Source organism: Pristiophorus japonicus, chromosome 5 (genome assembly GCF_044704955.1).
Source record: "Pristiophorus japonicus isolate sPriJap1 chromosome 5, sPriJap1.hap1, whole genome shotgun sequence".
NCBI lineage: Eukaryota > Metazoa > Chordata > Chondrichthyes > Pristiophoridae > Pristiophorus > Pristiophorus japonicus.
In genome coordinates this window covers 25,196,634-25,339,873 of record NC_091981.1, presented here as the reverse complement: position 1 = coordinate 25,339,873, position 143,240 = coordinate 25,196,634, and the positions used below count along the sequence as shown (strand labels likewise).

At 44.8% G+C, this 143,240-nt stretch overlaps 2 protein-coding genes and 1 pseudogene across 2 annotated transcripts; all 3 read right to left on the bottom strand.

Annotated features, from left to right (window-relative positions):
* Nucleotides 1-40,283: 40,283 nt before the first annotated feature.
* Nucleotides 40,284-59,448, bottom strand: LOC139263772 (leukocyte elastase inhibitor A-like). Its single transcript, XM_070879820.1, has 7 exons — nucleotides 59,329-59,448; nucleotides 55,265-55,440; nucleotides 51,090-51,227; nucleotides 50,719-50,836; nucleotides 45,055-45,197; nucleotides 43,793-43,960; nucleotides 40,284-40,812 (listed from the first exon to the last, which is right to left on the bottom strand). Exons 2-7 carry the CDS (start codon nucleotides 55,430-55,432, stop codon nucleotides 40,408-40,410), a joined length of 1,140 nt encoding a protein of 379 aa, XP_070735921.1. The 5' UTR covers nucleotides 55,433-55,440; nucleotides 59,329-59,448; the 3' UTR covers nucleotides 40,284-40,407.
* A 4,432-nt stretch (nucleotides 59,449-63,880) lies between these two features.
* On the bottom strand, nucleotides 63,881-89,201 carry LOC139263771 (leukocyte elastase inhibitor-like). The gene is made up of 7 exons (XM_070879819.1): nucleotides 89,140-89,201; nucleotides 80,530-80,705; nucleotides 78,706-78,843; nucleotides 78,333-78,450; nucleotides 72,113-72,255; nucleotides 66,903-67,070; nucleotides 63,881-65,076 (listed from the first exon to the last, which is right to left on the bottom strand). The coding sequence occupies exons 2-7, from the start codon at nucleotides 80,695-80,697 to the stop codon at nucleotides 64,636-64,638; spliced, it is 1,176 nt and encodes a 391-aa protein (XP_070735920.1). The 5' UTR covers nucleotides 80,698-80,705; nucleotides 89,140-89,201; the 3' UTR covers nucleotides 63,881-64,635.
* Nucleotides 89,202-90,110: 909 nt separating this feature from the next.
* Nucleotides 90,111-90,349, bottom strand: LOC139264874 (U2 spliceosomal RNA; annotated as a pseudogene).
* Nucleotides 90,350-143,240: the final 52,891 nt, after the last annotated feature.

The window sequence follows — 143,240 nt, the reverse complement described above, 5'->3', positions numbered from 1 at the left end:
GCGTAGGTGCCCATAAGGGCCCTGCAAGTCCCGGGTTTTTGTGCATGAAGACTTGAAAGATCCAACACATCTTAGGGAAAAGAGCATCCGTGGGCGGAGAGTTGGACTATTTTCCCAAATACTGTCCAGTGAATGCCCATGAAATTATTACGCTTGGTAAAAGCAGGCTTAAGGCCTGCTGTTAGCAGCGTAAGAGTTTAAATGAACATAAAAATAATTTAAAAAAATTATTTATACATAAAAAACACCTGTAAAATAAGTTCAGGTTATTTTTAGTCCCTTTAAAATGTTTACATTTATTTTTCACAAAATTACTTTTTTGTTTGAAATATTTAATTAAATTGTATTTTAATTAATTTTAAATATAGAATTTATTTTATTTATTTGGTATGTAGATGTGTTTTTTATGTGATGCCCATTCATGCTTATGGGAGTTCCGTATAAAAGTGGAATCCCCATAAGCATGAATGGGGATTCCCTTTTATTGGTTGGGCTGACCCATGTGATCCCAGGTGCACTTGCAAACCGTCTGAGCCCCTGGGGTATGTGGGCCTTTATACATGTCTATGCATAGAAGCCCAGGAGCACGACTCTCCATGGATCCCCAGGCAAAAGGTAGGCGTAGAGATAATTTGTGGATCGGAGTCATTTCCCTGCGATAAGTCTCCAACCACAAATTCAGGCTCTATGGGGGAGAAATTCAGTTGGTTAGCACCACCCGTTAGTGCCCCAGTGAAGATAAGCTACGGCGCGGAGAGTTTGCGTTCACTTGCGCCGGCCACTCGCTGACATCACCGAGTGTGCAACGCCCCTAGAGCACCGTGTTTGCAAAATCGACCCTTTCGCCTGCTGTAGCACAAGACGCTGAGACCGGCAGGGGCAAGCAGTCAATCCAGTGACGGTCCAGGGGCAATCTCGTCCAGAGTGCAAGGTAAGTGCTGAAATTTAAGTTTTTAAACTTTTATTTATTTGTTACAGTAGTGGGGAAGTGTGGGTTAAGTTTATTGAAATTTTCACCAGGATTTTTTTTTAACTTCAGGTGCTAGAATACCGGCATCCTAGCAAACCAAAATTGAGTAGGCCTCCTGTGCTACCACGCTATTAGTGCTCTAAGAGGATTTTAGTGCTCCACTCCCCTCTTGGGGTGATACAACTGAATATCGCACTTTGAGGCAGTAGATATTGCCAGGCGCTAAAGGTACTGCCCCGGCGGTGTCACCACCTCAAAGTGGGCAATACCAAATTTATAGCCCGTATCTTTAGTCATCCAGGGAGATCTAGCTTTGGATGCCCTTTCTTTCCTCTTCGTGGGAACGTCTGTAGTCTGTACCTGAATTATCTCCTCCTTGAAGACCTCCCATTGCTCATTTACGATTTTACCTGCCAATCTTTGATTCAAATCCACTTGGGCCAAATCCTATTTCAACTCACTGAAATGAGCCCTCTTACACTTAAGTATTTTCAATTTGATTTTCTTTTGTCCTTTTCCATAACTTCTCTAAACCTAATGATATTGTGATCACTGTTTCCCAAATGCTGAAACATGCTCCACTTGCTCCACTTCATTTCCCAGATCTAGACCCAGCAGGGCTGGAAATATTCTGATTGAGAAAGTTCTCTTGTACACATTTCAGGAATTGCTGCCCCAGGTATTTTCCCAGGCAATGTTAGGACAATTGAAGTCCCCCGTTATCAATACTCTAGCATTCTTGCATCTTTTTGCAATTTGCCTGAAAATTTGCTCCTCTATCTTCTTCCCACTATTTGGTGGCCAATAGTATATACCCAGCAGCCTACTAGCGCCTCTGTTGTTCCTTAATTCTAACTAAATAGATTCTGTATTCGCTGCTCTCGATGTGGTCTCCTCTACATTGGGGAGACCAAACGTAGATTGGGTAACCGCTTTGCAGAACACCTCCATTCAGTCTGTAAGCGTGACCCTGAGCTTCCAGTCGCCTGTCACTTTATTTCTCCTCTCCACTCATACTCTGATCTCTCCGTCTTCGGCCTCTTACACTGTTCCAATGAAGCTCAACGCAAGCTCAAGGAACAGCACCCCCTCTTTCGTTTAGGCACTTTACAACCTTTTGGACTCAACATGGAGTTCACCAGTTTCAAACCATAATCTCTGCCCCTATTTTTTTTTCTGCTTACCCACGGCAGCTGTTGATAATTCTGCCATCTCCATTTACACCCCTGTTTCTTAACTTGTTCCATTACCATCTGTTTGCCTTGCACCATCATCCCTTTTGTCATTTAATCTCTTCTGCCTTCCATCGTATCACAGACCTTCCTTTTGTTCTTTCCTCCCCTATCCCCTTTCCCTGCCACTTGCTTAAAAACTTGTTACATCTCTAACTTTTTCCAGTTCTAACGAAGGGTCATCGACCTAAAATGTTAACTCTGTTTCTCCCTACGAATGCTGCCTGACCTGCTGAGTATTTCCACTGTTTTCTGTGTTTATTTTAGATGCCAGCATCCACAGTATTTTGCTTTTGCAAATAGGTTCTGTTCCGGATAAATAATTAATGTGCTGTAAAACTGGGGAAGCCAGTGAGGAGGACATTGAAAAAGTTGAGCCTGGAGGTAGCATTTGATGTGGCATATAAAAAGAGTACATGTCCACAGATCCCTGAAGGTGGCAGGCCAGGTAGATAAGTTGATTAAGAAGGCATACGGAATACTTGCCTTTATTAGACGAGACATAGAATACAAGAGCAGAAAGGTTATGCTTGAACTGTAAAAAAACACTAGTTAGGCCACAACTAGAGTACTGGGTGGAGTTCTGGTCACCACATTACAGGAAAGATGCGATTGCATTAGAGAGGGGTACAGAGGAGATTTACAAGGATGTTGTCTGGACTGGAGAATTTTAACTATGAGGAAAGATTGGATAGGCTGGGGTTGTTTTCTTTGAAACAGAGGATGCTGAGGGGCAACCTTATGGAGGTGCAAAAAATTAGGACGCATTTATTTGTACTGCCAAAATGCTCCACCCTTTGTTTCTGATTGGTCCCGTTGGAGAATAAGCCATATGCTGAAGTTTCACAGGAATGTGTCACTGGAACCACCCATCCCAAGGTCTCACTGACTTTGCAAATTGTAACTCAATCCACCTTGATTTCCTGAAGCGACAGAGGACAGAGGTCCCCAGAAGACATCAAGGACCAGCCAAAGTGCTTTACCCCAGTCCAAATGCATGCCTTCCCCAGCCAAAGTGCCTTACACCAATGCAAGTGCATGACGTTACCCTCCCACCCCACCATGGATGGGGCATTGGATACGGATTTGTAACAGGTTTATTGGGTATGAAGTGAATAGTGACAGTGTCGTGACTTCTCGATATCATCCACTCCAACGATGTCCCTTGTAGGGGGTTGGAAGAACTTGATCCGTCTTCCCTGAGTTCCCTCTCTCCCCTCCCCCACCCGCGTCTCTCTCCACCTCCCCACACCCCAGGCTCTCTTTCTCTCCCCCAGTCTCTCTCTGTCTCCTCCAGTCTCTCCCCCCCCCCACCCTCTCTCTACCCCCCCACCATCTCTCTCTCTACCCCCCACCCCAGCCTCTCTCTCCCCCCAGCCTCCCTCTCTCTCCCCCCAACAGCCTCCCTCTCTCTCCCCCCCCAGCCTCCCTCTCTCTCCCCCCCCCAGCTTCTCTCCACTCCCAGCTTCTCTCTCTCTTTCTCTCTCTCTCTCTCTCTCTCCCCCCCAGCCTCTCTCTCTCTCTCTCTCTCTCTCTCCCCCACAGCCTCTCTCTCTCTCTCTCTCTCTCCCCCAGCCTCTCTCTCTCTCTCTCCCCCCCAGCCTCTCTCTCTCTCTCTCTACCCCCCAGCCTCTCTCTCTCTCTCCCCCCCAGCCCCTCTCTCTCCCCCTCCCCTCCCAGCCCCTCTCTCTCTCTCTCCCTCCCCCCCCCAGCCTCTCTCTCCCCGCCCCCCAGCCTCTCTCTCTCCCCCCCCCAGCCTCTCTCTCTCTCCCCCCCAGCCTCTCTCTCTCTCTCTCCCCCCCCCCAGCCTCTCTCGCCCCCCCTCCCCCCAGCCTCTCTCCCTCTCCCCTCCCCCCAGCCTCTCTTTCTCTCTCTCTCTCTCCCTCTCCTCCCCAGCCTCTCTCTCTCCTCCCCAGCCCCTCTCTCTCTCTCCCCCCCAAGCCTCTCTCTCTCCCCCCCCCCCAGCCTCTCTCTCTCTCTCTTCCCCCCCCCAGCCTCTCTCTCTTCCCCCCCCCAGCCTCTCTCTCTCTCTCTCCCCCTCCAGCCTCTCTCTCCCCCCCCAGCCTCTCTCTCTCCCCCCGAGCCTCTCTCTCTCTTCCCCCCCCCAGCCTCTCTCTCTCTCTTCCCCCCCCAGCCTCTCTCTCTCTCTCTCTCCCCCCCCCCCACCAGCCTCTCTCTCTCTCTCTCCCCCCCCCAGCCTCTCTCTCTCTCCCCCCCCCCCCAGCCTCTCTCTCTCCCCCCCCAGCCTCTCTCTCTCGCCCCCCCCCAGCCTCTCTCTCCCCCCCAGCCTCTCTCTCTCTCTCGCTCCCCCCCAGTCTCTCTCTCTCGCCCCCCCCCCCAACCTCTCTCTCCCCCCCCTCGCCCAGCCTCTCTCTCTCTCTCTCCCTCAGCCTCTCTCTCTCTCCTCCCCTATCCCTCAGCCTCTCTCTCTCTCCCATCCCTCAGCCTCTCTATCCCCTCCCCCATACCTCAGCCTCTCTCTCTCCACCCCACTCCGCCCCTCTCAGCCTCTCTCTCCCCCCCCTCCCTCAGCCTCTCTCTTCCCCCCCTCCCTCCCTCCCTCAGCCTCTCTCTTCCCCCCTTCCCTCCCTCCCTCAGCCTCTCTCGCCCCACTCCCTCCCTCCCTCAGCCTCTCTCTCCCCCCTCCCTCCCTCAACCTCTCTCTCCCCCTCCCTCCCTCAGCCTATCTCTCCCCCCTCCCTCCCTCAGCCCCCTCCCTCCCTCAGCCTCTCTCTCCCCCCTCCCTCCCTCAGCCTCTCTCTCCCCCCTCAGCCTCTCTCTCCCCCCTCAGCCTTTCTCTCTCCCCTCCCTCCCTCAGCCTCTCTCTCTCTCCCCCCTCCCTCCCTCAGCCTCTCTTTATCCCCCCTCCCTCCCTCAGCCTCTCCCCCCTCCCTCCCTCAGCCTCTCTCCCCCCTCCCTCCCTCAGCCTCTCTCTCTCCCCTCTCCCTCCCTCAGCCTCTCTCTCTTTCCCCCTCCCTCCCTCAGCCTCTCTCTCCCCCCTCAGCCTCTCTCTCCCCCCCACTCCCCCAGCCTCTCTCTCCCCCCCAGCCTCTCTCTCTCCCCCCTCCCTCCCTCAGCCTCTCTCTCTCCCCCCTCCCTCCCTCAGCCTCTCTCTCTCCTCCCTCCCTCCCTCAGCCTCTCTCTCTCCCCCCTCCCTCCCTCAGCCTCTCTCTCTCCCTCCCTCCCTCCCTCAGCCTCTCTCCTCCCTCCCTCCCTCAGCCTCTCTCTCTCCCTCCCTCCCTCCCTCAGCCTCTCTCTCTCCCCCCTCCCTCAGCCTCTCTCCTCCCTCCCTCCCTCAGCCTCTCTCTCTCCCCCTCCCTCCCTCAGCCTCTCTCTCTCCCTCCCTCCCTCCCTCAGCCTCTCTCCTCCCTCCCTCCCTCAGCCTCTCTCCCCCTCCCTCCCTCAGCCTCTCTCTCCCCCTCCCTCAGCCTCTCTCTCGCCCCCCTCCCTCAGCCTCTCTCTCTCCCCGCTCCCTCCCTCAGCCTCTCTCTCTCTCCCTCCCTCAGCCTCTCTCTCCTCTCTCTCCACCCTCAGCCTCTCTCTCCACCCTATTCCCCCAGCCTCTCTCTCCCCCCCAGCCTCTCACTCTCCCCCCTCCCTCCCTCCCTCAGCCTCTCTCTCCCCCCCAGCCTCTCACTCTCCCCCCTCCCTCCCTCAGCCTCTCTCTCCCCCCCAGCCTCTCACTCTCTCCCCCCCAGCCTCCCTCAGCCTCTCTCTCCCCCCCAGCCTCTCACTCTCCCCCCTCCCTCCCTCAGCCTCTCTCTCCCCCCCAGCCTCTCACTCTCCCCCCTCCCTCCCTCAGCCTCTCTCTCCTCTCTCTCCACCCTCAGCCTCTCTCTCCCCCCTATTCCCCCAGCCTCTCTCTCCCCCCCCAGCCTCTCACTCTCCCCCCCCAGCCTCTCACTCTCCCCCCCAGCCTCTCACTCTCCCCCCAATCTCTCTCTCTCACTGCCATGCTCTCTCCCCCCCAAGCTCTCTCCCTCTCCCCGAGCTCTCTCTCTCTAACCCAACCCCCGAGCTCTCTCTCTCTCTCTCTCACCCCCCAAGTTCTCTCTCTCTCTCTCTCTCTCTCCTCCCCAAGCTATCGCTCTCTTCCTCTCCCAGGCTCTCTCTCTCTCTCTCTTCCTCCCCCAGGCTCTCTCTTATGCCCCCGCCGCCGCTCGGGACTCGCGGCTCATGGGAGGTGCGATTGGTTGTAGGGTCCCACTTCCGGTTCGGGGTCAACCTCTCTCTCCCCGCAGCCTCTCTCTCGCCATTTGGCTCAGGCCCGCCACCAACGGCTGCCTCTCGCCGCCATCAGCTCCCTCCCGCTGCCATCGCCCCGCTGCTGCGGCCATTTCTCTCCCCTCAGCCTCTCTCTTGCCATCGAGCCCCTCCCGCCGCCATCGGGCCCAGGCCGGCTGGGGGGAGAGATTCGGGGCCTCAGGTCCAGCTGCTCGCACCACGCACATGGAATGATTCGGGCTGGGAGGGGGGCGGAGCTTGACAGGGGGTGACACCTGTCTGTCAAAAAAAGTGCAGTACAAATAGTTAGTCTCCTAAAATTATGAGGAGCCTAGATAGAGTGGCTAGGAAAGACCTATTGCCCTTAGCAGAGGAGTCAACAACCAGGGGGCATAGATTTAAAGTAATTGGTAGGAGGTTTAGAGGGGATTTGAGGGGAAATCTTTTCACCCAGCGGGTGGTGGGGGTCTGGAACTCACAGCCTGAAAGGGTGGTAGAGGCAGAAACCCTCACCACATTTAAAAACTACTTGGATATGCACTTGAAATGCCGTAACCTAGCGGGCTATGGACCAAGAGCTGGAAAGTGGGATTAGGCTCGATAGCTCTTTGTCAATCCGCATGAACACGATGGGCTGAATGGCCTCACTCCGTGCTGTAAATTTCTATGATTCAACACTAAGTTGTTGTCAAATGGTCATTTTTAAATGTTTCAAAGTAGTTTACTGCCCTCAGCATTTGAATTCCCATGTGCTGCTAAAATATTTAAAGTAATCACAGAATTTAGCACCTGCTGTAGAATTTCTTCCCTCCTGTTTTCTCTTTTGTTTTCCTTCCAAAAACAACAATTGGAATCACTGCCTGATATTCCGATACCCAACCCTGATATCCTGATTCTGAATGGTGTCAGAGGACAGCAATCTTTTAATCTCTATTGATATGCAACACTTTTATCCTCATACATTTCATGTGGCACTTGCATTTGAAGTCTCCAAAGTGTGAAATGTGTGGGGATTATATAACCCATTGGCCTCAGTCGGTTTTGCAGACACTTTGTCTTCAGTTTAACAAGTGAATGTGCTAGGTGGGGACTAAAGGTAGTAATCTCCGGATTACTCCTGGTGCCATGAGCCAGTGAGTACAGAAACAGGAGGATAGAGCAGATGAATGTGTGGCTGGAGAGATGGTGTAGAAGGGAGTGCTTTAGATTCCTGAGGCATTGGGATCACTTCTGGGGGAGGTGGGATCTGTACAAGCTGGACAGGTGCACCTCAACAGAGCCGGGACTAATATCCTCGCGAGGGTGGGGGGGTTGCTAGTGCTGTTGGGGAGAGTTTAAACTAGCTTGACAGGGGGATGGGAACTAGAAAATAGATTCAGTAGGGAGGGGAGTAAAGCTGGAATTAGAAAGCAAAAATAAAGAAAGTGAGTTTGAAGGAGAGAGGAAACAAGCAGGAAAAAAGGGTAAAAAAATAAATTTAAAGCTCTTTGTCTAAATGCACGTAGCATTCGTAAAAAAATAGATGAGTTGACAACACAAATAGATACAAATGGGTATGATCTGATAGCCATTACAGAGACGTGGTTGCAAGGTGACCAGGACTGCAAACTAAATATTCAGGGGTATTTGACAATCTGGAAGGACAGACAGAAAGGAAAAGGAGGTGGGGTAGCTCTGTTGATAAAGGATGGAATCACTTCACGATATTGGCTCAAATGATCAGGCTGTTGAAACAGTTTGGAATAATAACGGGAAAATGTAATTGATGGGCGTAGTCTATAAGCCCCCTAACAGTAGCAACTCTGTTGGTCTGAGTATAAACTAGGAAATAGTGAGGGCTTGTAAAAAGGGAACAGCAATAATCATGGGTGATTTTAACCTCCACATTGATTGGACAAATCAAATTGGTCTGGGTAGCCTTGAGGAGGAGTTTATAAAGTGCATAAGGGATGGGTTCCTTGAGCAGTATGTAACTGAACCAACCAGTGGGCAGGCTATCTTAGATCTGAACCTGTGTGATGAGACAGGACTAATAAACAATCTCCTAGTAAAGGATCCCCTTGGAATGAGTGATCATAGCATGTTTGAATTTCAAGTTCAGATGGAGGGTGAGAAAGTTTGATCTCAAACCAGCGTACTAAGCTTAAATAAAGGAGACTACAAAGGTATGAGGGCAGAGTTGGCTAAAGTTGACTGGGATAATAGATGCAAGTGTAGGACGATTGATGAACAGTGGCATACATTTAAGGAGATATTTCACAACTCTCAAGAAAAATATATTCCAGTGAGGAGGAAAGGGTGTAAAAGAAAAGATAGTCATCTGTAGCTAACTAAAGAAATAAAGGACGGTATCCAATTAAAATCAAGGGCATGCAAAGTGGCCAAAACTAGTGGGAGGACAGAAGATTGGGAAACTTTTAAAAGCCAGCAAAGAATGAATAAAAAAATGATTAAGAAAGGGAAGATAGACTATGAAAGTAAACTAGTACGAAATATAAAAACAGATAGCAAGAGTTTCTATAGGTATATAAAAAGAAAAAGAGTGGCTAAATTAAATGTTGTTCCCTTAGAGGATGAGACTGGGGAATTAGTAATGGGGAACATGGAGATGGCAGAAACTCTGAACAAATATTTTGTATCAGTCTTTACGGTAGAGGACACTAAAAATATCCCAACAGTGGATAGTCAAAGGGCTATAGGGAGGAAGGAACTTAACATACTCACAATCACTAAGGAGGTGGTATTTAGTAAGATAATGGGACTAAAGGCAGATAAATCCCCTGGACCTGATAGCTTGTATCCGAAGGTCTTAAGAGAAGTAGCGGCAGGGATAGTGGATGAATTGGTTGTAATCAAATTCCCTGGATTCTGGGGAAGTCCCAGCAGATTGGAAAACTGCAAATGTAATGCCCCTATTTAAAAAAGGCAGACAAAAAGCAGGAAACTATAGACCAGTTAGCCTAACATCTGTGGTTGGGAAAATGTTGGAGTCCATTATTAATAAAGCAGTAGCAGGACATTTGGAAAAACATAATTCAGCCAGGCAGTGTCAGCATGGATTTATGAAATGGAAGTCATGTTTGTCAAATTTGCTGGAATTCTTTGAGAATGTAATGAACAGGGTGGATCAAGGGGAACCAGTGGATGTGGTGTTTTTGGACTTCCAGAAGGCATTTGACCAGGTGCCACGTAAAAGGTTACTGCACAAGATAAGAGCTCACGGGGTTGGGGATAACATATTAGCATGGATAGAGGATTGGCTAACTAACAGAAAACAGAGAGTCAGGATAAATGGTTCATTCTTGGGTGCCACAGGGATCAGTGCTGGGATCACAACTATTTACAATCTATATTAATGACTCAGAAGAAGGGACCGAATATAACGTAGCCAAGTTTACTGATGATACAAAGATGGGGGGGGAAAGCATGTGTGAGGAGGACACAAAAAATCTGCAAAAGGACATAGACAGGCTAAGTGAGTGGGCAAAAATTTGGCAGATGGAGTATAATGTTGGAAAGTGTGAGGTCATGCACTTTGGCAGAAAAAAGTCAAAGAGCAAGTTGTTATTTTCATGGAGAAAAATTGCAAAGTGCTGCAGTACAGCAGGACCTGGGGGTACTTGTGCATGAAACACAAAAAGTTAGTACGCAGGTACAACAAGTGATCAGAAAAACCAATGGAATGTTGGCCTTTATTGCAAAGGGGTTGGAGTATAAAAGCAGGGAAGTCTTGCTACAGTTATACAGGGTATTGGTGAGGCCACACCTGGAATTCTGCGTGCAGTTTTGGTTTCTATATTTAAGAAAGGATATACTTGCTTTGGAGACAGTTCGGAGAAGGTTCACTAGCTTGATTCCGGAGATGAGGGGGTTGACTTATGAGGAAAGGTTGAGTAGGTTGGGCCTCTACTCATAATAATTCAGAAGAATGAGAGATGAGCTTATCAAAACGTATAAAATTGACAAGGTGGATGCAGAGAGGATGTTTCCACTGATAGGGGAGACTAGAACTAGGGGGCATAATCTTAGAATAAGGGGTTGCCCATTTAAAACTAAAATGAGGAAGAATTTCTTCTCTCAAGAGGGTTGTAAATCTGTGGAATTCGCTGTCTCAGAGCGTTGTGGAAGCTGGGTCATTGAATAAATTTAAGACAGAGATAGACAGTTTCTTAACCAATAAGGGATTATGGGGTTATGGGGAGCGGACGGGGAAGTAGAGTTGAGTTCATGATCAGATCAGCCATGATCGTATTAAATGGCGGAGCAGGCTCGAGGGGCTGTATGGCCTACTCCTGCTCCTATTTCTTATATTCTTATATTCTTAATGAGTTACGAGACAATAGGGATTAGAAGATTTGTGTACAATGCTATCACTGAAATTCAGAACACATATTGATCAAGCCGGTATTAACTACCTGCTACTTACACTGAGATACCACTTAACACAGCGGCAAAAAGTGACACCACTATTCCCGTCGAACTGTAAAGAGTCAACTTAAGATAAAAGTTCTTCAAAATGATCTTTATGCTTTGCAAATTTCACAGGCTCTGGGTCTGGTGATAGGACCTGGATTAGAAACATAGAAACATTGAAATTAGATGCAGGAGTAGGCCATTTGGCCGTTCGAGCCTGCATCACCATTCAATAAAATCATGGCTGATTATTCACCTCAGTACTTCTTTCCTGCTTTCTCTCCATACCCCTTGATCCCTTTAACCGTAAGGGTCACATCTAACTCCCTCTTGAATATATCTAATGAACTTGCATCAACAACTTTCTGCGGTAGAGAATTCCACAGGTTAACAACTCTCTGAGTGAAGAAGTTTCTCCTCATCTCAGTCCTAAATGGCTTTCCCCTTATCCTTAGACTATGACCCCTGGTTCTGGACTCCCCCAACATTGGGAACATTCTTCCTGCATCTAACCTGTCTAGTCTCATCAGAATTTTATGTGTTTCTATGAGATCCCCTCTCATTCTTCTAAACTCCAATGAATACAAGCACAGTCGATCCAGTCTCTCCTCATATGTCAGTCCTGCCATCCTGGTGAACCAGTCTGGTGAACCTTCGCTGCATTCCCTCAATAGCAAGAACGAACTTCCTCAGATTAGGAGACCAAAACTGAACACAATATTCCAGGTGAGGCCTCACCAAGGCCCTGTACAACTACATTAAGACCTCCCTGCTCCTATACTCAAATCCCCTAGCTATGAAGGCCAACATGCCATTTGCCTTCTTCACCGCCTGCTGTACCTCATGCCAACTTTCAATGACTGATGTACCATGACACCCAGGTCTCGTTGCACCTCCCCTTTTCCTAATCTGCCGCCATTCAGATAATATTCTGCCTTCATGTTTTTGCCACCAAAGTGGATAACCTCACATTTATCTACATTATAATGCATCTGCCATGCATTTGCCCAATCACCTAACCTGTCCAAGTCACCCTGCAGCCTCTTAGCATCCTCCTCACAACTCACACCGCCACCCAGCTTAGTGTCATCTGCAAACTTGGAGATATTACACTCAATTCCTTCATCTAAATCATTGATGTATATCGTAAATAGTTGGGGTCCCAGCACTGAGCCCTGTGGCATCGCACTCGTCACTGCCTGCCATTCTGAGAAGGACCCGTTTATCCCTACTCTCTGCTTCCTGTCTGCCAACAGTTCTCTATCCACGTCAATACATTACCCCCAATACCATGTGCTTTAATTTTGCACACCAATCTCTTGTCAAAAGCCTTTTGAAAGTCCAAATACACCACATCCACTGATTCTCCCTTGTCCACTCTACTAGTTACATCCTCTAGATATTCAGGGACTGAGATCTTCTTTTTGGGAGTTTCAACTTGCTGAAGCTATGAATCTGAACCAATGAAAACATGCATTGTATGAGAACATGCAGAGAGAAACTATTTATGCTGGTGGAGATTCTAGAACTAGGGGACATACCCTAAAAGTTAGAGCCAGGCCTTTCAGGAGTGAAGATAGGAAACAATTGTATACACAAAGGGTGGTAGTAGTTTGGAATTCTCTTCTGCAAAAGTTGATGCAAGGTTAATTGTTAATTTAAGGATGAAAGGGTGGTAGAGCCAGGTGGGGGAGTGGAACTAGCTGAAGTGCTCCTGCAGAGAGCCAACACGTGCTCAACGGGCCGAATGGCCTCCTCCTGTGCTGTAACCATTGTAAAGGATTAATATCTTCACAGAACCAACAGTCACAAAGACCAATCTTGTTAATGGCTCCACTTCCTGGAGTATTATAAATGTGCTTGTTAAGTTAATGCCTTCTTTGCTGTAAAACACAATTTTGTTGATGGGTTTACGCAAAGACCCTGTCCTTGAAGCCAGACTTGTTGATGGCCTCACAGAGGCGATGATTGTAATTGCATTCGATTGTTAATGCTTCTTTCCTATAAAGCACAGGTGGCAGTTTTGTTGACGGCTTTACACAACAACCTTGGGACCGAAATTCAGGGTCTCAGAAAGTCCCATTACTGCCCGTTTGCGGCGGAATCCCGTGGCCGCTGCTTTGTGATCAAATGGCAGTCCCGACCCAAATTCAGGTCGGGGATTTTTCGCTCTGGACCTGATTCCACCACAATGCTGATGACCGCCGTAAGCCTATCATCAGAACGTGCACCACCGCTCTCCCTCACCTGCAAAATAAACCGCCCAAAATTCAACAAAAAAAGTTAATCCCCCGCCGCGCGGTGCCCCCGACAGCTTTTTCTGTCAGTGCACCTTATCCGGAATGAGTGCGGCCCGGCAGCGCGGCGGCCCTTCAAGGGGAGGGCCCACTGCCGCGGCTGCCATGTATTTATTTTTGCCGGCCGACTTCAGCAAGATAGTGCCCACGGGTTCGGCCGGGTCGCCAACGGCCATCCTGGAATCCCCTATTGGATGCCAGGCCATTGGCCGTTGGCCTGGCCCGGCCCGGCTGAAACCCTTCCTGTTGGCCCAGTGGCCAAAGATAAAAAATGACAGGTTCTCTCCCCTTTAACGGAGGGGAAATAGCGTGGTGATGTACACAAACTGTGACGTCACCACCACTCCACCGCTGATTGACAGCGGCGGACTCCCGGTCCCGACCCAAATTCAGCCCCTCAGCCTGCCTTCCTGTCGATCTCCTGCCCCCACTATGACCGACTTCCGGTGAGACTTTGAAAACATTTCAAAGTCCTGAAAATTGATTATCCGGCCACCTCATGGATTCCAGCGGTAAAACCAGGTAGGAAACTCATAAGTGTGTCAGCTTTCTGGTGTACCTGAATTTCAGCCCCCTAGTCTTTAAAAGCCAGATTTGTTGATGGCCCTACGGAGTCGACTATTGTAAATATGCCCGCTGGCTAATGCTTTCTGTCTGAGAGACATGATCATAAAGGACAGAGAAGATGGGACCAGATCATGAGATTGGAACATGATAATTCAATCATTAACGGAACGAGGCAAAGCTCCGACAGCCATCAACAAGAAATGTGACGATTGTATATTGAAGAAAGGTATAAGAAAGTTATCATCTAGACCCTTCGCCACGTGGAGGAGACAACTTCAAGGAGGGAAGAAGAAAGGGTGTCCAGCGAAGCATCCCACGTCAGTGCGTTCCATCGTCCTTGGTTGTACGGGAAGTAAAGCCTGTATTTTAACCAAGTCATTACTGTCCAAGTTTGTGTAATGCATGCTGTGTGTGTTTAATAAACTGTTCTGGTTTACTAAAGCGAGTAACCTTGTCGTCACCATTTATGCCAGTCAAATCTAAGTAAATAAGGACACTTAAAATTTCCTACACCATTCTATGATTCTATGACTGTTATTTAGACCTGTACTCACAAAAGCTTTGCATATCTTTAACACAGTGTCCTTCTGCAATCTTTCTGCAAATGGCAGATTATTTCAGGAAAAAAAATCCATAAATTACTGTTTTCAGACATAATGTGGAAAACCAGCTTTCCCTCTTGTTCAATCTAACATTCAATTTATACCATAAACCTCTGAGTGTTCGGTAATGATATATATCTGATCATTTTCAATGATATAGCTCAGCATAAATGGGTGGTCAAGTCTCTGTTTACTGACCAATGGATCTCTTTTTGACAATTCTTTGGTGGTAATCATTTTCACTGCAACTATGCTAAAAGGCAATTAGGAACAAATATACTTCAACTAATAACATTTCTATTAAGCAAACAGTTTTAAATTAACTTATTGGAAACTTATCGCAATACATAGAAGGTATGCTGAAAAACTCTCCAATTTATTTTTTAATCAACTTTTATATGTAAATTTATTTTTTGCTCATTGCAGTGTGGGATATTAGTGCTGGGGAATGGTTCACTAACCATTTCAGGCATCCAGTACTAGCGTCAAGCCAGGTATAGCATGGTTAGATGCACAGCTAAACTCACTTTTGTCTACCCCAACAATCCCCACTTCAGCAACTAATCAGTTCTTCAATGATTCCCAGGGTTCCAGCTCCACTATTCTATCTGGGAGTCCATTCCAAGTGTTAGTCACTCTTTGTGTTAAGAATCTCCTGAAATCAATCCTAAATTGGACTTTTACCAGTTTGAACCTGTGACCCACCCCTCACCCCCTCACACCCCCCTTCCTACTCTAACAATTTAATTTGAAGTAATTTTCCAGATTTACTGTTTCCATATTGTTTTATCTCTTTCATATAAGACAACCTCCAGATGCCTCTCTTCAAGGCCGACATGCCCACGTTTCTCGAATCTTTCCTTATAACTCAGATTGTGCCTCCGATTCTTGAATCGTTCCCTCATGCCTTGGCAGCCATAGTTGAACCCAGTACTCAAGGAGTGGTCTGACCAGAGAAGTTTGATCTCCAGACTTGTATGAAATTTAACATTCTTATTGCCTTTGTTGATTGCTGCTGCGCATTAGTTGAGCATGTTAAGCGACAAGTTTACCAAGCTCCCTAGATCTTTTTCAACATCATCCTTAGTTATTTCAACACCATTCATGGACTATGTGTGTTGTCTATTTTTCCTACCTGTGTGCGGTGCCTTTCATTTGTCTGTATTAAATTTTATCTGCCGTTTTTCTGCCTACTTATATATTTTGCCCAGCTCATATTGTGATTTCTGAACTGCGTCCTCTGATTCCACTGCCCCTCCGAGTTTGGGATTGTCCGCAAATTAAACCAGTTTGCGTTGGGTTTCTGAGTCCAAGTCGCTGATGTAAATCAGAAGCAATAGTAGTCCCAATACCAATCCCTGAGGAATCCCACTCAGTACATCCCTTCCCCTGAAATAACTTCTCAAACAATTACACTTTGTTTTCTAACCTTCAGTCAAGTTCTTAGCCACACTCAAGATTTTACCTTGACTCCCCACTGACTCCCCACAACTATGAGCTTAACCAATAGCCTTTCATGTGGAACATTATTAAGTGCCTTCAGGAAGTCCAGATACCACACGCCGTAGGCTTTACAAGTTGTTTTTAAGATCTTTAAGGCTTTATACTTGTGAGCATATTATTAAACCTAATGAACAGTAGGGGTGCTACACTTTGGATCAGTGCTCCTGGTTGAAGGGGAAGCAGTCTTGTTTCTATTTGTGCTACCTAGTGACCCCTGCTGGAATTGTACATGTATGAATTTCAGATCAGTTCAGGATTTGGTTTGGTTATGCAATCAAATAGCCTACTAACACTCTTCGTCTCAATCTTAGAGGTCTGAATTATTTTAATTTTTTATTTATATAGCACCTTTCACGATCACCAGACGTCTCAAAGTGCTTTACAGCCAATTAAGTACTTTTAGAGTGAAACCATTTTTGTAATGTGGGAAACGCGGCAGCCAATTTGCGCACAGCAAGCTCCCACATAAAGCAATGTGCTAATGACCAGATAATCTGTTTTTGTTATGTTGATTGAGGGATAAGAATTGGCCCATACACCGTGGATAACTTCCCTGCTCTTCTTCAAAATAGTTCCATGGGATTTTTTATATCCACTTGACAGAGCACATGAGGCCTCGGTTTAACGTCTCATCCAAAAGACGGCACCTCCGACAGTGCAGCACTCCCTCAGCACTGCACTGGAATGTCAGCCTAAATTTTTGTGTTCAAGTCCTTGGAGTGATACTTGAACTCATAACCTTCTGACTCAGATGCAAGAGTGCTACCCACTGAGCCAAGACTGGCATTCCGTTAGGGGAACAGAAGGTGAGAAAAATAAATATTTCAGTCAATGTGATGCCTTCCACTGGTTTAAAAAAAAAACTAGAATTTGAATACAATTTCTGATAAACCCTCTGATATGTTATTTCCTTTAATACAATCCAGCTTATGTTACCTAGGGAGCAACCATCCCCTGCGTTAAGGTGCATTGTTTCTTAAAATGTTCACAAGATATAACACCCTGGAAATTAGATCTATCCTAATTAATATACATTCAACTGAATCAACAATATTTCCTATTTTAATACCACAATATTAATATTTGGGCAAGTAATTAGTAAAATATTATTACATTTAATATTTTTAGCACATTAAAACTTACTTATTCATTAAATATCTGATTCCGGCACGGGCTAAACACACTGAATGGCCTCCTTCTGTGCTGTAACCATTCTATGATTCTACAATTCTATGATAATCGCCATTCATTTATTTACCTGATTAAATGTAAATGATTAATAGACGCGAATAATATTAAGGTCTGAAGAAGATAACGTAAATATAACAAACAGAAATAAAATGGTTTGACTTTGCTACAAAGGAATGGAATCATTAATAACGTGTCTGATTTTAAACCCAACCTTTATTATCCCTGCCTCTGATTAAACAATTTCTAAACTCGCGATGTTTCTTTGCGGAATGATATTGTTCCGTAGCGTTTGCATGAGCATGTGGTAAATGGTCACATTCCAGTAACCCTGAGGGGGTATGCAGAAGTTTTCAGTGGCCATGGTGTGATGGGTCCCGGTAGAACAGGAGACAAAACATGGTGGTGTTAGCGTTAGTGTTTTCTTAGAAGAATCACTCAACACTCAGGGTCAGTTCCAATGCTGAAGCAGCTTTTATTACGCTCAGCGGGAAGGAAAAACTCAGGACCGTATCCAGGTTTCTCTTCACAGAACAAAGAGTTACATGTACCTTTATATGTTTCACAACAGTTACAAAACAGTTTACTGCAGCTACACAGCCCATCACGGCTGGACACAAGCCAATCACAATGATTATAGATTACATATAGGTTATTTTAACCCAATAGAATTCCCCTTATGTCTCAGGAACCATGTGTTCGTCTTTTGTCAGCTTGGGCTGATTGATATAGGTTCTCTCACTAGTTCTTTCTTCTTGGAGAAATAATTGGTATATAGCCTTGTTTACAGCAAATGGTTTCCCTCTTATCTTTCTTCCTGAAATAATTGGTTTCATGGCCTTGTTCACAGGAGATGGTTTCCTTCTTATCTCTGTCTTCCCAGGCATTCCTACAGTGGGCCTCACAGGGTTATTGCTCGGTCAGTGAACGTTCAACAGTTCACAGTTTGACTACCTGATTTCCCATAATGCCTGGGCAGCCATTTTATGTGTGTGTCCATTTAAGCTTATGTGAGTTTTAAATATCCAGCAGGTGCCTAATGCCTAAGTCTATATATATTTCTACTCTCTACAACAATTCCCCCCTTTCGGTAAAGGGACTAGTCCTAGTCCCCTTTTAACCGACCGTACTGCCTTTATCTGATATTTGTGCACTGCCCGGTACTCCTTGCCTCAACGTGCTGGCCAGTCACGCGGTTTCAGGAGTCCCGGTTGCTTAGATCAAATTAACAAAGGCTAGCTCCTCCCGTCCCCTTATCAAACAGGCTTGTTTAATATCCAGGGAACGGTGATTGGTCCGTTTCCGCCGTTTGTGGCGCCTGCATACCTGGCAGGCCATCACGCCCCATGTTATTGCTAAGATTAATTGTATTCCGACCAGTGTGTGTGAAATAATTCGAATCCATGGGTGGATATTCACATTTATTCCCCAGTCCCAGACCTTTCTCCACCAACTCTGACTTTGTAAGTCTACCTCGGTATCTTCTTTGATTTTAGTTTGTAGCTGGTGATAGAGTTTTACAGATTGACCCACTCTGAGCCTCAACTCCCGTAATACTTCGGTTAGATGTGGGATAGGGACCTGCTCTGGCTCGTCATAATCCTGCAAATGATCATGGAGCTGATCAGTTACTTCAATAACTTCGGACTTCCGGCGCCTAACCTGGGTGATATGCGATTGCCCGATCGCGACAGGTCGTAGTGGTGTAAAGCAAAAGTTTGGCTGCGGTATAGGGCACTGCAGGTCATTATACTGGTATGAACGCTCAGTAGTAGAGACGCAGTATCTTCCCCTCCCTCCGTAGCCTGCCCTCGCGAAGTGCATGTGTGCGGGCACTATTTCTAGTACACACCCGTTGGTTCGGTTAAACCCGCACTCGTCTAGTTCCCCTCGGCCCACCGGGTGAGGGCATACTGTGATTTCCCCCCTTTGCTTGCAATCTGCTAGGGAAATCCCAGTAAGTATGTTGTTTCGACGAACGGCAGAGGTGGTGGTTAGGTAGTAGCGAATGGAGACATTTTCCCGTATTACTCCGATATTCTCTAGTTGGTATAAGGGGAACGGCCCTGAGTCCGGCGTTGCTATGGGGATCAACAGGACTATCCCTATCCCGGTAGTCCTACCCATCTGGCAATCTGGAATTGCGGGGTATACTCGGGTCAGTCCCTTCAGAGTACAATTATCCAGTGTCCCCCTTTGGTTCGCCAACTGAGCCAAATGTGAACTGTCTATCCAATCGGGTACTTCCCCGCGTTGGATCTGGTCGAGGTTGTGGCGGATCTGTCCCACCATCCACAGACCATAAGCATGACAGAGTTGCCCCTGTCTTTGCTTTATTGTATCTTCTTGTTCTCTTATCAATGAGGTGATTGATGGTTTTAGCGTGAGCTTCCAGGACTGAGATGCCATCCAACTGGATTTCGGCACCCTCCTTTCCTAGGTTGGCCTGGTCTTCCTGGTTTTGCTCCACCCTCTCCCATAACCCCTTCATCACCCCTTTAAGCTGTTCTACCCTCTCATTTAGCCCTTGTATGTCTATCGAGTTCACTACGGAGGTTCCTGTATTGAAAACGGTAGCAACATCATTTACTATTTCCCTCTTCACCCTGGGTGCTAACCCCTGTCCCCGGAACTTACTGGCACCCATGGCATCGGCAGCCTGCTGCATTACGACTTTACTTAATACATTGTACATCTTCCTTGACTGTTCGGTACAATATTCCGGCATCTGGATGCCTGAAATATTGATCAGAACAGGCACAATTTCATGTTTAACATTATCATACAATAATTCCCCTTCGTTGTACATTGCAATCCCATTTTCTGGTCCCTTAGTAGTTATGGGACAAGGCAGTTCTTCGGGCAATGTAGTGATTCTTATGGGGCGCGGTGTCGGAGGGGGTGAGAAACATACATACAATTATATTGCAGCCGCCCCCGCCTCCTCGTAATACCCACATAGCCCCATTCCCTTCTTGCGGATGACTGATTGCTGGGATTGTCCCGGAGGCGCGCAAATTATGCCGAAAGTACATTCATCAGGCCCTTTGACATCCCTCCGTTTAATGCATCTGCTCCTTATACCCGTGGAGCACTGTACACATACTCTTATTCTTATTAGGATTCTTATTAAAATAAGTCCTGTCCTTGCTCCAGTCCTTGGCTGCTGGGATGCACATTCCGTCCGTTAAATTAAACAAGACTCCATAGTTCATATAGTTGTTTATTTCCAGCGTGCTCTGCTGTCCGTCGGTGTTGCCCAGGGTACGTGCCTGTCGCAGGGCTATCCATATTACGAGTAGCGCCGTTCGTATTCCCATTCCGGTAAGTATTATCTGTAATTTTAAACAGACGGCCTGGTCGTCACCAGGGGTTAAGTTTTTTTGCTCTACGAGTGTCCCTGTCACCCTGCAAAATCAGAAGCACAAGGTTATAATCGAACCATTTCGAGCTGAATCTGTAGGGCGTGCGCCTGTGTCTTTACCCACTTAAATATTACCCAAACTCCTATTATGACCAAGGCCAAAGCTATTCCTCCAAACATCGCTGTCTGCTTTACCGTTAGGTTGGGTTTGTGGACTACACCTACCCACCGTGGGGTACATTGGCTCTATTGCCAGAGGTGATGGTGCTATGGCTGCGCACTGCACTATCCGTCTAGTCCCGTTATCTCTTCCAGCCTGTTTATCTTAGCTTTTAACTCTTCAATTTGTTTTATTGAATATCTATTTCTTTATTGTATCAGGCAAGTATTATTACATAAGCTAGTTCTGTTTTTATTTTTGTTTCCTCTGTTAGGTGAGTCTTTTTTTTTTCCCTATTAAGAAATCCAAATTAATAATGTTCAGTATAAAACGGCTGTCAATGGAAAGGGTTAACTCCTTTCCAGGTTTGTAAGAAGACCTGATGTCATTACGTGACTTCACGTAATCATCTGAAAAAAAAAGTCTTTGTGCCTTCAAAACTGGCTTCGAAATTAGGAATCCGTTAAACAGCATAAATCATTAGAGTAAACTCCAATGTTTTCTTAACTTCTAATTCAAGTACTTGCCAAAGAATTTTTTTTTTTTTAAATTGTTTTAAAACAAGACCACACATACAATAGCAATTTTGTTTACTGAAATTCAATTCTGTTTTTTTTTTATTTCTCTCTTTCTCCTCATTATCTTCAAAACCCTCCTGCTTGTTTAGACTGTTCGGGACATTTTTGATAAACACTGTCCATTTTGGAAATCTTTTCAAACTGCATTGAAACTTTTTCATAATTTAAAATTCGAATCCATGTAGAGTGTTTTTTTACTTATTCCAATTTTTTTTCTCTTCTAATTAAACCAATATCTTTTTCACAGCAAACATCAACTAGTATTTAGTAAGTTATGTCTTTTTCCATTTAGTCCGTTACATCTTTTTTTTTTTTCCTTTCTTCAAATTAGGTTTTGTATTTTACACGGAGGGTTCGTAACTCCATAAAGTTGTTAATTTAAAATCATTTGATTACTTTCAAAGTGGCGTCTTTATCTTTTTCTTTTTCTCCATAACTGGAATGAAGTCCATCTTTGAGAGTTTGAGTGCTTTTTCGTTATCTCAAAATGCTCCAGTTTCAAAGTCGTTACTAAAGCTTGCTGTTTTTTTTTTAACATTTTCCAAAAGTTCCTTTTACACCTTCGCAGATAGCTCGCCACTTGCCCAGGAGTTTGACCTGATCAGATTTAATTTAATCTTTCTCTTTTTTTTTTAAATCCACCTCAGTATTTCCTGTGCCTTCTCTGAATATCTCAAAATCCCAATTCAAACGTTGTAATTTCAATCTTTATTTAAAACTTTTCTTTTGGAAGCTCTTTTTTTTTTTAAAGCATTCTTTATCTCATTCCGAGACTAAATTTATGTCTTTCAACCCAATCAATCATTGCATGTTTTCTTTCGGCAAGTAAGTGAGCATGTCAAATAAATATTTTGCTCAACAAACCTATTCTTTATTTGTTTATTTTCCTAGCTCCGTAACTTATCATCCGAATAAATCCACACCTGCGTTTCTAACTTAAATGTCTTAAAACTTCCCACATACAGGACAACATTACAAAGGGTTTAAAAAAAAGACTTTCACTCTGTTTCTAAAATAAACAGACACTTGCATTCCTCTTCCAACCAGGCTTTCGGAACATGAAAACATAAAAAATTCATTCTGCAGTCAAAAATCACACAGACACTTCTCACTCAACGATCAGACATTTACAACAGTCTCTCTTCTTGTTTTGGCCGGCTCTATTTTTGGATCCATGACCTTTCAGGGAATTCGTAGTTTTATCTAAATAATTCCTCACATAACTAATTCCTGAGGATTCCACCCTGCTTTAATCATTTTTTCAATTAGCTTCTTTTGTTTTTCCGCCAGGTGGCGGGTAAGCGACCCTTCTGGTCCCCACTCGAGTTTACTTGTTTTCATGGCCATTCCTGGGTAGGACTGGTATCGTTAGGAATCTACTCTCAGAGGTCCGCTTTCTTTCTAGCGCGACTTGTAGTAAACTGTCTCTTGGCTACTGTCAGGTCACAAGTTCTGCTGTTACACAAACTTATACAATTCTTAAAAACGCGTTTAAGCAATTCCCGCAGTGCTCTACATATCCTTAACGACTACCTACCACCGCTCAGCCTGTTGGTCCGACCCTGTTCACAGGTTTGGATTCCGTTAGCCGCTGTACACCGCTTGGTTCTATCCCGGGGTATTTCAAATTACACTACTGGGTCCGGAAGATGTCTCTCGGTATCACGATCCCACGGTCTAAGTGTGTTCCCTACGCCTACTTGGTTCCTAGCCGTCACGTGGGACAAAAGTCCTCTTAATTCAGGCTCAGGCTAGGCGTTTGAGATATTAGACCGTCTCCTCATGTCGATCAACCAGCTTCCACCTTCCGCACCCTTTATACTTAAAAATTGTTTTTTTTATACTCACCCGGGTTTTTTCCAAGGGCGTCCAGCGACTCCGGGAAATCCCGTCGACTACGCCATTGTTAGCGTTAGTGTTTTCTTAGAAGAATCACTCAACACTCAGGGTCAGTTCCAATGCTGAAGCAGCTTTTATTACGCTCAGCGGGAAGGAAAAACTCAGGACCGTATCCAGGTTTCTCTTCACAGAACAAAGAGTTACATGTACCTTTATATGTTTCACAACAGTTACAAAACAGTTTACTGCAGCTACACAGCCCATCACGGCTGGACACAAGCCAATCACAATGATTATAGATTACATATAGGTTATTTTAACCCAATAGAATTCCCCTTATGTCTCAGGAACCATGTGTTCGTCTTTTGTCAGCTTGGGCTGATTGATATAGGTTCTCTCACTAGTTCTTTCTTCTTGGAGAAATAATTGGTATATAGCCTTGTTTACAGCAAATGGTTTCCCTCTTATCTTTCTTCCTGAAATAATTGGTTTCATGGCCTTGTTCACAGGAGATGGTTTCCTTCTTATCTCTGTCTTCCCAGGCATTCCTACAGTGGGCCTCACAGGGTTATTGCTCGGTCAGTGAACGTTCAACAGTTCACAGTTTGACTACCTGATTTCCCATAATGCCTGGGCAGCCATTTTATGTGTGTGTCCATTTAAGCTTATGTGAGTTTTAAATATCCAGCAGGTGCCTAATGCCTAAGTCTATATATATTTCTACTCTCTACAACAGTGGGAATTCAGAAATGGAAGTTTAGTTGCAGGGCTCTACCCATGTTCTGTGGCCATGACGATTAATATGTGTAAATGTGCTTATTCCCAATACATTTGGGACCCCAATGGTGGGGAATCAAACTATAGAGACAGAGCTTACAATGGCACCAGCAAATAACTATTATGCAGAATAGTAGTCGCTATGTGTAGTTCACTTCTACTTACCGCCACCGTACTTTACTGACCCAAGGAAAATAATTTGCCCCATAGCTATTTCACCTCTGTTTAAGTGCAGGATCAGGGGTACGGTAGTATCGTGGTTATGTTACTGGACTGGTAATCCAAAGGCCTGGATCATTAATCCGGAGATGACCAAGGCAGCTGGGGGATTTTAAATTCAGTTAATTAAATAAATCTGGAATTAAAAAGCTAGTATCAGTAATGATGACCAGATTGAAACTACCAGATTGTCAGAAAAACCCAACTGGTTCACTAATGTCTTTTAGGGAAGGAAATCTGCCGTCCTTACCCAGTCTGGCCTATCATCATCATCACCATCATCATCAAAGTCAGTCCCTCGAAGCGAGGATGACTTGCTTCCACGCCAAAAAAAGATGAGTTCACAGGTGTTTCAATGAAGGACCTAATATTCCAGGTCCTGAACCTCATCCTGAAGGGAGGACGATGCCTGTGCGTGGATTTTTTTTACTGTGTGGTGGCCGTTGCACACCAGTCACCACACGGGTTTGACAGAGTTAGGTCTTGGTCCAGTGGCAAGGGTTATCCAAGACAACTGGAGACCCCAGCTCTGCTACACGGACCTAGTGCACACATATATTGCATTGTGGGTTGGCCCGTGCTGCCCCTGGCCCCAAACTCACGTCTCTCCTGGGCCCCGATCACATCCCTCCACAGTCTCTCACCATTCCACCAGCACAATTAGACAGTTGCCTAATTTTCCTAAAACACTGTGAATCTCTCAGACTGAGATTATGCATGCAAGCCCCATTAAGTTTATGTTCCAGATGTGAACTAAAGGGCAACATAATATTCTGCTCAAATCACTTACTTTGACATGGCTCTGTGCACCCAGGTTATAGATTTCAGTGGGCTTCACTTCGTTAATGATCTTTACTCAGCATGTGCTGTCAGTGAGGTCCCCATAGTGCAGCTTCATATTTCCTTCTAGTGCGTGCCTATATGTGACTCCAGACCCACAGCAATACGGTTGACTCTTAGCTGCCCTCTGAAATGGCCTAGCAAGCCACTTAGTTGTACCAAACCGTTACAACAAAGTCAGCACTGTGGGAGTACCTTCACCACATAGACTGCAGCGGTTCAAGAAGGCGACTCACCACCGCCTTCTCAAGGGTAATTCGGGATAAGAACATAAGAAATAGGAACAGGAGTAGGCCATTTGGCCTCTCGAGCCTGCTCCACTATTCAATAAGATCATAGCTGATCTAATTTTGGCCTCAACTCCACATCCCCGATCGCTCCGCATAACCCTTGACTCCCTTATCATTCAAAAATCTGTCTATCTCCACCTTAAATATATTCAATGACCCAGCCTCCACAGCTCTCTGGGGCAGAGAATTCCATAGATTTACAACCCTCTGAGAGAAGTAATTCCTCCTAATCTTAGTTTTAAATGGGCGGCCCCTTATTCTAAGACTATGTTCCCTAGTTTTAATTTCCCCTATGAGTGAAAATATCCTCTCTGCATCCACCTTGTCGAGTCCCCTCATTATCTTATATGTTTCGATAAGATCACCTCTCATTCTTCTGAATTCCAATGTGTACAGGCCCAACCTACTCAACCTATCTCCATAAGTCAACCAAATCATCTCCAGAATCAACCTAGTGAACCTTCTCTGAACAGCCTCCAATGCAAGTATATCCTTCCTTAAATACGGGGGCAATAAATGCCGGCCTTGCCAGCGACATCCACATCCCGCGAATGAATATATTTTCAAAAAAGAACCAGTACAGTTCTGCACAGTGTACATGGCAACCACCTATTCGTTTTCTGGGCATGTTTTAGAATGCTGGCAAAAACATGAAAATGTCAAAATTATTTAAAATGATACGTAGCAGCTGCTGATTTTCGAATGTGACCTACATGTGGTATAGATCGCAATAAATACTTTGGTGTAAAATGTTTACCACAAAAAAAAATGAGCTTCTTCTTTTGAGCTCCTGGCATATATGCTAACATTGAAAGGACATACCCATAAAATTAAACTAATTTAACAATCATATATTTTATTTAAAATCATATCAAAAGGAAAGACCGACTATTATGCTTAAGCACTTTTAATCTGTTGATGAAAAATGGCTGCCTTGTGGCACAAAAGCCGATCGATCACAGAGACCAGGAGAGTTCTCGGTTTGCTTTGGTACTGATGTATCAGTCGTGAGTCACAGAGGCGAAGCTCCTGTACTCAGCACCTCGATGCTTCCAATGGATGTTGGGTCTCTATTGAATCTATTTGCAGTTTACACAACAGAGTTTTGTTACCAAACACCAAAGTTATAAACAATCAACATGTTTTGCATGCCTGAAGTACTATAGAAATAGCTTTATGATTTATGGATGGGGTTGGTAGGGTGGGAGGCAGGTGAGAATAAAGCTGGATGCATTTGTGTACTGGATGGTAGTACACAATTCACGTGCACAATTTTCATGTGACCTCATGTACATGTAGAACACAGTCATGCTCACACATTTCTATAAAGAAATAATGGGGGAGCCATAGCTTCAATCCACCAATCATGTTAGCCCATAAAACTTTAAAGTGCTGGAATTGCTATATTGGGGAACTTTTCCGAGAGATTCAGCTTAACCAGCTTTGAAAGTTCAGCTCAAATACCATCACCACACCAGAAGCTTCATGTGCAACGTGAATGTTTATCATGTGATTCTTTTTGTTTCATGAGAACTTTTTCTTGTTGGTTAAAAAAATTTGCTTAAAATTGGTGACTGAAATATTTTTATTTATTCATTCACGGGATATGGGCATTGCTGGCAAGACCAGCATGTATTGCCCATCCCGAATTGCTCTTGAGAAGGTGGTGGTGAGCCGCCCTCTGGAACTGCTGCAGTCTGTGTGGTGAAGGAACCTCCACTGTGCTGTTGGGGAGGGAGTTCCAGGATTTTGACCCAGTGACGATGAACGAACGGCAATATATTTCCAAGTCAGGATGGTGTGTGACTTGGAGGGTGGGGTTTCCATGCGCCTGTTGCCATTGGCCTTCTAGTTGGTAGAGGTCGCGGGTTCAAGTACTCTTCAGGTGAAGTAGGGTTGGAGGATGAATACTAACTGGACCAGGACACAGCTGTTATTCAGTCTCCATGTTAAAGGCTTATATTGTCTCCTAATTTTTATATTTCCATTATTAATTCCTATGTCAATATTTATAATGCAAACAACCTATGTAAAGCTGCTACATTGAAATTACCTGCTCTCATCAGTAGTGGTGATACAGCTATTGTAAAGTAATTACAACATGACAAATTTACATTGTTAGTTTCCATTATAAATGTGAACATTGGAATTAATAATGGAAAGAGGAAGTGCAAGCAAAGATAATTCTTAGAGGGAATGCAACAAAGGTTCACTAGACTTATTCCTGGGATGAGGGCCAAGGGATTGTCCTATGAGGGGAGATTGAGTAGACTAGGTCTATATTCCCTTGAGTTTAGAAGAATGAGAGGTGATCTCATTGAAACATATAAAATTCTTAAAGGGCTTGATAGGGTAGATACTGGGAGAATGTTTCCTCTGGCTGGGAAGTCTAGAAATAGGAATCACAGAATAAGGGGTCGGCTATTTGGGACTGAGATGAGGAGATATTTCTTCACTCAAAGGGTTGTGAATCTTTGGAATTCTCTACCGCAAAGGAGCTCAGTCGTTGAGTATATGCAAAACAGGGATTGATAGTGTCATGTATCCAGACATGTTTACTGCTTGTACTATTACATATGATGTGCCACCAGAGGGCACTACAATGGGAAACGTACACCAGCTGTATGGTCACTAAGGTGTGCCACCAGAGGGCACTGCAGTGGGAGACTTGTAGATTACTTGTACAGATGTGCCAGGCCTAGTATAAAAGGCAGGCCACCATGTGTGATCCTCACTCTGGAACTATATTAAATGGGCTAAGAACACTACAGTTCAATTGCAATATATTATCAGAGCATCCAAAGACATAACAATTGGCGATGAGATTACAGACTTTCACGCGAAAATGACTAACCTTGGTACGTTGCAGCAGTTCGCCGATGGTGATGATTGGGATGCCTTTGCGGAGAGACTCGACCATTTCTTCACAGCAAACGATCTGGCAGGCGATAATCCGGCCACACTGGCTGATAAGCGCAGAGCTATCCTGCTAACCAGTTGTGGGCCCACCATCTATGGCCTCGTCAGGGACTTAGTGGCACCAGCGAAGACAACGACCAAAATGTACGAGGAGCTTGTAACGCTGATCCAAGAACAACTCAAGCCCAAAGAGAGCATCCTCACAGCCAGACACCAGTTTTATACCCACCGAAGGCCAGAAAATCGCGAAATATGCTGCAGACCTCAGGAGGCTGGTGGCACCGTGTGATTTCGGCGAACACCTCACCGAAGCTCTGCGGGATATCTTTGTCATCGGAATCGGCCACGAGGGCCTTCTTCACAGGCTACTATCTGCGGATACCACAGTCACACTGCAGAAGGCCATCACCATGAGCCAGGCATTCATGACCTCGACCTGAGGCTCTAGGCAAGTGACTCACCCTCAGGACTCAAACTCAGCAAGTATTGTACACAGATTGGCACCTTTTAGAGGCTGGACTGTAGAACATGAATCTCCTCAGGGGAGAGAGAACAGGCCGCTGAGTCCCTTAACTCAGAGTCCGCAGAGGGGGGCTAATCGAATAGCACCATGCTGGCGTTGCGGAGGGAATCACAGGGTTCACCAGTGCCGTTTTAAGGACTATGTCTGTAAAGGCTGCAGCACAAAGGGCCACCTCCAGCAAAAGAAATATGACTCATTGTGTTGATGAAGAGTCTGCAGATGACCATGAATCCAGCGCGGATTATGAAGCGATAGTCAGAGATGCAGCTCAGCCCCACGATGAGATGTATGGTATGTTTACCTGCACCACAGAATGTTCTCCTTTGAGGATGGAAGTCAAGATAAACGGCGATCCAGTCTTCATGGAAGTGGACACGGGAGCGAGCCAGTCAGTAATGAATCAAGAAGCCTTTAAGAGGCTATGGGACAATCAAGCTGAACGACCCAAGTTGGTCCTGGTTCAGGCAAAGCTGTGCACCTACACCAATGAACTTATCCCAGTCGTTGGTAGTGCAGATGTAAAGGTGCTCCATGATGGCACGGTGCACAGGTTACCACTGTGGATTGTTGCAGGTGATGGACCAATGCTACTCGGAAGAAGGTAGATGGAGAAGATCCTCTGGAGCTGGGAAGATTTCATCCCTCCAGCGATCGACAACCCCGCACTCAGAGCAAAGCAAGCCCCCACCTGAGGTTGGAACCGGCACCAGAGAGCAGACCAGCACAGCACCCGAGGCACAGACTGCTCAGCACAACTGCGTGGAGATGATCCAGCTGAGACGACCCGAACGCACCTTCCAGGCTCCAGTGGCAGGACTCCAGAGGAAGAAAATTGGATCCAAAGGCGACTTCCCAGCCTCGGTGGCAGAACCCAGGAAGAAGAGGATCACAGCAGTCAACATCGTGGATGGAAGAAAGATGGCGCCCAAACCACGAGGTGAAGCGTTGAAGAAAAAGAGGGTGGTGGCCAGACCACGAGGTGCAGCGTTGGTGGAGCAACTCGTGGTACCAAGCGAAGAAGGTGGTTGGGGTAAAGATAGCATGACTCTCTTAAAAGAGGCCAGCAACCCACCACACTTAAAGGGACTGGTCCACATTCTCAATCAATGTAATAGCAACTGTAAGTTAAATGTAAAGCATGTAATTGATGATCAGAGTTTTATACATGTAATAAGCAAAGAAAGGTCGTGCGATTGCGATCGGTGCTACAGCTTATCTACAATGAATAATGAAACATTGTGCGATGTAGGATTTCAACTGCATTCAGTTAATGTAGCGGGAAACACGCATCGGGAGCACACAGGTCCAGCGAGCTACCCAATGTTGTAGCCTGTGTCCCTGGAACAAGAGTTATGCACCACGGAGTGTCGCTACAAGCAGATAATAGAGACAAGCTGCAGAACAAGCGATCTCAGAATGGCAACGGCACCGATACCCTGCCCCTCTCAGGCACCAGATGGCACCAACCACCACAAGCCTGAAAGAGCAAACCGCGCTAAGGCGCAGCCCCCAGACCCTATCGCCACCAATGCTACACCCGGGAACGAAGGGTCACCCGCAACGGTTCTCCCAAATGGGACTGAGACCAGCCAGGATTCCAAACCAAATAACACCCAGGCAAGCGAGTCAGCAGTTCCCTGTGCACTGCAGGACGACTGCTCTTCAGGGAGCAGCAGCGACCCGGGGTGCAAGGAAAGGACAGGGAGGTCACAGGCATCTGTGAACCTGCCCGATGCTAGGAGCAACAGCAAAGGCCCTGAGAGCAGGCAACTTGAGCCAACCATAAGAACATAAGAACATAAGAATTAGGAACAGGAGTAGGCCATCTAGCCCCTCGAGCCTGCTCCGCCATTCAACAAGATCATGGCTGATCTGGTCGTGGACTCAGCTCCAGTTACCCGCCCGCTCCCCATAACCCTTAATTCCCTTATTAGTTAAAAATCTATCTATCTGTGACTTGAATTCATTCAATGAGCTAGCCTCAACTGCTTCCTTGGGCAGAGAATTCCACAGATTCACAACCCTCTGGGAGAAGAAATTCCTTCTCAACTCGGTTTTAAATTGGCTCCCCCGTATTTTGAGGCTGTGCCCCCTAGTTCTAGTCTCCCCTACCAGTGGAAACAACCTCTCTGCCTCTATCTTGTCTATCCCTTTCATTATTTTAAATGTTTCTATAAGATCACCACTCATCCTTCTGAACTCCAACGAGTAAAGACCCAGTCTACTCAATCTATCATCATAAGGTAACCCCCTCATCTCCAGAATCAACCTAGTGAATCGTCTCTGTACCCCCTCCAAAGCCAGTATGTCCTTCCTTAAGTAAGGCGACCAAAACTGCACGCAGTACTCCAGGTGCGGCCTCACCAATACCCTATACAGTTGCAGAAGGACCTCCCTGCTTTTGTACCCCATCCCTCTCGCAATGAAGGCCAACATTCCATTCACCTTCCTGATTACCTGCTGCACCTGCAAACTAACTTTTTGGGATTCATGCACAAGGACCCCAAGATCCCTCTGCACCGCAGCATGTTGTAATTTCTCCCCATTCAAGTAGTATTCCCTTTTTTTGTTTTTTTTCCCAAGGTGGATGACCTCACACTTTCCGACATTGTATTCCATCTGCCAAACCTTAGCCCATTCGCTTAACCTATCTAAATCTCTTTGCAGCCTCTCTGTGTCCTCTACACAACCCGCTTTTCCACTAATCTTTGTGTCATCTGCAAATTTTGTTACACTACACTCTGTCCCCTCTTCCAGGTCATCTATGTATATTGTAAACAGTTGTGGTCCCAGCACCGATCCTTGTGGCACACCACTAACCACCGATTTCCAACCCGAAAAGGACCTATTTATCCCGACTCTCTGCTTTCTGTTAGCCAGCCAATTCTCTATCCATGCTAATACATTTCCACTGACCCCGCGTACCTTTATCTTCTGCAGTAACCTTTTGTGTGGCACCTTATCGAATGCCTTTTGAAAATCTAAATGCACCACATCCATCGGTACACCTCTATCCACCATGCTCATTATATCCTCAAAGAATTCCAGTAAATTAGTTAAACATGATTTCCCCTTCATGAATCCATGCTGCGTCTGCTTGATTTCACTATTCCTATCTAGATGTCCCGCTATTTCTTCCTTAATGATAGTTTCAAGCATTTTCCCCACTACAGATGTTAAACTAACTGGCCTATAGTTACCTGCCTTTTGTCTGCCCCCTTTTTTAAACAGAGGCGTTACATTAGCTGCTTTCCAATCCGCTGGTACCTCCCCAGAGTCCAGAGAATTTTGGTAGATTATAACGAATGCATCTGCTATAACTTCCGCCATCTCTTTTCATACCCTGGGATGCATTTCATCAGGACCAGGGGACTTGTCTACCTTCAGTCCCATTAGCCTGTCCAGCACTACCCCCCTAGTGATAGTGATTGTCTCCAGGTCCTCCCTTCCCACATTCCTGTGACCAGCAATTTCTGGCATGGTTTCTGTGTCTTCCAATGTGAAGACCGAAGCAAAATAATTGTTTAAGGTCTCAGCCATTTCCACATTTCCCATTATTAAATCCCCCTTCTCATCTTCTAAGGGACCAACATTTACTTTAGTCACTCTTTTCCGTATTATATATCTGTAAAAGCTTTTACTATCCGTTTTTATGTTTTGCGCAAGTTTACCTTCGTAATCTATCTTTCCTTTCTTTATTGCTTTCTCAGTCATTCTTTGCTGTCGTTTAAAATTTTCCCAATCTTCTATTTTCCCACTAACCTTGGTCACCTTATACGCACTGGTTTTTAATTTGATACTCTCCTTTATTTCCTTGATTATCCACGGCTGGTTATCCCTTCTCTTACCGCCCTTCTTTTTCATTGGAATATATTTTTGTTGAGCACTATGAAAGAGCTCCTTAAAAGTCCTCCACTGTTCCTCAATTGTGCCACCGTTTAGTCTGTGTTTCCAGTCTACTTTAGCCAACTCTGCCCTCATCCCACTGTAGTCCCCTTTGTTTAAGCACTGGGCACCGTGCCGCCAGCAGACTACCTGGACACCATCCAGCAGTTCTGGTACTAGTTTGTCCTCACATACTGGTGCTGACACCAGTACTGATTCCAAGTATATATCAAGAATGTACCTCACCAGTAAAATGTACTTGCCTCACAACTGTACCACAAATGTAACGATGTAAATGCAAATTTTTTTTCTGGACTTGACTGTATATGAATGTAATGATCCACCGGCATAATCTGTATGTCGGGGGGAGAGAATGGAGTGGTCATGGACTCACAAACAGAAACCACCAGCACCTCTACTGCCAACGAAACACTATCTACTCACCCAAGATGGAAACGACTCTCCAAGGGTCAACCAGATAGAGCTAAGCCTTGAGCACAGTAAATGCATGAAGGTGATTTGCACTAAGGACTTGGGAGAGAGTGATGTCATGTATCCAGACATGTTTACTGCTTGTACTATTATATATGATGTGCCATCAGAGGGCACCACTATGGGAAATGTACACCAGCTGTATGGTCACTAAGGTGTGCCACCAGAGGACACTGCAGTGGGAGACTTGTTGGTTACCTGTACAGGTGTGCCAGGCCTAGTATAAAAGGCATAGCTTCCAACACTTTCAGACACTTTCTGCCACCACTACTGGTCAGTCCTTGCACTGATTCAGTAGTGATTTTCTGGCATTTACCACAGAGCCATGTCTTTCTAAAGTTCAGGAGCTCATCAGTAAGTTTCTCGAGAGAACTTGTGTGTTTATCCATTCTTCCGCGAGTGCAAGTGATCTTGTATGTAAATGTTCAGATATAAAAGTTGAGCGATGGCTTCATGGCAAAAGTGTTATTCTATTGTTGCCGTGTCCAGAGCACTGGTAGGCAATATCCATATTAAAATACAAAGGCTATTAGTCAACCCATTCATGGATATTGCCAGAAATGATTTCTACCTCCTTAAAATGCAGGGTGTTCGCAATACCCAGAAAATGAAGCTGTCAAATTTCTACAGTCAACATATTGCTCCTTAATCCTGAAATAGTTTTGCTGATTTACCAGAATAATACCAGGGTTTAAAAGGTTAAATTATGAAGACAAGCTTTTACCAGGCGTAAAAGTTTTAAGGACATTCGTTGGGCAAGAGTTTTGACATTTTGACAGATCGGAAATGCCGGGTTTAGGCGCATGCGCTTTGCGCGCCCAAACCCGGAACTTGGGGGGTCTCTTCGGGCACGTGTGCACATCGTACACACCCGGAGAGGCCACAATTTATGTCCTATTATTTTCATTGGGACCAAATCTTCAGCAAACCTCCCCGTGCTGAACATGTTTCCTGGCCAAAATCAGAAAATGCTGGAAATACTCAGCAGGTCAGGCAGCATGTTTCCTGGCCAACCTCTCCTCTCTCGCTCTATGCTGTCTCTCCTTTTCCCACCCGCCAGAGAGATCCTGTATGTAAATGTTCAGATGTAGAAGATCAAAGGTTTGTTGCACTATAGACTTTGTAGATCGATATAACTGCTTTATATTACTGCTTTATAAATTCTATTTATATATAACATTTTGGATTGGTTAGAAGCATGATCGGACACTGTTTCCGTTGGAAACAAGAGCATTAAGAGTTACCATCTACAAATAACTGGGCTAATGTGTCAAATGTGTCACTCAAGTGTTGGCGAGGTGCGCAATTGTATTTTGGCGGAAAGTAGCAGATTCATAAATTTCATAGAGTGTTGATAAATAAAACTGATAATCAACACAGGCACTGCGGATAATGTTAAGGCAGAATAGGGGAAACTTTATTTTGCACCTGCTGATGCTGGGTGGCAAAGATTGACATCCCTTAACTTGATCAGCATAAGAATTAAAAATTAAGGCAGAACGTCTTAAAAATATCATACAGATTGTACCAGGGTGCAATAGATTAGATCACACTTAAATTTTATATAAATGCAAGTATTGCTTTTTCTTTCTTTAATGGTGAAGCCCAGCACGTGAGTGCAAGAGATAAGGCAACCATCTTCAGCCAGAAATGCTGAGTGGATGAGTGGATGATCCATCTCGCTCTCCCCCTGAGATCCCCACCATCACAGAAGCCAGTCCTCAGTCAATGTGATTCACTCCACATGATATCTAGAAACGGCTGAACTCACTGAATACAGCAAAGTCTATGAGCCCTGATAACATCCCGGCTGTCATGCTGAAGACTTGTGCTCCAGAACTAGCCGTGCCTCTAGCCAAGCTGTTCCGGTACAGCTACAATGCTAACAATTACCCAACAAAGTGAAAATTTGACCAGGTTTGTCCTGTCCACAAAAAGCAGGAGCAAATCCAATCCGTCAAATCACCGCCCCATCAGTCTACTCTCAATCATCAGCAAAGTGATAGAAGGTGTTGCCAACAGTGCTATCAAGCAGCACTTAGTCACCAATAACCTGCTCACCAATGTTCAGTTTGGATTCTGCCAGGACCACTCAGCTTCAGACCTCATTACAGCCTTGGTCCAAACATGGGAAAAGAGCTGTATTCTACAGATGAGGTGAGAATGACGGCCCTTGACATCAAGGCAGCATTTGACCGAGTGTGGCATCAAGGAACCCTAGTAAAATTGAAGTCAATGGGATTCAAGGGGAAAACTCTCCACTTGGTGGAGTCATACCTAGCACAAAGGAAGATGGCTACGGTTGTTGGAGGTCAATCATCACAGCCCCAGGACATTGCTGCAGGAGTTCCTAGGGGCAGTCTACTTGGCCCAACCATCAATGACCTTCCCTCCATCATAAGGTCAGAAGTGGGGATGTTCGCTGATGATTGCACAGTGTTGAATTCCATTCGCAACTCGTCAGATAATGAAGCAGTCCGTGTCCGCATGCAGCAAGACCGAGACAACATTCAGGCTTGGGCTAATAAGTGGCAAGTAACATTCCTGCCACACAAGTGCCAAGCAATGACCATCTCCAACAAACAAGAGTCTAACCACCGCTCCTTGACATTCAACGGCATTACCATCGCCAAATTCCCCACCATCAACCTGGGGGTCACCATGGACCAGAAACTTAACTGGATCAGCCACATAAATACTGTGGCTACAAGAGCAGGTCATAGGCTGAGTATTATGTGGCGAATATTGCACCTCCTAACTCCCCAAAGCCTTTCCACCATCTACAGGGCACAAGTCAGGACTGATGGAATACTCTCTGGATGATTGCAGCTCCAACAACACTCAAGAAGCTCAACACCATCCAGGACAAAGCAGCCCGCTTGATTGGCACCCCGTCGACCACCTTAAACATTCACTCCCTCCACTCCGGCGCACCGTGGCTGCAGTGTGTACATTCTACAAAATGCACTGCAGCAACTCGCCAAGACTTCTTCGGCAGCACCTCCCAAACCCGCAAACTCTACCACCTAGAAGGACAAGGGCAGCAGGCACATGGGAGCAACATCACCTGCAAGTTCCCCTCCAAGTTACACATCATCCTGACTTGGAAATATATCACCGTAACTTCATTGTTGAGGGGTCAAAGTCCTGGAACCCCCTCCCTAACAGCACCATGGTAGTTCCTTCACCACATGGACTGCTGCGGTTCAAGAAGGTGGCTCACCACCACCTTCTAAAGATCAATTAGGGATGAGCAATAAATGCTGGCCTTGACAGCGACGCCCACATCCCATGAATGAATAATATAAAAAGACCGAGAGGTGAGAGTGCTAAGGCTGACAAAATGTTTTGACATGTTTTATTCCATTGCTTTGAAGTCCCACGAGCACCAAGAAAATGGACTCTTAAAGTTTCCTGAAATGTGAGGCCATTCCTTCGTGCCATTTGATAGTGATAACACAAACTAGTAGAAAATCATTAAAAAAGACGGCAATGATAGTTGTGCAGCACAAATGTCTGTCTTACCCCATCACATGAGTTCAATCTTTTCATTCAGTAGTACTTTGCACTGTGCCTAGCAACAGTGCCAATACAAAGAACATCATAAAAATCATGCCTGTTGAGTAATCGAAATCTCCAATACCTTTTCTGCAACATTTCCATTAATGGCACGCTGTAAATTTCTACTGAGATTGTAGAGTAGATTTAGAAAGATGATCATTCATCATGTTCTTTCAGTTAAGCAATAGCTTGTTTGAGTACAGAAATACCACAGACATTTTTAATGGCTTGTTGTTGCACCCAAACTTAAAGTAAACATGCTGGACAATGTGAGCAGTTATTGTAAACTTTGACCTAATCCAAACACGACCAGAACTGTGGCAAGGTAATTAAATAATGAACTTTAAACTTTAGTCAACAATGAAGTAACAAAATCAACAGGATTATAACTGGGTGTGGAGGTAGAATGCTGTCATACCAGATTTTATATGCTGTATGTTCATACTGTTAGTCAAAGCTTCAGTAATATATTCAAAGTATATTCTGGGGCCTCGGCCTACTCATGTCTAGCAATCACCTGAATCCAATATTTCTAAAATTCATTCTTCGGGTGCAGTCGTGCTGCTAATTTTCCTCAGGAGGCTGTTGATTGTGTCAAAGCCTCGATGTATCAGGCACTCTGTAGGATGCTGTTTTGCACCAGTTAGAGTTCGCAAAGTGTAGAGTGTAGCTGCATTTATGCTCTGGTTATCTTACCAGCATGAGACTGAATTTACAGTACAAAAATTGATGCGTATTTAAGAGTACAAAAATGGTAAAATAACAGACAACTTTGGGATTTCCTTCGAAGCTCCTCCTGGATCCTCAGAAATATAACTTAGAAATGGTTTTAGGGCCAGTTATAGAGTGGCCAGCAGTGATCCCTTTCAGGCCCTCTGGTTCAGGCCTAACATCACGTCACATGGGCGGACCCTGCACAGTCGATACTGTACTGTACTGTACTGATATGAACCTTAAAAATTGAGGTCCTAAGTGGACTAAGCTTAAATAAAGGAGACGACAAAGGTATGAGGGCAGAGTTGGCTAAAGTGGACTGGGAAGATAGGTTAACGTGTAGGACGGTTGATGAACAGTGACGTACATTTAAAGAGATATTTCATAACTCTCAAGAAAAATATATTCCAGTGAGGAGGTAAGGTGTAAAATAAAAGATAGTCATCCATGGCTAACTAAAGAAATAAAGGATGGTATCCATTTAAAAACAAGGGATTGGGAAGCTTTAAAAGCTAGCAAAAAATGACTAAAAAAATGATTAAGGAAGGGAAGAAAACTAGCACGAAATATAAAAAGACGTAGCAAGAGTTTCTATAGGTATATAAAAAGGAAGAGGGTAGCTAAAGTAAATGTTGGTCCCTTAGAGGATGAGACCGGGGAATTAGTAATGGAGGTGGCAGAAACTCTGAACAAATATTTTGTATCAGTCTTTGTGGTAGAGGACACTAAAAATATCCCAATAGTGGATAGTCAAGGGGCTATAGGGGGAGGAACTTAACACAATCACAATCACTAAGGAGGTGGTACTCAGTAAGATAATGGGACTAAAGGCCAAATAAATCCCCTGGATCTGATAGCTTGCATCCTAGGGTCTTAAGAGAAGTAGTGACAGGGATAGCGGATGCATTGGTTGGAATTTACCAAAATTCCCTGGATTCTGGGGAGGTCCCAGCAGATTGGAAAACTGCAAGTGTAACGTCCCTAGACAAAAAGCAGGAAACCATAGACCAGTTAGCCTAACATCTGTGGTTGGGAAAATGTTGGCGTCCATTATTAAAGAAGCAGTAGCAGGACATTTGGAAAAGCATAATTCAGTCAGGCAGAGTCAGCATGGATTTATGAAGGGGAAGTCATGTTTGACAAATTTTCTGGAATTCTTTGAGTATGTAACAAACAGGGTGGATAAAGGAGAACCAGTGGATGTGGTGTATTTGGACTTCCAGAAGACATTTGACAACGTGCCACATAAAAGGTTACTGCACAAGATAAAAGTTCATGGTGTTGGGGGTAATATATTAGCATGCATAGAGGATTGGCTAACTAACAGAAAACAGAGAGTCGGGATAAATGGTTCATTCTCGGGTTGGCAATCAGTAACTAGTGGGGTGGCGCAGGTATCAGTGCTGGGACCCCAATTATTTACAATCTCTATTAACGAATTGGATTAAGGGACTGAGTGTAACGTAGCCAAGTTTGCTGATGATACAAAGGTGGGAGGAAAAGCAATGTGTGAGGAGGACATAAAAAACCTAAGTGAGTGGGCAAACATTTGGCAGATGGAGTATAATGTTGGAAAGTGGGAAATTATGCACTTTGGCAGAAAAAAAATCAAAGAGCAAGTTATTATTTAAATGGAGAAAGATTGCAAAATGCTGCAGTACAGCGGGACCTGGGGGTCCTGGTACATGAAACACAAAAGGTTAGTGTTTATCACTATAATAAATCATACGTGGCCCATTTGCTGGTGCTTTACACCCAATTAAATACATTTGAAGTGTTGTCAATGTTGTAATGTAGGAAATGCAGCAGCCAATTTGCGCACAGCAAGCTCCCAACAAAAAAATTTAATGACCAGATAATCTGTTTTTGTTATGTTGATTGAGGGATAAATATCGGTCAGAACTCCCCTGCTCGTCTTTAAAATAGTACCATGGGATCTTTAACGTGCGAGAGCAGACAGGGCATCGGTTTATCGTCTCATCCGAAAGACGTCACCTCCGACAGTGCATCACTCTTTCAGTACTGCACTGGAGTGTCAACCTAGATGTTTGTGCTCAAGTCTCTGGAGTGGGACTTGAACCCATTTAAGTGAGAATATTTTGAGAATCTTCAGATTCAGATGTGAGGATGCTACTTATACATTGCAAATAGAGCAGGTACCCTTTATACAAAAAGGAAAAAAAAAGAATTAAATCTTTTATTCCAACCCTTTACCCCACCTTTCCTACTTTGTTTTGGGTTTAAAGCGCTTTGAGACATCCTGTGGCCATGAAAGGTGCTGTAGCAATATCCCTGCTTAAGTTTCAAACAAACTTTGTTTTTCTTTTGAATAAAAATGGAAAATATTGGAAATAAATAGTACTCTAGATTTATCAATTTCAGGTGTAAAATCATGCTACAGAATGGAAGCTTATTGAGTCAATCGGTATCTAAAACCCAAAGACAAGTTAATTTCATCAGAAGGGGTCACTTGTGAAAATTTAAGCCACCTTTTCAGATGCTGATCTAGTTCCAGCACTTTTTTTTTTCAGATTTCTAGCATTTTTTGGGGTGTGTGTTTGCAACATTTAAGTGAGAATATTTTGAGAATCTTCAGATTCAGACGTGAGGGTGCTACTTATACATTGCAAATAGAGCAGGTAACCTTTATACAAAAAGGAAAAAAAAAGAATTAAATCTTTTATTCCAACCCTTTACCCCACCTTTCCTACTTTGTTTTGGACAGAGCACTGGCAACATTGTTTGGCTAAACAGCTTGCACACTGCAAAACTCAGCATTTAAGCTATTTGTAATTGTCATTACAGAACAAAAAACACTAGAAGCTATATGTGTCTACCAGGTATACCATCTAGTGTTTTTTGTTCGGTAATTTATCAATAATAATCTGGAGTTACGGTAACTGACCAGTGAGTTATTGAAACACACAGTTGATACAAATGCAATTGCATTTTATTGTTAATTTATTGACAGTTTATATTAATCAGTAAGTAGCATATGAACTGGTGAAGAAATCAGAAAGTGTTAAATGTATCCATAAAGATTCCAAAACAATCACTGAACCACAATTTCTATTCATTTTAATTAATATTTTTTATTTGAAAAAGGTTTTCTTGTGATACAGAAGATTTAACAAGTAAAATCTAACATATCTTTAATAACAATTAAGATTATTCTTTTCCATTTACTGATCAAGCATTTCAAAATTATGTTTCCAATCTTTGTTATGTATGGCATTACTTAGTCTAGTGTTCAGGGAGACGTGTATCTACCAAAGAACAGAATGCTATTTGTTTTGTTGTGCCGAATGAAAAAGAGGAAGGGATGATCAGCAGTGAACATTGCCTCCTGCTCTAACATACAGAATGTAGCTATCACCGCTGTAGCAGCTGCTGCTTCAGTTCCTTCCTCATTCACCTCCACAAAAGACTTGTGAATAACTTTGGACACGAATAAGTCACGAACTTCAGACATTCCAGATAGATCTGCGCTCGAACCATTGAAAAGATCTAGCATGCCTAAACTGGACAGAGGCGAGTTGAGCTCATAGTCATCTTCCAGTTTAAATTTGGGCAGACGAACATGAACATCCATTTTGCGCATATGGTTTTGAAGTGTCCATTCTTGCAGCTTTTCTAATGTAAGTTCCTGCTCCAGCTGATAGACCAAAACAGAAAACGTCAGTTAGAGACCAAAACAAGAAAAGACCAGTTACAAAAAACAGGACCACATGATCTCCTGGACTGGTTTTGATCGTCTGGGGTGATGGTGGTGTGCGGAGTGGGGGGGGGGGGGGGGGGGGGAGGGGGGCGTGGAGGAGGGGGAGGAGGGTGTGGGTCAGAGAGAAATTTCTCAAGACTTTTCCCCCCAAATTGGCCTGGGTTTTTTCACCTCTCCCAGGAGATCACATGGTTTTTGGGTGGGGTGGAGAGTGTAAATATTTTAGGGAAAATTGCGGTCGGTTGCTTCCTTCGTACGTACGCCTCTGACCTGAACAAAATCTACGAAAAGTACCTGGTGGTCACGGAGGAACATAGTATCCCGGTCGGAGGCCTAGATTCGCTGCGCAGCACATGGGAAGATATCTTTAACTATGCGTACTAGGTGGAGTCACGTGGGCCTGGGCCACCAATCACTGTGCAGAATTCCCATTGATAGAAATGGGAGCTCTGTTTGTATTGTCACCCATTACGATCAATGAGAAAACCCGCTAAAACACCGAAACAGAGCATAATAAATAAAACACCTTACATATTTAAAATTAATTGAAATGAAATGTTTTGGAAAAAGAAATATTTTTTGGAATTTTTTTAATGTGTTTTTATAGTGTTAAAAATAAACTTACCTTAATGGATAGGATTTTTAATATAAATATGAGTGTTTAAATTTCATTCTTATATGTTTTAAAACTCTTATGCTGGTAAAAGTAAGTTTTTACCAGGTGTAAAAGTTTGAGGGATATTTGCTGGGCATGAGTTGGGCAAATAGCCCAATCTCTCCTGCACGAATGTCTTTCTCCCGGGGATGCAGAGGATCGGTCAAGACAAATCTTGGCAGATCGGAAAAGATGGTTTTCGGCGCATGCGCATTGTGCCCCGAAAACTGGCTTTTTCGAGGCCTCGCCGAGTCCTTGCATACTTTGTACGGACCCGGCGAGGCCGAAATTTTCAGCCCATTGTGATACACAAGGTAGCACGATTACGTGCGACAGGCTGGATGGACCAAAGGGTCTTTTCCTGTCTGTCACTGATCATATAATTTTAAACAATAATTTATGATGGGAGCTAGAAATAACTACAAGGTGTCACATTTCTTTTCCTTGCCTCAGAAATGTTGAAAAGTTGTGTCCCTGAATGGGAAGCCAGCCATCTTGTGCTTCATGTTTCTCCCTTGCCACATTTTCCAACCTCCTGTCCTGAACTCATTGACTCTCTGTTGGGGAATGGTTTCACAAGTGCTGGTTTCCCACTGGCTACATAGCCATTTGTCGAGATTTTGCGGTCAGCAATGAAGTAACGGCACTCGCCGCTGACCTATAAGAAAGCTGACCACAATGATCTAACATTCTCTGTGGCATGGATTTCACCTTTCCTTGATGTTAATTTCATTCTGGTGCCATCTTTAGGGGATCTCTGGCATCCAGCAACAATGATGTCTTCAAGCAGTCTAAGCAGCCAATTACACTGAAGAATTCTCAGACACCAAACCAAGAAGTAACAAGCAGTTTTTATCATTTACCTTTTATAAATTTTATAGAAAGCGAAAAAATGATTGCAATGGATAAATTTGACATTCCACAAATATAAAATTAGTTTTTCAGGCCAGAGAGTTTGTTCAGGAGTATTTATCATTTAGTATGCCGTTAAAAACCCAGTTACACCTCATTCAACAAGTCTTAACTTTTTATGGCATTTTTACAGGGAGATTTAGAGCAAAAAAAGTGGAAGTTCACATCAATTCAGTGATTTCCAATGATTTCCATCGGCGAAGACTTCAAGAGCGCATCCTGTGGAGAAGCGGGGAATCACTGACAGCAACTTCTAAATTTCGGCATTTAACGGCACATGTGCGGACACCAGAAGTTTCTGTCAGTTTCAGAGAGTAATGACAGCAAATGCTGACATTTTCACTGTCATTACAACTGCAAAATTCGGGCCATTATTTAACAGCAAGTGTAGGTAAACTGACTGGAAACCATCTCAGCTAAGTACTATTCTGTCTCTGAAGGATATGCACATTTATGCTTTGACAGGTAGAACTCTTGCTTGATTTTCCTCTCCTAGCCCAGGGTTGAGTTATCATTATATAAAAAGGCACTTTATAATGAATAGTGCATTATACAGTAACAGGGTGGCGGTGAATTCTAGTGTACTTATTGGACCTTGGTTGCAATTAGCACACTCAGTAGAGATTAGTCCTGGTCTGTATGGTACAACTACTCAATGGATGAACTTGTTCATCAGCCATTGAAGCATTCGCTGTGGTGAACCAATAGAAATACATTTATTCTAAATACAAGGGTGAATCTGGCAGATAATGAGAATAAAAGCAGTGAAAACTTTATACTGGAAGTACTCCCTTCAGGTATGAAATTCATCTCTATAAATAAACTCCAGTGTGAATTACAAATGATCTCGGTTATTAGCTCCTCAATCCATGTACATGTTTTTCTGTCAAAGTGCCCAGTTTTAGAAAGCAGAGCACATCAGAGCTGCCATAGATTATGCCAATAAATTGTGAGATCAAAGGCAGTTTAAAATATAGGACTGTGGATAAAGAGGAATCCCAACTGCTCTGGGTCACTGCCTCACCAATTTGCCATTTTGCCAGGGTGGGGCCATAAAGTGATGAGATTTGTTCACAAATGGACCAACACACAAGTGCGGATGCCCCTGTAAAAGTACCCTTACAGCATCATGCTGTGAAACAGATCTCCATATCCAATGGTTGTTGCCATTAAATCATACAGCGATTCTATAATTACTCTCATTACCAAGAATATCTGAGAACTGTTGCAAATTCAAGAGCAGTCAAGCTTCAAGCAGTTAACAGAGTAAGGAGTTTCTGTATCTACATGTGAACTCTCTCACTCCACGTAATGTATGTCAACACTTTTAATCATAAAAAGATACAATACCTGTTTGAGACCTGTGGAATCATCCATGATGTCTTCTGGCAACAAGATGATCATACTTAATTCTTTATCTACGTATGGAAGCTCAAGAACTTGGAGTTTAACTTCAGGAATGTGACAGATAAGGAACTTCTTCTTTTGGTACATCATTTTCACCGACTTGCTTTCATTCTATAAACAGGAACATTCAATGCATATCATTTTTTTGTAATTTAAAATATTCAAAGAAAGCATTGACGGAGACAGTTATGGGAATTATTCAAAAGAAACAAAACAAGTCACAAGATAAAAATTCAGTGAGAAACAATGATGTTCAGCAAGATTTAGATGTCCTCGTACATGAAATACAAAACATTAGCATGCAGCTACAGCAAGCACATAGGAAGGCAAATGGTATGCTGGCTTTTATTGCAAAGGGGTTGGAGTGCAAGAGTAACAAAGTCTGACTACAATTGTTCAGGGCTTTGGTGAGACCATACCTGGAATACTGTGCACAGTTTTGGTCTCCTTATCTGAGGAAGGACATACATGCCTTAGAGGCGGTGCAACAAAGGTTGATCCCTGAGATGAGAGGGCTGTCTTAGCAGGAGAGATTGAGTAGATTGGGCCTATACGCTCTAGGAGTTTAGAAAAATGAGATGTCATTGAAACATACAAGATTCTGAGGGGGATTGACAGGGTAGATGCTGAGAAGTTGTTTCCCCTGGCTGGAGAGTCTAGAACTAGGAAGCATAGTCTCAGGATAAGGGGTCGGCCACTTAAGACTACGATAAGGATGAATTCCTTCACAAGAGCGTTGTGAATATTTGGAATTCTCCACCCCAAAGGGCTGTGGATGCGGAGTCGTTGATTATATTCAAAGCGGAGCTATATAGATTTTTGGACTCAAAGGGGAAATCAAGGGATATGGGAATTGGGCGGGAAAGTGGAGTTGAGGTCAAAGATCAGCCATGCTCTTACTGAATGGCAGACCAGACTCGAAGGGCAATATGGCCTACTTCTCCTCTTAATTCTGAAGTGGGACTTGAACCCACAAAATTGCGACTCAGAGAGGAGTGTGCTACCCACTGAGCCACGGCTAATTCCTAGTCCTAAGGAGCTGATCATAATTGCCCAAAGTTTGACAAGATTACTCTCTGCTACATAAATACAAATAGTAACATTAGTAGTAAGGGTAGAACATAACTGGAGTGTTCTTATGGGGGCGGGGAACAATTAAAAAGACAAAATAACTTGGTTCAGTACAGGTACTCTGTTTCGAATACCTTATTCAGTCTGAATGACATCTCTGTTGTATCTTGTTCATTAAACTTCTCAGCCCAGCTTCCTTTGAAGTAGATGGCATTCACCAGCACGAGTCTGGTATCGCTGCCAACCGAACCTTGAGCCAGCAGATTTTCGATCTTACCTGAATGGAAATAGATTCAGGATATTGGTATAGTACACAACAGCAGCAAAAAGACTAGGAAGTGTTTAACCTTCAATAATTTATATTCAAAATTAAACTTCAAAAAGGAGAGAGAGAAAAAAATCTAATTCATAGTTGCCAAACATTTTTGGTTATATCTTTTACAAAATGTTACCTCAGAATCATTACTAAAGCAGGAGGTTATTCATATCATGAAAGGATGAACAGGCTGGGTTTCGTTTCTGTTGAAAAAAGGCTGAGGGGTAACCTAATAGAGGCCTTTAAAATTATAAAAGGTTTTGATAGAGTGGATAGAGAGATAATGTGTCCACTTGCGTGGAAAAGCATAACTAGAGACGATCAATATAAGATAGTCACCAAGAAATCCAATAGGGAATTCAGAAGAAACTTCTTTATTGTGAGAATGTGGAACTCGCTACGGTAGAGAGTGGTTGAAGCGAACACTATAGATGCATTTAAGGGGAGGCTAGACAAGCATATGAGTGAGAAGGGAATAGAGGGTTATGCTGATAGATTTAGATGAGGAAAGACGGGAGGAGGCTCAAGTGGAGCATAAATGCCGGCAAGGACTGGTTGGGCCGAATGTCCTGTTTCTGTGTCCTGTTTCTGTGCCTTATATCCTATGTAATCCGATGTAATTGTATGCAATCTTATGAGGCTTTGCCCACAGAACATCAATTAAACATGCTGTTCACTTTCCCAAATAGGTTAATATCCATGTTAAATTAGTAAATAGAATGACTTAGAATATACAGCACAGAAACAGGCCATTCAGCCCCCACTAGTCTGTGCTAGTGTTTATACTCCACACAATCCTCCTCTCATTCCAGCTAACTCATCTCAGCCTTTCAGCATACCTTTCTATTCCTATTTCTCTCATAAATTCGACTAGTTTACTTTTAAGTCTAAGCTATTTGCCTCAACCATTTCCTGTGGTAGCAAGTTCCACATAGTAACTACTCGGAGTTAAAAAAAAGTCTCCTTATTTCCCTATTGGATTTATTAGTAACTCTCTTGTCTTCTCTTTTCTACAAAAAAAAAGCCCTAACATGTTCAATCTTTCGCGATTGCTGTATTCTCCCAGTTCTGGTACCATCCTTGTAAATCTTTTTTGCACCTCTTCCAGTCCTTTTTATCGAATGGAGACCAGAACTGTGCACAGTGCTCTAGTGCAGACTGACCCGGGTCCAAAGAAGTTTAACATAGCTTCACTATTTTTGAATTCTAGAATTCTATAACGCTAGAAATAAATCCTAGTGCCTTGTTAGCATTTATAATTGCTCTGCTAATTTGTTCATCTGTATCCCTAGATTCCTTTGCTCTTTTACCCTATTTAGTTTCTTATTTTCTAAGGTGTAGGTGACATGACTATTTTTCCTGCCAAAGTGCATCACCTCACATTTATCTATATTAAAGTTCATTTGCCACAGTATAGTTAGGGATTAGTTTGTATCAAAGCATTGCTAATTGGAAAATAATACACCCAATTATTCTTAAAATTCAATTTTTGTTCATTTTACAAAACCTTGACAATCCCCAAGTGATGTCAATTCCAAATACAATCATCATCTTCATCATCATAGGCAGTCCCTCGGAATTGGGGAAGACTTGCATCCACTCTTTGAATGAGTCCTTAGATGGCTGAACAATCCAATACAAGGGCCACAGTCCCTGCCACAGGTGGGACATAGTCGTTGAGGGTAAGGGAGGGTGGGACAGGTTTGCCCTATGTTCTTTCCACTGCTTGTGCTTGTTTTCTGCATGCACTCGGCGATGAGACTTGAGGCACTCAGCGGCCTCCCGGATGCACTTCCTCCGCTTAGGGCGGTCTTTGGCCAGGGACTCCCAGGTGTCAGTGGGGATGTTGCACTTTATCAGAGAGGCTTTGAGGGTGTCCTTGTAACATTTCCTCTGACCATCTTTGGCTCGTTTGCCATGAAGGAATTCCGAATAGAGCGCTTGCTTTGGGAGTCTCGTATTTGGCATGCAGACAATATGGCCTGCCCAGCGGAGCTGATCAAGTGTGGTCAATGCTTCAATGCTGGGGATGTTGGCTTGGACGAGGACACTAATGTTGGTGCGTCTGTCCTCCCAGGGGATTTGTAGGATCTTGTGGAGGCATCGTTGGTGGCATTTCTCCAGCGACTTGAGGTGTCTGCTGTACATGGTCCATGTCTCTGAGCCATACAAGAGGGCAGGTATTACTACAGCCCTGTAGACCATGAGCTTGGTGATAGATTTGAGGGCCTGGTGTTCAAACGCTCTTTTCCTCAAGCAGCCGAAGGCGGTGTTGAATCTCCTCATCAATGTCTGCTTTTGTTAATAAACAGCTCCCGAGGTATGGGAAATGGTCCACGTTGTCCAGGGCCACGCTGTGGATTTTGATGACTGGGGGGCAGTGCTGTGCGGCGAGGACAGACTGATGGAGGACCTTTGTCTTATGGATGTTTAGAGTAAGGCCCATGCTTTCGTATGCCTCAGTAAGAAAGGTGTGCCCTTGTAACGTTTCCTCTGTCCACCTTTGGCTCATTTGCCATGAAGGAGTTCCGAGTAGAGCGCTTGCTTTGGGAGTCTCGTGTCTGGTACCAATGACAGGACGGGCCAGGTGGACTGCAGGGGGCTTTTCCTGTCCTCCATATTCTTAAGGTTCATATACCATTTAATGCTAATCTTTCAGTGGTTACATAAAAACCACAGAGGTGAAGCATGTTTATGAGCAGTTATTACACTTGATCTTCAAGGGCCTGGTCAACAATGAAATGTACCCAAAAATAAGGTGGCACATATGGTTCATTTGTAGAATTAATGATGAATTGCCAGATGAAACTTGCTGGATAAAATATTCACAATTTCAACCTCCTCAGACAAAACTTGATAAACCATTGCAAGACATTATGACACCCTGGCTAGATTAGGATTCTTGCACATTTGTGCTCATAACAATGTAAGTGAGATATGAAAATCTCAGTGTAGACACATCAAATCAAAAGCAGATGCTAATGTTTTGGTGTTGGAGTTGACACAAAGTGATTGATGGAAGGGTCTTCTGAGTTGGGAAATTTAATACGTTATTTTTTCAGCCATTCACTGTCAGTATTAAACATTCCCAGGTCAAATACAGAATGGTTAGATGAGGGGTAAGTTCCCTATATTGTGCCAAACAGTGTCCTTGAACCCCTAAACTCAGAAGAACAACCTTCACTGCACAATATACCTTTCCTACATTAGCCATCTCCGTGCCTTGTCAGTGAGATTGCCAACATAGAAGGTGAATTTCCACAGAGGTTCTCCTACTCGTCTGCCCTATATTCAGCAGGAAAGCTGGAAATACCATGCAAACCCCCACAACCAGGGCATTAATCCCATTTTTTCAAGGTTTCCAATCCTCCTCCACCAAAGAACTGAAAGAATCTTCTTGGAACGTTCCCCCCATACTGTCAAATTAGGGAGGTGATTTACATTGTGAGCCTATGCCCACTAGATTCAGTTTGTCCAAAGTCATTTTGGCTCACAAAGTGGAGACTTTAACTCAATTAGTCTGGGCCAGATTCAAACCCCAGGTTCCAGTGGTAGAAGGACAAGCTTGGCAGTGCAGTAACTGCGTTGGTTCCTGTGTAATAGCTGGAACTGAGCCAAATGGCCCACTAGGCATTGGGCTGGATCTTTGGCTTTGCTGATTTTGGGGCGGAAAGTTTGCGCCTGGGACGAGTTTGCAACTCAGTCAGCAAAATTGGGTAGCTGGAGGTGGAGTGCTAAGGGTGGCATTGCACACCTCTCTTAGGGCACTAGGCCGGCTGGGCATGGGAAAATCCCGAGCTATGCAGCCAGCCCGGGAGGGCTCTGAAAAAGACCTGGGGAGAAAAAAGAACATGAAAAAACCCACCAAAAACATTCCCAATATAAAGCCCATACCATCACAACATAAATCAAGGTGAACATTATTTACCTCTCTGCAGCCGATTTAGATCGGACCGCCCACTTTCATAGGCGGCCCCAGCAGGGCGCATTGTGGGGCGTACGGGTTGGGCAGTAGTCAAAAAGTGAGCAGGTGTCGCAACCAGGGGCGTTGGAGTTGACACTTCTTCGGGGTGGTACTGCTCCAAGCCCTGCTAATCCTGCCCCGAAAACCCCTGCGGGGCTCTGGAAGCTGGCCGCCCACCCAGAAGATCTCACCGACAACATTGCCGCCCGTCTGGGGCAAAAACAGATGCAAGCATCATTGGAAAATCCAGCCCTTTGTGTCTTGTTATTATGACAAGCATTGGAGCAGGAAGAAGTGCAAGTCTGACTCCTCTAGTCTGCGGACATGAATGGCTGGCATTTCCTGACATGGTAAGTTTCGCTCAATTTCACACTGCGCGTTCCATCGGTGAGTTAAGGCCAAAATTCTGAGTATCTCATTAGCATATGGCAAAACATAAAAACTGGGATAAAACAAGTAGAAGTTCATGTAAACAATGAGGGCCTGAGGAAAGCACAGGACTTTTGCCATATTCCTTCTTTAAGTCATCAAGCACATTAGGCAAAACATTTTTAAGAAAATGCAACTGTGGAAGATTTAGAAGTTTGAATGCAAATTTTTCTGATTCTGTAAAGATGCAGAAAATGCACTATCGGTGTCAGTGAAGAGAAACTGGAAAAGGACAAAAACGACATAAAACTTCAGAGTAATGACTTTGGGTCCTGTTTTATGCAAAATTTTAGGGATACATTTACAGCCCGTTCACAACTGGAATCAATTCAGGAATTTTGGGTCAGCTGCGCTTTTGCATGGGGGGGGCGGGGAGAGCGGCGTTGGGGGGGCTGTTATTTAGCAGCAGAGTGCAATCTCCGGGCGTAGTGTAAAAACATGCAGAAGACACGCCCGGATTCCCTCAATTTCTTTCACAAAAAATTTTCATTGCGCAAAAGTAATTCCATTGCTTCCGCACAGGTTTACAGGAGTTACGTTCAATGTGTGCACGATCAATGACATAGCTTTCTGCAACAAGGAGCATCATTCTGCACAGAAAGACACACATTCAGGCAGCACAGGATCTATCAAGCATGTTTTTGCACATGCCAGAAGTGAGCCAAAGTTCAGGTAAAGCCAGTACACTCAACTGTGTACAGCCAGCATAACCTCTAACCCGGCTGGTACAATGGAGCTCACATTGTCCAACTCAATTTACTTGGTCATTGGGTTAAGTACAACAAAGGCTCACTAGTACACTGAAACACTCAAAAACTCAAGTGTGAGACGATTAATTTATTGTTGGTATCCGCTCTGGTTTCTGAATCCAGTTTCATTCTATATAATACATTAAAGTAGCTTTTACAAATTCACACTGCTGTTGCTGGGGGCAAATTCATAAAATCTGTGCTATGTTTCTTTATTAATTTTTAAAAATCTACTGATCAACTAGCTGGCACGAAGATTTATACTTCCTTCACATTTAAAAACAATCAATTTTAGCATTGCCACCAGTGTGCAAGCAACTAAATGTGAAGGACAACTTACCCTCAGTCTGCGCCTCCACCCATTTATTGATCTCCTGTCTTGTTTCATCAGCAGCAGTTCGGAAATCAACTCCAGACATGTCTGCTCTGTAGTACTGCATGGAGGATTTACAGAATTCCTGCAAATGGATACAGGGAAAATTAGTTATACTGTCCAGTTTGGAAGACCCGATTTAAAAATGATCAATTTGTGGATCATCAGAATTGGTACATTGTGTATACCAGCAATGTCAAAACAATCGCATTGGTATACCGCTGTCCTTTGAAAGGATTGCTGTGAAAATATAAGAATATTATAACTGGCATGAGCCTTACAGCTTGGTTCCTAGTAACTGGAACAATCTGGGAGCAGGTGAACCACTCACAACTTACTTCTAGGAAGTTATAGGTCTTCTCTCCATATAGTCGATTGGCCACTTTCAACAGGTACGAAACATCAGCTCGGTTAATGTCTGATTGCATTTTCTGGAATCCAGAATGTAGATCTCCCACTTGATCAAAGTGGAGAGCCTGTTATCAGAATACATGGACAAAGCAATCATCAAGCAACGAAGTGAAAAAGGGAGCTACATGTTATAATCATCCACTTTTCAAATGTTGTCTGCCATTTATTTTTCAGTTAATTTTCTTTGACCCCTTCCCAAAAGGCTTTTACTGTGCTGGGATACCATTCTACACGTGCTGTTCACCCTCCAGTATCTCACCCAAAAAGCCATTCTTCAGGTCTAACCCTAGAGAGTGAGTGTCAACAGCTTATTGAACCACAGGGGCAGGTCCGTTAAGCCCGATTCTGCTCTCAGCCAAAATCCACACATGAACAGCAGAGGTCACTGAATAGTGATCATGAGCAGGAACCATTGCTAATTCAGCTGAGGATCAGTTACCTCAGTGCAGGCCAGGCATTGAACCCAGGATTTTGAGGCTCATCCACTCACTTGCTGCTTTAACTGGCTAAACTTGCTGCAAACCGTCTTTTTAAACCCCTCTCCTCCAACAATAAGTGTCAGAAGCTCATACACTACTTTGTCTCTAAGATTCAGACCATTTTTTTGGATACCAGCACCTCTTCCGTTCCCCTAGCCCACCGAGCTAAACTTCCTCTCAAGAAGCCCCCTGCCCTAGCCCTGACCTCACATCTTCCTCCAATTTCTCCCTGATCTCCCCTGATGACTTTTCCGAGTTCATCCTGTCCAAGATACCCACTTCCTGCTCCCTTGGACCTATTCCTACCACATTGCTGATCACCCAACTTCCGTTTCTGGCTCTCATGTTAGCTGACATTTTTCACGGTTCCCTCGCCTCAAGTACTGTCCCCCTTTCCCTCAAATCTGCCGCCATCACCCCTCTCTTCAAAAAATCAAACCTCGATCCCCCTGTCCTTGCAAACTACCACCCCATCTCCAACCTCCCTTTCTTCTCCAAGGTCCTTGAACGTGTTGTCGCCTCCCAAATCCGTGCCCATCTTTCACGCAATTCCATGTTTGAATCCCTCCAATCCGGTTTACGCGCCTGCCACAGTACTGAAATGCCTCTCAAAGTCACAAATGACATCCTTTGTGACTTTGACAAAGGCAAACTATCCCTCCTCGACCTTCTTGACTTGTCTGCAGCCTTTGACACGGTTGATCACTCTATCCATCTCCAACACCTCTCCTGGGTGGGACTGCTTTTGCCTGGTTCCATTCTTATCTATCTAATCGTAGCCAGAGAATCACCTGCAGCACCTTCTCTTCTCGCCCCCACATTGTTACCTGTGGTGTCCCCCAAGGATCTATCCTTGGCCCCCTCCTATTTCTCATCAACATGCTGCCCCTTTACGACATCGTCCGGAAACACAGCATCAGTTTCCAAATGTGATGATGACACCCAGCTCTACCTCACCACCACTTCTCTCGACCCCTCCACGGTTTCTAAATTGTTGGACTGTTCTGACATCCAGTTCTGGATGAGCAGAAATTTTCTCCCATTGAATATTGGGAAGACGCAAACCATTGTTTTCGGTCCATGCCACAAGCTCCTTTCCCTAGCCGCTGACTCCATCCCTCTCTCCAACTCATGTCTGAGGCTGAACCAGACTGTTTACAACCTTGGTGTCATATTTGACCCAGAAATGAGCTTTCGACCACATATCCGCAGCATAACTAAGACCATCTATTTCCACCTCCGTAACATCGCCCGTCTCTGCTCTTGCCTCAGCTCATCCGTCGCTGAAGCCCTCATCCATGCCTTTGTTATCTCTATGTTTGACTATTCCAATGCACTTCTGGCTGGTCTTCCACATTCTACCCTACGTAAACTAGAGGTGATCCAAAACTCGGCTGCCTATATCCTAACTCGCACCAAGTCCCGTTCACCCATCACCCCTGTGCTCGCTGACCTACATTGGCTTCCGGTTAAGCAATGCCTGGATTTCAAAATTCTCATTTTTATTTTCAAATCTCTCCGTGGCGTCACCCCTCGCTATCTCTATAATCTCCTCCAGCCCCATGACTCCTCTCCCCCACCCCACCCCCGAGATGTCTGCGCTCCTCTAATTCTGCCCTCCTGACATCCCGGATTATAATCGCTCAACCATTGGTGGCCATGCCTTCTGTTGCCTAGGCCCCAAGCTCTGGAACTCCCTGCCTAAACCTCTACCTCTCTACCTCTTTTCCCTCCTTTAAGATGCTCCTTAAAACATACCTCTTTGACCAAGCTTTTGGTCACCTGCGCTGATTTCTACTTATGCGGCTTGGTATCAAATGTTTATCACATAATACTGCTGTGATGTGCCTTGGTACGTTTCACTATGTTAAAGGCACTATATAAAAACAAGATGTTGTTGTTGCTGTTGAATATTGAATAATCATTCCCTTCCAGTTTGAACTTCAATGTGGAAAATTCCGTTTCCAATTTTAACTGTGAGCGCATTTAAATTCTAAACCAACTGTACTAACTAGAATTTATTGTACTATGAATAAGACACACATATATAATGTTCTGCAGTGTACTGGGGAATTGAGGCTTGGTCGGTCCGCCTAAAGGTATCACTGCTGACCGAGTCTTTCGAACCAACCTGGTTCCTTACCTCTATGCAAGATCCATTACTATTGTTCAGTCACATGTTCTGCTCATGGTATCTCACAATTTTAAATGTTGCTGTGTATTAGTTACTCAATTATAAAGATTTTGATATTGGCGTAAAGTCACAGTTGCTAGATGTGATTATCTTAGTCAACAGTGTTGGGAGGAGACACATATAATATGCATTCACTCTCATCATAATGTACAGACGTACATCATCATCATCATAGGCAGTCCCTCGAAACGAGGATGACTTGCTTCCATGCCGAAAAGGGTTGAGTTCACAGGTGTTTCAATGAAGGACCTAATATTCCAGATCTCGAACTACATCTTGAAGGGTGGAGGATGCCTGTGCGTGGATTTTTTAAATATGTGGTGGCCGTTGCACACCAGCCACCACACGGGCTTGACAGAGCTCGGTCTTGGTCCAGTGGCAAGGATTAACCAAGACGTCTGGAGACCCAGCTCTGCTGCATGGACCTAGTGCGCACACATATCTCAATGTGGGCTGGCCTGTGCTATCCCTGGGCCCTCGCCTCTTCTGGGCCCTGAACTCACGCCTTTCCTGGGCCCCGATCACTTTGTTAGATCAATCAAATATAAACCCACCATTTGCCCATTATCTTCCTCTGCTTCAAATGTTTAGCTACAATTCCCTTAACAGTGGTCTCTCTCTGCCTTAATTTTTTTTATTCGTTCACATGACTTCGCTGGCAAGGCCAGCATTTATTACAGATGTAGCACAGCAATGCAGCATTATCAATCTGTAAAGTGAAGTGAATGAATGCTCAAAAGGCCTCAGCGATAGTGCACATCTACCTGGCTACCCATTTTACCCATCATAAACTCCATTTACCAGACAACCTATGGAGCTGTAAATGCGCACAGGTCACGGAAAAGGTTTACTCTATCCAAACAGGCAGAAAACTTTAGTAGATATTCATTTGTCATGCTTACATACAGTCTCAAGGCAGCAACAGATTTTCAGCCACCTAATTAATTGACGAATCACAGGTTTCCCAATCCTATTGTCAGTCACCTGCAGTAGGCGGCTGGGGAGGGACCAAACACAACAACATTGAACCCTGTTGTAAAGCAAAACTACAAACTTTGTGTAGCAGTGAGGTCCCTGTGGATTATCACCCACAATGCAGTGAATTAAGGGAGATAGTCTTCCTCAGTGTAAAGAAGAATGGCTCGTTATAAACTCCACAACACTCCTGCGCTTGGATCAGAATGCATTTAATTTAATAAATTTGGGTTGAATTCTCCTTTAATATAACTACAATGATGGACTTTGGATATTCATAATACACACACGAGCTACGTTTAATCTATGTTATCCTGACAAATATCGGACTCACCAATAGCTACCATGGAGTTGCATGTATTAGGAGTTTGCCAGAAGCATGGATTTAAGAAACAAAATGCACATTAAAACATATTTCAGCTAAGTCTTTTGCTCAGAGTAATTTCATACATACCTTTGCCATTTGAGATGCAGTATTACTTTTTGCTCCAAGATAAACCATGGCCAACGCACTGGAGATGCTGAATGGAGAAAAAAAGATGTTGCCAGCTTGATTCTCTTTAATCAGCTTTCTGAATAGGTCAAGGGCGAAATGGGAATTTGCTTTGCTCAGGTCCTCCATTGTTTAAACTGCAAGAAAAATGAATATAAAGCGCAGATGTTCAGAATGATTTTAGTACAATAAGGTTCTCAAGAAAGTTAATGAATTACCAGGGTTTGCAACTGAAGAGAAGAATTGGCTTATGAAAAATCGTAAACTGAGCGCTGGTCTGCAATGAAACATTTACAACCTTCTCTGTAGAATTGATCTCAAGGTATTTAATCTCTACATGTCTAAAATTAAAATATTATCATTTCTCAATCACCAACGTGCTGAAGCAACCTTCGTTGATTAATGAACATCAGTGAAACAAAGATTTCTGTCTTAAGGCACGTCAAGCAAAACCAAGATATGCACAATATTTGGAAACATTATGAAATAAAGGGAAATGGTAAGGCCTCAGTACAGATCCCTGGAGAAAGTTATGTGATAAATATTGCATCATTAAAATCGCCTATTTCCATCTCCACAACATCGCCTGAATCTGCCCCTGGCTCAGCTCATCTGCTGCTGAAACCCTCATCCATGCCTTTGTTACCTCTATACTTGACTATTCCAACACACTCCTGGCCGGCCTCCCTAGTTCTACCCTTCGTAAATTGAAGTCTCCAAAACTCTGCTGCTGTCCATGTCTTAACTCACACCAAGTCCTGTTCATCCTTCAGCTCTGTGCTCGCTGACCTACATTGGCTCCCAATTAAGCAACAGCTTGATTTTAAAATTCTCATTCTGGTTTTCAAATCCCTCCATGGCCTCACCCATCCCTGTCTCTGTAATCTCCTTCAGTCTTACTACCCTCTGATATATCTGCGCTCCTCCAATTCTGCCCTATTGAGCACACTGATTTTAATTGCTCCACTATTGGCAGCTGTACCTTCAGCCACCAAGGCCCTAAGCTCCGGAATTCCTTTACTCAACCTCTCTTTGCTCCTTTGAGACACTCCTTAAAACCTACCTCTTTGACCAAGCTCTATTATCTCCTTCTGTGGTTCAGTGCCATATTTTCATTGATAACGCTCCTGTGAAGTGCTTTGGGATGTTTTACTATGTTAAAAGCACTATATAAATAGAAGTTGTTGCTGTTAGACAGTGTTAAAAAATTAATGTTAAACCATTAAGCATCATGTCAGCTATATCATAAGCCAGACACAGATAAATCCTTCCTCAAATCTGCCTAATAACATGCTTTAAAACAGAAAACATCTTCTAATACAAATACAGGGTAATATCCTTATAGATTTCTCTACAACAGCTATCAATGCCAATCTGCAATTGGCCAATAAATTGTGCAAGGTAAAAGCGCCCGTGGCAGCCTTTTGCTACTCATTGCTCTTCCTCCCCGCATCACACACGGAACGTCCTAACTGGATCCATATAGTCCAGATAGCAATTGACAAACCTCACCCAGTCAGGAAGATTAATGCTGCCATTGGAACAGGATTGGCCATTCAGCATCTCAAGCCTGTTTCGCCATTCAATTAGATCATGGTAGATCTTGTGACCTGGAGTTCATTGGGTTTAACTTCTGCAGGTAGCTTATGACTCTTAGGTCATTGAACAGATTACTGAACTTGCACAACCATTCGGGCCTCGTCCTTATCAGATTCTGTTCCATTGTCTAAAAGTATCTTTATAGTCAGTGGTCAGCCACCTTCCATTATTCATGTCTCTATCCTCATTTAATCTGAAATATCTTCTTTCTGCTAAAGTAAGCCATTTAAAATGTTGAAGACCTACTTTTGTCTGGTTTGCTCCAGATGTGCTATTTTAAGGCTTGGGGTTCGAAAGGCTATGTGCAGAAGTGCCCACTGCTTTCAGGCTAACTGTTTTCACCCATGTTGCTACATTTTATCCTACCCATGATGCTTGCAGCAGCCATTTTGCCTTGCTTTCATAGAAGAAACTACAAAAGCAAATATATGTTCCCCAACATACACTGATAGTTTAAATGAGCTTTCCATCACTACTTTCAAATATTTGTACACATTCTAAGACAGGGATATATGCATTGACAGATCACAAGATAATTATGGATGAGCAAAACCATTTGACCCACATTAGTTCATTCTTCCACAGGTGCTATATAATCCTCCCATTGACTTCCTCTGATTTATATTCAACTGTTTTGGCTATGTACTTCAGCAATCTATTGGCTCTGTGAATTGTTGCGCTGCATTAGTTATACATGTTTAGCATTGAGTCTACCAAGATACCTAGGTCTCTTTCTATATCATTCTTAGCTATTTCAGTGCCATCCATGAAGTACCAGTGTTGCATAGAATTTTACAGCATAGAAACAGGACATTTGTCCCAACAGGTCTATGCTGCACACGAGCCTCAGCCCACCTTACTTCATCTCATCCTGTCAATATATCCTTCTATTTCTTTATTTCTCATTTACTTATCTAGCTTCCCCTTAAATGCTACTCACGTCAACCACTCCCTGTACCATGTTCCACATTCTCACCACACTGAGTAATCAGTCACATATTAGTGACTATCTTATACTTATGTCCCTTAGTTTTGGCCTTTTCCACAAATGGAAACATCTTCTCTATGTTTACCCTTCATAATTTGAAAGACCTCTGTGAGGTCACCCTCAGGCTCCTCAGACAAAGGAGCCCCAGTCTTTCCTGATAGTTGTACACTCTCAGTTCTGGTATAATTCTTGTGAATCTTTTTCCCACCGTCTCCAGTATTTCTATATCCTTAAAAAAAATATGGAGACCAGAACAGTGCAACATACATTTAACATGATTTCTCTGCTTTTGAAAAATATTTCACCCGTTTCTACTCTTCAACCTGTTTATTATCCTTTTCTGAACATGGGCACCACACTAACCTGCTTTCAATCTACTGATGCCTCCCCAGTGTCCAGCAAATCACTTATAATGGGGGCCGGTGCCTCATAAATCTCCTCCCCAGGCTCTTTCAGCACTTTTGGGAATTACCATAGATCCCCAGTGCATTGGGAGTCTTTTCAGCTTGTCTAGGACTTCATCTCATTCATATCAAAGGGTCGTTAGTGTTACTTTGCTTCACTCTGGAGTGCGCATGTTTCTCAGACCCTCCCATGGGAATACTTGCAGGAAATAATCACACAATATTGACAATCCTCTGTTTTGGTTCTGCTCGCATGTTTTATACCTCTTTGACTGTCCTCTTACTGTTTGTTCATTGATGTTGGGGCAGGTTTGATCAGCCTGAGCTTTAGGATCAGTGTTTATTGATCCTGCACTGTCAGCATTACACCTTTAAAGGTATTCCAGTTGTCCTCTACTGTAATGTTGTTGAACATTCACCACCATTCCATAGGCTTTAGTATTTCCCTCGTTTAATTTAATTGATCCTTCGTAAAGTTATACACCAAGCTCCTGGTCTTGGGTATATCTCACTCACAGTTCATCTTAAACTTTACCCACTATAGGTGCTGCCCCCAGGTGTGCTATAACTGGTCTGGATCCTGTGCGAACACCAATTCAAGGCTCGCACATTTACCAAATCTGAATCAAAAGAACTCAGGTATTTGAGGGTTCTGTGTTATACCCTCCTGTTGGCGAGGATTTTACGTTTGAGAACTCCACCCAGTGAGGATTATTCTGTAGCTTTCCCCCAGCCATGGATTGACTTTAGTTACTGTCCAGGTATCTCTGACATATCGGTCTGTCCCATCTCGGAAATGAACAGCCCGATCACAACTCTGAAAGCGGAACCGTGTGTATTTCACTCTCCCCGGTAGCGCTTGTTCACAGTACAGTACAAGAAAGAAAGGACAGATTACACGTGGAGGGAGTGGACGGTGTTTATCCGCTGCACGAAAAGGGAATTAATTGATCATGAAATTAGCGAAGGTTTGCAGCGCTGACACGGAAATGTAGTGTCACTAAAACCCCTGGCAGAGATATAAAGACACTTACCTTATGCGTTGCTATCGTTCAGCATCCAACACTTCCTCTCACTGTCTTCACTTTGCTCTGTGCGTCACCTGTGTGGCGCCTTTTAACCCGGAGCAGCCGCCCCTCCACCCCCGGATTGACAGGACTGCTCTGTTATCCATCAGAGCGGAGGCGGTCCTCTTACTGGGAACACAAGGCGTTTCCTCTTTTTTTTAAAGTTGATGCGGAATTAAAACCTGCAGAGCTTGTGAGAAGTGTACATGTCAAATTAGAAAACTACCAAAAACTGACACAGCCCCAAAACTGTAACACCGCGAATACATCCTGTGACAGGTGGTTACACTGAGTGTGCAGTAGGGCAGGGTTCTGAACCTTTCAGCTTCTGAGGCCCCCTCTGTGCTATACAAATTCCACCCACCGCCTCTAACACAACACGAAATATTTTTTCTGTATAAAAATGAATTATACAACTAAACATTTACATTTATTATTATTTTTGTTTCACTTACTACATGTGAAACTTGTCAATGACTGGTCTAATAGGTTTGATGGGACAAAGGTGGCAGTATAACTTCAATATTGTCGCTGAAGGGGTCTGTAGCCCACAGCTGTGCGTGCTGTTTGGCCGCACTGGCTCCGAGTAAGGGAAGAGGGTGAAACGGCGACTCCAGTACTGTGTCGGGTGAGAGGGCTTGCTGAGATGGGGAGGGCAGTACCAAGCGAAGGTGCGCCCAGTGATACCGGAACCTGCCCGGTTGGTCACCGGGAAGCCGGGTGGCGGACTCAGAGACCTAGCGAGGCGGACCTGCCAAAACCGCGTGGATCAAGGCTGCCATCCACGGGTACACCAGTCACCTTGCATTGTGTCCAATTCTGGGCACCACACTTTAGGAGAGAAGTGAAGGCTTTTGAAAGGGTACAGAAGAGGTTTACTAGAATGGTTCCAGGGATGAGGGATTACAGTTATGTGGATAGACTGGAGAAGCTGGAGTTATTCTCCTTAGAGCAGAGAAGGCTAAGAGGAGATTTGATAGAGGTGTTTAAAATCATGAAGGGTTTGGATAGAGTAAATAAAGAGAAATTGTTTCCAATGGCTGAAGGGTCGATAACGAGAGCGCACAGTTTAAGGTGATTGGCAAAAGAACCAGAGGTGACATGAGGGTAAGAATAAGTCATGTCTAATGAACCTAGTTGAATTTTTTGAGGAGATAAATCATCATCATAGGCAGTCCCTCGAAACAAGGATGAATTGCTTCCACCCTGAAAAGGGATGAGTTCACAGGTGTTTCAATGAAGGACCTAATATTCCAGATCCCGAACTACATCTTGAAGGGTGGAAGATGCCTGTGTTTGAATTTTTTTTAACGTGTGGTGGCCGTTGTACACCAGTCACCACACGGGCTTGACAGAGTTCGGTCTTGATCCAGTGGCAAGGATTAACCAAGATGACTGGAGACCAACTCTGCTGCACGGACTCAGTGCGCACACATATCACAGTGTGGGCTGGCCCATGCTACCCCTGGGCCCATGCCTCTTCTGGGCCCCGAACTCTCGGCTCTCCTGGGCCCCGATCACATCCCTCTATGAACTCTTGCCGCTCCTTCACCCTGACCTCGCCGCTCCAGCTATACCTGCCCGCACAGCAATCAGCCGTTGTCCTCCTGCAGCAGCACGCGCTGCTCCCTGAAGTGGCATGGTACCGCACGCTGCTCCCTCTACTGGCTCCGGCATGCTGATGGTCTTGCAGGCCGGGACCGCACTGATTTCCGGGCCGGGCCACCACACGCTGCTCCCTCTAATGGCCCTGGCCTGCTGATGGTCTTGCAGGCCGGGACCACGCAGATGAAATAACTAACGTGGTAGTTAACGAAGTGCCTATGGATGTTATTTATATGGACTTCCTGAAGGCATTTGATAATGTTCCAGGTTTAATAAAAATGAAAGCACATGGAATTGGTGGCACCTTATTGGCTTGGATAGGGAATTGGTTCGGAGGTAGGAGGCAGAGAGTAGGGAAACAGGTATGTACTCAAATTGGCAGGATGTCACTCGTGGTGTCCCCCAGGGATCTGTACTGGGGCTGCAGCTTTACACTATATTTACAAATGACTTGGATGAAAGAATAGAGAGCCGTATATCTAAGTTTACTGATGACACTCAGTCAGGTCGCACAGTAAATAATGTAGATGGGAGCAGAAAGTTGCAAAGGGAAATTGAGAGATTATGTACTGTGACAGATCAAGTTCAATGTGGAAAAGTGTGAGGTCGTCCTCTTTGGACCCAAGAAAGATAGATCAGAGTATTTGCTAAATGACGAGAAGCTCGGCACAGTGGATGAGCAGAGAGATTTAGAGTTCCACGAATAGAATCACTAAAAGATAGTGGACAGGTACAAAAAAATAATTTAAAGACGAATGGAATATTCACCTTAGGGATACAAAGAGGTGGAAGTTATGTTACAGCTGTACAGAGCTCTGGTTAGACCCCATCTGGACACTGCATTCAGTTCTGGGCACTGTACTTCAGGAAGGATATCTTGGCCTTGGAGGGATTACAGCACAGGTTTACTGAATGATATTGCAGCTAAATGGTTAAATTATGGGGACTGGTTGCATGGACTAGACTTGTATTCCCTTGAATATAGCAGGTTTAGGATGATCTAATTGAAGTGTTTAAAATGATTAAAGGATTTGACAGGGTAGATAGAGAGAAACTATTTCCTCTGGTGGGAGAGTCCACAAGGGGGCATTGCCTTAAAATTAGAGCGAGGCTGTTCAGGAGTGATGTCAGAAAGCATCTCTTCAACAACAGCAACAACAACTTGTATTTATATAACGCCTTTAACATAGTGAAACGTCCCAAGGCGCTTCACAGGAGTATTATGCGATAAAAATTTGACACCGAGCCGCATAAGTAGAAATTAGCGCATGTGACCAAAAGCTTGGTCAAAGAGCTATGTTTTAAGGAGCGTCTTGAAGGAGGGAAAAGAGGTAGAGAGGTGAAGAGGTTTAGGCAGGGAACTCCAGAGCATGGGCAACAGAAGGCACGGGCACCAATGGTTCAGCGATTATAATCCGGGATGCTCAGGGAGGCAGAATTAGAGGAGCACAGACATCTCAGGTGCAAGGTGGCGGAGGGGGGGGGTTGTGGGGCTGGAGGAGATTATAGAGATAGCGAGGGGATATGCCGTGGAGAGATTTGAAAATAAGGATGTGAAGTGTTTGAAATCGAAGTGTTGCTTAACCGGAAGCCAATGTAGGTCAGCGAGCACAGGGGTGATGGGTGAGCAGGACTTGGTCCAAGTTAGGACATGGGCAGCCGAGTTTTGGAATCGGAGAGGTTTAGGCAGGGAGTTCCTGAACTTGGAGCCGAGGCACGGGCACCAATGGTTCAGTGATTTTAATCCGGGATGCTCAGGAAGGCAGAATTAGAGGAGCGTAGACATCTCGGGGGGTGTGGGGCTGGAGAAGATTGCAGAGAGTTAAGCTACCGATGTAATTGAATGGCAGAAGAGGCTCGAGGGGCTGAATGGCCTATTCCTGCTCCCATGTTCGTATATAAATTCTAATGAAATTAAATTGTCTTTGTGTTTTAAATGATGATTGACTCACTGCCTAGAGTTTCCATTCTGTAGCATCAGTCTTACGCCTGAAATTGATAAATCTAGACAACTACTCATTTCCAGTATTTTCTAATTTTATTCCAAAAAATGTTCCGCTGAACTTTAAAACCCAAAAGCAGGGATTTTGGTCTACAATGCAAATAGAGCATTATACAAAATAAGGAAAAAGATTTAAGGGCTGGATTTTCCGATCTTTTGCACTCCAGGTTTCACCTCGGAGCGGTATTAAAGACGGCGTTCAGGTCTCCTGCCCCCCATCACGATCCTCCGTCCGTTTTTGCGGCGGCGCTGAGTAGCACTGCGGGGAAAAGCTGCTCCAGGTGTGCAACACCTCTCATTGTGACACGACAATACTTTAACCTTTTGCCTGATCCAGCCGCCCGGAAGTATGCCCGCAACAACCGCCTGGGAAATCATTGTGTTCCAGCCATGTCGGCGATGGTGACGAAGGTTAAGTATTCCGAAGGTAAGTGCGAGTGTTTGTTCTTTTAATTTTTTTAGCGATTTGTGTTGTGGTGGCGTGGGCAATGTTGAGGGAATGTTTTTGTGTTGTTTTTTTAAGTTTCCTTCCCCCCACCCCCTCCACCTCCCCAAGGGCCTCTCTCAGAGCGCACACAGCAGTTTAGTTTGTGAGGTTTCCATTTTTGCTCCACGAAAAGTGTACAATGCCTCCCTTCGGGCTGCGCCCCCTGACACAGGGCCCAGACGCCGAAATCACCTTACCAAAGCGCAAACTATTCTTGCCGATAACTTTCCCGCCCCGTCTCCATCACCACGGAAACAGAAAAGCTAAAAATGCAGCCCTGGATCTTTTACATCAGAAAGCGGGCAATCTGTCCTTCAAGATTCCAACATAATAAATTACTGAACCATATTTTGTATTCATTTAATCGATATTTTTATTTGAAAAAGTTTTGAGATACAGAAGATTTAACAAGCGAAATACGTTCATCTAACATATCTTTAATCACCATTAAGATTATTCTTTTGCATTTAATGATCCACTATTTTTTATTCCATAAAAAGTTCCTTTGAAACTTAAACCTCAAAAGCAGGAATGTTGGTTTACTTTGCAAATAGAGCAGGTAACCTTAATACAAAAAGGAAATAAAGAATTAAATCTTTTATTTCCAATCCTTCACCCCACCTTTGCTACTTTGTTTTCGAACAAAATTGGATTTGCTAAAAATACTTGCACACTGTAAAACTGAGCATTTAAGCTATTTGTAATTGTCATTGCAGAAAAAGAAACATGAGACGCTATACTCGTTGATAAACTACTCATAGCCCAATACTTAAAGCAAGAAGTCAAGTATGAAGGTAGGTCCTAAGTGCCAGGCTTTGCAGTACATTTTACATCGGTGGTTTATCAATCGTAATCTGGAGTTACAGTAACTGACCAGTGAGTTACTGAAACGCACCATTAATACAAATGCAATTGCATTTTGTTAATTTATTGTTGGTTTTCATTACCAGTTCATGTACTATTTTCAGATAAAAGTAAACAAAAAGTGATAAATCTATCCATAAAGATTCCAAAACAAAAATCACCGATCCATATTTTATATTGATTTTAATGGATAATTATTTTTTTTTTAAATTGAGCTAAAGAACATTTAAAAAAGTAAAATACATTCATCTAATAGATCTTTAAATCACCATGAAGATGATTTCAACATTTTGCTTTCAAGCTGTGTCATGCAGTGTTACTTAGTCTCGGGGTTGGGAGACGTGTCGGGTTTAGGAGAACTGTATCTACCAAAGAACAGAATGCTATTTGTTTTGTTGTGCCGAATGAAAAAGAGGAAGGGATGATCAGCAGTGAACTTCATCACGTTCACTTGCGCACACTTGAATTTTATCACCACCTCTGTAGCAGCTGCTGCTTCAGTTCCTTCCTCATTCACCTCCACAAAAGACTTGTGAATAACTTTGGACACGAATAAGTGACCAGCTTCAGACATTCCAGATAGATCTGCCCTCGAATCACTGAAAAGATCTAGCATGCCTAAACTGGACAGAGGTGAGCTGAGCTCATAGTCATCTTCCAGTTTAAATTTGGGCAGCCGAACCTGAACATCCATTTTGCTCATATGGTCTTGAAGTGTCCATTCTTGCAGCTTTTCTAACGTAAGTTCCTGCTCCAGCTGATAGACCAAAACAGAAAACATCAGTTAGAGACCAAAACAAGAAAAGCCCAGTTACAAAGAAAAGGGCCAGAGTGATCTCCTGGACTGGGCTTGATTGCACGGGAAGATCGGAGAGCAATTTTGCAGATTCTTCCACCAAATATGCCTAGGTTTTAAATCTGTTTTTTTGCCTTGCCCAGGAGATCACATGATTTTTGGGTGGGATGGAGAACAATGTTCGCTCTAAATTTTTATTGGGTGCGTGGCCCCTTTAACGTGCTGCATGGCCCATTCACATTTCCACGCATGCACAATTTTTCCATTTAAAAGCCGGTGAGCAGCCTACACAGGAGTTCCAGACTGCTGCGCGGCAGCACGTCTCAACGGGAACACTGGTGGAGAGTGTATATATTGGGAGAGAGGGTATCGAAGGGGAGAGAGGGGGTCGCAGGGGAGAGAGGGATGGATTCTGAGGAGGGGAGAGGGGAAGAAGGGGGGGGGGCGGAAAGAGAGGAACTCGGAGAGAGAGGAGCTTGGAGTGAGGGGAGAACGTCAGGAACTCGGGGGGGGGGGGGGGGAGGGAAAGAGAAGGTTAGGTGGTCAGAGTGGAGGCCAGGAACTAGGGGAGAGAAGGTCAGGATCATGTGGGGGGGGGAGGGGGTTGGTGGGGGGAAAGAGAGCTCAGTGGGTAACTGGGTGGGAGAAGAACGTGATCCAGGTCCAAAGGCTGGGGGTCTCCTGGTCAGCCTCTCATCTTCCATCCTCAATGAACTTGAGCTCATCTAAAATTCTGCTGCACATATCCTAACACGCAGCACGTCCCGTTCAACCATCACCCTTGTGCAACTGTCTGGAGATCCCGCGCAGCCCATTTAACAAAAAATAAATTAGGGGTAACATTTTCCTCCAACACAAAGGGCTGGATTTTCGTTTGGCTCGCTCTCTGTTAGCGCCCTGGAGGGACGGCAATGGGTCGCAAAATGCTCAGTGCCCCGATGGAAAATTTCATGCTGGTTTTGCGACGGCACTGAGCAGTATCGACCGAGAGCGTCGCGCCAGTGCACAATGCCCCCATTTCGACACCGATGTGACATTTGCTTGGAGCGGAGCTTGTTGCGCCCCATAGTGAGACCGCCAGAGAAAGCTGGTAGTCAGAGCTGTCCCAGCATACTGAAGGAGTGAATGATATTTCTTTGTCTGTTTTCTGCGATTCACGTTAATTTGGAGGGTGTACTTTATCGGGAATGTTTGTTGTGTTTTTTGTGCTGATTTTTTTTCTTACAAGGAGACCTCTCTTAGGGCACTCTGAGTTCGGCTCTTTAGCAACAGATTTTCAGTTACTCACCTGGCCGAGCGCCCTAACAGAGGATTGGAACGCCTCCCTTAGCGCTTCACTTCACTCACAGGGCGCAGCAACCGAATTTACTGGCTGCCGTCACGAACCATTTTCCGGCACAAAATTTACCGATCTCCCGCCATTAGCGCCCTAAGAAGCATCCCACGGAAAATCCAGCCCCTTGAATTTTAAATTCTCATCCTCATGTTAACATCTGTCCATGGCCTCACCCCTACCTCTCTGAACTCAGCAATGCGAGTGTTCCTATCCCGGGAGGGTGAGCCCCATCTGTTCTCCAAGTAGTGTTAGCATTTGTATAATGGATCAAATCACACATTGCAAAGATCTCAATTACTCAGGCAGGCAGGATGTAATTACACATTACAGACAAACTGCTGGGTGTGTTTTGTCCTCCAATGGAACCAATCAGAAATCTGATCTTCTCCTCCAAAGGGACCAATCAGAACTTTGATGTTACAAATAGTTACAGCCTAAAAAGATACAATACCTGTTTGAGACCTGTGGAATCATCCATGATGTCATCTGGTAACAAGATGATCATACTTAATTCTTTATCAATGTATGGAAGCTCAAGAACCTGGATTTTAACTTCAGGAATGTAATGGATAAGGAACTTCTCCTTTTGGTACATCATTTTCACCGGCCTGCTTTCATTCTATAAACAGGAACATTCATTGAATAATTTAAATTGCAAAAGAATTACATGCAAAGAAAGCGTTGAAGGAGACAGGTACGGGGATTATTTAAAAGAAGCAAAACAAGTCATCAGATAAAAGTATAGGTAAAAACACAGATGATGCTGTAACCTGCAAAATAGATACATTGTTGTATCTGTGTATCATGTTTTAATCCACTAGTCCTAAAGATGTCATGTATGTAACCTTTATGTAACAATACTGTATATACATAAGAAATGCACACCTTGACCACAGGGGGTGAACTTATGGGAGACACTCCTCACCTGGTCATCCAGGTATATAAAGGGAGGTCCCACGCAGGGTCATCACTTCTTGGTCCTGTGAATAAAGGTTCAGGTCATGGAGTGACCTTGTCCATAGAATGTGCCTCGTGTGGATTCGTGGTATTGTGTAAGGACTTTACAAAAGAGACCATCATAATTGCCCAAAGTTTGACAAGAGTACTTATTGCTATATCGCTGTAAGCAGTAAGGATGCTCTACAAACAAACAATCAGTTGAAGTTATGCTTTACTGTACATATGCTTGTGTGTGTGGCGTGCACTCTTCTGAAAGATGCAACAAAAGTATAGTCCCTAGATCATTTAGTCACTGAGCCATGTTACTAATTTACAACTCTGGACTGATTAAAATACATTGTTGGCTTTGAATAAATAAAATACTCTGGGAAAAGGCCCATTTGTAGTTGAGAACATTTTCTGGTTCTAAAATGTGGTCACCTTTATTCTGGTACCCTGGCATTAGGTCACTTAAAATCAATCATTATATCAAAAAACAAGTTTGGTTCTTCTAAATTCCCTGAACATAGAATGTTGTTATCTAGACACATTGTTACTGTGGATTGACAAGTCTCCGGGGTTGAAATACACAATGTTATCGGACTGTCTTTGTTTCAGACTTTCACCGTCTCGTGTCTCACACTGATAGAAATGCCACCATGCCCCAAATCCTTCAAAACAAACTTACTTGTTGAAGGCAACAGGCCTTGGATCTTACCTGAATGGAAATAGATTGAGCTGCGTGGATAGACTGGAGAAGCTGGGGTTGTTCTCCTTAGAGCAGAGAAGGTTGAGAGGAGATTTGACAGAGGCATTCAAAATCATGAGGCGTCTAGACAGAGTAGAGAGAGAGCGCAACTGTTCCCATTGATGGAAAAATCGTGAACCAGAGGACACAGATTTAAGGTGATAGGCAAAAGAACCAAAGGTGACATGAGGAAAAACCTTTGTAAGCAGCGAGTGGTTAAGATCTGGAAAGCACTACTTGAAGGGGTTTGTAGAGGCAGACTCAAGTGTTGCTTTCAAAAGGGAATTGGATAAGTTCCTGAAGGGAAATAAATTGCAGGGTTATGGGGAAAGAGCAGGGGAGTGGGACTAGCTGAAGTGCTCTTGCAGAGAGCTGGCACAAGCTCGACAGGCCATAAGAACATAAAAAATAGGAGCAGGAGTAGGCCGTATGGCCCCTCGAGCCTGCTCTACCATTCAATAAGATCATGGCTGATCTGATCTTGGCCTCAACTCCACTTTTCTGTATTTTCCCCATATCTCTTGACTCCCCTATAGTTCAAGAACCTGTCGATCTCAGCCTTAAATATATTCAATGACTCAGCCTCCACATCTCTCTGGCGTAGACATTTTCCAAAGATTCACGATCCTCAGTGAAGAAATTCCTCCTCATCTCTGTCCTAAATGGGGTGACCTCTTATTCTGAAACTATAGCCCCTAGTTCTAGATTCCCCCACAAGGGGAATCTTCCTCTCAGCAACAACTCCTTCAAGCCCTCTCAGAATCATATATGTTTCAATAAGATCACCTCTCATTTTTTAAACTCCAATGAGTACAGGCCCAACCTACTCAACCTTTCCTCAAAGACAACCCCTTCATCCCAGGAATCAACCTAGTGAACCTTCTCTGAACTGCCTCCAATGCAAGTATATCCCTCCTTAAATAAGGAGACCAAAACTGTACACAATACACTAGTTGTGGTCTCACCAGCAGTTGCAGCAGGACTTCACTACTTTGATACTCCATCCCCCTTGCAATAAAGGCCAACATTCTATTTGCCTTCCAAATTACCTGCTGTACCTGCATGCTAACTTTTTGTATTTCATGTATGAGGACACTCAGATCCCTCTGTACCACAGCATTCTGTAGTTCCTCTCCATTTACATAATATTTTGCTTTTCTATTCCTCCAACCAAAGTGGACGACCTCACATTTTCCTACATTATACTCCATCTGCCAAATTTTTGCCCACTCACTTAACCTATCTATATCCCTTTGTAGACTCTTTAAGGTGGAAATTCAATCTGTTGCCACCTGTTTGTGCCCCGGGGAGGGGGTGGGGGAGGTGAAAATCATTTCTGGGCAGGCGGCTAGCTTCCAGCGCCCCACCGGGACATTCGGTTCTGGTTTTGTGGGGGCGCGGAGTTGTACCACCTGAGAGAGGCGAACCGGTGTGCAATGCCCCTGGTTGTGACACTACAGTATTTTGAAATTTGGTTCGCGCGCGATACGTAGCGCCCTGTAGCGCGCCATAGTGGGACTGCCTGGGAAAGCTGGCAGTCCGAGTTGCACTGGCCACAGTGAGGGAAGGAATGGCTACCTGAGGTAAAGTGATTGTTTTTTATTTTTGTGATTTAAGTTGATGTGGTGTCAGTAAGGGATTGGGAATAGTTTTGGTGTTTTTTATGCAGATCTTTTTTTCCTAGGGAAGCCTATCTTAGGGTGCTCTGAGGTCGGCTGTTTAGCTCGGGATTTTCAGTTCCTCAGCTAGCCTAGTGCCCTAAGAGAGGTGTGGAATTCCTCCCTTAGTGCTCCGCTCCACACTCGGGACCCAGCTGATGAATTTTGCAGCTGCAGACGCAAACCATTTCCCGGCGGAAAATTTACCGTTCCGCCTGGATTAATGCCGCAAAAAAGAGGCATGACCGAATTTCCACCCCTTTGTGTCCTCACAACTTGCTTAGCCATCTATCTTTGTTTCATCAGAAAATTTGGCGACAATACACTCGGTCCCATCATCCAAGTGATTAATATAGATTGTAAATAGTTGAGGCCCCAGCACTGATCCCTGTGGCACACCACTAGTTACAGTTTGCCAACCTGAAAATGACCCATTTATCCTGACTCTGTTTTCTGTAGGTTAGCCAGTTCTCTATCCAGGCCCAACACCATGAGCTGTTAACTTGTGTAGTTACCTTTTACATGGCACCTTATCAAATGCCTTTTGGAAATCCAAATACACTACATCTACTGGTTCCCCTTTATCCACCCTACTTGTTACATCCTCAAAGAGCTCTAATCAATTTGTCAAACACGATTTCCCTTTCATAAAACCATGTTGACTCTGCTTGATTGTATTATGATTTGCTAAATGTCGTGCTACTACTTCCTTAATAATGGATTCCAGCATTTTCTCAATGACAGATGTTAGGCTAACTGGTCTATAGTTTCCTGCTTTCTGTCTCCCTCCTTTCTTGAATAGGGGTGTTACATTTGCGGTTTTCCAATCCGCTGGGACCTTTCCAGAATCTCGGGAATTTTGGACGATTACAACCACTGCATCCACTATTTCTGCAGCAACTTCTTTTAAGACCTTGGATAAAGGCCATCAGGTCCAGGGGACTTATCAGCCTTTAGTCCCATTAGTTTGTGAAGCACTTTTTCTCTTTTGACTTATGAAGATAGGTTGAGTAGGTTGGGCCAAAACTCATTGCGTTTATAGAATAAGAGGTGATCTTATCGAAACATATTTGATAATGATTGTTTTAATGGAGTACAATGTAGGAAAATGTGAGGTAATCCACTTTGACAGAAAAAATAGAAAAGCAAATAATAATTTAAATGGAGAAAAATTGCAAAGTGCTGCAGTGCAGAGGGACCTGGGAGTCCTTGTGTATGAAATACAAAAAGTTAGTATGCAGGTATGGCAAGTAATTAGGAAGGCAAATGGAATGTTGGCCTTTATTGCAAGAGGGATAGAGTATAAAGGCAGAAAAGTCCCTACAACTGTACAGGATATTGGTGAGGCCACATCTGGAGTACTGTGTACAGTTTTGGTCTCCGTATTTAAAGGAAGGATATACTTGCATTAGAGGCTATTCAGAGAAGGTTCACTGGGTTGATTACAGAGATGAGGGGATTGACTTCTGAAGATAGGTTGAGTAGGTTGGGCCAAAATTCATTGGAGTTCAGAAGAATAAGAGGTGGTCTTATTGAAACATATTAGATAATGAGGGGGCTCGACAAGGTGGATGCAGAAAGGATATTTCCACTCATAGGGGAAATTAAAACTAGAGGGGTATAGTCTCAGAATAAGGGCTCACCCATTTAAAACTGAGATGAGGAGGAATTTCTTCTCAGCAGGTTGTAAATCTGTGGAATTCTCTGCCCCAGAAAACTGTGGAGGCTGGGTTATTGAATATATTTAAGGCGGAGATAGACAGATTTTTGAGCGATAAGGGAATACAGGGTTATGGGGAGCGGGTGCGAAAGTGGAGCTGAGTCCATGATCAGATCAGCCATGATCTTATTAAATGGCGTAGCAGGCTCGAAGGGTCAAATGGCCTACTCCTGACCCTATTTCTTATGTTCTTAATTTCCTCCCTCCCTTTTGGCCCCTGATTTTCTAATATTATAGGGATGCTGCTAGTGTCTTCTACTGTGAAGACATATACAAAATATTTGTTCAAAGTATCTGCCATTTCCTTGTTTCCCATTATTAATTCCCCAGTCTCATCTTCTAAAGGACTAACATTTACTTTAGCTACTTTTTTATATACTTGTAGATATTGGGCCAGATGGCCTCCTTCTGTACCATTCTATGATTTTGTTTCCAGTTTAGTTCCTTTGCTGTTGATCCAAGTTCAGTAAAATTTCCAAATGTCATTTAATATTACTATTCAAATAATCAGGACCAAAATTTAAATGTTTTCTTATGGAGAAAGAATTAAAAAGACAAAATAACTGGGTTTAGTATGGAGACTCTGCTTCGAATACCTTATTCAGTCTGAACGGCATCTCCGTTGTGCGTTGTTCATTAAACTTCTCAGCCCAGCTTCCTTTGAAGTAGATGGCATTCACCAACACGAGTGTGGTATTGCTGTCAACCGAACCTTGAGTCAGCAGGTTTTCAATCTTACCTGAATAGAAATAGATTCAGGATATTGGTATAGTACACAACAGCAGCAAAAAGGCTAGGAAAGATTTACCCTTCAGTAATTCATATTCCAAATCAAAAGGAAAGATAAAAAATCAAACGCTTAGTTGCTAAAAAATGTAATGAAAATATTGCAAACCCTATGAAAGGAAAAAATAGAAGAACATCTTGGGCCCAAATTTGTCCCACCTGTTTCTTCGGCGCACTCACGTGAGATGCGCCGACTTCCTAGGATCGAAAAGGGGGCCAAAAGGTTTCCCCCGGATTCTGGCCCCTCTGTCGACTCTCCAGGGGCTTGGCGCAGCGTGGCAAGTCCATTGGGGGGGGGGGGCGTAGCTAGGGCCCTGCGCCCGAAAGAGTGCCGGCAGCTGTCCGCATGCGCAGTAGAGGGTTCGCGCATGCGCAGTAGCTTCTCCCATGATGATAATGATGGGACTGCAGCGTGGGACCCGATGCCTCCCACCCCAAACATGGGCCGAGTGGCCTGCCGCACATGCCGACCTGCTGCCTTCCCGCGCTGAGGCTACAAGAAACAGGTTGGTGCGGGGAGGAGTTTTGATCATGGTGGGGGGAAGGAGGAGAGTTTTGATCTGGGGTGAGGTGGGGGAGTGGGGGGGGGAAGGAGGAGAGTTTTGATCTGGGTGGGGGGAGAAGAGAGGAGAGTTTTGCTGGGGGGTGGGGGGCGGGTGGAAGAGAGGAGAGTTTTGATGGGGAAAAGAGAGGAGAGATTTGAAAGGGGAGTTGGGAGTGTGTGATAATGTGTAGCTAATAATTTTAATGAGCTTACTCAAGATGTTCCTTAACCCTGTTGATGAAAATACTTTCCTACGAGCAGGAGGTACTTCTATTTTTTATTTGGACATTTTGAAAAAATTATGTAAATATGCTTTGTCTCTTTACTTCTTTTATTTTTGTAGTTTAAGCTTCCATGAATGCTTCTGTTGTATAGTAAATTAACTTTGCAAAGTTTGTCAGTCCTGTATAGCTGTTTCATCCTATTCACATTCTTTAGTCAAGTCATTAATTATCTACCTGCGCTGATTTCTTAACTCTCTGCAAGGATTTTTTGTGTGGCCACATACGCTGGCCTAAGTTAGTTTGGAACAACGTCCCCTTTTGAACAAAATGAAACTAAACTAAAAATTTTTTAACTAACTCACTTACATTGGGCCAAATTGAATGTGCAAAATGGGGATTTTTAAGATACTCCAGAAAAATCAAGTTGCTCAAAAAAAAAGGAGCAACTCCTGGGTAATTTTGGGCCCCTAGAAACCAAAAATATAATCATGAATTGTCAGCGCGGATGTCAAAAGGGAAAGTCTTGCTTGACCAACCTCATTGAATTCTTTGAAGAATTTGGTATCAGCGAGAGTAGAAAGGGTAATGTAGTAGATGTAATTTATCTAGATTTCCAAAAGGCCTTCGATAAGGTACCACATAATAGACTAATGAATACAGACAGAGAATGCGGAGGACTGCAACAAATTACAAGATATTATTAATAAACTTGCAGAATGGGCATATAATTGGTAAATTAAGTACAACGCAGATAAATGTGAGGTATTACATTTTGGTAAGAAAAATAAGGTCACATATTACTTGGAAAATAAGAACCTAAATGGAGTAGAAGAACAAAGGGATCTGGGATTACAAATACACAAATAACACCACAGGTTAACAAGGCCATTAAAAAAGCAAACCAACCACTGGGGTTTATTTCTAGTGGGATAGAATTGAAAAGTAGTGAAGTTTTGCTAAACTAGTATCGAACCTTGGTTAGATCACACTTGGTACTGCGTACAATACTGGTCACCATATTGTGAAAAAAATACATAGGCACTGGAGAGGGTGTACAAAAGGATTTACAAGGATGATACCAGAAATGCGAGGGTATACCTATCAGGAAAGAATGAACAGGCTGGGTCTCTTTTTTCTTGAAACGAGAAGGCTGAGGAGTGACCTAATAGAGATATTTAAAATTATGAAAGGTTTTGATAGAGTAGATACAGAGAGAGTGTTTCCACTTGTGGGAGAAGAGCAAAACTAAACGCCATAAGATTGTCAGCAAGAAATCAAATAAGGGAATTCAGAAGAAACTAATTTACCCAGAGAGTGGTGCAAATGTGGAACTCGCTACCACAGGGAGCGGATGAGGCAAATAGTTTGGATGAATGTAAGGGGAGACTAGACAAGCACATGATGGAGAAGGGAATAGAGGGTTATGATGACAGAGTTAGATGAGGAAATACAGGAGGAGGCTCAAGTGGAGCATAAACACAGACATGGACTGGTCGGGCTGAATGGCCTGTTTCTGCACTGTATATCCCATGTGAATTGAAAAATATTACAGTTATTCTTAAAATTAGATTCTTTTGTTGTAATGTATCATTTTACAAAACCTCCAAGTTATGTTTTAGTACCAGGTACCAACGACAGGACTGACCGGATGAATGGTGTTTTTTTTTTCCTGTCCTCCATATCCTTATTTTTCTAAGAATACCATTTACTGCTAATCTTTCAGTGGTTACAAACAAAACCACTAAAGTGAAGCATGTTTGTGAGCAGTGATTACACTTGATCTTCAAGACCCTGGTCAACAATGAAATGTACCCAAAAACATGGTGTCACATAGGGTTCATTTGTAGGATTAATCATTATGAAACTTGCTGGATAAATTATTCATGATCTCAATCTACTCAGATAAGATTTAATCAGCAGTTTCAAGAGATTTTGATGAGGCCAGTTTTGATGAAAAAATGGCGGCCGCTTTGCTTCCGCCACTTCCAGCGTGGAATGTGGCAGCCGCCATTCTGGGCGGGTTAGCAGTTCTGCCACCGCTCATGCTCGCTGCAAAATGGCAATTAGTCAGATCGTGACATCAATCAGTGTGAAACACTGAATTGACGCGTGACCTGCTATTTTAGATATTGCCGCTCGACTTTAAGCCGTCTCCAAAACAGCACAGCTGACCGTGTGTTCAGCGGCACGACGGACTCTCCCAGCAGCGCCTCTGAAAGGGACACACGCAACTTTGAGGTAAGTTTAGATTATTGCTATTGTTCTGGTTGCTTTACACTTTATTGGAGTAGTGGCTTGGTGTAAGACATTTAAAAAGTTGTTGACGTGTGTAGAGAGTGCTGTTGGCTCTTAAAGGAAGGTCTCTGAGTACACCACTTGCTCCCAGTCCTGTGGGCTCTATTTGCAATTCTCCTTGAGCTGCAGCATGACATGGAGATGGAGCAAAGGCAACAAAGGGGACACGCTGCTCATAAAGGGAGGAGGAGGAGGAAGAGGGGGAAGCAACATAGATAGCCCCTTTCTGGTCGGGATATCCGTGATCAAATCATCTGCCTGTGGTTCCAGTGAACACAATCCCAATTCCACTTTCAATATTTGTTCCACATCTTCCCTTCTGTTACTGACCATTGCAGTGGCCTTTTGGCCACAATGCTGAAATAAAAGCTATCACAAAGCAACATTTCCAATCCAACTTTATCCATAGGTACATCCAATATTACATTGAAAAAAAACATCCAATCACCCTTGTGCATTCCCTTAGTGACTATCTTGCATCTGCCTTTGCCTATCCTAGTGCTTCTATGCAGAGCAACCCCAATGGCTGCAGCATTGCTGGTGGAAAGCTGCTGACTTTCAGTGGGGGAGATTGCAGACAGCTTTGCAGGATGACAGAGGAGTTGGTGGCTGGGAGTGTAAAATCGAGTGACAAGTATTTCTTCTTCATCTTCTTCGCTCTCCTCTTCCTCTTCTTGGTCAACCATTGGCTGGGCAGGCTGGCTTTCTTGGGTGTCTGAAATGAGGAAGCCACAAGGGTAGGGTTGTGGTGAGGGGAGAGCGGGAAAACAAAAGGTGCATGCTTATACCATGTGCAGCTTGTAAGTCAGAAGATATTGTGGGATGAGGAGGAGGTGGGATGTGAGGAGGAGGATAATGTATGAGGGGAGGAGGATAATGTAAGAGGATACTGGCTTCTTGTATCCTTTCAACCCTACTGCTGGACAAGTGCTCAGCCATGCTCCTGCCAAGAATGGCCGGCACTTCCTCCTCCAAGGGGGTGAGGTGAAGCTAGGATTGTGAGGTGTGCCTCGTGGATATTGTTGGTTGGTGAATGATGTTGAGTGAGGGAGGGGCAAGGAAGGGGCTAGTGGTGCGGTTGGCAGGAGACGGCTTTTGAAGATGCATTGACTGACCTTGACTACTCATCTAAGGACATGAAATTTCTTTGGGCACTGGAGCCAGGTCCTGTGGGCGATACTGATGGCATTGACCGCCTCGGAGATCTGCTCCCAAATCTTTCTTTCTGGAGGGCCTCCTGGATCCCTGTGGCTAGAGGACCTCTCTTCCAGTGTCCACCCTGTGCACAAAGGCCCCGAGGGCTGCGTCAGAGACCCTGGGTGCCTTTCCCTGGCCTGTTGAGTCACTTGGGTTAATGCTGAAACCAGAAGGCAGCTCACATTTAAGAGGTGCAGACTGCCTTTAAGAGTTGCAGGTCAGCTTTAAGTACAACAAGCCACCCGCGAACATCTAGAATTTCGGCCTCCTGCTGAGTGCACAGCCTGTCAGCAGCACACTGGGCTTTGCGTTGCAATGATGCAAAGTAGTAAGTAGCATGAATTCAAAAGGCACGGGCAGATTGTGGTGCCCACGTGGGTTTTTCAGCGTTATCCAATTTAACTCCCATGAAAATTCCAGTACAGACCGATCAAAGTAAATGCAGTTGCTAATGTTTTTGTGTTGGAGTTGACACAGGTGATGGTCTGATGATGGGATGTTTTCTTCCATTAATATAATGGTCTTCAGTGTTGGGAAATCGAATACTTTCTCTTTTCAGCCTTTCACTGTCAGCATGGTTAGATGAGGGATAAGTTCCCTGTATTCTGCCCAGCAGTGTGCTTGAACCCCTCACTTCAGAAGAACAACCTTTACTGCAAAATATACCTTTCTTACATTAACCATATCTGTGGCTTCGCAGTGAGATTACCAACATGGGGGTGAATTTCCGCAGAGGTTCTCCCACTTGTCTGTCATATCTTCAGCAGGAAAGCTGGAAAAACCATGAAAACTGCCACAAACAAAGCATCAGCACCGTCTTTCCAAGGTTTCTGCTCCTTCTCTGCCAAATTTATGTTGGACGAGTAGGTGAACCCTTGCAGTAATTTTCCCTCATGTTGTCAAATTAGGGGCAAGGTTTGCAGTGTGAGCGTATGTCTATTAAATTGAGACAGCCCAAGGAGATTTCAGGTCACAAAGTGGAGATTTTTAAGAAAATGCAAATGTTGAAGATTTTGCATTTTGAAAGCAAATCTTTCTGATGCTGTAAAGATGCAATCAAAGAAAATTCACTGTCGGTGTCAGTGAAAAAGGAAAAAAATGCCGTAACACATCAGGAAAATGGCCTTGTGCTCTATTGCACATAAGCTTTTAGGGATACATTTACAGCCCATTCACAACTGGCATCAATTCAGGAATTTTGCGTCAGCTGCGCTTTTGCATGGTGTGGGGGGGGGGGGGGGGGGGGGGGGGGAGTTTTCTTTACAAAGAGCATCATCGTGCGTCTTCCGGTGCACATTCAGGCAGCGCAGGATGTTTTGAGCATGTTTTTTTCACATGTCACAAGTGATCCAAAGTTCAGGTAATGCCAGGACACTGTACAGCCAGAATAACCTATGATGATAATGATGATAATCTGCCTGGTACAATGGAGGTCACATTGTCCAACTCAATTTACTCTGTCATCAGGTAGGTACAACAAAGTCTCACTGAAACAGCTGATCTGGCTCAAGTGTGTGATGATTAATTTATTGTTGCTCCCCACTCTGGTTCCTGAATCCAGTTTCATTCTACGTTAAAGTAGCTGTTACAAGTTCATACTGCTGTTGCTGGGGGGCTAATCCATAAAATCTGCCTATGTTCTTCATTAGATTTTTAAAATCTACTGATCAAATTGCTGGTACAAATATTTATACTTCCTTCACATTGAACAAAAATTGATTTGTGCATCATCACCAGTGTGCAAGCGACTGAATGTGAAGGCCAACTTACCCTCAGTCTGCGCCTCCACCCATTTATTGATCACCTGTCTTTCTTTATCTGCAGCAGTTCGGAAATCAACTCCAGACATGTCTGCTCCGTAGTATTGCACGGAGGATTTACAGAATTCCTGCACAATGGATACAGGGGAAATTAGTTATACTGTCCAGTTTGGAAGTTTTTGATGACCTGATTTAAAAAAGATCAATTAGTGGATGACCAGAATTGGTATATCAGCAATGTAAAAATGATGTCATTTGGTATACCTCTGCCCTTTGAAGGGATTATTCTGAGGATGAAAAAATAACATAACTGGCATGAGTCTTCCAGCTTGGTTCCTGGTAACCAGAACAATCTAGGAGCAGGTGACGCACTCACAACTTACTTCTAGGAAGTTATAGGTCTTCTCTCCATATAGTCGATTGGCCACTTTCAACAGGTACGAAACTTCAGCTCGGTTAATGTCTGATTGCATTTTCTGGAATCCAGAATGTAGATGTCCCACTTGATCAAAGTGGAGAGCCTGTTATCAGAATACATGGACACAACAATCATCAAGCAACAAAGTGAAAAAGGGAGCTACAAATTATAATCATCCACTTTTCAAATGTTATCCGCCATTTCTTTTCCAGCCAATTTTATTTCACCCCTTCCTGAAAGGCTGTTACTCTGTGCTGGGATACCATTCTACACATGCTCCAGTATCTCACCCAAAAAGCCATTCTTCAGGTCTAACCCTAGAGAGTGAGTGTCAACAGCTTATTGAACCACAGGGACAGGTCCGTTAAGTCCGATTCTGCTCTCAGCCAAAATCCACACATGAACAGCAGAGGTCACTGAATAGTGATCAGGAGCAGGAACCCTGGTGGCCTTTCCCCTCCCTACCATTGCTAATTCAGCTGAGATCAGTTAACTTAGTGCAGGCCAGGCATTGAACTCAGGATCTTCTAGGTTTGTAAGGTTCATCCACTCGCTTGCTGCATAAACTGGCTGAACTATTGAGTGAATCATTCCCTTCCAATTTGAACTTCAATGTGGAAAATTCTGCTTCCAATTTTAACTGTGAACACCATTAAATTCTAAGCCAACTTTACCAACTAGAATTTATTGTAGTATGAATAATACAGACATATAATGGACTGCAACGTACTGGGGAATTGAGACTGGGTCAGTCAGTCTAAAGGAAACACTGCTGACCAAGTCTTCCGCATCAACCTGGTTCCCTTACTTTTGTGCTAGAGTCCATTACTATTGTTCAGTCACATGTTCTGCTTGTAGTATTTCATAATTTTAAATGTTGCTGTGTAAAATTTACTCAATTATAAAGACGATATTGATATAGGCATAAAGTCACAGTTGCTAGATGTGATTGGCTTAGTCAACACTGTTGGGAGGAGGCACATACAACATGCATTCACTCTCATCGTAATGTACAGACGTAGCACAGCAACACAGCATTATCAACCTGTAAAGTGAATTGAATATATGCTCAAAGGCCTCAGCGATAGTGCACATCTACCTGGATAACCATTTTACCCATCATAAACTCCATTTGCCATATAACTAAGTCCCACGCCAGACACTTGAGCAGAAAAAACTAGACTGACAATGCAGTGTCGTGCTGAGGGAGTGCTGCACTGTTGGATGAGACGAGGCCTCATCTGACCTCGTAAATGGATGTAAAAGATCACTATTGCAAAGAAGAGCAGGGGAGTTATCCCCGGTGTCCTGGCCAATATTTATCCCTCAAATCCAGATCATTAAAAACAGATTACCTGGTCATTATCACATTGCTCATTCTGGGAGCGTGCTGTACGCAAATTGGCTGCCGCATTTCCTACATTACAACAGTGACCACACTTCAAAAAGTATTTAATTGGATGTAAAGTGCTTTGGGACGTCCTGATGGTCGTGAAAGGTGCTATATAAATGCAACTCTTTTCTATTTAGCTATAAATACACACAGGTAATAAAAAAGGGTTGACTTCTCCTTTAATATAACTACAATGATGGACTTTGGATATTTACAATGCACACGCGAGCTACATTAATCTGTTTTATCCAGACAATTATCAGACTCATCAATAGCTGCCATGGAGTTGCATGTTTTAGGAGTTTGGCAAAAGCAAAGACTTATCAAAAAAATTGCACACTCAACACAGTTTAAAAATTCAGCTACATCTTTTGCTCAGAGTAATTTCATACATACCTTTGCCATTTGAGATGCAGTATTATTTTTTGCTCCAAGATAAACCATGGCCAACGCACTGGAGATGCTGAATGGAGAGAAAAAGATGTTGCCAGCTTGATTTTTCTCAATCAGCTTTCTGAATAGGTCAAGGGTGAAATAGCAATTTGCTTTGCTCAGGTCCTCCATTGTTTAAACTGCAAGAAAAATAAATACAAAACATAGATGTTCAGAAGGATTTTAGTACAATAATACCGTCAAGAAAGTAACAAATTACCAGGGTTTACAACTGAAGAGAAGAATTACATAAAGAAACATAAGAAATAGGAGCAGGAGTAGGCCATTTGGCCCCTCAAGCCTGCACCGCCATTCACTGAGATCATGGCTGATCTGATCATGGAATCAGCTCCACTACCTTGCCCGTCCCCCATAACCCTTTACTCCCTTATCACTCAAAAATCTGTATATCTCCGCCTTAAATATATTCAATGACCCGGCCTACCCAGCTCTCTGGAACAGAGAATTCCATAGATTTACAACCCTGTGAGAAAAAATTTCTCCTCATCTCAGTTTTAAATGGGCGACCCCTTATTCTAAGACTATGGGCTACTTTTTTTGCATGCTTAATGCCCAATTAACGCCCATTTTACCGCTGAAATGATGTACAACGCACATATATCGCCCATTTTGGCACAAAATGGAAACTGGCGGGCATTTTTCGGAAATTTATCGGCGAGTGTTACTTTCCTCATTTGCTTAACGCCTGGAAAAAATATTACCGCCTGCTCACTTTTTTGGGGCGGAATTAGTAGAATGGGCGAATTCAACGCCCATAATATTGCCCAGCGTTACTTTCCACACGGATTTAACGCCGAGATTCAATATTAACGTCCTCCCACTTTTGTCGTAAAGAGCATATTTACTGAAACTAGCGGCCATGAGATCGCCCTGCATCAATTTCACCACTGTGCACACATATCGCCCACAATATCGCTCGCTCAAAAAACCGCCCAGAAAAAGTGGAACGAATCACAGCGTTATGTACGCCATGTTCTAGATCACATGTCGTGTCCTTTAAAAGGCTGTTGTGCTTCAACTGCAATGGAGTTCGGATGTACTCTGCAGGTCATTGGAGTTAATGTGAACATCTGTAAAAACATCTTGACCATACTGTGACCGATTGGAATTGAAGAGGTGTCTTCGTCGGAGCATTCCTGGTTTGTAAGCAATCAGTGGAAAACAGAGAGCTATTGCAATGGGGCCTGTCCTTTCGCACCCTCTCTTCTTGACCAATTACATGCAGCAGACTCGACATCGCCGAAGGAACGCTCCACTGCATTATGTGCCCAAAGTAAGACGTGACAGATAGATGAGGAGGACCAGACATTACACTCCCCGCAAGTACAGGGACAAGCGGTCTTACCTTGATTTGCGTGACACCACCTGCCTTCGGAGACTGAGCTTCCACAAAGAGGTTATCACTGAGATATGCCAGCTGATAAGGGCAGATCTGCAGCCTGCCAGCACCATCAGTACTGCACTGCCCGTCGAGTTCAAAGTTACTGCAGCACTGTTGTTCTATGCCTCGGGTTCTTTTGAGACCACAGCTGGCAACATTTGCGGACTTTCTCATCATGCCACACATCGCTGCATTAGACACGTCACTGAAGCCCTGTATGCACGCAGGAGGGACTTGATCAGCTTCCCTTTGACCAGGAAGGCACAGAGTGAGAGGGCTCTAGGATTCTCCGGAATTGCAAACTTCGCCAAGGTGCAGGGAGCAATAGACCGAATGCACATCACAATGCGGGCACCTTTTCAGGATGCTGCAAGGGATTCCACTCCCTGAATGTCCAACTGTTTGTTGACCATCAGCAAATTATACTGGCAGTGAATGCTCAATTTCTGGGCAGCATCCCGGATGCTCACATCCTGCGTGAGAGCACTGTATCTGACTTGTTTAACAATCAGCCACAAGGTCAATGCTGGATGCTTTGTGACAAAGGATATGGCCTCGCCAGCTGGCTGATGGCCTCCCTGCGTGACACCCACACCAAAGCTGAGAAGCGATACAACGAGAGCCACAGAGCAACTTGCAATATCATGGAGAAAACCATTGGAGTGCAGAAGCAGTTTTCGATGCCTGGACCACTCAGGAGGCGAGCTCCAATACCACCCTGAGCAGGTAGCTAAATTCATAGTGGTGTGCTCCATGCTGCACAACTTGACTATCAGGGGGGGACAAGAATTGTCTGATGAGTCTGACAGTCCATCTCACCAGAGGGCCGAAGAGAAGGACGAGGAGGCGGACGCTGACACCGGCCCAGACAATCAGGCTGACGCTGAAGCCATGCCCCCGCCCCGCTGAAAGGGCCCATGGTGGCATGATAGCTGCAAGAGCCTTACGTCAGCAGCTCTTCAATGATCGCTTTGCCTGAAATAACATCGGTGTTATTTACAAGGCTGCCACACTGCTGGGTGTGCAGGTCATACATCAATGGTGGGCATCACTTTGATGACAGTTAAAGTTTAAGTTTAAGTTGATTGAAGTTAAGTATGATTATATCCTTTGATGTAAAGGAATTACCAGCGTGTAATGGTGCAGCTATCTGAGCCAATGTGCTACAAGGTTTTGATAAATATAAAACATTTAAACCGAACATTAGTCTGAAATCATCAGTATTTCTGTACAAAACAATCCTTCCCCCCCACCCCCACTTCTCCTCCCCACCTCTACCCCTTCCACTCCTGACTCCAAGCTGCCTGGCCGAGGAGGTCCTCAGGCGGTGCCTCATTGGATGGGGGGTGGGGGGAGGGGGTGACGGCCAAAATGCTGCTTCGATGGATACGAGAGAGGATAGTCCCAAGGAACGTGCTCTGAGCCAGAAGCAAGATGTTGCTGCTGGCTCTCGTGTGGATGGCAATGGGGTACGGCACCTTGGGGTGCAGTGCGATGCTCCGGGACCACTGGGAGCCCTCTGCCACCAGGGCTCCTGGCTACTAGCTCCAGGGCCTCCTCCATCCATTCCATGTTATATCTCATTAGTTGAACAAAAACTCAGTGCCAACTATGTTCTTGGTGCTTAGTCGGCTTTTTGCTACTGGTGAATTTCCATCGTGCCTCCCATAACAGCGAGACAAGCACACACCACAGCCATACATGCTTTCAGTACCTCTGAACTCCCTCTCTCTCTCTCTCTCCTCTTCTGTGCATGTCATGATGATTCTTGATCTCCTGAATCGCGGGAATCGAGCGTTGCTATGCTGTTGCTAAGGAGGGCCACACTTTATGGCAGACGGTCAAAAAAATTTTACGTTACCGCCCATTTAATATCGCTCGCGGTAACACCCATTTTAAAAAATGAAAACTAGGTGTTTTGAGAATGGGCGAGAAGCCGGCGATCTGAAAAACCATTTTTAACGGCCACACCAGAAATAATGCCCATTTTTGAGCGATAAGCACAAAAGTGGAGGTTCTAGCCCATAGTCCCCTAATTTTAGTTTTCCCAATGAGTGGAAATATCCTCTCTGCATCCACCTTGTCAAGCCCCCTCATTACCATATAAGTTTCAATAAGATCACCTCTCATTCTTCTGAACTCCAATGTGTATGGTTTATGAAGAATCACAAACTGAGTGTTGGTCGGCAATGAAATATTTACAACCTTCTCTGTAGAATTGGTCTCAAGGTATTTAATCTCTACATGTCCAAAATTCAAATATTAGCCAATGTGCTGAAGCAACCTCGGTTGATTGATGAATATCAGTGAAACAAAGACTTCTGTCTCAAGGCAGCTCTAGCAAAACCAAGATATAACAATATTTGGAAACATTATGAAATAAAGGGAAATGACAAGGCCTCAGTACAGATCAGTAGAGAAAGTTGTGCGATAAATATTGCAACACTAAAACCGCCTATTTCCATCTCCGTAGCATCGCCTGACTCTGCCCCAGGCTCAGCTCATCTGCTGCTGAAACCCTCATCCATGTCTTTGTTACCTCTACAGTTGAATATTTCAACATACTCCTGGCCGGTCTCCTTAGTTCTACCCTTTGTAAACTTGAAGCCATCCAAAACTCTGCTGCCCATGTCTTAACTCACATCACATTCTGTTCACACATCACCCCTGTGCTCACTGATCTACATTGGCTCCCAATTAAGCAACACCTTGATTTTAAAATTCTCATCCTTCTTTTCAAATCCCTCCATGGCCTTGCTACTCCTTACCTCTGCAATCTCCTTCAGCCTTACTACCCTCCTGAGATATCTGCGCTCCTCCAATTCAGTCCTATTGAGCGCACCGATTTTAAATGCTCCACCATTGGCTGCCGTGCTTTCAGCTGCCAAGTGCCCGAAGCTCCGGAATTTCTTCCCTCTACCTCTCTTTCCTCCTTTGAGATGCTCCTTAAAAACTGTTAGAGGGTAGGTTAACAAATTAATGTTAAACCATTAAGCATCATGTCAGTTATATCATAAGCCAAATACTGACAAGACCTTCCTCAAAACTGCCTAATAACATGCTTTAAAACAGAAAATATCTTCTAATACAAATGATATCCTTGTAGATTTCTCTACAACAGCTATCAATGCTAATCTGCAATTGGCCAATAAATTGTGCAAGGTAAAAGTGCACTTGGCAGCCTTTTGCTACTCATTGCTCTTCCTCCCCGCATCACACACACACACACAAGGAACGTCTTACATGGATTCATATAGTCTAGATAGCAATTAACAAAGCTCACTTTGGTGGCAAAAATAGGAAGGCAGAATATTATCTGAATGGTGACAGATTAGGAAAAGGGGAGGTGCAATGAGACCTGGGTGTCATGGTATATCAGTCATTGAAGGTAGGCATGCAGGTACAGCAGGCAGTAAAGAAAGCTAATGGCATGCTGGCCTTCATAGCGAGGGGATTTGTGTATAGGAGCAGGGAGGTCTTACTACAGCTGCACAGGGCCTTGGTGAGACCATACCTTGAGTATTGTATGCAGTTTTGCTCTCCTAACCTGAGGAACGACATTCTTGCAATTGAGGGAGTGCAGCGAAGGTTCACCGGACTGATTCCCGGGATGGCAGGACTGACATATGAAGAAAGACTGGATCGACGAGGCTTATATTCATTGGATTTTAAAAGAATGAGAGGGTATCTCATAGAAACATATAAAATTCTGACGGGGTTAGACAGGTTAGATGCAGGAAGAATGTTCCTGATGTAGGGGAAGTCCAGAACCAGGGGTCACAGTCTAAGGATAAGAGGTAAGCCATTTAGGACCGAGATGAGGAGAAACTTCTTCACTCAGAGAATTTTGAACCTGTGGAATTCTCTACCGCAGAAAGTTGTTGAGGCCAGTTTGTTAGATATATTCAGAAGGGAGTTAGATGTGGCCCTTACGACTAAAGGGATCAAGGAGTATGGAGAGAAAGCAGGAATGGGGTATTGAAGTTGCATGATCAGCCATGATCATATTGAATGGTGGTGCAGGCTCGAAGGGCCGAATGGCCTACTCCTGCACCTAATTTGTGTTTCTGTGTTTCACCCAGTCAGGAAGATTAGTGCAGTCATTGGAACACAAGTGACCATTCAGCCCCTCCAACCTGTTTCACTATTCAATTAAATCATGGCTGATCTTGTGACCCCGAGTTTGTTAGGTTTAACTTCTGCGGATAGCTTATGACTCTAGGTCATCGAACAGATTACTGAACTTGACAGTCATACGGGCTTCATCCTTAACAGATTCTGTTCCATTGTCTAAAATTATCTTTATAGTCAGTGGTCAGCCACCTTCCATTATTCATGTGTCTATCCTCGTTTGTTCTGAAATACCTTCTTGCACAATTGATAAAGTAAGCCATTTAAAATGTAAAAAACACTTCTGCTTTTATCTGGTTTGCTCCAGATGTTTTATCTTAAGGCTTGGGGTTCGAAAGGCTATGTGCAGAAGTGCACACTGCTTTCAGGCTAACTGTCTTCACCCATGTTGCTGCATTTTATCCCACCCATAATGCTTGCAGCAGCCATTTTGCCTTGCTTTCATAGAAGAAACTACAAAAGCGAATATATATTCCCCAACATACACTGATAGTTTAAATGAGCTTTCCATCACTACTTTCAAACATTTGTCCTTGTGCGCATACTATGACAGGGATAGATGCATTGACTTATCACAAGATAATTATGGATGAGCAAGACCATTTGACCCACATTAGTTCATTCTTCCACAGGTGCTATATAATCCTCCCATTGACTTCCTCTGATTTATATTCAACTGTTTTGGCGATGTAGTTCAACAGTCTAGTGGCTCTGTCAATTGTTGCGCTGCATTAGTTATACATGTTTAGCATTGAGTCTACCAAGATACCTAGGTCTCTTTCTAATTCCTTCTGAGCTATTTCAGTGCCATTCATGAAGTGCCAGTGTTGCATAGAAGTTTACAGCACAGAACAGGACATTTGTCCCAACAGTTCTGTGCTGCACACAAGCCTCATCCCACCTTACTTCATTTCATCCTGTCAATATATCCTTCTATTTCTTTATCTATCATTTAATTATCTAGCTTTCCCTTGGATGCATCTAAGCTATTCACCTCAACAACTCCCTGTGGTACCATGTTCCACATTCTCACCACACTGAGTAATCAGTTACATATTAGTGACTATCTTATACTATGTCCCTTAGTTTTGGCCTCCCCCACAAGTGGGAACATCTTCTCTATGTTTACCCTACCGAATCCCTTCATAATGTGAAAGACCTCTGTGAGGTCACCCTCAGTCGCCTCAGACAAAGGAGCCCCAGCCTGTACAGTCTTTCCTGATAATTGTACATGTTCAGTTCTGGTATTGTTCTTGTGGATCTTTTTCCCACCGTCTCCAATATTTCTATATACTTTTGAAAATATATATGGATCCCAGAACTGTGCAAAATAGATCAAGTTTGGTTTAAACAGGGTTATTTTTACATTTAACATGGCTTCTCTGCATTTGAATTATATTTCACCTGTTTCTACTCATCAACCTGTTTATTATCCATTTCTAGGATTTACCCTGAATCCCCACAGCGTTGAGTTTGACTTAAAAAACTTACATGAGGGACTTCATCAAGTGCCTTTTGGAAGTTTAGGTACACCATACCATCATACTTTATAAAGTGCAATTGAGGTGGTTCATCCTGAAAGACGTCAAATAGCTTGTTGAGGTGGGATCGTCCCTTCTGAATCCGAAGTCTACTTTTCTGTCTCACAATATCCTAGAGATGCTCCAGACATTGACTCCTACTGATTGATTCCAGTATTTTACATTGAATAGAGATTGTAGTTGCCGATGTCTGTTTTATCCCGTTCTCTGAACATGGGCAGCACACTGACCTGCTTTCAATCTACTGATGCCTCCCCAGTGTCCAGCAAATCGCTTTTAATGGTGGCCAGTGTCTCATAAATCTCCTCCCCAGGCTCTTTCAGCACTTTGGGGAATTACCATAGATCCCAGTGAGTTATTCATTGGGAGCCTTTTCAGCTTGTCTAGGACTTCAGTTCATTCATATCAAAGAGTTATTAGTGTTACTTTGCTTCACTCTGGGGTGCGAGAGCATGCAGAAATCAAGCGCAGGCAGCGGAAGGAGCATACGGCAAACCAGGCTCCCTGCCCACCCTTTCCCTCAATGACTATCTGTCCCACCTGTGACAGAAACTGTGGTTCTCGTATTGGACCATACAGCCACCTAAGAACTCATGCTAAGAGTGGAAGCAAGTCTTCCTCGATCCCGAGGGACTGCCTATGATGATGATGGAGTGCGCATGTTTCTCAGACCCTCCCATGGGAATATTTACAGGAAGTAATCACACAATATTGACAATCCTCCGTTTTGGTTCTGCTCACATGTTTTATACCTCTTCCCTGACTGTCCTCTTACTGTTTGTTTGTTAATCGATGTTGGGACATGTTTGTTCAGCCTGAGCTTTAGGATCAGTGTGTATTGATCCTGCACTTTCAGCATTACACCTTTAAAGGTATTCCAGTTGTCTTCCACTGAAATGTTGTTGAACATTCTCCGCCATTCTTTAGGCTGTAATTTCCTCCACATTTCATTTAATTGATGCTTCGTAAAGTTATACCCAAAAGCTCCTGGTCTTGGTTATATCTCACTCACAGTTCATGTTAAACTTTACCCACTATAGGTCCTGCCCCCAAGTGTGTTATAACTGGTCTGGATCCTGTGCGAACACCAATTCAAGGCTCGCACATTTACCAAATCTGAATCGAAAGAACTCAGGTATTTCAGGGTTCTGTATTATACGCTCCTGTTGGCGAGGATTTTACGCTTGAAAGCTATACCCAGAGTGGATCATTCTGTAGCTATTCCCGGCCACAAAATCGACTTTAGTTACTGCCCAGGAGCCCCTGACATATCGGTCTGTCCCATATTGGAAATGAACAGCCCGATCACAACTCCGAAAGCGGAACCGCTTGTTCACAGTACAGTACAAGAGAGAAAGGACAGATTACACATGGGGGGAATGGACGGTGTTTATCCGCTGCACTAAAAGGGAATTGATCATGAAGTTAGCGAAGGTTTGCAGCGCTGACACAGAAATGTAGTGTTACTAAAACCCCTGGCAGAGATATAAAGACACTTACCTTATGCGTTGCTATCGTTCAGCATCCAACACTTCCTCTCACTGTCGTCACTTTGCTCTGTGCGTCACCTGTGTGGCGCCTTTTAACCCGGAGCAGCCGCCCCTCCACCCCCGGATTGACAGGACTGCTCTGTTATCCATCAGAGCGGAAGCAGTCCCCTTACTGGAGACACAAGGCGTTTCTTCATTTTTTTAAAAAGTTGATGCGGGATTAAAACCTGCAGAGCTGTGAGAAGTGTAAATGCAAAATTAGAAAACTACCAAAAGCGGACACAGCCCCAAAACTGTAACCCCCTGAATCTAGCCTGTGACAGGTGGTTACACTCAGTGTGTAGTAGGGTAGGACGTGAGAACAAAAGTAATTTGCCTTGCTCTGGTCCTCCATTATTTAAAACTTCAAGCAGCATAAGTGAATGCTATAAACAGAGCTAAGCGATCCCACAATTAACGGATCAGATCAAAGCACTGCATCTAGTCATGAATGGTGGTGGAGAAATAAACAACTAACAGGCGGAGGAGACTCCATGAATATCCCCATCCTTAATGATGGCGGAGCCCAGCACGTGATTGCAAAAGACAAGGCTGAAGCATTTGCAACCATTTTCAGTTCGACGTGGTGAGTGGATGATGCATATTGGCCTCCTGCTGAGGTCCCCACAATCACAGAAGTCAGTCTTCAGGAAATTCAAATTACTGCACAGGATATCAAGAAGCAGCTGAGCAAACTGGATACAGCAAAGGCAATGGGCTCCGACAACATCCCAGCTATCGTTCTGAAGACATGTGCTCCAGAACTAGCCACACTTCTAGCCAAGCTCTGCCAACACTGGCATCTACCCGACAATGGGGTAAACTTTTTTTTTTTAATTCGTAGCCAATCGTTCCAATTCTTTCTCAAATCACAAACGCCAGAGGTCACCTTGCACACGCCAAGGATCACTCTGCGCCAATGCTCTTAGCCAAAAGGCCTAGAGCCACTGCACCGTTCCTGGAAGTACTGCAATACCAGGTTCGTGCCATGGAGGTGGATGGGTCAGGTCCCCCACACACCTCCGTGGAGGTGGATGGGTCAAGCCGCCCCACCCACCTCCTGTTTCCAAAAAAGCAAGCATATACCTTCCTGATCCAGGAAAAACCACCCAGAGGTCATGGTGGCTACTCCCCTGTCAGGTCAGTTACGCATGATCTTAGCCAAAAGGCCGAGAAGCGACAATGGGGTAAACTTTTTTTTTTTTTTGAAATTCGTAGCCAATCGTTCCAATTCTTTGTCAAATCACAAACGCCAGAGGTCACCTTGCACACGCCAAGGATCACTCTGCGCCAATGCTCTTAGCCAAAAGGCCTAGAGCCACTGCACCGTTCCTGGAAGTACTGCAATACCAGGTTCGTGCCATGGAGGTGGATGGGTCAGGTCCCCCACACACCTCCGTGGAGGTGGATGGGTCAAGCCACCCCACCCACCTCCTCTGCAAAATGGGGTAAACTGCCCAGGTATGTCCTGTCCACAAAAAGCAGGACAAATCCAATCCAGCCAATTACCGCCCCATCAGTCTACTCTCAATCATCAACAAAGTTATGGAAGGTGTCATCAACAGTGCTATCAAACAGCACTTACTCACCAATCATCATCATCATAGGCAGTCCCTCGAAACGAAGATGACTTGCTTCCACGTCAAAAAGTTCACAGGTGTTTCAATGAAGGACCTAAAATTCCAGGTCACGAACTAAATCTTGAAGATGCCTGTACATGGGATTTTTTTTAACGTGTGGTGGCCATTGCACATCAGCCACCACACGGGCTTGACAAAGCTAGGTCTTTGTCCAGTTGCAAGGATTAACCAAGATGACCAGCTCTGCTGCATGGACCTAATGCATACACATATCGTAGTGTGGGTCGGTCCATGCTGCCCTTGGCCCTCGCCCTCTACAATCTCTCGCCACTCCTGCTGAACTGCCCATGCTCCAATCACCGACCTGGATCTTGGTAATGTCCCTCTTCACTGACGTTGCTCTCCTGCTCCAGCATGTGCTGCTCCCTGGACTGGTATGCCGCCACGCTGCTCCTTCCGCTCCCTGGCCTGCTCCGATGGTGCACCAATAACCTGCTCACCGATGCTCAGTTGGGATTCCGCCAGGACCACTCGGATACAGACCTGATTACAGCTTTGGTCCAAACATGGACAAAAGTGCAGAATTCCACAGGTGAGGTGAGAGTGACTGCCTTTGACATCAAGGCAGCATTTCACCGAGTGTGGAATTAAGGAGCCCTAGTAAAATTGAAGTCAATGGGATTGGCTGGGGACATACCTAGCATAAAGGAAGATAGTTGTGGTTGCTGGAGGTCAATCATCCCAGCCCCAGGACATCGTTGCTGGAGTTTCTCAGGGCAGTGTCCTATGCCCAACCACCTTCAGCTGCTTCACCAATGATCTTCCCTCCATCATAAGATCAGAAGTGGGAATGTTCGCTGATGATTGCACCGTGTTCAGTGCCATTCGCAACCCTCCAGAAAATGCCTGCATGTAACAAGATCACGACGACATTCAGGCTTGGGCTGATATGTGGCCTCTCGTTCGTCACCAAGAAATCCAAAAAGGAATTCAGAAGAAACTTCTTTACCGAATGAGTGGTGAGAATGTGAAACGTGCTACCATAGGGAGTGGTTGAAGCGAATAGTATAGATGCATTTAAGGGTAGGCTAGACAAGGTTATGAGGGAGAAGGGACTAGAGGGTTATGCCGATAGATTTAGATGAGGAAAGACAGGAGGAGGCTCGAGTGGAGCATAAACGCCAGCATGGATTGGTTGGGCCAAATGGCATGTTTCTGTGTTGTAAATCCTATGCCATTATGTTCCTGCTTCGCCCCGTTCAATTCCCCCGAAGAAGCTGTGAGATCTGCAACTTGCTCCTCCAACAGCCCCAATCCTCGCTGCTGTGCTATGTTGTACAGCATGCAGCATACGCGATGATTCTGGTGACACTGGCTGGTGCTGAAGAGCACCTCCAGATCTGTCAAGGCATCTGAGGCACATCTTCATCATGCTGATTACTTGCTCTATGACACATCTGGTGGACATGTGGCTATTGTTACAGCGCTCCTCGGCCTCATTGCTTGGCCTGTTCAACGGTGTCATCAACTATGTCTTCGGTGGGTAGCCCTTGTCTCCAAGCAACGAGCCGATAAATCTGTTTGTAGCTGTGAAGAGCTGAGGGAGGGTGGACTGGCACAGCATGAAATGTCATGACAACTTACATGAAAACTGGCAGACATGCATGATGATCTTATTGTTGCAGACGAGCTGCACATTGAGGGAGTGGAAGCCCTTGTGGTTCACAAACACTCCTGGGTGATGTGGGTAAGCCCCCCCTCAAACATGCATGCTCTCCGACGTGAAAATTCCAGCCTGTGTTTCAGTAACTCATTGGTCACTTACCGTAACTCCAGATTATTGTTGATAAAGCACTGATGTAAAATGTACTGCGAAGTTTGGACTAAGGGCCTGCCTTCATACCTGAATTTATGCCCTATGTATTGTGGTATGAGTAGCTTATCAACGGATATAGCTTCTAATGGGGTGGGGGGGTTCTGTAATGACAGTTGCAATAGAATTAAATGCTGAGTTTTACAGTGTGCAATTTTTTTACCCAATCCAACTTTGCCTGACCTCTGTCCGAAAACAAAGTAACAAATTTGGGGTGAAACGTTGGAAATAAAAAATATAAAACTGTATTTCTTTTTTGTATAAAGGTTACCTGTGCTGTTTGCAATGTAGACCAAAATTCTTGCTTTTGTTTTAAGTTTCAAAGGAACTTTTTTTTTGAAAAAAAAAAGAAAATACAGGATTAGTAAATGCAAAAGAATAATCTTAATGGTGATTAAAGATCTGATAGATGAATGTATTTTACTTGTTAAACTGTAGAAAGGGAAAAATTCGTGGGAAACCCCCCCAGTGTTTGGACTCATTGGAAAGGACATTTAATTTGGAGCTATCTACCAGAAAGCTTGAAATCCTCAAGTGCACATGGAAGAAACTATGAACTTTAATCGAACTTGGGATGTTACAAAGCGGATTGAACTTTGTGGGCAGGGCTAAGGAACTATCCCACAAAGAAGCCAGTTTGATTATTGAAACTGCCTGGGCATTGAGACTAAAGTAAATTGTCTGCAAAATGGATACTTGAAAACCCTTCTCCACAAAAGACATTAACATTGCAACAATTAACTCAGAGATGGCCAGCCATCAACCTGAACCTGGAAACCCATTTTCAGCCTGTGCATAAAAACAAAAGGCCCACTCTAGCCTGCATGCAAAAACCAAGCACAAAAGAACATTGCAATTACCAAGCTAATATTTCCATCAAGAAACAGATTTAGAAGATCAGCCCACCCGAGACATAATAACTTTTAAAGAGCCTGCCAAAATATGACAAAGAATTCTTGTGCCCCCAAAATTAAATAAAGAATTCTGGACTGATTTGGCGCGAATATTAGGACAGCTCAAAACGTATAACTGGGCCCTGCTTTAACAAAGGGTATGCTATGCTATGCTGCTTATGCTACTGCCACGAGACGCACTGCTTGTGCTAGTGCTAGTGCTATACTACGCCTATGCCATCAAGAAGGAAGAGAAACCAACGTGACAGTTGCAAACTAACTTCTCCAGCCTCGACGTCCTGAAATCAAAAAGGAAGGAAGAACATCACCATCACGGCCGCAACCGATCACAGCCAACGTGGTACCACTAAAAACCACCGCGATCGACCAACCTCGAAACAAAACTCCACAAGGAAGAAACCGAAGAATCGAAAGTTTCCACTCTACAATCTAGGCCTGACAATCAACAGGTGAAAACGTTACCTAAAAGGACTTTGAAGCCTATTGCTAATGAAAGAAAACGGGTACTTATCCCACAAATCCAAAACACGTCCTATCGCATCAGCGGAATCAACCCAACTGAAGATTGCGCAGTAAGAAATCCTCTCCGATGTTCGGGGTATGGCAAGCAGAACCTACAGAATCCAACGAACCCCGAAACTGCGAACTACCGCTAACTGACCAGAAAGGATTGGTAAGCATAGTCCCTGTCTTCCCTGGAGTCTAACCTAGCCAGTATTAGGTATTTGGGAGGGGGGAGGTGTAATTTCCACTGCAACCCCTTTGAATGCATGATGTACTGTTCTTTATTAGTGTAATTATAAGTGTGACATTGCATTTTTTTATCTTTAATAAAACCAAAGTTCTTTTGCACCAAACCAGTAGTCTTTTGCACTTTATCACATCCCCCAAATAAATCCAGAGTCGAGAATCCAAGGGAGTGGGAGCGATTCGAACCGCTCAAGTAGTCCAAGGTGAACCTGACCCCTGGGACCACCCCTTACAAAATGGTGATCGTGGCAGGACTCTGGTATAAAGGGTGTGATGCAGAGAGTGCTGGCTTGGGAGAAAGAACGAAGATGGAAGCGAGGATTTCCTCCTATGTGTTTAAGAAGGTCAATGTCACTAAAGAATGGATGCTTGGTCTATTGAGTGCTGAGCGTCCAGTTGATGCTGCAGCCCAGTGGACAGCAATCAAGGACCATAAAGAGTCAGTAGAGAAGGCAATTTGGTTGGTCTGTCTACAGCGACAAGTCCAATTCCTAGACAACACCGTTGGGTCACTACAGGCAGAATTATGGGAATGCGCAGAGACATCACAGGAAAGGGCTATGGCAGAAGAACGGTTATGGGGAGAACTCCGCAAGCTAAAACAGGGAAAGACCCAGCTAATGGAAAGATTTAAAAACAGTCAGGACTATTTTCAATGTCAGGTTACCGAGGCTAAAAATAATGAAAAGATACGGCGGGAGGAAAGCACTCGCCTCACCCTACCAGTAAAAGAGCTGGAGGAAAAATTAATAGACGTGCAGGCAGCATATAAAGTAGCTAGCTCTAACGGGTTTGTGTCAGGAGACCACGGTCCTTGCCAGCAACAAATCAAAAGTTTAAACCTTGCTCTGTCCAAGGCAAAAGGCATGGTATGCCTAATAAACCCGGGTACGGCCCAGGTAAGCCTGGAAGAGAAGGAAGAAACTGTTCAGCCACCACCTGTGGAGCCGGTGACTACACCGGCTCAGCAGCAGGAGGGGCGAACGAGTTGCGGGGTGGACAGAGATAGTGGACCACCACCACCTGTGGCGCCGGGTTTCAGCTCGGTTTGGCAGCAGGAAGGAGGGGTAGGCGAGCCAGAGCAGGAAGAGCCAGAGCCAGGGCCAATGTGCCTGGTCCGGCAACAGAAGTTTGGCCCGCCCACCAGTGCCAGGGGTCACGGGCCCCTGGAAAGTCAGTTTGTGATCCCCCACACTCCCCAACAGCTTAGGGCTATGATAAGCCACCTGGAAAAGCTAACTCCAAAGGGAGACCCCTTGGTTCACTTTATGGAAGTGGAACAGACAGGGGATATTAATGGGTGCGATGATGCCGAAATAGCAAAGATGCTCCTCCTATCCCTGGACGGCAAGCTGTACCAGTCCCTCTCTACCGAGAGCAAAAGGGGACAGAGAACATTTTCCACCATCCAGGAAGACATTTTAGAAGCCATGGGCTGTAATGACGGGAGTCCCTTCTCCAGAGTAGAGAAAACAGTGTAACTCACAGGGGAAACCCCACAGGCCTTCGCAGACAGATTGTGGCCTGTGTACCAGAGCGCCTGTGCAGGGGACCTCAACCGGCTCCATAGCCTGGTAGCAAACAACTTACCCCGAATAAGAATCAAGGCTGAGGCCTGGTTTGACCCAAGAGATCCCCAAGCCACCGAACAGGGAGTGATCAGGCAACTGACCCTAGCCTAGCAGAACGGCCGGGGGAATGGAAGAGCACCCACCGAAGGGAAGGGTCCACAAGGTCAGGCCTAGTCAGGATGAGAGGGAATGGCGCCACGAGGGGGGCAACCCCTCCGATACAAAACGTACCTGCTTCAGATGCAGACAGAGTGGGCACTGGAGAAAGGATTGTAGAAATCCATGGAAGAGTAGCGCAGGGAAGAGTTCTCCAGCCCCTGCCCAAAAAACCGAGACCGAGAAGCCAGTCCCTCCCCACTCGTTTTATACCTTTCTAACTGCGCTCCGTACAATGCTAGATGGCCCTGGGAGGGTAGCCACTGCCACCGGTACCGAAACCCCATCTGCCCCATCCCAACCAAGACCGTGACTAGGACAGGTGCAGCCTGTCCATCTGTGTTCCCTTGAGTATAATGCGTGGGGGAGACCGACTGTTCAGATGGAAGTGGAAAAGATGAAAGGGACTTACTTGCTGGATACCGGTGCCTCAAGCACCCTTGTCTATGCAGCTAACCCCGCCGCCTCACCTCTGTCTAGCGGGGTCCCCTACAGCTTGGAGGGTTTCACAGGCACAGAGCAGACTGGCTCATTCTCCGTTCCGCTCTCCATTCATTTAGGTACACTCCACACTAAGTGGACTTGTGTCCTGATAAAGTGGGACGAGGAAGGGAGAGGGATCCTGGGGGCTGACTTCATCCTAGGCCACGGGATCCTAGTGGATTTAAGAAACCACTGTCTTTGCGGGTCAGTCTGCACTGGACAGGAGAGTGAGGTGATGGTTAGCCCAGAAAAACGGGGTAAAGGGACGTTATGTACCATGAAACCAAAGGAGGGTGACGACCTTCAAACACTGGTCAGTAACACTCCGATAGAGTACCAAGAGTATGTAAGGTCAAATCTTGCAGCTTTTGCCACTCACAAACACGACTGTGGAAGAATAAACGGGGTCGAGGTTAGCATAGATGGGGATCCCATGACCTGACCACAGAAACAGTATAACTTCCCAGGGAGTCGGAGGCAGACATGGAAACAGCCTTGGGTTCTTTGGTTAAACAGGGGGTATTGAGACCAATAGCTACCCATGTGAACTCTCCATTGTGGCCGGTTAAGAAACCGGACAACTCCTGGAGAGCCACGGTGGACTATCGAGTACTCAACCGTAACATCCCCACTTGTGCACCCACCATTACTGCCGTCGCCGACCTCATTGGAAGTATCCCAGCCTCCACGACCACCTTCACGGTGCTGGATATTTCCAACGGGTTCTGGTCCATACCTTTAAGAAGGGAAGACCAGTACAAGTTTGCGTTTACCTTTAAGGGACAGCAATACACTTGGAACTGTCTCCCTCAGGGCTTCCACAACAGCCCCAGTATTTTTCACCAGTGTATGGCCAACTGTTTAAAGAGCTTCAGCAGACCCCAGCAACTAGTACAATATGTGGATGACCTGCTCATGTTCACCGATGAGGGTGAGGAGCATGGCCCACTGCTGGCTGAGCTGCTGGAGCTGCTGAAAGAAGGATTTAAAGTAAACCCCAAGAAGGCACAGATCGGGCTGAAGGAAGTAAAATTCCTGGGACTGGCTGTGCATGCTGGGGAAAGGGCCATTGACAAAGTTAGAAGGGAAGCAGTGCAGAAGTTACCAGCCCCCAACACAGTAACAGGAGTAAGATCTTTTCTAGAGCTAACCGGGTACTGCAGAGATTTCATTGAGGATTATGCAGCCCCTCTGCTCCGACTCCTACACAAGGGAGTGGAGTGGGAATGGGACAAAGGTTGCGAGGCAGCATTTATCCAATTCAAGAAAGACCTGCAGATCGCGCCAGCTCTAGGGGCCATCGATGGAGGGAAAGAGTTTTTTCTGGAGGTAGCATCCAGTGGGGACAGCCTGAGTGCAGTACTGCTCCAAGAGCGGCACGGCCGGCTGAGACCAGTGGTTTACTCCTCCAGGATACTCACGGACGTGGAGAAGGGATATTCCAACTGTGAGCGGCACCTCCTAGCCACTCACTGGGCTGTGAAAAGATCACTGATCTTCACAGGGGGGTCCCCTATCACACTCCTTACCCATCATACACCCACCCAAATGATCCTGGATGGGAGAATCAAGGACGGGACAGTGAGCAGTGCCGCGAGATCTATGTGGACGGTTCAAGCATGGTATCTGCAGGTGAATGACTCACAGGCTGCGGAATTTATGACCCAGAGGCAGGCTTTGCCCTGGCGATTAAACCCCCCAGTACTATGAGCGCCAGCACGCTGAACTGTCTGCGCTGGTGTACTTAGTCACACACCCCGAAGAATTCCCTACCTCATACACGATTTGCTCGGACAGTATGTTCACATGCAATTCGTGTATGGAGTACCTGGCTATCTTGTCCCGTCGCGGATACACATCCGCAGACGGGAGACCCCTGGCAAATAAGTCCTTACTGGAAAAGATCATGACAGCCATAGGGGAGGAAGGGAATATTTACATGCATAAAGTGAAGGCACATTCCACCACAGAACTCCGTAGCGATGGAAACCAGCAGGCTGACATGTTGGCCAAGCAGGGTGCCCGCACGGGCAAGCTCTGGGACCCGTACAACCCAGGCCCCATTGATGCGGTCAGGGGCAGGATTGGGACGACAGAGAGGACAGGGGTAGCTTTGCCCCTGAACCTAAAAACGGTTCAGTCCTCAAAACTGTCCTGAACACGCTAGCTAAAGGGGAAAGGGTAGATGGCCCATACGGCACCGCAGCAATTGCCATTAAAGAAGGCATGCTGTTCAGGGGGGAGCAATGGGTAGTATCACAACAACACTGGTGAGAATTCCTCCAGCTGGCCCATGAGGGTCCAGGAGCAGGACACCCCGGACCTGAGACCACTTGGCAACAGGTGGAACAGGCCGGGCTCAAGGAAAATGTCCGCGAGTTCTGTGCCAGCTGTCTGGTGTGCGCTGCCAACAACCCCGATCCCCAGAATAGAAAGGTGTCTATGGGACATATCAGGAGGGTAGAGGGACCCTGGCAGTCGATCCAAATCAATTACATTGGGCCCCTACCCACTGCCCAGGGAGGCTACAAGTACTGCCTAGTATTGGTGGACATATTCACCAAATGGGTGGAAGCCTTTCCATGCCAAACAGCCACTGCCCTGGGAACAGCCAGGATCCTGGTCAGAGAAGTGTTCTTTCGATGGGCACTACCACAATTCGTGGAGTCCGATCAAGGGAGTCACTTCACTGGGCAGGTGATGCAGGAGACTCTTAAGTTCTCGGCGTCAAAGGGAAATGGCATGTCGCCCATAACCCGCAGTCATCCGGGCCTGTGGAGCGTTTAAACTGCACTATAAAAGAAAGGTTGCGTAAAGAGACAGGGGACTCACCCAAGAGGTAGGTAGAAGCCCTACCACTGGTCCTCATTGGAATCCGGGCCAGCCAGTCAAAGAGCATGGGGTACTCCCCGGAAGGTCAGCTTAGGGAAGCGAGCCGGGACAGCTTTGTCAGGAATCTGTTTGAACACCTTAAACAGATTCACTGGCAGGCCGCTAACAACATGGGAAAACAGCATTGGAGCAACCGACTGCTGCTAGAACCCCACAAGCATCACAAATGGGAGATAGGGGACCAGGTCATGGTGAGGAACTATGCTAGAGCAGGGGTCTTTGAGGCACTGTACATGGGACCGTACCACATTGTTGACAAGGCAAGCCTCATGGTCTATGCCATAAAAATGCCCCACCGTACAAAGTGGTTCCACATAAACCAGTGCAAACTTTTCAACCCAGGGGCAGCAGCTAAACGTAAGAGATAGCCAAAAACTGTAAACCGTACTAAAGACAGGGACCCCGAGCCAGCAGCCCCCGACTGTGAAAATCCCACGGGGGTCGTGGCAGACCCACAGACAGCACCTAGAGGGGCGGTGGACTGTGTTACTGGAGGAGCTAATCCCCCAATCATTTGGGACTCGGATGCACCCCCAGTAACCAGAGCCTTAAGAAGGACTCCCCGCACACCACGGCCAAAGACACCATGGTCAACAGCGCCCCAATTTAAATGGTTCAGCCCCGGGAAAGGGACCACCTGCGAAAGGGTAACTAAGGTTGGGGACCAGCCTGCAAGCAGGGACCCCCAGCCGGTAGCCTCGGGCAACAAGGGAACCCCAGAAAAGATGGTGGTGGACCAGCCACCAATTGGGAGTCCCCAGCCCACAGCCCTCGACCAGGCAGAACCCCCAGGGGACAAGATGAACCATGCAGCCACCCCCAAAGGAGCTGTGTGCTACAGCACCGGAGGGAGCATTCCCCCGATAGTGTGGGACTCAGACCCACGTCCGGTCAGGACACTCCGGGTCCTGCAGTACAGGCCGACTTACTACTGGCCCCGCTGGAAACCCAGAGGCCAGAGGAGAAAGGAGGACAGGAATTAACCTGGCCACCTAGAGACAGGTGGCAGATGTACATATATGTGCTTTTATGAATTTAAGTATGTTTAGTAAGGATCTAGTGTAGTGTAGGATTATCTGTATAATGATAGGAACATATGTAATAGTTATTGGGGAAAATGTGTAAAAACCCATCCAAGGCTAAGAGAAAGAATCCACCTGTGCAGCTATTAAAAGAGGCACAGGCCGGGTAACACCCGGGAGTAGGAAGAATGTACCGGTAAAGCTATTAAGGAAGCACCGGTAAGATAAGAGTAAAATGGCTGTGAGACAAAAGTTAAAGGCAGACACCAGTTCGATAGGGAACCGAATAAGACAGCCAGTCAAGTAAAGACTGTATTGTGTGTCTGAGAAGAAATGAGCCCAAATTGGAACTCGGTCATCTTTGTCAAGCCAGAGAGCTTTTCTCAGGGCTGGACAATCTGTTTTTGTGCCCCTACAGGAAAGAGAACAACATGAGAAGGGTCCTGTTCCTGCTCGACCTGGTAAGGATGAGCAGCAGCGGCTGAGGAGATGTGGGAGAATCCCTCATTTATGGGTGCTCAGGAGAGGGAGCACCAATCGTGACTGCAGGGGGCAGCACACCGGGTGTGGAAGAACTCACCGTTTACGCCCACGAGGGAAGGTGGCCAGGGTGGATGGGATCTAATTCTACTCGCTACTCCAGCCAAGAAGGGTTTACCTACGGGGAGGCCTCAGTTCCATGCCCCCGAATATGGATTGTCACTGCCCGAGTCAGTGTTACGGAGAGAAAATGTGTATGTTTGACTTGCAAAAGAAAGATTCCCCTGGGAAGATGGTGGTGGCTCAGAAAGCTCAGCAAGGATGCATGGGACCAGGAATCAGACTGGGAAAGACTCGGTAATGATACTTACCGCACCATCAAGGTGACACGGGGGGGAGTAAAAGTGTGTTGGTACAAATGATGGGAATCTGAACAGGGAATTTACGTTTGCATGTGGGGATCAGAGAACATTTGCCCCGCAAGCATATCAATCGCCTTCGCTAAGTAATGGCAAGATGAAGAAGGGGAAGGGATAGAGTGGGAGGCTAGTCTACACAGGTGTGCGGTCCTACACTCCCCACTCCCAATTAACGCCACCGAACTAAGAGCACACATTAAGAAACCCCTGCCCACGACCCGACAGTACGCATAATAATAGAAAGGTGTCCTACCACCACCAAAGGACCAGGGAACGGATTAATATTGGTACCAACCGAAAATATGTTATAACAGGGGGTACACTATGCAGTAGCTTCAGTAATTTTAAACCTTACCGAAGTACACTTACCTGCATGGTGCCCAAAGGAGACAGAGCTGCTATACCAGGCCCTACTTAGAGAAATGTTCAAGACATTTTCTGAGTTAGACTTTGGCAATATAGACATGCAGATTTATACAACCTAAATGCTAGGGGCACCATGGGCACAGGGAGACCTAGAAGGGGCATCATAAATGACGTTTTTACTGCCTACAATACAGGATCCTCTGTAATAAATAGCCTAGATGATATAAAACTGTTAACACAGCTAAACAGTCTAAAGAACCAACTGAGGAAAATCCTGAAACAAGAAAACACAGTAGTAGGCTCAGAGCTACATGAGGACCAGGCTACGGCTGTCCATTTAAAAGAAATTGTGGCTGAGCTGTAAAAACATGCACAGACAGTGAATGCACTCATACAGGAGGATAGAAACACTTTGGACCAGGCTGCACAGAATGAGGTGTGCATGCTGTATAGGGCATGGATGTTGGGCGAGGGCCGCAACAACCTGGAGGATTTAAAACAAGGTTCAGTCCCCTCCTGGATCAGTAACAAGCACCGCGCAGCCCTCCACCTGTACAGTAATTCACTAAGCCCATGCCAACTCCGCCTAGTCTCTGAAGCCTACCCTGTCCCAGTAGACTGTGGGAAATCTAACCACACCATTATGGGAATAGTACTAACGATGCCGGTCATGGGTGGGACAGCCCGACCCACACCAGTATACCGGGTGGAGAACATTGGAGTTACTCAAGGAGGTGCCCACATTCGTTTCGCAGCGGTCCCACCCTATGTCATAAAGTGGGAGCACGCTGTGACGGGTACTGACCTCTCCAGGTGCCGGAGCCAGGTGCACACATAATACTGTGTCCTCAGCACTTAAGTGCCCTTCTAAGTCACAGTGTGGGTTTAAAGCTGCTGGCGCACAACCTATTAACTGCACTATGAAAGTAATGACACAAGACCATGTCCCTCCACAGGTAGCTTACATAGGGGGTTGGACATATTGTGTCACCACCAGTGCGCCCCACTATCAACATGGACACTTCTGGTGCCCGGTGAGTGACAGCAGTTTTTGCTTCAAACCTGAGGCATTAGTTCAAATGGCCCAGGAACGGATTGTCCCCATTCCTCAACCCTCCACTGTCCAGCTCACTGTGAAGGAAAACATTACAAACCTGCAGGATTGTGTTGTACATTTTAGCTATGCAATTCTCCCTCTACCCGAACATCTTACCGCTCTGCTAAAAGCTGTAATAATCTCATAAAAACATTTCTATACTCTAGAACAGAAAACAATTGAGATAGGGAGAAAGATTCTCAAGATTACAATTCCGCCTTGGTGGGACATTTTCAGAAATATAGAAGTCCCAGTCTGGATCAGAATCACTTCCCGCACTTTAGTTATCTGTCAACTCGCGATTATTCTTTACTTATGGTGTATCACTTGACGAGTGAAATGCAGAGGCCATCAGGTCAGGCACCAAAGGGTGCTGCACACTCCCTGGCCGAACTTGGGAATCGCGCCGGGAGGGGCGACACCATACTACCATGTTTAATTTGTGTTTAATTTTACCTGCTGTGGAACGCAAACATCGAGTGTTGTAAGAGCGTTACTTAAGATCGTGTTTGACTATGTACCTTTTATTTTTACTGTACATTGATTTTATATATTGTTATTTTGTTGTGAAAACAGAGTAAAGGAGGTGCATTGGACCCCTCTACGCTGTGACCGGATTGTAATGACTGTATTCGCCTGAAAACTGCATTGCATTTCAAAGGGGGATGCATGTTAATGTTTAGCTAGATAAATACGGGGGCGGTTGGCTCTAGGGAAGTCAGGAATTTTTCTCACCTAGCACCACACTCAAAGTATGCAGAGTGTCACGGGGGGACTGTAGAAAGGGAAAAATTCATGGGAACCCCCCCCCCAGTGTTTGGACTCATTGGAAAGGAAATTTAATTTGGAACTATCTACCAGAAAGTTTGAAATCCTAAAGTGCACATGGAAGAAACTATGAACTTTAATCGAATTTGGGATATTACAAAGCAGATTGAACTTTGTGGGCAGGGCTAAGGAACTATCCCTCAAAGAAGCCAGTTTGATTGTTGAAACTGCCTGGGGCATTGAGACTAAAGTAAATTGTCTGGGAAATGGATACTCGAAAACCCTTCTCCTCAAGAGACATTAACATTGCAACAATTAACTCAGAGATCACCAGCCATTTTCAGCCTATGCATAAAAATAAAAGGCCCACTCTAGCCTGCATGCAAAAACCAAGCACAAAAGAACATTGCGATTACCAAGCTAATATTTCCATCAAGAAACAGATTTAGAAGATCAGCCCACCCGAGACATATTAACTTTTAATGAGCCTGCCAAAATATGACAAAGAATTCTCGGGCCCGCCAAAATTAAACAAAGAATTCTGGACTGATTTGGCGTGACGATTAGGACAGTTCAAAACATGTAACTGGGCCCTGCTTTAACAAAGGGTATGCTATGCTGTGCTGCTTATGCTACTGCCTTGAGAGACACTGCTTGTGCTAGTGTTATACTACGCCTATGCCATCAAGAAGGGAGAGAAAACAACGCGACAGTTGTAAACTAACTTCTCCAGCCTCGACGTCCTGAAATCGAAAAGGAAGAAAGAACATCACCATCGTGACAGCCAACATGGTACCACTAAAAACCACCGCGATTGACCAATCTCGAAACAAAACTTCGCAAGGAAGAAACCGAAGAATCGAAAGTTTCCACTCTACAATCTAGGCCTGACAATCAACAGGTGAAAACATTACCTCAAAGGGCTTTGAAACCTATTTCTAATGAAAGAAAATGGGTACTTACCCTACAAATTTAAAACGCGCCCTACCTCATCAGTGGAATCAACCCAACTGAAGATTGCGCAGTAAGAAGTCTTCTCTGACGTTCGGGGTACGGCAAGCAGAACCTACAGAATCCGATGAACCCGAAACCGCGAACTACCACTAACTGACCAGAAAGTGGTAAGCATAGTCTCTGTCTTCCCTGGAGTCTAACCTAGCCAGTATTAGGTATTTGGGAGGTGGGAGGTGTAATTGTCACTGCAACCCCTTTGAATGTGTGGTGTACATATTTATTAGTGTAATTATAAGTGTGACATTGTATTTTCTTATCCTTAATAAAATCAAAGTTCTTTTGCACCAAACCAGTGGTCTTTTGCACTTTATCACATCCCCCAAATAAATCCAGAGTCTAGAATCCAAGGAAGTGGGAGCGATTCGAACCGCTCAAATAGGGTCAGAGGTGAACCTGACCCCCGGGACTATCCCTTCCAAAACTTTTTTCAAATAAAAATATCAATTCAATGAATCAAAATGTGGTTCAGTAATTTATTGTTTTGGAATATTTAAAGATAGATTGATCGTTTTCTGATTTAAAAAAGATAAGTCTTTTCCCCTATTTGTATAAAGCTCTATTTGCAATGTAGAGCAAAATCTCTGCTTTGGGGTTTTCAATTTCAAAAGAACTTTGATTTTTTTAAATAAAAATAGAAAATATTAGCAATAAATAGTAGTCTTGATTTACCAATTTCAGGCATAAGAATGGTGCTACTAATTGTAAACTCTAGGTTAATGAATCAATGAGCATCTAAAACACAAAGACAGATTAAATTTCATCAGAATATACATGGGAACAGGAGTAGGCCATTCAGCCCCTCGAGCCTCTTCCACCATTCAATTAGATCTGTATCTTAACTCCATCTACCTGTCTTGGTTGCGTAACCCTTAATACCCCTGCGTAATAAAAGTATATCAATCTCACTTGTGAAGTTTTCAATTGACCTAGTCTCTTTTGAGGAAAAGAGTTCCATATTTCCACTACATTTTTTGTGAAGAAGTGCTTTCTGACTTCACCCCTGAATGGCCTAGCTTTAATTTTAAGGCTGCGCCCCCTTGTGGAGTCTTCCACCAGAGGAACTAGTTTCTCTCCATCTCCCCTATCTAATCCATGAATCATGTTAAACACTTCAATTAGATCACCCTAAACCTTCTGTATTCAATGGAATGCAAGTCTAGTCCATGCAACTTGTCCACACAATTTAACCATTTAGCTGTGATATCATTCAGTAAACCTGTGCTGTAACCCCTCCAAGGCCAAGATATCCTTCCTGAAGTGCAGTGCCCAGAACTGAATGCAGTGTCCAGATGGGGTCTAACCAGAGATCTGTACAGCTGTAACATAACTGTAACAGGTCCTGGGGGACACCACTAGCGACATCCTGCCAATTTGAGTACATACCAGTTATCCCAACTCTCTGCCTCCTACCTCCAAACCAATTCCCTATCCAAGCCAATAACGTGCCACCAATTCCATGCACTCTCATTTTTATTAAATGTGGAACATTATCAAATGCCTTCTGGAAGTCCATATAAATAACATCCATAGGCACTCCCTTACCTACCACTTTAGTTATCTCCTCAAAATATTCAATTAGACATGACTTAGTATTACTCTCATATCGCCTCTGGTTCTTTTGCCAATCACCTTAAACCTATGCGCTCTCGTTATCGACCCTTCAGCCATTGGAAGCAGTTTCTCTTTATTTACTCTATCCAAACCCTTCATGATTTTAAACATCTCTATCAAATGTACTCTAAGGAGAACAGCTCCAACTTCTCCAGTCTATCCACATAACGGTAATCCCTCTTCTGTAATCTCTCAAAAGCATTCACGTCCCTCCTAAAGTGGGGTGCCCATAATTGGACACAATATTCCAGCTGGGCTGAACTAATGTTCACTCTGGAGCATCCACGATGCTGAGAATGACGTGAGTATCACGTGTAGTGAGTTGGTCTTACCGCAGGAGAAGGGTCCACAGCCAGATAGGGAATGGAAGACCAGCAGGAAGAGCAGTGCAAGAAAGATAGTGCAGGGGTCCCCTGTGGTCATCCCCCTGCAAAACAGATACACCGCTTTGAGTACTGTTGGGGAGGATGACTCATCAGGGGAGGGCAGCAGCAGCCAAGTTCATGGCACCGTAGGTGGCTCTGCTGCAAAGGAGGGCAGGAAAAAGAGTGGGAGCGCGATAGTGATAGGGGATTCGATGGTGAGGGGAATAGATAGGCGTTTCTGCGGACGCAACCGAGACTCCAGGATGGTATGTTGCCTCCCTGGTGCAAGGGTCAAGGATGTCTCGGAGTGGGTGCAGGACATTCTGAAATGGGAGGGAGAACAGCCTGTTGTCGTGGTGCACATTGGTACCAACGACATAGGTAAAAAAAGGGATGAGGTCCTACGAAAAGAATTTAAGGAGCTAGGAGCTAAATTAAAAAGTAGGACCTCAAAAGTAGTAATCTCGGGATTGCTACCAGTGCCACGTGCTAGTCAGAGTAGGAATCGCAGGATAGCGCAGATGAATACATGGCTTGAGCAGTGGTGCAGCAGGGAGGGATTCAAATTCTTGGGGCATTGGAACCGGTTCTGGGGGAGGTGGGACCAGTACAAACCGGACGGTCTGCACCTGGGCAGATCCGGAACCAATGTCCTAGGGGGAGTGTTTGCTAGCGCTGTTGGGGAGGAGTTAAACTAATATTGCAGGGGGATGGGAACCTATGCAGGGAGACAGAGGGAGACAAAAACGAGGCAAAAGCAAAAGACAGAAAGGAGATGAGGAAAAGTGGAGGGCAGAGAAACCCAAGGCAAAGAACAAAAAGGGCCACTGTACAGCAAAATTCTAGAAGGACAAAGGGTGTTAAAAAAGCAAGCCTGAAGGCTTTGTGTCTTAATGCAAGGAGTATCCACAATAAGGTGGATGAATTAACTGTGCAAATAGATGTTAACAAATATGATGTGATTGGGATTACGGAGACGTGGCTCCAGGATGATCAGGGCTGGGAACTCAACATTCAGGGGTATTCAACATTCAGGAAGGATAGAATAAAAGGAAAAGGAGGTGGGGTAGCATTGCTGGTTAAAGAGGAGATTAATGCAATAGTTAGGAAAGACATTAGCTTGGATGATGTGGAATCTATATGGGTAGAGCTGCAGAACACTAAAGGGCAAAAATCGTTAGTGGGAGTTGTGTACAGACCTCCAAACAGTAGTAGTGATGTTGGGGAGGGCATCAAACAGGAAATTAGGAGTGCATGCAATAAAGGTGCAGCAGTTATAATGGGTGACTTTAATATGCACATAGATTGGGCTAGCCAAACTGGAAGCAATACGGTGGAGGAGGATTTCCTGGAATGCATAAGGGATGGTTTTCTAGACCAATATGTCGAGGAACCAACTAGGGGGGAGGCCATCTTAGACTGGGTGTTGTGTAATGAGAGAGGATTAATTAGCAATCTCATTGTGCGAGGCCCCTTGGGGAAGAGTGACCATAATATGGTGGAATTCTGCATTAGGATGGAGAATGAAACAGTTAATTCAGAGACCATGGTCCAGAACTTAAAGAAGGGTAACTTTGAAGGTATGATGCATGAATTGGCTAAGATAGATTGGCTAATGATACTTAAGGGGTTGACTGTGGATGGGCAATGGCAGACATTTAGAGACTGCATGGATGAATTACAACAATTGTACATTCCTGTCTGGCGTAAAAATAAAAAAGGGAAGGTGGCTCAACCGTGGCTATCTAGGGAAATCAGGGATAGTATTAAAGCCAAGGAAATGGCATACAAATTGGCCAGAAATAGCAGCGAACCTGGGGACTGGGAGAAATTTAGAACTCAGCAGAGGAGGACAAAGGGTTTGATTAGGGCAGGGAAAATGGAGTACGAGAAGAAGCTTGCAGGGAACATTAAGGCGGATTGCAAAAGTTTCTATAGGTATGTAAAGAGAAAAAGGTTAGTAAAGACAAACGTAGGTCCCCTGCAGTCAGAATCAGGGGAAGTCATAACGGGGAACAAAGAAATGGCAGACCAATTGAACAAGTACTTTGGTTCAGTATTCACTAAGGAGGACACAAACAACCTTCCGGATATAAAAGTGGTCAGAGGGTGTAGTAAGGAGGAGGAACTGAGGGAAATCTTTATTAGTCGGGAAATTGTGTTGGGGAAATTGATGGGATTGAAGGCCGATAAATCCCCAGGGCCTGATGGACTGCATCCCAGAGTACTTAAGGAGGTGGCCTTGGAAATAGCGGATGCATTGACAGTCATTTTCCAACATTCCATTGACTCTGGATCAGTTCCTATCGAGTGGAGGGTAGCCAATGTAACCCCACTTTTTAAAAAAGGAGGGAGAGAGAAAGCAGGGATGTTGGAAAATGGTGACATGATAGGTCCAAGTCAGCATGGATTTGTGAAAGGGAGATCATGCTTGACAAATCTTCTGGAATTTTTTGAGGATGTTTCCAATAAAGTGGACAAAGGAGTACCAGTTGATGTGGTATATTTGGACTTTCAGAAGGCTTTCGACAAGGTCCCACACAGGAGATTAATGTGCAAAGTTAAAGCACATGGGATTGGGGGTAGTGTGCTGACGTGGATTGAGAACTGGTTGGCAGACAGGAAGCAAAGAGTAGGAGTAAATGGGTACTTTTCGGAATGGCAGGCAGTGACTAGTGGGGTACCGCAGGGTTCTGTGCTGGGGCCCCAGCTGTTTACATTGTACATTAATGATTTAGACGAGGGGATTAAATGTAGTATCTCCAAATTTGCGGATGACACTAAGTTGGGTGGCAGTGTGAGCTGCGAGGAGGATGCTATGAGGCTACAGAGTGACTTGGATAGGTTAGGTGAGTGTGCAAATGCGTGGCAGATGAAGTATAATGTGGATAAATGTGAGGTTATCCACTTTGGTGGTAAAAACAGAGGGACAGACTATTATCTGAATGGTGACAGATTAGGAAAAGGGAAGGTGCAACGAGACCTGGGTGTCATGGTACATCAGTCATTGAAGGTTGGCATGCAGGTACAGCAGGCGGTTAAGAAAGCAAATGGCATGTTGGCCTTCATAGCGAGGGGATTTGAGTACAGGGGCAGGGAGGTGTTGCTACAGTTGTACAGGGCCTTGGTGAGGCCATACCTGGAGTATTGTGTACAGTTTTGGTCTCCTAACTTGAGGAAGGACATTCTTGCTATTGAGGGAGTGCAGCGAAGATTCACCAGACTGATTCCCGGGATGGTGGGACTGACCTATCAAGAAAGACTGGATCAACTGGGCTTGTATTCACTGGAGTTCAGAAGAGTGAGAGGGGACCTCATAGAAACGTTTAAAATTCTGACGGGTTTGGACAAGTTGGATGCAGGAAGAATGTTCCCAATGTTGGGGAAGTCCAGAACCAGGGGTCACAGTCTAAGGATAAGGGGTAAGCCATTTAGGACCGAGGTAAGGAGAAACTTCTTCACCCAGAGAGTGGTGAACCTGTGGAATTCTCTACCACAGGAAGTAGTTGAGGCCAATTCACTAAATATATTCAAAAGGGAGTTAGATGAAGTCCTTACTACTCGGGGGATCAAGGGGTATGGCGTGAAAGCAGGAAATGGGTACTGAAGTTTCATGTTCAGCCATGAACTCATTGAATGGCGGTGCAGGCTAGAAGGGCTGAATGGCCTGCTCCTGCACCTATTTTCTATGTTTCTATGTTTCTATAAAGAAATGTCTCCTTATTCCCCTATTGGATTTATTAGTAACTCTCTTGTCTTCTCTTTTCTAAAGAAGAAAAAAGCCCCAACCTGTTCAATCTTCTCCGATAGCTGTAATCTCTCAGTTCTGGTACCGTCTTGTAAATCTTTTTTGCATTTTCTTCAGTGCATCTATGTCCTTTTTATACAATGGAGACCAGAACTGTACACAGTACTCCAAGTGTGGCTTAACCAGGGTCCTATACAAGTTTAACGTAACTGCACTACTTTTGAATTCTATACCCTAGAAATAAATCCAAATGCATTGTTAGCATTTTTAATTGCTCTGCTAATTTGTTTGTCTGTATTCCTAGATCCCTTTGCTCTTTTACCCCATTTAATTTCTTATTTTCTAAAGTGTAGGTGATGTTTTTATTTTTCCTACCAAAGTGCATACCTCACATTTATCTATATTAAAGTTCATAGTATAGTTAGGGATTAGTTTGTATCAACACATTGCTAATTAGAAAATAATACACCCAATTATACTTCAAATTCTTTTTTTTTGTTCTAACGAATCATTTTACGAAACCTTGACAATCCCCAAGTAATGTCTTAATACCAGGTACCATTTACAGGACTGGCCAGATAGACTGCAGGGCACTTTTGCTGTCCTCCATATTTTTATGGTTCTTATACCCATTACTGCTAATCTTGCAGTGCTTCCAAAAAAACACTGAAGTGAAGCATGTGTATGAGCAGTGATTACACTTGATCTTCAAGGCCCTGGTCAACAATGAAATGTACATGGGTCGCGATTTCCCCTACCTTGGCGGTTCGGTGCGGCTGGGGTCGGTGGCAGGTCTCGACTTCGCTGCTGGCTCCATCCCGCTGTGTAGAAATGATATTTTACGTTGACTGGGCCTGCCCAGAGCAGTTCCCAGCCAAATGAAGGAAGTGGGTCTGATGACATCATTTGATGACGCAACGTCATTTGATTACATGTCATCAGCCAGTTGCCTGAAAGGAACCATGTCCAAACTTACTTTGCCAGTCATACTGTCAGTGTTCTACAGCACTGAGGTGCTGCAAACACTGACAATGACTGCACAAAGGAGCAGAGCTGCACCCAGGCTCTCCCATGACTCCCCCCATATGTTTATGGAGGGTGTAGTGTCTCTTCACTTTGTTACAAACTCATACGAGGCATGGATATATCAGACACGGTCACTCTGTGACCTTCACTTTTATTTCCAGGACTGAAGAGTGCTGATCCTGGGTGGGACCTCCCCTTTTCTGCCTGGAAGCCCAGGTGAGGAGCTCACTCCCTGTGGTCAGGGTGTGCATTACAAGGGTACAGGTACAGTATGCATGAGTTACAGTTACACACTTATAGTCATTGCAAGATGGTGAAATACATGACATCACCTCCCCCCTTAGGTCTTTTAGTTTCAGAGGTTAAGTCTATCGGGTGGTCAGCGCTCTCTCGTGGAGCTTCGCAGTTGTGGCTCTGGTGGCTGAGCCTCAGCACGCGTCTCTGTTACTTGAGGTGATTCCAGCCTGTCCGGGCTGGCCGCAGGGACTGTGCATGCTGAGGGCTGTCTTTGTTGCTCATGCCCTGGCAGTGGTGTGGGTGCTATCTCATCATGCTCTTCTTCTGGTTCCTCCGTGTCTGCACTGAACCTTGTCTTTAGTTGGTCCAAGTGTTTGCGGCATATCTGCCCATTGTTTAGTCTGACCACCATGACAATGTTTCCTTCTTTGCCAATTACGGTGCCCTCAAGCCATTTGAGTCCCAAAGCATGGTTAAGAACAAATACTGGGTCAGCTATTTCAATACACCTCCCCCTTGAGCCTCGATCATGGAGCTCGGTTTGGGACTGGCGCTTGCCCTCAACAATGTCTGCCAGGGCTGGGTGAATGAGGGACAGCCGCGTTTTGAGCGTGCGTTTCATGAGGAGTTCCGCTGGTGGGACTCCCGTGAGCGAGTGTGGCCGGGACCTGTAGGCCAGCAGGAAGCGCGATAGGCGGTACTGAAGGGAGGGTCCTTGGATGCGTAGCCTGCCCTGCTTTATGACTTGGACCGCCTGGCCATTGGAGGTCGGCTTGAACAGCGCTGTCCGGACGTGCTTGATCCCATTGCCCGACATAAACTCCTGGAATTCATGGCTGGTAAAACACGGGCCATTATCGCTGACCAGGATGTGCGGCAAGCCGTGGGTCACGAAAACCGAATGCAGACTCTCCACAGTGATGGACGTCATGCACGAGTTCAATATGATGCACTCGATCCACTTCGAGTATGCATCGACAACAATCATAAGAACATAAGAACATAAGAATTAGGAACAGGAGTAGGCCACCTAGCCCCTCGAGCCTGCTCCGCCATTCAAAAAGATCATGGCTGATCTGGCCGCCCGCTCCCCATAACCTTTAATTCCCTTATTGGTAAAAAATCTATCTATCTGTGATTTGAATACATTCAATGAGCTAGCCTCAACTGCCTCCTTGGGCAGAGAATTCCACAGATTCACAACCCTCTGGGAGAAGAAATTCCTTCTCAACTCGGTTTTAAATTGGCTCCCCCGTATTTTGAGGCTGTGCCCCCTAGTTCTAGTCTCCCCGACCAGTGGAAACAACCTCTCTGCCTCTATCTTGTCTATCCCTTTCATTATTTTAAATGTTTCTATAAGATCACCCCTCATCCTTCTGAACTCCAATGAGTAAAGACCCAGTCTACTCAATCTATCATCATAAGGTAACCCCCTCATCTCTGGAATCAGCCTAGTGAATCGTCTCTGTACCCCCTCCAAAGCTAGTATATCCTTCCTTAAGTAAGGTGACCAAAACTGCACGCAGTACTCCAGATGCAGCCTCACCAATACCCTGTACAGTTGCAGCAGGACCTCCCTGCTTTTGTACTCCATCCCTCTCGCAATGAAGGCCAACATTCCATTCGCCTTCCTGATTACCTGCTGCACCTGCAAACTAACTTTTTGGGATTCATGCACAAGGACCCCCAGGTCCCTCTGCACCGCAGCATGCTGTAATTTCTCCCCATTCAAATAATATTCCCTTTTACTGTTTTTTTTTCCAAGGTGGATGACCTCACATTTTCCGACATTGTATTCCATCTGCCAAACCTTAGCCCATTCGCTTAACCTATCTAAATCTCTTTGCAGCCTCTCTGTGTCCTCTACACAACCTGCTTTCCCACTAATTTTTGTGTCATCTGCAAATTTTGTTACACTACACTCTGTCCCCTCTTCCAGGTCATCTATGTATATTGTAAACAGTTGTGGTCCCAGCACCGATCCCTGTGGCACACCACTAACCACCGATTTCCAACCCGAAAAGGATCCATTTATCCCGACTCTCTGCTTTCTGTTAGCCAGCTAATTCTCGATCCATGCTAATACATTTCCTCTGACTCCGCGTACATTTATCTTCTGCAGTAACCTTTTGTGTGGCAACTTATCGAATGCCTTTTGGAAATCTAAATACACCACATCTATCGGTACACCTCTATCCACCATGCTCGTTTTATCCTCAAAGAATTCCAGTAAATTAGTTAAACATGATTTCCCCTTCATGAATCCATGTTGCGCCTGATTGAGTGCACTATTCCTATCTAGATGTCCCGCTATTTCTTCCTTAATGATAGCTTCAAGCATTTTCCCCACTACAGATGTTAAACTAACCGGCCTATAGTTACCTGCATTTTGTCTGCCTCCTTTTTTAAACAGAGGCGTTACATTAGCTGCTTTCCAATCCGCTGGTACCTCCCCAGAGTCCAGAGAATTTTGGTAGATTATAACGAATGCATCTGCTATAACTTCCGCCATCTCTTTTAATACCCTGGGATGCATTTCATCAGGACCAGGGGACTTGTCTACCTTGAGTCCCATTAGCCTGTCCAGCCCTAGTGATAGTGATTGTCTCAAGGTCCTCCCTTCCCACATTCCCGTGACCAGCAATTTTTGGCATGGTTTTTGTGTCTTCCACTGTGAAGACCGAAGCAAAATAATTGTTTAAGGTCTCATCCATTTCCACATTTCCCATTATTAAATCCCCCTTCTCATCTTCTAAGGGACCAACATTCACTTTAGTCACTCTCTTCCGTTTTATATCAGGAACATTTTTCCCATGAACGAGCCCGCATAGTCCACGTGAATACGTGACCATGGCCTGGTGGGCCAGGGCCACGGGCTGAGTGGGGCCTCCCTGGAGGCATTGCCCAGCTGGGCACACGTCGTGCACCTGCGAACCCAGTGTTCCAGGTCTGAGTCAATCCCTGGCCACCACACGTGTGACCGGGCAATGTTCTTCATTAACACGATGCCAGGGTGCTCGTTGTGGAGTTCCCTGATAAACGCTTCCCTTAATTTCTCGGGCATGACTACTTGGCTGCCCCATAACAGGCAGTCGACTTGGACGGAGAGTTCATCCACCCGTCTCTGAAACGGCCTGATTTCCTCGCGGCACGCCCTATGTGCGGGCGCCCAGTCCCCAGTCAGGACACATTTCTTTATCATGGATAGGAGGAGGTCCCTGATGGTCCAGAGTTTGATCTGGCAGGCTGTGATGGGGGAGCCTGCAGTGTCAAAAGCCTCAACGGCCATGACCATCTCAGCGCTCTGCTCCGACGCCCCCCTCGATGGTGGCCAGTGGGAGCTTTCTGAGCGCGTCAGTGCAATTTCGGTGCCTGGCCGGTGCCGTATGGTGTAGTCATACGCAGCCAGCGTGAGCGCCCATCGCTGTATGCGAGCTGACGCATTAGTGTTGACAGCCTTGCTGTCGGACAACAGGGATGTTAACGGCTTGTGGTCCGTCTCTAGCTCGAACCGTCTACCGAAAAGGTACTGGTGCATCTTTTTCACCCCGTACACACACGCGAGTGCCTCCTTCTCGACCATGCCATATCCACACTCTGCCTGGGAGAGCGACCTGGAGGCGTAAACCACCGGTTGGAGTCGGCCGTCATCGTTACCCTGCTGCAAAACACACCCAACCCCGTAGGATGATGCATCGCATGTTAAAACCAGTTTTTTACAGGGGTCATACAAAGTCAACAGTTTGTTGGAACACAGCAGGTTCCTCGCCTTATTGAAAGCCCGTTCTTGACAATCTCCCCAAGTCCATTCACAACCTTTACGGAGGAGCATGTGTAACGGCTCCAACAATGTGCTTAAGTTCAGCAGGAAGTTCCCAAAATAGTTCAAGAGTCCCAGGAATGATCACAACTCCGACGTGTTGCCAGGCCTGGGTGCCCGGCGAATCACCTCAGTTTTTGATTCAGTGGGCCGAATTCCGTCTGCGGCAACCCTCCTGTCGACCTCTGGGGCCAAAAACACGCACTTGGCCTTTATCAGCCACAGGCCTACCCGTTCCAATCGGCGTAGCACCTCCTCCAGGATGCGGAAGTGTTCCTCAGTGTCTCGACCTGTTATAAGGATGTTGTCTTGGAACACGATCGTTCCAGGGATGGACTTGAGCAAGCTTTCCATGTTTCGCTGAAAGATAGCCGCTGCCGAACGAATGCCAAATTGTAAACAAATAATCTATTGTGTGTCGTGATGGTGGTCAGAAACTTGGATTCTTCAGCCAGTTCCTGAGTCATGTAGGCCGAAGTGAGGTCCAGCTTCGTGAACAGCTTACCACCTGCCAGCGTGGCAAAAAGATCCTCCGCTCTCGGGAGCGGGTATTGGTCTTGCAGCGACATTCGATTGATGGTGGCTTTGTAGTCACCACAAATCCTAACCAAGCCATCTACTTTGAGGACGGGAACAATGGGACTTGCCCATTCGCTGAATTCAACTGGCAAAATGATGCCCACTCTGAGCAGCCTGTCCAGTTCACTTTCAACTTTTTCACGCATCACGTACGGCACCGCTCTGGCTTTGTGGTGCACTGGTCTGGTGTCCGGAGTGATATGTATCACTACTTTGGTGCCCTTGAACGTTCCAACACCGGGTTGAAAGAGTGACTCGAATTTTTGCAATACCTGCGAGCATGAACTTGGCTCCACGTATGAAATGGCTGCACATCCCCCTATTTCCAATTCATCTCAGCTAGCCAACTTCTCCCCAAGAGCGCGGGGTCATTTCCCGGAACAATCCAGAGTGGCAGCCGGTTCTGTGATCTATTATGCGTTACCACCAAGTTTGCACTGCCCAGCACTGGGATGATCTCTTTGGTGTATGTACATAGCTGCGTCTCAATGCGTTCCAATTTGGGCCTGCTAGCTCTGTATGGCCATCGTCTCTCAAATTGTTGGGCGCTCATGAGGGACTGGCTAGCTCCGGTATCCAGTTCCATGTGCACCGGGATGCCATTCAGTAAGACTTGCATCATCATGGGTGGCGCTTTAGTGTATGAGCTGTGGATGTCGGCCACATGAACTCTCTGAACTTCAGCATCCATGTTTGTTCCCCAGGCCTCATCCTGCATTTCAGACCCCTCGTCTGGTTTGTTTGTCTCGCAGACTAGTCTCGCTACTGCCTTTTTGCACATCCTGGCCAGGTGTCCCTTGACATTACAAATCCTACAGGTGTAAAGTTGGAACCTGCAGATTTTTGCAGTGTGTCTGCCCCTGCATCTCCAACATGAGCTGAGATTGCTGTTAACAAAAGGGCTATTCCCAGGCATTCCTCTCTGATGGCTCGTTTGGCTATTTCTAAGCACTCTGATGGAGGGTGTTAATTGTCCCATCACAGGATGCATTATTCCTCGTGATGGCGTGAATTGCCGATCCCCTTTCCAGTGTCTCTGTTGCGGGCCCACCCTGGAGCTGGTTGCTGCCTGGACTGTGTCGAATTGCCCTTGCCTGCTTGCCTGGATGGTGTCGAATTGCCCTTGCCTGCCTGTGGGGTTCTGTGTCCTTTTTACAACATTAACTCCCTGGTTGATCGCAACATTGAAACCAGGGCTGTGTGTGTAAATTAGCTTGGTCTCCTCTTCCCCTGCCATGAAGGTCTGAGCTATCAATGCTGCCCCTTCTAAAGTCAAATCCTTAGTCTTTATGAGCTTCCTGAAAATGCCAGCATGATTAATGCCCTCGATGAAAAAGTCCCTTAACATCTCCCCCCGCAGGCATCGGAGAACTTACAGAGACTGGCCAAACGCCACAGTTCCGCCACGAAGTCCGAGATGTTTTGACCCTCCGACGCCGGTGAGAGTAGAACTGGTGCCGGGCCATGTGTACGCTATTTGCCAGCTTGAGATGCTCACTGATCAGCTGGCTGAGCTCTTCAAAGGAATTGTCCGCTGGCTTTTGGGGTGCGAGCAGGTCTTTCATCAGCGCATATGTCTGTGGATCACAGCTGGTCAGTAAATGCACCCTCCGCTTGTCAGCCGCTGCCTCTTCCAACCAGTCCTTTGTTACAAAGCTCTGCTGGAGTCTTTCCACAAAGTTGTCCCAGTCCTCACCCACACAGTAGCATTCCTCTATGCCACCGGTGGCCATCCACGTGGTTCAGTGATTCCCGATTCTCGTCGCCAGATGTAGTGTCTCTGCACCTTGTTACAAACTCACACGAGGCATGGATATATCAGACACGGTCACTCTGTGACTTTCACTTTTATTTCCAGGACTGAAGAGTGCTGATCCTGAGTGGGAACTCCCCTTTTATACCTGGAAGCCCAGGTGAGGAGCTCACTCCCTGTGGTCAGGGTGTGCATTACAAGGGTACAGGTAAAGTATGCATGAGTTACAGTTACATACTTATAGTCTTTGCAAGGTGGTGAAATACATGACAGAGGGAGTAACAGCATACAGGGACGTTCTCTTCCCTTCCAATGGGCGGAAGAGACATCCCCAGGATAACAACACAGCCTGATTGCACATTGCACAGGAGGGCACAAACAGGAATGTCGTCTGAAGGACCTGGCTGCAGTGGTGCAAATCTTTCAATGATCTCAGATCATGAAACGTTACAGCAAAGCCACACTCAACCTCATCCTGCTGTGCCACTCATCACATTCCCCATCACTCTGCCTTCCCTACCCTATTCCTGCACCTTCTTACACCAACTTATCTTGTACCTCCACCCATTCCTCTCTATCTACATTATTACTTCATCCATCTCACTAGCCACCCCTTACAATCAATCACTCTCATCCTAGTCCAATCATACCAACTAGAAACACACAAGGGTCTTTTAGCCAATGTTCAAGTAAAGTTCCTGTTAATCTGTTGTCAAATATTGAAACCTTTATTTTCAAAAGCAGATTTATGTGGACCTTTGGAAGTGGCTTAGTGAGTTGCAGTGAATGGTGGGACATAACGGTACCACCTCCCGTCCCCCGCCCCCAAATGCTTTATGGTGTTGGTGTGGGGTGGTGCCAACCTGGCACATCATGTGGCAGCCAGGGTGTACAGCATCAGGTGACGTAAATCTGGCCATGGTGAGTCCATTCCTGGCCTCCCGGCAGCAATGTGGTTGGGTCCTGATGCCCTGTGTCCTGTGCAGCATTCGTTGATTGCGGAGAAGATTGGTGTTGTTGCTGGTGTGCCTGGTGCTGCTGGTGTTGGGGCTGATCATGGTGGGATCCTGAGGACCAAGGTGAGATAGTTTCAAGGGCACCGATGCTAATGTAATAAATGGCAGCTGAACTTGAGATGACAGAAGCGATCTGTCAATGATGAGAGAGAATATTCCAAGTCGGGGGCACTAGAAAAAGAGATTGCTCCAAACACTTGCAATCTGCATAAAGCTGAATGTACCTTCCAAATGCAGTAAGCAACAGCTTTTGATCTTGGAAAATGAACAGCTGTGAAAGGAATGGCTTGGGCTTTATAGGGATGCTTTATGGTGTCGGTGTGGGGTGGTGCCAACCTGGCACATCATGTGGCAGCCGGGATGTGCAGCGCCAAGTGAAGTAAATCTGGCCATGATGCATCCATGCCTTGTCTCCCGGCAGCAATAGTTCCCCCGCCCCCAGCCCACATACTGTCAAATTAGGGGCAAGGTTTGCATTGAGAGTCTATGCCCACTAGATTGAGACAGCCCAAAGTCATTTTGGGTCACAAAGTGGAGACTTTCACCCCATTAGTCTGAGCCAGATTCAAACCCCCAGGTCCCAGTGGTGGAAGGACAAGTTGCGAACTCAGTGCGGTGGTCAGATCCAGAAATTTGGCAGTGCGGTGACTGTGTTAGTTCCTGTGTAATAGCTGGAACTGAGGCAAATGACCCACATGTATTATGTCTTGTTGTTATGACATGTATTGGAGCAGCAAGAAATGCAAGTCTGACTCCTCTAGTCTGCAGATATGAATGCCTGGCATTTCCTGTAAAGTTCAGTTTCACCCGTTTTTACGCTGTTCTTTCCATCAGTGAGTTACGCCGCAATTCCGAGAATCTCATTAGTAAATGGCAAATCGTAAAAAACTGAGTAATTACAACTGAAAATCCATGTAAGCAATCTGGGCCTGAGGAAAGTACAGAACTTATGCCATATACCTTCTTTAAGTGCCTCGTTATACATGAAAATTAAAGCTTGAAGCCATCAAGCGATCATTTCTGTACATTAGGCAAAACATTGAAGAAAATACATTGATGGAGAGAAATCAAACAGGAAAAGGGAAACAGAAAAATACATTTCAGTGAAGAGAAACTGGAAAAGGAAAAAATACCATAAAACATCAACATAATGACTAGGTCCTGTTGCGCATAAGATTTTAGGGGTATATTTACAGCCCGTTCACCACTAGAATCAATTCAGCGATTTTGCATCAGCTGTGCTTTTGCATGTTGGGGGAATGGTGGGATCAGGCTGTTATTTAGCGGCAGAGGTTTTGTGCAATCAGTTTAAATGAACGATTAAATGCGTGCGTAGGGTAAAACGGCCAGAAATCACACCCAAATTGCCTCGATTTCTTTCACTGAAATCAGCATTGCGCAATAGTAATACCGTTGTTTCCCACAGGTTTACATTCGACAAGTGCACGATCAGATTACATTAGCTTTCTGTAACAAAGAGCAACATTCTGCATAGAAAGACACAAATTCAGGCAGCACAGGATCTATTGAGCATGTTTTTGCACATGCCAGAAGTGAGCCAAATTTCAGGTAAATCCAAGTCACTTAACTGTGTACAGCCCACTTAACCTACAACCCGGCTGGTACAATGGAGCTCACATTGTCCAACTCAATTTACTCGGTCTTCAGGTTAGGCACAACAAAGGCTCACTAATACATTGAAACACAGCTGCTCTGGCTCAAGTCACAGACAATTAATTTATTGTTGGTACCCGCTCTGGTTTCTGAATCCAGTTTCATTCTATATAATATATTCAAGTAGCTGTTACAAACTCACACAGCTGTTGCTGGGGGGCCAATTCATAAAATCTGCCCTATGTTTCTTTATTAAATTTTTGAATAGACCGATCAACTTGCTTGTACAAAGATTTATACTTCCCTCGCATTATTTGAAAATTGTGCGAGAAACTGAATGTGAAGGCCAACTTACCCCCAGTCTGCGCCTCCACCTATTTATTGATCACCTGTCTTGTTTTATTTGCAGCAGTTCAGAAATCAACTCCAGACATACCTGCTCCGTAGTATTGCATGGAGGATTTACAGAATTCCTGCACAATGTATACAGGGAAAATTAGTTATACAGTTCAATTTGGAAGACCTGATTTAAAAATGATCAATTAGTGGATCACCAGAATTGGTAGTGTTTATACCAGCAATGTCAAAACAATGGTATATCTCTGTCCTTTGAAGGGATTATTGTGAGGATCCAAGAACAATATAACTGGCATGAGTATTACAGCTTGGTGCCTGGTAACTGGAACAATCTGGGAGCAGGTGGCCCACTCACAACTTACTTCTAGGAAGTAATAGGTCTTCTCTCTATATAGTCGATTGGGCACTTTCAACAAGTACGAAACATCAGCTCGGTTAATGGCTGATTGTATTTTCTGGAATCCAGAATGGAGATCTCCCGCTTAATCAAAGTGGAGAGCCTGTTATCAGAATACATGGACACAACAATCATCAAGCAACAAAGTGAAAAAGGGAGCTACACATTATAATCATCCACTTTTCAAATGTTGCCCTCCATTTCTTTTTCAGACACTTTTCTTTGACCCCTTCCTAAAAGGCTTTTATTGTGTGCTGGGATACCATTCAACACATGTTGATCACCCTTCCGTATCTCACCCAAAAAGCCATTCTTCAGGTCTAACCCTAGAGAGTGAGTGTCAACAGCTTATTGGACCACAGGGACAGGTCCGTTAAGCCCGATTCTGCTCTCAGCCAAAATCCACACATGAACAGCAGAGGTCGAGGTCACTGAATACTGATAAGGAGCAGGAACCTTGGTGGCCTTTCCCCTCCCTACCATTGCTAATTCAACTGAGATCAGTTAACTCAGTGCAGGCCAGGCATTGAACCCAGGGTCTTCTAGGTTTGTGAGGCTGATCCGCTCCTTTGCTGCATAAACTGGCTGAACTATTGAGTGAATCATTCCCTTCCAGTTTGAACTTCAATGTGGAAAATTCCACTTCAAATTTTAACTGTGAACACCTTTAAATTCTAAGCCAAATATATTAACTAGAATTTATTGCACAATGAATAATACACATACACATAATTAATGGTTTGGTGCATACTGGGGAATTGAGGCTGGGTCAGTCAGTCCAAAGGTATCACTGCTGACCGAGTCTTCCGCATCAACCTGGTTCCCTTCTGTGCTAGAGTCCATTACTATTGTTCAGTCACATGTCCTGCACATGGTATCTCATGATTTTTAATGTTGCTGTGCAAAAGTTACTTAATTATAAAGATGTTGATACAGGTATAAAGTCACAGCTACTAGATTTGATTGGCTTACTCAACACTGCTGGGAGGAGACACATACAACATGCATTCACTCGCATCATAATGTACAGACGCAGCACAGCAACGCAGCATTATCAACCTGTAAAGTGAAGTGAATGTATACTCACAGGCCTCAGTGATAGTGCACATTTACCTGGCTAAACATGTTACCCATCAGAAACTCCATTTACCAGATAACCTATGGAGCTATAAATGCACATAGGTAATGGAAAAAGTTTACTCTATCCAAACAGGCAGAAGACCTTAGTAGATATTCATTTGTCACGCTTACATACAGTCACAAGGCAGCAACAGATTTTCAGCCAACTAATTAATTGACGAATCACAGGTTTCCCAATCCTATTGTCAGTCACCTGTAGTAGGCGGCTGGGGAGGAACCAAACACACCAACATTGAACCCTGTTGTAAAGCAAAACTACAAGCTTTGTGTAGCAGCGAGGTCCCTGTCGATTATCACCCACAATGCACTGAATTAAGGGAGATAGTCTTCCTCAGTGTAAAGAATGGCTCGTTATAAACTCCACAACACTCCTGTGCTTGGATCAGAATGCATTTAATTTAATAAATTCGGGTTGAATTCTCCTTTAATATAACTACAATGATGGACTTTGGATATTCATAATACACATGTGAGCTACATTTAATCTATAGTATCCTGACAAATATCGGACTCACCGATAGCTACCTTTGATTTGCCCGTATTAGGTGTTTGCCAGACGCATGGACTTATCAAACAACATGCACACACATGACAGTTAAAAAAATTCAGCTACATCTTTTGCTCAGAGTAATTTCGTACATACCTTTGCCATTTGAGATGCAGTATTATATGTTGCTCGAAGATAAACCATGGGCAACGCACTGGAGATGCTTAATGGGAAAAAAAAGATGTTGCCAGCTTGATTTTTTTCAACCAGCTTTCTGAATAGGTCAAGGGTGAAATGGCAATTTGCTTTGCTCAGGTCCTCCATTGGTTAAAACTGCAAGAAAAATGAATATAAAACGAACATCCAAAATGATTTTGGTACAATAAGGTTCTCAAGAAAGTTAATGAATTACCAGGGTTTGCAACTGAAGAGAAGAATTGGCTTATGAAGAATTAAAAACTGAATGTTGGTCTGCAATGAAACATTTACAATCTTCTCTGTACAATTGGTCTCAAGGTATTTAATCTCTACATGTCTAACATTTAAATATTATTGTTTCTCATTAACCAACATGCTGAAGCAACCTCGGTTGTTTGATGAACATCAGTGAAACAAAGACTTCGGTCTCAAGGCATCTCTAACAAAACCAAGATATGTACAATATTTGGAAAAATTGTAAAATAAAGGGAAATGGCAAGGCCTCAGTACAGCTCCCTGGAGAATGTTGTCTGATATATATTGCATCACTAAAACCGTCTATTTCCATCTCTGTAACACCGCCTGACTGCGCCCCTACCGAAGCCCACCTGCTGCTGAAACCCTTATCCATTCCTTTGTTACTTCTACACTTGACTATTCGAAAACACTCCTGGCCAACCTCCCTCGTTCTACCCTTCATAAGCTTGAAGTCTCCAAAACTCTGCTGCTCACGTCTTAACTCACACCAAGTCCTGTTCATCCATCACCTCTGTGCTCGCTGATCTACATTGGCTTCCAGCTAAGCAATACCTTGATTTTAAAATTATTATCCTTCTTTTCAAATCCCCCCATGATCTCGCCCCTCCCTATCTCTAATTTTCTTCAGCCTTACTGCCCTCAGAGATATCTGCGCTTCTCCAATTCTGCCCTATTGAGCAGCCCGATTTTAATTGCTCCTCCATTGGCAGCCGTGCCTTCAGCTGCCAAGGCCCTAAGCTCCGGAATTCCTTCTTCCAACTTCTCTTTCCTCCTTTAAGACGCTCCTTAAAACCTGTAGAATTTACCAATATCTCGTAAAGATTCCAGGTACCTTTCCCTTGCAGAGGAGAAAAATCCCTTTCTGGGCTTTTAAAATGAGTTTAAAGGGGCAGACGAAGCCTGCGGGGGATAAAAGGGGATGCATTCATGAAGACCCCCCCCCCCCCCCCAGTGTTTGGACTCATAGGAAATGGAATTCAAAATGGACCTAAATTACAGAAGCTTGAGATCCCCTAAACATCTATGGGAAGGAGCATATCAATTTTAAGATTCTACAACATTTTGGCTGCGAAAAAGAGTTACCAAATACAGGAGGTGGGGCCAACCTCAAACAAATTCGTGTATTAAGGATCCCAGACTGTCTGGGGGAACTATTCACCCCCTAAGAGATAATCGAATTACCCAATCAAGCACAATGGAAATCATGGTCAGAAAAACTGGACAATCCTAAAACAATGCAAAACCAGTGATAGCACATTCTCACACCCTAATCGAGTTACTGCTGACAAAGGAGACATTTGAAAATCAATGGACAGAACAGTTTAAACAGAGCCCAAGAGATTTGATGGGAGATAACGGAGCCTTTTTTTGGGATGTATCTATCCCCCAGTTTTACAAGGAAAGACTAGCAGAACACAGAAACTTGCAGAAGACAGGAGAGAAGCAGAGCACAGACTGGAACACAGACACAGACACAAGCAGCTGGAGTGAAGAAATGGAGTCGTGAAAGAACCTTCAAGAACTCATCAAGAACTGACTGAGCACGAGGCCCATGAAACGGAAGGTTGTCAGCAACAAAATTGACAACCACTCTACAATCTACTTCTGAATGACCCAACGGGGGAGAAATTACCAAACGGGACTAACTAAAACTATTCCTAACCAAAGAAAGTGGGTACTTACCCCATACATCCAAAACGCAACTTAGCGCATCAACGGACGCACCCCAACCGAAGACTACACAGTCCAAAGTCCTCTCCTCCGTCCGGGGTGCGGCTCGCCTAGAAGGCCAAGTGCAGCAATCCCCGAAACCATGATTCACCGGCAACTGTCAAAAGGGATTGGTGAGCATAGCCCCTGAACCCTCAGAGCTATAACTTAGTTAGTTAGGGGAATTGGGAGGGGGGAGGCTGGGATAACTTGTGTAAATGTATCTGCATTCTCCTCTTTACCCCATTTAGAGTTTAAGCTGTATTCTTTTCCCCACAGGCTGTAATATGACATTTTATTCAATGTGTTGTACCCTTCAGTGTGTATTGGTCTGTGTGTGTGTTATTAAAGGTGTGCCTTTTACTTCTTTTTAAACACAATAAAGCCATACCTGCTTCCTACCTTGAAACCGATTGTCTGTCCAAGTCTGTCACGGTCCCTTCATAATTCCAGTGTCTAGAACCAAGGGTGTGGGAGCGATTCGGAACCGCTCATATAAGGTCAGAAGGGAAAGCTGATCCCCTGCAAACCACCCCTTACAAATCTACCTCTTTATCGAAGCTTTTAGTCATTAGTCATAATTTATTTTTTTGTGGCTTGGTATCAAATTTATCTATTTTGTCTTGTAACACTGTTGTGAAGCGCCTTGGGATGTTTTACTATGTTAAAGGTGCAATAAGGTGCAATATAAATAAAAGTTATTAATAATAATTGGTAGATTTTTGCTACTCATTGCTCTTCCTCTCTCCAACACTCACACATATGGATCCATATAGTCTAGATAGCAATTGACAAAGCTCACCCAATCAGGAAGATTAGTGTGGCCATTGGAACAGAAGTGGCCATTCAGCCCCTCCAGCCTGTTTCACTATTCAATTGATCATGGCTGATCTTGTGACCCCGAGTTCGTTGGGTTTAACTTCTGCGGGTAGCTTATGACTCTAGGTCATCGAACAGATTACTGAACTTACACAGCCATACGGGCCTCATTCTTATCAGATTCTGTTCCATTGTTTAAAAGTATCTTCACAGTCAGCCACCATCTATTATTCATATCTCTATCCTCGTTTATTCTGAAATACCATCTTGAACATCTGGTAAATTAAGCCATTTAAAATGTTTAAGGGCTAAATTTTCCCAGAGAGCCTCTCCACACCCGATTGCCCGCCCAGAAAAACCGCTAACGTTTGGCGAGTAACGCTGGCGAAAATGTCCACTTTTAAGTTAAATTTAATTAAAACTAATCACCCGATCAGAAAATGGGTCTTGCACCATTATTCTCGACGGTTAAGGGAAAACTAAGTAAAACGGGCGTTTTTCTGATGTGCTCCAGATATGTTATCTTGAGGCTTGGGGTTCGAAAGGCTACGTGCAGAAGTGTGCATCACTTTCTTAGGCTAACTGTCTTCACCCATGTTGCTGCATTTTATCCTGCATTTTATCCCACCCATAATGCTTGCAGCAGCCATTTTGCCTTGCGTTCACAGAACAAACTACAAAGGCAAATATATATTCCTCAACATACACTGATAGTTTAAATGAGCTTTCCATCACTACTTTCAAATATTTGTCCTTGTGCACAAACTATTATAGGGGTAGATGTATTGATAGATCACAAGATAATTACAAATGAGCAAGACCATTTGATCCACATTAGTTCATCCATCCACAGGTGTTCTACAATCCTCCATTTCAATTATCAAATTTCTTAAATGCAACCTGGGTTTTCACCTGTACTACTCCATCTGGAAATCTGTACCAAGTGTTGCTCACTCTCTACGTTAAAAAGAACATCCTGATATCAGTCCTAAAGTTAACTTTTACGAGTGGAACCATTGTCTCCTTGTCTTGCTCCCACAATTTAAATTAATATTCCACATTTACCTTTTCCATAACATTTACTATTTCATATGACTGTAATATTACCTCTCAGACCCCTCCTTTCAAGACTGGTCTTTTCTCATATCTCAGACCACAGCAACCAATGATGAGTCTCATTGATCTTCTCCCTGCTGCCTCCAGCACTAGAAGGTCATGATCGTATTAAATGGCGGAGCAGGCTCGAGGGGTCGTATGGCCTACTCTTGCTTCTATTTCTTATGTTCTTATGTCTCAACTGTGTCTTGGTAGCCAGAATTGAACACTATTCTTGAAATCTGATCTAACCAGAGCAGTTATGGTTTGATCATTGACTTCCTCTGATTTATATTCAACTGTTTTGATGATGTAGTTCTACATTCTAGTGGCTCTGTTGATTATTGCACTGTATTACTTATACATGTTTAGCATTGAGTCTACCAAGATACCGAGGTCGCTTTCTATTTCAGTCTTGGCTACTTCAGTGCCATTCATGAGGTACCAGTGTTGCATAGAATTTTACAGCACAGAAACAGGACATTCGGACCAACTGGTCTATGCTTCACATGAGCCTCATCCCACCTTACCTCATCTCACCCCATCAATATATCCTTCTATTTCTTTATCTTACATTTAATTATCTAGCTTCCCCTTGCATGCTATTCACCTCAACCATTCCCTGTGGTAGCATGTTCCACATTCTCACCACACTCTGAATAAACAAGTTACGCCTGAATTCCTTATTAGTGACTATCTTATAATTATGTCTGCTAGTTTTATACTCCCCGCAAGTGGAAATATCTTCAGTACATTTACCATATAAAACCCCCTCATAATTTGAAAGACCTCTGTCAGGTCACCCCTCAGTTTCCTATTTTTTAGACAAAGGAGCCCCAGTCTTTCCTGATAGTTGTACATGCTCAGTTCTGGTATCATTCTTGTAAATCTTTTTCCCACCGTCTCCACTGTTTCTCTATACTTAAAAAAATTTATGTGGATACCAGGACTGTGCAAAATACATCAAGTTTGGTTTAACCCAGGTTCTAACCCAGGTTTAACATGACTTCTCTGCTTTTGAAATATAATCCAGCTATTTCTACTCATCAACCTATTTATTATCCATTTCTAGGATTTACCCTGAATCCCCACAGCGTTGAATTTGATTTACAAACTTTACACGAGGGACTTTACGAGGTGCCTTTTGGAAGTTTAAGTACAGCATAGCATAATACTTTACAAAGTGCAATTGAGATGGTTCATCCTCAAAGAGGACAAATAGGTTTTTGAGGTGGGATCGTCCCCTTCTGAATCCAGAGCCGACTGCTCTCTCGGATATTGTGAGACGGATGCTCCAGATATTGACTCCTGCTGATTGATTTCAGTATTTTACATTGAATAGAGATTGTAGTTGCCGATGTCTGTTTTATCCCCTTCTCTGAACATGGGCAGCACACTGACCTGATTTCAATCTACTGGTGTCTTACCTGTGTCCAGCAAATTGCTTATAATGGTGGCCAGTGCCTCATAAATCTCCTCCCCAGGCTCTTTCAGCACTTTGGGGAATTACCATAGATCCCCAGTGAATTATTCATTTGGAGCCTTTTCAGCTTGTCTACGACTTCATCTCATTCATATCAAAGGGTCGTTAGTGTTACTTTGCTTCACTCTGGAGTGGGCATGTTTCTCAGACCCTCCCATGGGAATACTTGCAGGAAATAATCACACAATATTGACAATTGGTTCTGCTTACATGTTTTATACCTCTTCTCTGACTGTCCTCTTACTGTTTGTTTGTTAATCAATTTTGGGACAGGTTTGTACAGCCTGAGCTTTAGGATCAGTGTGTATTGATCCTGCACTTTCAGCATTACACCTTTAAAGGTATTCCAGTTGTCCTCCACTGAAATGTTGTTGAACATTCTCCGCCATTCTATAGGCTGTAATTTTCCCCTCATTTCATTGAACTGATCCTTCATAAAGTTATACACCAGGCTGCTGGTCTTGGGTATATCTCACTCGTAGTTCTTGTTAAGCTTTACCCACTATAGGTGATGGCCCCCAGGTGTGTTATAACTGGTCTGGATCCTGTGTGAACACCAATTCAAGGCTCGCACATTTACCAACTCTGAATGGAAAGAACTCAGGTAATTCAATTTGGATGATTGACGTCTCCCATTAAAATAACCTTCCTGTTCTTCCCTATTTCTTAATCGAGCAATCTGTCCTTTTTATGTTCGTCTGGGGTTCTGTATTATACCCTCGTGTGAGCTCGGATTTTACGCTTGAGAGCTCTACCCAGAGTGGATCATTCTGTAGCTTTCCCCCAGACACAGCATTGACTTTAGTTACTGCCCAGGTAGCTCTGACATATCAGTCTGTCCCATATCGGAAATGAACAGCCTGATCACAACTCCGAAAGTGGAACCGTGTGTATTTCACTCTCCTCGATAACGCTTGTTCACAGTACAGTACAAGAGAAAAAGGACAGATTACACATGGGGGGAGTGGACGGTGTTTATCCGCTGCACTAAAAGGGAATTGATCATGAAGTTAGCGAAGGTTTGCAGCGCTGACACAGAAATGTAGTGTCACTAAAACCTCTGGCAGAGATATAACGACACTTACCTTATGCATTGCTATCATTTTTTTTTCAAAATATACTTTATTCACATACAATTTTCACAATACACTGGAAAATAGCTCAGTACCTTGCGGTCAGCAATTCCATACAATTCGTTTGGACGCTGTCAGCAGTTCCATACAATAAACTAGGTTGCATTTCATTTCAAGCTACGGTTCAGTACAGTCCGTAAATCATGTTACATGTAGTACTGTGCAAATGAGGGTATTACATAGAGCAGATGAGAACAGGTTTACATTAGATTCCAGGATACATTTCAATGCCAGTCCGAATCACGTTACATGTAGCACTATGCAGATGAAACCAGTACACGGAACGGATGAGAATACATTTACATTTCTTTACAAGTTATGAAACAGCGCAGAGACTTTCATGATACATGGCACAACACAGGTGTTTTTCAGTCCATGGTGCTCTATGTATACAAGCAGATTAACAAGTACAGTCCGAGGGGGGGTCTGATTCCATCCCCTGGGTTTACCTCGGCGGAAGGACCTTAAACTGTGGTTCTTCCCCATCGTGCCTTTGTGGCGACTGCACCAATCTTTAGTGCATCCCTCAGCACGTACTCCTGGACCTTGGATTGCGCCAGTTTGCAACACTCGGCCGTGGATATCTCCTTGCTGTGGAAGAGTAGCAAGTTTCGGGAAGACCAAAGTGCATCTTTCACCGAGTTGATAGCTCTCCAGCAGCAGATGATGTCTCTCTCGGTGTGCGTCCCTGGGAACAGTCCGCAGAGCACAGAGTTCCGTATTACGGAGCTGCTTAGGATGAATCTCGACAGCAACCACTGCATCTCCTTTCAGACCTGTCTTGCAAAGGGGCAGTCCCAAAGGAGATGGATGACAGTCTCGTCCGCACCACAGCCAATTTGGGGGCAGAGAACCGTTTCTCTGAAACACCGGTTGTGCATGAAGGATCTGACATTCAGCATCCAACATTTCCTCTCACTGTCTTCACTTTGCTCTGTGCATCGCCTGTGAGGCGCTTGTTAACCCAGAGTAGCCGCCCTTCCACCTCCGGATTGACAGGACTGCTCTGTTATCCATCATAGTGGAGGCGGTCCTCTTACTGGGGATCCAAGGCGATTCTAAGTTGATGCAGAATTAAAACCTGCAGTGCTTGTGAGATGCGTACATATCAAATTAGAAAACTACCAAAAACTGACAGAGCCCCAAACCTGTAACCTCCTGAATCCAGCCTGTGACAGGTGGTTACACTCAGTGTGTATTAGGGTAGGACTAGAACACGAGAACAAAAGTAATTTGCCTTGCTCTGGTCCTACATTATTTAAAACTTCAAGAAAAATGAATACAAAATATAGATGTTCAGAAGGATTTAAGTACAATAAGACCGTCAAACAAGTAATGAATGACCAGGGTTTGCAACTGAAGAGAAGAATTACCTAAGTAACATAAACATAAGAAATGAGAGCAGGAATAGGCCATTTGGCCCCTCGAGCCACCTCCGCTATTTAATAAGATCATGGCTGATCTGATCATGGACTCAGCCCCACTTCCCCGCCCACTCTCCATAACCCTTTATTTCCTTATTGCTCAAAAATCTGTCAAACTCAGCCTTAAATTTATTCAATGACCCAGCCTCCACAGCTCTCTGGGGCAGAGAATTCCATAGATGTACAACCATCTGAGAGAAGAAATTCCTCCTCATCTCAGTGTTAAATGTGCGGCCCCATATTCTGAGACTGTGTTCCCGAATTTTAGTTTCCCCTATGAGTGGAAATATCCTCCCTGCATCCACCTCTTTGTTGAGTCCCCATGTTATATGTTTCGATAAGATCACCTATCATTCTTCTGAACTCCAATTAGTATAGGTCCAACCTACTCAACCTATCTTCATAAGTGAACCTCTCATCGCTGGAATCAACCTAGTGGACCTTCTCTGAACAGCCTCCAAAGCAAGTATATCCTTCCTTAAAAACGCCCATGAGAAACCAGCCGGAGCTGGGAGGTTCGTATGAAGCCCGGCAAAAAAAGGTAAGTTAAAGTGTTTTTTTAATTGTTTTTAAATTTTTTTACAGCGATTAATTGGAAAAGGGTCCTATGAATGTTTACTGATTTTTGTTTTTCTGTTTTTTGAAAAAAATATTTTTTGTGTTCTCTCCCCTCCTGAGGCCCAAACCGCAAGTTTCAAATGAACTTTTTTGGGAATAAAAAATAGAAAATACTGGAACATTAAATGCAAAAGAATAATCTTAATGGTGATCAAAGATATGTTAGATGAACGCATTTGTTAAATCTTCTGTCACCCCCCCCAAAAAAATTAAAATAAAAATATCGATTAAATGAATATCAAATATGGTTCTGCAACCTAGGAAGCCACTCTCACCACATTGCTAGTCACTCTCAGTACACTGGAGGATTGTGCCTCTGATCTCCACGTTACCTGGCATCTATTAGATCAGCATGGGTGCCACTATGCTGTCTCACCTTGATCTTCAGAATCGGACCAGGGTGAGTCTCAGCACCAACAACACCAGCCACACCAGCAGCTGCAGCAACTACACCAGCAGTCTTCTCCTCACTGACCTGAGGCTCAGGCTATTATGCCAGTTCAACGCAGATATTTGTAGCTTGCTGGAGCAAGACCTGCTGCCCAGAGGACCTGGTGGACATGCCTTACCACTGACTGTCAAATTCGCCAGCCTCCTCAACTTCTTCACCTCAGGCTCCTTCCAGGGATCTTCAGCAGACGTTTGCAGGATCTCGCAGTCGCCCGTCCACAGATGCATCATTCAGGTGACCAATGCCATGCTTCAAAGGTCAGCCAATGATGTAGTCTTTGCCACTGATGAAGCCAGTGTTACTGAGCGGACGCTTGGCTTTGCCATTCTCGCTGAATTCCCACAGGTGTAGGACATCATTGACTGCACGCATGTGGCCATCAAGGCATCCCCACGTCAACCAGGAGTATTTGTGAACCACAAGGGATTCCACTCCCTCAATGTGCAGCTCATCTGCAACAATAATAAGATCATCATGCATGTCTGCCAGTTTCTCCTGTAAGCTGTCATGACATTTCGTGCTGTGCCAGTCCACCCTCCCTCAGCTCTTCACAGCGACAAACAGACTTATTGACTCGTTGCTTGGAGACAAGGGCTATCCATCAAAGACATAGTTGATGACACCGTTGAGCAGGCCGAGCAATGAGGCCGAGGAGCGCTATAACGATAGCCACATATCCACCAGATGTGTCATAGAGCAAGTAATCAGCATGATGAAGATGCGCTTCAGATGCCTTGACAGATCTGGAGGTGCTTCAGCACCAGCCAATGTCGCCAGAATCATTGTCGCATGCTGTGTGCTGCACAACATAGCACAGCAGCGAGGATTGGAGCTGTTGGAGGAGCAAGTTGCAGATCTCACAGCTTCTTTGGAGGAGTTGAACGGGGCGAAGCAGGAACACGATTACATAGGATATATGACACAGAAACATGCCATTGGGCCCAACCAGTCCATGCTGGTGTTTATGCTCCACTCGAGCCTCCTGCTGTCTTTCCTCATCTAAATCTATCGGTATAATCCTCTAGACCCTTCTCCCTCATATGCTTGTCTAGCCTCCCCTTAAAAGCATCTATACTATTCACTTTAACCACTCCCTATGGTGGCAAGTTTCACATTCTCACCACTCATTCGGTAAAGAAGTGTCTTCTGAATTCCTTTTTGGATTGCTTGGTGACTAACTAGAAATCACTTATCAGCCCAAGCCTGAATGTCATCCAGGTCTTCCTACATGCAGGCATGGACTGCTTCATTTTCTGGGGGATGCAAATGGCACTGATCACTGTGCAATCATCAGCGAACATTCCCACTTTTGACCTTATGATGGAGGGTAGATCATTGGTGAAGCAGCTGAAGATGGTTGGGCATAGGACATTGCCCTGAGAAACTCCTGCAGTGATGTCCTGGGGCTGGGATGATTGACCACCAACAACCACACATATCTTCCTTTGTGCTAGGTATGACTCCAGCCAATGAAGATTTTCCCCCCTGATTCCCATTGACTTCAATTTTACTAGGGCTCCTTAATTCCACACTCGGTGAAATGCTGCCTTGAGGTCAAAGGCAGTCACTCTCACTTCTGGAATTCAGCATTTTTGTCCATTTTAGACCAAGGCTCTAATCAGGTCTGCATCCGAGTGGTCCTGCCGGAATCCCAACTGAGCATCGGTGAGCAGGTTATTGGTGAGTAAGTGCCATTTGATAGCACTGTCGACGAAACCTTCCATCACTTTGCTGATGATTGAGCGTAGACCGATGGGGCGGTAAGTGGCCAGATTGGATTTGTCCTGCTTTTTCTAGACAGGACATACCTGGGCAGTTTTCCACATTGTCGGGTAGATGCCAGTGTTGACAGAGCTTGGCTAGAAGCGCGTCTAGTTCTGGAGCACAAGTCTTCAGAACGATAGCCGCGATTTTGTCGGGGCCCATTGCCTTTGCTGTAACCAGTGCGCTCAGCCGTTTCTTGATATCATGTGCAGTGATTTGAATTTCCTAAAGACTAGCTTCTGTGATTTTGGGGACCTCAGCAGGAGGCCAATATGCATCATCCACTCACCACTTCTAGCTGAAAATGGTTGCAAATGCTTTAGCCTTGTCTTTTGCACTCGCGTGTTGGGCTCCGCCGTCATTAAGGATGGGGATATTCATGGAGTCTCCGCCGACTGTTAGTTGTTTATTTCTCCACCACCATTCATGACTGAACTGCAGTGCTTTGATCTGATCCGTTAATTGTGGGATCGCTTAGCTCTGTTTATAGCATTCTGCTTCCGCTGCTTAGTATGCATGTAGTCCTGTGTTGGAGCTTCCCTAGGTTGGTACCTCATTTTTAGGTGCACCTGGTGCTGCGCCTGGCTTGCTCTTTTACACTCCTCACTGAACTAGGGCTGGTCCTCTAACTTGATGATAATGGTAGAGTAAGGGATATGCCGGGCCATGAGGTTACAAGTTGTGGCGGAATACAATTCTGATGCTGTGGATGGCCCACAGCGCCTCATGGATGCCCAGTTTAAAGCTGCTAGATTTGTTCTGAATCTATCCCATTAGCACGGTGGTAGTACCACACCACAGGATGGAGGGTGTCTTCAGTGTGAAGAGGGGACTTCGCCTCCATAATGACTGCGCGGTGATCACTACTACCAATGCTGTCATGGACAGATGCATCTGCGACAGGTAGATTGGTGAGGACGAGGTCAAGTAGATTTTTCCACATGTTGTTTCTCTCACCACCTGTCACAGACCTAGTCTGGCAGCTGTATCCTTCAGGTCTCGGCCAACTCCGTCAGTCGTGGTGCTACCGAGCCAATCTTGGTGATGGACATTGAAGTCTCCCACCCATGAGTACATTCTGTGCCTTTGCTACCCTCAGTACTTCTTCCAAGTGGTGTTAAACATGGAGGAGCAATGATTCGTCAGCTGAGGGAGGCCGCTACATGGTAATCAGTAGGAGATTACCTTGCCCATGCTTGACCTGAAGCCATGAGACTACATGGGATCTGGAGTTAATGTTGAGGGCTCCCAGGGCCACTCCATCCTGACTTTATGCCACTGAGCCGCCACTTCGAATGGGCCTGTCCTGCCGGTGGGATAGGACATACCCAGGCATGGTGATGGAGGAGTCTGGGACATTGGCTGGAAGGTATGATTCCATGATTGTGCAAATCTATTAATATCCCCCTGTAATTTGTTGCAGTCCTCCTCAGTATTGACTATCCCCTCCAATTTGGTGTCATCCACAAAATTAGAAATTGCGTTTTTGATTCCAAAGTTTAAATCATTAATATAAATTGTGAATAACAGTGGTCCCAGCACATAAGAACATAAGAACACAAGAAATAGATGCAGTTGTAGGCCATAAGGCCCCTCGAGCCTGCTCCGCCATTTAATAAGATCATGGCTGATCTGATCATGGACTCAGCTCCACTTCTCCGTCCAATCCCCATGAACCCTTATCCCCTTATCATATAAGAAACTGTCTATTTCTGTCTTAAATTTAGTCAAAGTCCCAGCTTCCACAGCTCTCTGAGGCTGCCAATTCCACAGATTAACAACTCTCTGAGAGAATAATTTTCTCCTCATTTCTGTTTTAAATGGGCGGCGACTTATTCTAAGATCATGCCCTCTAGTTCTAGTCTCCATCATCAGTATAAACATCCTCTCTGCATCCACCTTGTCAAGCCCCCTCATAATCCTATACGTTTCGATAAGATCACCTCTCATTCTTCTGAATTCCAATGAGTAGAGGCCCAACCTACTCCATCTTTCCTCATAAGTCAACCCCCTCATCTCCGGAATCAACCTAGGGAACCTTCTCTGAACTGTCTCTAAAGCAAGTATATCCTTTCGTAAATATGGTAACCAAAACTGTAAAGTCCTTATTCAATTGCACAAAACCCACACGAGGCACATTCTATGGACAAGGTCACTCTATGACCTGAACCTTATTCACAGGACCAAGAAGTGATGACCCTGCGTGGGACCTCCCTTTATATACCTGGATGACCAGGTAAGGAGTGTCTCCCACAAGTTCACCCCCTCTGGTCAAGGTGTGCATTGCTTAAGTATATACAATATTGCAGTGGTGTTACATACAGGTTACATACATGACATCACCTCCCCCCCAAAGTCTTACTGGGATCATAGGTTAATTCTTTCAGGTGGTCTACGCTTCCTCGTGGACCGCCGCAGTTGGGGCTCTGGTTGTTGAGCCTTGGCGTGAGTGTCTGTCACCTGTGGTGATTCCGGCCTGTCCGGGCTGACCGCCAGGACTGTGCATGCTGCTGAATGTTCTTGTTGCTCGTTCACTGGCGGTGGTGTGAGCACCATTTCATGATCTTCCTCAGGTTCCTCAGTGTCCATGCTGAACCTTTTTTTTACTTGGTCCAGGTGCTTACAGCATATCTGCCCATTGTTAAGTTTAACCACGATGACCCTGTTCCCCTCTTTGTCTATTACAGTACCCTCAAGCCACTTCGGCCCAACAGCGTGATTGAGGACAAATACGGGGTCATTTATTTCTATACATCTCCCCCTTGAGTTTCGGTCATGGTACTCATTTTGGGACTGGTGCTTGCCCTCAACTATGTCGGTCAGGACTGGGTGAATGAGGGACAACCGAGTTTTGAGTGTTCGTTTCATAAGTAGTTCAGCGGGCAGGACCCCCGTGAGCGAGTGCAGTCGGGATCTATAGGCCAGCAGGAGGCGCGATAGGCGGCATTGAAGGGAGGGTCCTTGAATCCTGAGCATGACTTGTTTAATGATTTGGACCGCACATTCCGCCTGGCCATTGGAATCCGGCTTGCACGGTGCAGTCCTGACATGTTTGATGCCATTACCCGACATGAACTCCCGGAATTCATAGCTAGTGAAACACGGGCCGTTGTCGCTAACCAGGATGTCCAGCAAGCCGTGGATCGCAAAGACCGCACGCAGACTCTCCATAGTGGTGGATGTTGTGCACGAATTCAATATGATTCACTCGATCCATTTCGAGTACGCATCAACCACAATGAGGAACATTTTTCCCATGAATGGGCCCACATAGTCTACGTGAATACATGACCATGGCCTGGTGGGCCAGGGCCACAGGCTGAGTGGGGCATCCCTGGGGGCATTACCTAGCTGGGCACACGTTGTGCACCTGCGAACACAGTGTTCCAGGTCTGAGTCAATTCCCGGCCACCATACATGTGACCGGGCAATGGCCTTCATTAGCACGATGCCTGGGTGCTCGCTGTGGAGATCCCTGATGAATGCTTCCCTTCCCTTCTGGGGCATGACTACCCGGCTGCCCAATAGTAGGCAGTCGGCTTGGATGGAGAACTCATCCATCCATCTGTGAAACGGTCTGACCTCCTCAGGGCATGCTCCGTGTGCGGGCGCCCAATCCCCAGTCAGGACACATTTATTAATCAAGGATAGGAGGGGATCTCTGTTTGTCCAGATTTTGATCTGGCGGGCTGTGATGGGGGAGCCTGCGCTGTCAAAGGCATCAACGGCCATGACCATCTCAGCGCTTTGTTCCGCTGCCCCCTTGTTCGTGGCCAGTGGAAGCTTGCTGAGCGCGTTAGCGCAATTTTCAGTGCCGGGCCGGTGCCGGATGGAATAGTCATAAGCAGCCAGCGTGAGAGCCCATCGCTGTATGCGAGCTGACGCGTTGACATTGACAGCCTTGCTGTCTGACAACAGGGATGTTAACGGCTTGTGGTTTGTTTCTAATTCGAACCTCCTGCCAAAAAGGTACTGATGCATTTTTTTTACACCATAGACACACGCGAGTGCCTCCTTCTCAACCATCCCATATCCCCGTTCTGCTTGAGAGAGTGATCTGGAGGCATAAGCCACAGGTTGTCGTTGGCCCGCAGCATTACTCTGCTGCAACATGCACCCGACCCCATAGGACGATGCATCACATGTCAGAACCAATTTCTTACAAGGGTCGTACAGGGTCAATAACTTATTTGAACAAAGTAAGTTCCGCACCCGATTGAAAGCCCGTTCTTGACAGTCCCCCCAAAACCAATCACAACCCTTATGCAGGAGCACATGAAGCAGCTCCAGCAACATGCTTAAGTTCAGCAGAAAGTTCCCAAAATAGTTCAACAGTCTCAGAAATGAATGCAACTCCGATGTGTTGCTAGGCCTGCGCGCTCGTCAAATCGCCTCTGTTTTGGATTCGGTGGACCGAATCCCATCTGCAGCAACCCTCCTGCCCAGGAACTCAACCTCAGGAGCCAAAAACGCACATATAGACTTCTTGAGTCGCAGGCCTACCCGGTCCAGTCGAAGTAGCACCTCCTCCAGGTTGTGGAGATGTTCCTTGGTGTCACGACCCATGATGAGGATGTCGTCCTGAAATACGATTGTTCCAGGAATGGATTTAAGCAGACTTTCCATGTTTCTTTGAAAAATCGCTGCCGCTGATCGAATGCCAAACAGGCACCTGTTGTCAACTAACAGTCCCATGTGCGTAGTGATGGTGATCAGTAGTTTAGATTCATCGGCCAGTTCTTGGGTCATGTAGGCTGAAGTGAGATCCAACTTGGTAAACAGCTTGCCGTCTGCCAGCATGGCGAAAAGATCCTCCGCTCTCGGGAGCGGGTATTGGTCTTGTAGGGACACCCGATTGATATTGGCCTTGTAGTCGCCACAGATCCTGACAGAACCATCCACTTTTAGGATGGAAACGATGGGGCTCGCCCAGTCGCTGAATTCAATGTGCGAGATGATGCCCTCTCTCAGCAAACGGTCAATTTTCTTCCACATCACATATGGCACCGCTCTGGCTTTGTGGTGCACTGGTCTGGCGTCCGGGGTGATGCGTATCACTACTTTGTTACCTTTGAATGTCCCGATGCCAGGTTGGAATAGTGACTCAAATTGTTGTGGGACTTGTGAGCTCCACAGATGACATTGCGTGCACATCCCCCCATTTCCAGTTCATCTCAGCTAACCAGCTCCTTCCCAACTGTGTGGGACCATTGCCCGGGACAATCCAGAGTGGCAGCCGGTTCAATGATCCATTGTGTGTGACCGCCAACATTGCACTGCCTAGTACTGGAATTATTTCTTTGGTATACGTCCGTAGTTGTGTCTCAATGCATTCTAGTTTGGGTCTACTGGCTTTGTGTGGTCATAGCTTTTCAAATTGTTGAACGCTCATGAGTGACTGGCTGGCCCCCATGTCCAACTCCATGTGTATGTGGCATTGGTGGCATTTTGGTATATGAGCTGTGAATGTTTGTCACATGAACCCGCTGAACTTCAGCTTCCATTGATTTGCCCCAAGATTCATTCTGCATCACAGACCCCTCTTCTGATCCATCCGCCTCGTAAATTAGCCTGGTTACAGGCTTCCTGCACATTTGAGTTAAATGGCCACTGAGGTTGCAATTTCTGCAGACAAATTGTTGAAACCTGCAATTCCTGGCAGAGTGTTTGCCCCCACACCTCCACCATGAGCTGAGATTCCCATTGTTGTGAACAAAGGAGCTATGACCCGGCATTCCTCGCTGAATGTCCCTTTGACTGCCCTTGAGTACCCTGTTAGTGGGTGTCAATGGCCCCATCCCAGACCGCATTGTCCACTGTTGTTGTAGGAGGTAGGCACCTTTCCAATATACCAGAATACTAGGCATTAGGCACCTGCTAGATATATCTAAACGCATATAAGTTTAAAATGGCCACACATAAAATGGCTGCCCAGGCATGATGGGAAATCAGGTAGTCAAGCTGTGAACTGTTGAACGTTCAATGACCAAGCAATAACCCTGTGAGGCCCACTATAGGAATGCCTGGGATGCGGGAAGACAGAGATAAGAAGGAAACCATCTCCTGTGAACAAGGTCATAAACCAATTAATTCCCCAGGATAAGAGGGAAACCATCTCCTGTAAACAAGGTTATAAACCAATTATTTCTCCCAGATGAAAGAACTAGGGAGAGAACCTATCTCCCGTAATAAAGTCATCGATCAGCCCAAGCTGACAATAACCGAACATATGGTTCCCGGGATACTAGGGGAATTCTATTGGGTTAAAAGAACCTATATGTAATCTATAATCATTGTGATTGGCTTGTGTCCAGCCGTGATGGGCTGTGTAGCTGTAGTAAACTGTTTTGTAACTGTTGTGAAACATATAAAGGTGCATGTAACCCTTTGTTCGGTGGAGAGAAACCTGGATACGGTCCTGAGTTTTCCTCCCCGCTGAGCGTAATAAAGGCCGCCAGGCGTTGGAACCGACTCTGAGTGTTGAGTGATTCTTCTGAGAAAACACTAACGCTAACAATGGCGTAGTCGGCAGGATTTCCCGGAGTCGCTGGACGCCATTGGAAAAAAACCCGGGTGAGTATAAAAAACAATGTTTAATTATAAAGGGTGCGGAAGGTGGAAGCTGGTTGATCGACACGAGGAGACGGTCTAATATCTCAAACGCCTAGCCTGAGCCTGAATTAAGAGGACTTTTGTCCCACATGACGGCCAGGAACCAAGTAGGCGTAGGGAACACACTTAGACCGTGGGATTGTGATACCGAGAGACATCTTCCGGACCCAGTAGTGTAATTTGAAATACCCCGGGGTAGAACCAAGCGGTGTACAGCGGCTAACGGAATCCAAACCTGTGAACAGGGTCGGACCAACGGGCCGAGCGGTGGTAGGTAGTCGTTAAGGTTAACGTAAACATTGCGGGAATTGCTTAAACGCGTTTTAAGAATTGTATAAGTTTGTGTAACAGCAGAACTTGTGACCTGACAATAGCTAGGATACGGCTTACTACAAGTTACGCTAGGTAGAAAGCAGACCTCTGAGAGTAGATTCCTAACGGTACTAGTCCTACCCAGGAATGGCCATGAAAGCAAGTAAACTCGAGTGGGGATCAGAAGGGTCCATCACCCTCCATCTGGCGGAAAAAACAAAAGAAGCTAATCGAAAAAAAAAAATGATTAGCTCAGGGTGGAATCCTCAGGAACTACCAGCAAAGCAAAGGGAATGGTGGGAGAAGGAACGGAAAGTCAAAAAGAAAAAAAACTGACGGTGATTGTCTTAAGTGAAGTATGGAAGAGGAATAGAACCGGCCAAAGAAAAAGATTAATAGGAAAGAAGAGAGACTTTTGTGAACGTGTGTATTAAATGAGAAGTGCCTGTGTGATTTTTGACTGCGGAATGAATTTTTTATGTTTTCATGTTCCGAAAGCCTGGTTGGAAGAGGAATGCAAGTGTCTGTTTATTTTAGAAACAGAGTGAAAGTCTTTTTTAACCCTTTGTAGTGTTGTCCTGTATGTGGGAAGTTTTAAGACATTTAAGTTAGAAACGCAGGTGTGGATTTATTCGGATGATAAGTTACGGAGCTAGGAAAATTAACAAATAAAGGATAGGTTTGTTGAACAAAAGATTTATTTAACACGCTCACTTACTTGCCGAAAGAAAACATGCAATGATTGATTGGATTGAAAGACATAAATTTAGTCTCGGAATGAGATAAAGAATGCTTTAAAAAAAAAGAGCTTCTAGCAAAAAAAAAGTTTTAAATAAAGATTGAAATTACAAAGTTTGAATTGGGATTTTGAGATATTCAGAGAAGGCACAGAAAATACTGAGGTGGATTCAAAAAAAAGAAAAAGATTAAATTAAATCTGATCAGGTCAAACTCCTGGGCAAGTGGCGAGCTATCTGCGAAGGTGTAAAAGGAACTTTTGGAAAATGTTAAAAACAGCAAGCTTTAGTAACGACTTTGAAACTGGAGCATTTTGAGATAACGAAAGGCAGCCCTCAAACTCTCAAAGCTGGACTCCATTCCAGTTATGAAAAAAAAGAAAAAGATAAAGACGCCACTTTCAAAGTAAACAAATGATTTTAAATTAACAACTCTATGGAGTTACGAACCCTCCGTGTAAAATACAAAACCTAATTTGAAGAAAGAAAAAAAAGATGTAACGGACTAAATGGAAAAAGACATAACTTACTAAATACTAGTTGATGTTTGCTGTGAAAAAGATATTGGTTTAATTAGAAGGAAAAAAAAAATTGGAATAGGTAAAAAACACTCGACATGTATTCGAATTTTAAATTATGAAAAAGTTTCAATGCAGTTTGAAAAGATTTCCAAAATGGACAGTGTTTATCAAAAATGTCCCGAACAGTCTAAACAAGCAGGAGGGTTTTGAAGATAACGAGGAGAAAGAGAGAAATTAAAAAAAACAGAATTGAATTTCAGTAAACAAAATTGCTATTGTATGTGTGGTCTTGTTTTAAAACAATTTAAAAAAAAAATTATTTGGCAAGTACTTGAATTAGAAGTTAAGAAAACATTGGAGTTTACTCTAATGATTTATGCTGTTTTTAACGGATTCCTAATTTCGAAGCCAGTTTTGAAGGCACAAAGACTTTTTTTCAGATGATTACGTGAAGTCACGTAATGACATCAGGTCTTCTTACAAACCTGGAAAGGAGTTAACCCTTTCCATTGACAGCCGTTTTATACTGAACATTATTAATTTGGATTTCTTAATAGGAAAAAAAAGACTCACCTAACAGAGGAAACAAAAATAAAAACAGAACTAGCTTATGTAATAATACTTGCCTGATACAATAAAGAAATAGATACTCAATAAAACAAATTGAAGAGTTAAAAGCTAAGATAAACAGGCTGGAAGAGATAACGGGACTAGACGGATAGTGCAGTGCGCAGCCATAGCACCATCACCTCTGGCAATAGAGCCAATGTACCCCACGGTGGGTAGATGTAGTCCACAAACCCAACCTAACGGTAAAGCAGACAGCGATGTTTGGAGGAATAGCTTTGGCCTTGGTCATAGGAGTTTGGGTAATATTTAAGTGGGTAAAGACACGGGTGCACGCCCTACAGATTCAGCTCGAAATGGTTCGATTATAACCTTGTGCTTCTGATTTTGCAGGGTGACAGGGACACTCGTAGAGCAAAAAACTTAACCCCTGGTGACGACCAGGCCGTCTGTTTAAAATTACAGATAATACTTACCGGAATGGGAATACGAAAGGCGCTACTCGTAATATGGATAGCGCTGCAACATGCACGTACCCTGGGCAACACCGACGGACAGCAGAGCATGCTGGAAATAAACAACTACATGAACTATGGAGTCTTGTTTAATTTAACAGACGGAATGTGCATCCCAGCAGCCAAGGACTGGAGCAAGGACAGGACTTATTTTAATGCATGGTTACAAGTGAATCCTAATAAGAATCCTAATAAGAATAAGAGTATGTGTACAGTGCTCCACGGGTATAAGGAGCAGATGCATTAAACGGAGGGATGTCAAAGAGCCTGATGAATGTACTTTCGGCATAATTTGCACGCCTCCGGGACAATCCCAGCAAT

What these genes read in the sequence shown, in the direction of transcription:
- LOC139263772 (XM_070879820.1), bottom strand. Translation starts at nt 55,432, where the DNA reads ATGGAGGACCTGAGCAAAGCAAATTCCCATTTCGCCCTTGACCTATTC. An exon ending in CTGCATCTCAAATGGCAAAG is followed by an intron (nt 51,228 to 55,264) that starts GTATGTATGAAA and finishes TTCTGATAACAG; the next exon opens with GCTCTCCACTTTGATCAAGT. An exon ending in GGTGGAGGCGCAGACTGAGG is followed by an intron (nt 45,198 to 50,718) that starts GTAAGTTGTCCT and finishes ATTTCCATTCAG; the next exon opens with GTAAGATCGAAAATCTGCTG.
- LOC139263771 (XM_070879819.1), bottom strand. Translation starts at nt 80,697, where the DNA reads ATGGAGGACCTGAGCAAAGCAAATTGCTATTTCACCCTTGACCTATTC. An exon ending in GGTGGAGGCGCAGACTGAGG is followed by an intron (nt 72,256 to 78,332) that starts GTAAGTTGGCCT and finishes ATTTCTATTCAG; the next exon opens with GTAAGATTGAAAACCTGCTG. An exon ending in TGCCGTTCAGACTGAATAAG is followed by an intron (nt 67,071 to 72,112) that starts GTATTCGAAGCA and finishes TCCTGTTTATAG; the next exon opens with AATGAAAGCAGGCCGGTGAA.